Consider the following 117,260-nt stretch of genomic DNA (forward strand, 5'->3'; position numbering starts at 1 on the left):
ATGCTGGCTCTGCCAGGCACTCTGAATCAGGCCCAGGATGGAGGTGGGTTGATGCCCCAGGGTAAGGCTGACTGAAATCCCCTCTCGGATCGCTGAGGCATGCAGTTTTCAGCAGGGTTAATCAGATGAGGCTGCCTTCTGTGGTTTCCTGGAGTCTAGTCTCAGGCTATAAAACCTTGCTGGGAGCAGAGAGAGACCCCAACTGCAGCCTTGCCTCTGAGGGTTCAGCTGAAGCCAGGAGGGCTATGATGAAGCACCTGCAGAAGCTGCTGCTGCTGTCCCTGCTGCTGGTGACCTGCTCCTCGGCTACAGCCTGTAAGTAGAGCAGCCTGGAGGCAAGGGGAGGGCTAGGGAAGGGAAAGGCCCAAACAGCACAGCCTAAGTCCTCCCATCCCCTCATCCCATCCATTGCAGATCGCTCCTGGACTCGGCTGGAGGGAAGGGACGAAGCCAAGAGCCACTTCACAGCCTCCCTGGCTTACCTGCAAGGCAGGAACAACCATTCCTGTGGTGGCTTCCTGGTGGCCCCAGGCTGGGTGATGACTGCAGCTCAGTGCTCGAAGTAAGTGACAGCCACACTGGGGAAGCTCCTGGCACGGTGAGGTTGTGCTCCCAGGGGCTGGATGACAGCTCCTAGGTGGAAGGTCAAACAGTTTGAGTCAGTCCAAGGGCTGTGGCCAAGCTCCTTCCCCAGCAGGGAGTGCAGGCGCTGGGACAGCAGAGCTGTGTCTGCTGCTCTCCTTTGGGCTGTCCCTCCCCATGTCCCCTCCAGCCCACCTTGGGATTCTTCCCTTTGTTTTTCAGACCCCCTTCCATGACTCATTTTAACCTTCCCAAAGGTCAACAATGCTAAGTCAGAGCTGCTTCTTCCCTTGCTGTCCCTGACCTGCTGGCAGGGCAGGGATTGCTGGTGTCAGGCTTTGCCCTTTCTGCCACCGAAGACCTCCAAGACTTATCAGCAAGATTCTTACCCAACCCTCTTCTATTCCTCCAGCTGGAGGGCCTGGGTCATGGTCAGGCAAGAGAACTTGTCTAGATCCAGACAACTCTGGGCGTAGCTTCTGCCCTCCTCAGGGCTGGCAGCTGTGCCCCAGTGCCAGCAACCCAGGCTCAGGACCACTCCTCACAGCTGAGCAGCACGAAGGAGGATCAGCAGAACCCAGGAGCCTGGATGCCCAAGTCCCACCTGCTAGATTAAGAGAGAATCTTACCCACACCCAGGGTCCCTCCCAGTTCTCCTAAGGCTCAGTCCCTTCTGCAGATGATGTAGGAGGCCAGGAAAGGTTCATTGACCCAGGGCAGTGTTCTGGGCTAGACCTGTTCTAGTGGGAGGTGTCCCTGCCTATGGCAGGGGGTTGGAACTGGACGAGCTTTGGAGTCCCTTCCAAGCTGAACCATTCTGTGATTCTATGAAATCCCTCCTTAGAGCCATGGACTTCCATGGGCCTCTGTGGAGTCTGGACCAACAGTGCACATGCTTTAGGACCCAGCAGCAGCACTGGACCAGATCCACTCAGCTCAAGGTCCAGAGGCAAAGCAGCACTTGCAGAGCTCTGGTCTGTCAGATGGGAAATTGCTTTGCCTCCTGCCTGAGTAGATTCACTGGCAGAGGTCCTTGGTGCCACCATCCTTCTTTAAAGCTCAACTGGTCTCTCCTGGCCATGATTCTGGGGGATGTGCCTCAGTGCTACCGTGGAAGGCAGGAGGATGCCAGTGACATTCCCTGGGCTTGGTTTTCCCAGGTACAAACCTCTGACTGTCACCCTGGAAGCTCACACAAGCAAAGAGGGCAGCTGGCAAACATTTGAAGTCCAAGAGTATCACTGCCACCCAAACTTCACAAAGCCCGAGGCAGGAAATGACATCCTCCTGCTGAAGGTAACCTCCTGCTGAAGGTAACCTCCTGCCTGGAGCCTGCCAGGTCCCCTCTGCCCAGAGCTGTGAGCCCGGAGCAGGAGGGCACAGCCTTCATCACAGAGCAGCTGCAGACCAAGCATTTCTTTCTGTCTTTTCTATCCCCTTGCCCAGCTGCAAGGCAATGCCACCAGCAACAGCTACCTCCCCTTGGAAGAAAAGCCCAGAAGGGTCAGCAAGTGCAGCATGCTTGGCTGGGAGCACCGAGCACACAGTGCCACCCTGCGCAAAGCCACCGTCACCGTCATCAGCAACAGAGACTGCATGTCCTACTTCCCTGGGCGAGCCAAGAACCTGCTCTGTGGCAGGAGTGGATCTGCTGGGGTGCCTGGGAAGGTCAGTCTCTGACTCAGGCAGCAGAAGGGACCCCTCAGGTACTGGAAGATCTCCCTGGAGCTTTCTTTCTTTCCTTCAGGGGTTGTACAGCCAGAAGAAGAGAAGGCTCCAGGGAGACCTCAGAGCTGCCTGCCAGGACCTGAAGGGGATTATAGGAGAGCTGGGGAGGGACTTCTGGTGACAGGATGAGGGACAGGGGCTTTGAGCTGGGAGAGGGGAGAGGAGGAAGGAAATCTTGAGAGTGAGGGTGGGGAGAGACTGGCACAGGTTGCCCAGGGAGGTTGTGGATGCTCCCTCCCTGGAGCTGCTCAAGGCCAGGCTGGATGAGGTCTGGAGCAACCCGGGCTGGTGGGAGGTGTCCCTGCCCGTGGCAAGGGGTTGCAACTGGGTGATTTTTAAGGTCCCTTCCAACCCAAATCATTCTGTGAAGCAGATGCTTGACACATCTGATCTGGGCTAAAAGCCCTCGCTGAAACGGTCCCCTCTGAAAACCTGCTCCTTCTTGCCCCCTCGCTCTCCCCACGCCACCACCAGCCTGTGCTTCCTCGCCAGCATCCCCCTTCTCTCTCGCTGTCCTGGCACAAGAGGTGCCCTGGGTCCTGATCGCCATCGCTCAGACCCCTCAGGAGGATCAGCAGCACCACACCGTGCTCAGCTGGGGGCAAAGCAGAAAGCGCAAAGGGAGCTTTGTTTTCCCGCTGCGGAGCACCTGGGAGCCTACAACAGGACAAGAGCTTGGCCAGAGAGGGTTTGCCCCAACCCTCACGGCTGAGCCGAGTCCCTTCTGGGTGCTCTGCTGCCAGCAGAAGGGCAGGAACGAAGCAGTGATTGAAGCTTCAGTGTTTGCCCAGCTGTAGTTGTGCTGGATCCAGTGCTGGGCTCCAGGCAAAAGTGTCAATGCTCCCTTTTGGACACGTTCTGGGGGTGCCAGCTGCTGGGAGTGCCAGCTGCTGGGGGTGCCAGCTGCTGGGGGTGCAATCTGCTGAGGGTGCAAGCTGCTGAGGGTGCAAGCTGCTGAGGGTGCAAGCTGTCAGGAATGCAAGCTGCTGGGGGTGCCAGCTGCTGGGAATGCAAGCTGCTGGGGGTGCAAGCTGCTGGGGGTGCAAGCTTCTGGAAGTGCAAGCTTCTGGGGGTGCCAGCTGCTGGGGGTGCAAGCTGCTGGGGGTGCAAGCTGCTGAGGGTGCAAGCTGCTGAGGGTGCAAGCTGCTGAGGGTGCAAGCTGTCAGGAATGCAAGCTGCTGGGGGTGCAAGCTGCTGGGGGTGCAAGCTTCTGGGGGTGCAAGCTTCTGGAAGTGCAAGCTTCTGGGGGTGCCAGCTGCTGGGGGTGCAAGCTGCTGAGGGTGCAAGCTGCTGAGGGTGCAAGCTGTCAGGAATGCAAGCTGCTGGGGGTGCAAGCTGCTGGGGGTGCAAGCTTCTGGGGGTGCAAGCTTCTGGAAGTGCAAGCTTCTGGGGGTGCCAGCTGCTGGGGGTGCAAGATTTTGGGCGTGGCAGCTGCCGGGGGTGCAATCTGCCGGGGGTGCCAGCTTCTTCTGGGCAGGCTCTGCAGCCTCCTTGTTCTCTGCTGATGCTCCCTTTTGCTGGGCCCCTCACCTAAATCTCCACCGCTGTCACTCGTTCCACAGAGCGATGCTGGGGACCCTCTGATCTGCAACAACAAAGCCTTCGGCATCTTCTCCTACAAGTACGGGACCTGGCCTGGCTTCTACACGCTCATTGCTCCTTACCTTTCGTGGGTCGAGAGTGTGATGAAGTCAGTGTGACCCTGCCCCGCTCCCAGCTGCTGCCTCCAGGGCCCCATTGCTCACCTGCTCTTCCTTCCTCCCTCCCTGGAAAGCATCTGCTGCTGACCCTCACGGACCCAGCAAGGACTTCTCTCTGCAAGGCCAACCCGCGGCACTGAGGGGCTGGGTGGGCACTGCAGCCCGGTTGGGTTTCCTCCCTGTGCCAGCTGGGGAGTGCCTCTGTCCCCGGGGCATGCTCCCGCACCTCGCAGCTCCCAGCTGCCCTTCTGTGGCTCCAGCTCTAGAGAGGAAGCAGCAGGACAGCCCCGAGCCAGCTGGCAGCAGCTGCTGGAATAGCTTTGGGGACTGCAGGACGATGAGACTGGAGGGATCTAAGCCAGCAACCTCCTCCCTGCCCCTTGCATTTGTGACACCAGGTACTTGGCTCTCCTTTGCCCAAGCCCTGGGGTGAGAGGGTTGCCTTCAGCTCCGAGGAGGACACTTTCAGCTCCTGTTTCACTGCTGTTGCTGCTGTCCCCTCCCTCTGAAACCTGCTGCCTCCCTCCTGCCCTCCTGCTGCAGCTCCAGCCCTGTCAGAACCCACAAGCCCAATAAATTGCATCTGCATTGGAGAGGCTTTTCCCTTCTGTGGTTTAGATTTCTCTCAGCTGCTGGGTCCAGCCCTGAGCAGCTCAGAAGGAAGCCACTGCTCAGCCAGCTGAATGCCAGGCTGGAATTCTTCACACTCACACTCACTGTCAGCCAGAGGATGCTTTCCTCTTGGGCCAGGCAGTGCCATTGGCAGGGATGATGGACTCAGAGCCCCCCAGGGCTGTGCTGCCACATCTCAGCAGGTTAGCAGTTATCAAATGAGTCACTAAATGTCCCCAGTGCCCTCTTAGCCTGCTGAGAGCAAGCAGGCAGAAGCCTTAGCAAAGCAAGCTCTTGGGCCCTCTGGGTGTTCTGACCATGGGTAGCAGAGGTGCAGAAGAGATCTGGACCTGTTGCTGTGCCATGTGGACACAGCCTGCCCACTCCAGAAGCTTGACCATAGTTGAGCTGCACCAATTGGCCTAAAATCAGAGCCTCTGGTGCTGGTCAAAGCCATGATCATGGAATGGTTTAGGTTGGAAGGGAGCTCAAAGCTCAGCCAGTTCCAACTCCCCTGCCATAGGCAGAGACATCACCCACTAGAACTGGCCTCATCCAGCCTGGTCCTGAACACCTCAGTGGAGGTGAGGGACACACCCTGCTTGATACACCCCAGGATCCCATTGGGCTTCTTGGCCACAAGGGCACATTGCTGTGCCATGGCTCTCTTGGTATCCACCAGCACTCCCAGGTCCCTCTCATGATCAAGGGAGGTTCTCCTCTGCCTCTACTCTGCCCTGGGGGGGACCTCATCTTGAGCACTGCCTTCAGGTTTGGGCCCCCCAGTTTAAGAGGGACAGGGATCTGCTGGAGACAGCCCAAGGGAGGGCTCTGAGGATGATGAGGGGACTGGAGCACTGCCTGGTGAGGAGAGGCTGAGGGCCCTGGGACTGCTGAGTCTGGAGAAGAGAAGACTGAGAGGGGATTGAATCAATCTCTGAGGGCTGGGGGTCAGGAGGGGGGGACAGGCTCTGCTCACTGCTCCCTGGCACAGGACAAGCAGCAATGGAGGGAAGCTGCAGCACAGGAGGTTCCAGCTCAGCACAAGGGCAACTTCTTGCCTGGAAGGATCCCAGAGCCTGGCACAGGCTGCCCAGAGAGGTTGTGGAGTCTCCTTCTGTGGAGCCTTTCCAGGCCTGTCTGGATGTGTTCCTGTGCTTGGATGGTCCTGCTCTGGCAGGGGGGTTGGACTGGATGAGCTCTTTGGGTCCTCTTCCAACCCCTGACATCTGTGATGCTGTGATCATCCAACCCCATCTGCCATGGGCAGGGACACCTCCCACTAGAGCAGGTCACTCAAGGCCTCATCCAGCCTGGTCCTGAACACCTCCAGGGAGGTAGTGGAGCACAGAAGCACAGAATGGGATCAAGATCCCATTCTTTCCTGTGCTCCACCACCTCCCTGGGCAACCTGTGCCAGTCTCTTCCTAACCTCACTGTCAACAATTTCTTCCTCTCATCTTCAGCCTCAATCTCCTCTCTGCCAATGTAAACCCAAGATTCCAGGTGCTTTCCAAACACAGCCAATCCAAACCCTCTGGGAGCCTCCCAGCTGCCTCCCACAGCCCAGCTCTGGGTTCCCAGCTGGCGGCGATGATGCTGCGCAAGGAGATGCCAACCCCGGGAGGGAGTTGTGCATGCAGACAGTGCCCTCTTTGGGTTAGCAGCAGCAGCAGAGGTTCCTCAGGGTTCTGTCTCCAAAGAGCTTTGAATTCGATTTAGAGTTTGCCAGCAGCACAGGGAGGGGTTTCTGCCCCTCTGCTCTGCTCAGCCCCCACCTGCAGTGCTGCATCCAGTTCTGGGGCTCCCAACACAAGAGGGACATGGAACTACTAGGGAGAGTCCAAAGGAGGCCACAAAGAGGATCAGAGGGCTGAAGAATCTCCTCTGTGTGGACAGGCTGAGAGTTGGGGATGCTCAGCCTGGAGAAGAGAAGGCTTCAGGGAGACCTTGGAGCTGGCTGACAGTGCCTGAAGGGGGTTACAGGAGAGCTGGGGAGGGACAAAGGCTGGGAGTGCCAGGACGAGGGACAATGGCTTTGAGTTGAGAGAGGGAGAGTGGAGATGAGGAAGAAATTGTTGACAGTGAGAGTGGGGTTAGACTGGAACAGGTTGACCCAGGGAGGTTGTGGATGTCCCCTCCCTGGAGGTGTTCAAGGCCAGGTGAGATAAGGGCTTGAGCAACCTGTGCTGGTGGGAGCTGTCCCTGCCCATGGCAGAGGAGTTGGAACTGGGTGGTCTTAGAATGACAGAATCAGGCAGGGTTGGAAGGGACCACAAGGAGCAGCCAGTTCCAATCCCCTGCCATGCCCAGGGACACCTCACACTAGAGCAGGCTGCTCACAGCCTCAGCCAGCCTGGCCTGAAACACCTCCAGGCATGAGGCTTCCAACACCTCCCTGGGCAACCCCTGCCAGGCTCTCACCACCCTCATGCTGAACAACTTCCTTCTCACTTCCAGCCTGAATCTCCTCGTTTCCAGCTTTGTTCCATTCCCCCCAGTCCCCTGACAGCCTAAAAAGTCCCTCCCCAGCTTCTTGTAGCCCCTTTCAGATGCTGGAAGGCCACAAGAAGGTCACCTGGGAGCCTTCTCCTCTCCACACTGCACAGCCCCAACTGCCTCAGTCTGTGCTCACAGCAGAGCAGCTCCAGCCCTCTGAACATCCTCCTGGCCCTGCTCTGGACACTCTCCAGCATCTCCACAGCCCTCTTGTCCCAGGGGCTCCAGAGCTGGATGCAGGACTCCAGGTGGGGTCTCAGCAGAGCACAGCAGAGGGGGAGAATCCCCTCCCTGGCCCTGCTGGCCACACTGCTGCTCCTGCAGCCCAGGCTCTGCTTGGCTTTCTGGGCTGCAAGTGCACACTGCTGGCTCCTGTTGAGCTTCTCCTCCAGCAGCACCCCCAAGTCCTTCTCCTCAGGGCTGCTCTCCAGCCTGGCACTGCCCAGCCTGGATTTGTGCTTGGCATTGCCTCGGCCCAGCTGCAGGATCTTCAAGGTCCCTTCCAACCCAAACTATTCTCTCATTCTATGATCCAACAGAAATTTTACCTCTAAAAACCTCTTTTCCAGCAAAGTTCAGGATTGCAGTTCAGGAGTAACTTCATAGCCAAGCTGAGAGAGGCTTCTCTGTCCCTTAGGCTCCTTTACAGCAGTGAAGCTGCTCTCCATCGAGTGTTGCCAAGCTGACAGCAAGATCAAACTTCTTTTCTCACCAGGCTGCCAATGGCCTCCCCAGAAGGATTCCTGCATCACCTCTGCTCTGCAAAGAGCCTCACTGAAGCCATCAGCTGCTGGCAGACTCAGAGACCAAAGATCTGCTCCACTGGGAAGGGAGGCTCCGAAGCAGCACAGCAGCAAAGACATCTTTTGGATGCTTCACACCAGCGCCCATGGTCAGGAGCTATAGACAGCAGCTGAGAAAAGGGAGGAGCACTTTGGGAGCAGGGCACAGGAGTGGCCACAGACAGCAGGTGATGGCTCCAGAGCAGGAACACAGAACAGCCTCCAGGCTGCATCCCCAGGCCTTGCTGAGCCACATCCTCCCCCACCTCAAGAGTTAGGCCACCCAGAAGCTCTCACACAGCCCCAGACTCTGTGTCCTGTCATACAGCCCAGGGTGAGGGCTACCAAAGCTCCTCAGAAGCTGTGAGCTCTCAAGCCAAGGCGACACAGAACTCACCCGAGGCAGCCTGAGGTCTTCCATAGGCAGCCTGTGGCCAGGCTGAGCATGGGAGAGGGCAGAAGGGAAAGGAGGGAATCCTCACAGCCTTCTTCACACGTTTGATGTGACAACTTAGTCTTCTCCAGCTGGACAGATGCTCCTCTGTCTCTGCCAAGGGAGCACAGAGATGCTCAAAGAGCAGAGCCTGCTCCTCCTCCGAGCACGGTGCCTGCCCAAGGTGAATCCCAAATTCTCTCTTCCTTGCCCTCACCTTCTGCAGGAGGTTGTGGGTTTGGGTTTCTTTCAATATGAAAAAGATGGAAATTGACTTCCCCAACAGCTGAGCCCCCCAAGGGCCTGTTCTGCTGCTGGCAGGGACACCTGCCAGGCAGGTTCCAGTGACCTAGCAGGGCACTCAGCTGACCCACTCCTGACCACCCTCTCCTCCCAGGAGCCCCCTGAGAGCAGGCTGCAGGAATTCTCTCGGCAGCAGCAAACTGTTCCTGGGCTCCCAAGACCTCTCCTTGCAGGACAGGGTCCTTCCTGCATGGGAGAAAGGAGCTGAGGGCCTCTCACCCCAGGCCAGGAGCTGGCAGTGGTTTACTCTGGCGATGCTGGAGGGGCCCTTGGGAAAGGAGGCAACTGTGAGCGAGCAGCCAGGAGCGTTCTGCCGCCTGCTGCTCCCAGCTGCCCCTTTCCCTGGGCCTCTCCAGGACAAGGCAGGGACCCAACCTCCTCCAGTGTCTCACTGAGCAGGCTGCAAGGCTTCAGACAGACCCTGCAGCAGCTGTGGGCCATGTGCACCTCCTGGCTGCAGGCTCCATTAGGAACCTCTGGGCATGAAGGACTTTGCCTTCTTCCTTGGAGAGCCCAAACCTGGCTCTGTGCTCTGCTGAAGAGGAGCACAATTCACTCTCTCTGCAGGCATGGCAGCACTCATGGAGCTAAAGCATCAAGCCAATGGCTTGAGCAACCTGAGCCAGAGGGACCTGTCCCTGCCCATGGCAGGGGAGTTGGAACTGGCTTATGGTCCAGCTCCAACTGCCCTCCCACCAGCCCAGGGTGCTCCAGGACTCATCCAGCCTGGCCTTGAACACCTCCAGGCAGGGGACATCCACAACCTCCCTGAGCAACCTGTGCCAGTCTCTCCCCACCCTCACTCTCAATTTCCTCCTCATCTCTCTCTCCTCTCTCCCAGCTCAAAGCCATTCTCCTCCTCCTGTTACTCCCAACCCTTGCTGAAAGTCCCTCCCCAGCTGTCCTGGAGCTCCTTCAGGTATTGGCAGACAGCTCTAAGCTTTCCCCAGAGCCTTCTCCTCTCCAGTTTGAACACCCCCAGCTCCCTCAGCCTGTCCTCATAGCAGAGATGCTCTAATCCCCTGTGGCCTTCCTCTGCACCTGCTCCAAACCACTTTACCATAGCATGACTTAGGTTGGAAGGGACCTTGGCAGATCATCTGCTCCAACCAACCCTTTTTGACTCCATGCCCCAGGATCTCTGACTCAGGAGAGCAGAGTGTGGAGTTCCACAACACTTCACCACAGAATGGCTGAGGTTGGAAGGGACCTTGGCAGATCATCTGCTCCAATCAAACCTCTTTGGCTCTACACCTCAGGATCCTGTTTGCTCAGCACTGACACCACCACTGACTCAGATGAGCAGTGTGGAGATCCACAACACTTTAGCATGGCTGAGGTTGGAGGGGACTTTGGCAGATCATCTCTTCAAATCAACCCCCTTTGTCTCCACACCTCAGGATCCTGACTGCTGAGCACTGACAACACCACTGACTCAAGAGAGCAGAGTGTGGAGTTCCAAAACACTTTGCCCCAGAATGGCTGAGGTTGGACAGTATCTTGGCAGATCATCTGCTCCAATCAAACCCCTTTGACTCCAAGCCTCAGGATCCTGATTGCTGAGCCCTGACACCACCACTGACTCAGGAGAGCAGAGTGTGGAGGGTAGAGAAATTGTTCAACCAACCAGAATCATAGAATCAAGCAGGTTGGAAGAGACCTCCAAGCTCATCCAGTCCAACCTAGCACCCAGCCCTATCCAATCAACCAGACCAAGGCACCAGGTGCCCCATCCAGTCTTTTCTTGAACACCCCCAGGGATGGCAACTCCACCACCACCCTGGGCAGCCCATTCCAATGCCAATCACTCTCTCTGTGAAGAACAGGAGAGGAAGAGGAGGCGAAGAGGGGAGGACAGCAGCAAAGAAACACAAACCTGACCACCATGGCTTTTAGGAACAAAATTTATTCCAATTTCAAACAGAGAATTTTTTACTGTTTTGTTTTTTTTAGGAGAAAGCTATGAAAATCAATTTCCATCAGATAGCTCTGCAGGTAAGGGCTGTCCTCCTCCAGCAAGCAAGAGAGAGATCATTGCAAGAAAACAATCCCACTCCTCTCAACTGGAGAGACAGTTCGGAGCCTGAATAGATCCTGACGCTGGGGGGTATCGTATTCAGAAACTCCTTTCCCCTCCCTTCAAATCCCTCCCCACCCCCTCCCCTCCCCCCCCAACACACCCCACCCCCACCCCCCACCCCCGTTTACCCCAACACTCACAACAATACATGCATTGCAAAGGACAAGGTTTAAAAACAGCATTTTTATATAGTTATTTTTTGTCTCCTTTTTGTTTAAATAGGATAATGTTTAAATTGTCTTAAATCAGGATGCTATAATATACAAGGATAACCAAAGAAGTTGTTTTCTTTCTTGCTTTTCTTTCCTTTTTTCTTTCTTGTCACCACATTGGCACTTTGTAAAAGAGTCTCTGGCACTGCTTAAAAGAAACAGGGGGAAAGGAGAGGGGGGGGAGGGGGAGGGCATTGGCACAAACCATACTCTTTAACTGGGTGCTGCGTAACACACTTTGACCTCTGCTGGGCTCTACCAGACCTGGGCTCTGTACAGTACAAGACAATGCTCAGCACACACTCGGGAAGTGCTTTTTTGGTGTGTGTGGTGTTGTTGTTATCTATTTTTTGTTGTCTTTTTTTTTTTTTTTAAAGACCTTTTTATCTTTTTTTTTTTTTTTTTTTTTGGACTCTTTAAAACCCACGAAGAGAAAGAAAACAAAACAAAACCCAAACACACAACCCAACATTGCTAGGAAGCAACAAGAAGAGACCAAAGAATCAGCGTCAGGGGAGGGGGAGGAGGAGGAGGAGGAGGAGGAGGAGGAGGAGGAGGAGGAGGAGGAGGAGGAGGAGGAGGAGGAGGAGGAGGAGGAGGAGGAGGAGGAGGAGGAGGAGGAAAAAAGGAAGAAGGGAGAGAGGAATAGGGCAGGAGTTTATCTGACAATGTAAGGGGAGGAGGATAAAAAAGCAGGACAGGGTCTCGTTGCTCACCCAAGTTTCTCAAGCCACACAGAATGATGCAAAGAACTGGGCTGGTCCTCTCCTGACTGGTTCAAAGGAGGTTTGGGGTTTCTTCAGCAGAACAATGATTAAATAAAAAGTGCACAATCAGCAAGAGGGCAGAACAGTTCCTGGGGGTTTTAAGCCGTTGGGATTCTCTTCCAAGCACCTCCAACTCCAGCCTTTCTCTGAAGGTCAAAGCTGCTGTCTGGACCTGCAGAAATTCCTGCCTGGCCTCGCTCCCGAGAGAAGATGATAAGAGGCAAATTTGGTTGAAGGTTTGGCACTTTTTGCTGGGGCAGGATGTTTGCCGAGGGGCTCAGCCAGCAGAGGCACGAACCAGTTCTGCAGGAACGCTTCGTGGGCCAAGCTGGAGGCACACAAGCTGCTGCTGCTGCTGCTGCTGGCCAAGCAAAGCAGGTGCTAACGCTGGGATCTTCTCACGTGGAGCTCAGGTCGCAGAGGGCTCCAGGTGATGTGTGCAAGTCCGACCCATTCCTCTCCTCCTTCAGAAAGAGGCTTGCGGGAACTCGGGAGGCAGCCACTGCCCTCGTGGCCTCCTCTTCCCTTCTGGAGATCATTGCCACACTGAGCTGGTCAGGAGGCCAACAGCTACACCAAGCAGTTTGGTCGGGAAGGTACAGCACATGCCTAAGGTCTCTGTGCCCACAGCCTCCCACAGTGCCCCACACCACAGTGCAGAGTCGCTCTGCAACAGATAGGAGCCAAGATCCCTCCTCCTGTGCCAGGGCAGCAGCTCTTAAGGGAAGGGAGGATACAAAACAGAAGTTTCTGATTCAAGTGGCAGTGCCACCATCATTCACCTTGGAAAAACCAAACCAACCCAAAACTTCTGGGAAGCTATTTCCAAGAACCTGTGTAGCTCAGTGCCAGCTTTGGTGCTGGCAGCAGTTGTAGTGTGAACCATTTACAAGAGGATCACAGAAGCGGAAGAAGCTGCTGCCATCTGTTGCAGATGAGCAGCACTTTGGAATACATGAAGATGATTATAAACCCCTCTTTATAGGACAGCTGCTACAAAATGGATCATTTTGGCATAAAGACATCCCTCTCCCCACCCCACCCCCCGAAAAAAAAAACCAACCCCAAAACAAGCAGTAAAACTGATGCAAAGTTGTCTGACACGTGGGAATCTCTCCCGTCCCCTCCCCAAGTGTTAAATGCGGTCCAGAGCGTGGCTAGCCTCAAGATGCTGTCTTCTCCTCCCCTCAGCCAGACTGGCTCTTCAACTGTTGGTCCCATGGCTACTGTTCCAGCTTGAGCTCTCTAATCACACTTAGCAGAGCTTGCTTTCTTCTGCAGTGCTCCGAGACAAACACACTGAGAGAGGCTTCCCTCAGCTAGCCTGGAAAACAAGAGGGACCTAGAGACAAAACGACTCCAAATGATATCCCTCCAGACTGTAGTGTTCTAGATCAAAGCATCTTAAGCAACGTCAGACAGTTAAGATTTAACTCTCAGGTGATGTGCAAAACACTGATGTAGTGCTCTGTCTACAAAAGAGACAAAATTAACAACAGCCCCCTCCAAGAGTGCAGCTCATTTCTAGTCTACTGGCAGCCTGCTCAGCCTTCGAGGGAGGCTCCAGAGAATTTGGACCCAATGTTACTTGTTGGAATTGAAACAGGAGCATCAGTGATGGCGAAATGACACACGTCCAGAGGTGGGTCAGATCTCCCTGCTTCCCTAACTCATGCCTTGCCTTGTGGCTGCAGTTATCTTCCAGGCTGGCAAGAGGTCTTCTGAGCATTTGTTCACTTGCCTCAGCTCCTGGAAAAAGCTCTCTCGAGTGCAAAGGCTTCACCCATCCTTCTGCTCAGCAGAGCTGCCTTTGGCATCTGGACTCCCAAGGACTACTTCCACTTCTTTTCTGCCTGCACCAGCAAACCCTGCTGCCTCCTGCTAAAAAAGCAAAGTGCACAACCCAACAGCAGGGCCCTTCTGGAACTGCCACAGCAGAACTACTGCAAGTTGCAGGCCGGAGCCAGGACGTGTGTGCAAGTCTTTCAAAGAGGAGCAGAGCTCCTCTCAAGAGAGACACAGCAGCATGTGCCTCAGGGGAATGCAAGGAAAACACAAACCAGGAGAGAGGGAGCTGCCTCTCCCTCTCTCCCCACAAGAGCTATCCTCAAGCTTTTCAAGTAAGAATCCTACCTATGCCCCACAGTGTTTAGTCGCCTACCAGCTCTGGCTTCCTTCTCAGCATCTCCAAGCTGGACGGGACCAAGGAATTCTTACGAAGTCATTTAACACACTGGCACGATAAAAAATAGGCAAGAAACAAAGGCTTGGTTGCTACTAGCAGCAAGAAAAAAGCTTAGAGGGTGGCACAAGACTTCAGGTTTGGGTTTCCTATCAAGCCAAAGCCTTGGATGTTTGAACGCCACGATTTGGACTCGGTGTGCTTCGATGTGCTGCATAGAGAAGTCGCTCGCTTGGATGTCCTAAGACTCAACGAGGCAAAAAACAAAAGGCTGTGGCTGCTTCCTCCCTCCTGGAGGTGTTTAAGGCCAGGCTGGATGAGGCCTTCAGCAACCTGCTCTAGTGGGAGGTGTCCCTGCCTATGATGGGGAAGGGTTGGAGATGGATGATCCTTGAGGTCCCTTCCAACCTATTCTATGATTCAGCGATTCGATCTCTCTCTGCAACACAGCAATTTCCCCCCCCTAAGAAAGCCATTAAAAACAAACCAACAAAGACCTCTTCTCTGCAGACTGAGCCTCGTGGGGGGGAGGGGGAATTATATCTATATTCAAAATTCAGAATTCAAATTTAAAAAGAGAGAAAGAAAAGGAAACTAAAACAAACAATTACAGCCAGGCACTTCCCCAGGCTCAGCAGCTATTTGCTCCAAGAGCTTCCTCCATCGTTTTGTAGTCCATGAACAACAGCAAAAAAAATGACAGCAAACTATGGATAGAACATCAATAATTTAAAAAAAAAAAGGAGAGGAAAAAAAAACAAAACCCAACCCCCCCTAAAAAAAAACAACCCCCAAAAAAATCTAAACTAAAAAAAACCTACACAAAATATAAATTAAAAAAAAATCTAAGCCAAAAAAAATCTAAGCCAAAAAAAATCTAAACTAAAAAAAAATCTAAACTAAAAAAAATCTAAACTAAAAAAATCTAAACTAAAAAAAATCTAAACTAAAAAAAATCTAAACTAAAAAAAATCTAAACTAAAAAAAATCTAAACTAAAAAAAATCTAAACTAAAAAAAAATCTAAACTAAAAAAAAATCTAAACTAAAAAAAATCTAAACTAAAAAAAAATCTAAACTAAAAAAAATCTAAACTAAAAAAAAATCTAAACCCCCAAAAAATATAAACAAAAAACTAAACAAAAAAAAATCTAAACTAAAAAACCTACACAAAATATAAACAAAAAAATCTAAGCAAAAAAAAATCTAAACAAAAAAAAAATCTAAGCCAAAAAAAACCTAAAAAAAATCTAACCCCCCAAAAAATATAAACAAAAAAATCTACACAAAAAAATCTAAACTAAAAAATCTAAACAAAAAAAATCTAAACCAAAACAAAAATCTAAAAAAAATCTAAACCAAAAAAAAAAAATCTAAACAAAAAAAAATCTAAACAAAAAAAAATCTAAACAAAAAAATCTAAACAAAAAAAACTAAACAAAAAAAAACTAAACAAAAAAAAACTAAACAAAAAACTAAACAAAAAACTAAACAAAAAAACTAAACAAAAAAACTAAACAAAAAAACTAAACAAAAAAAACTAAACAAAAAAAACTAAACAAAAAAAAATCTAAACCCAATAAAAAATCTAAACCCAATAAAAAATCTAAACCCAATAAAAAATCTAAACCCCCCAAAAAAATCTTTTAAAAAATCTAAACCAACAAAAATCGAAACCAAACAAAAATCTAAACCCCAAAAAAATCTAAACCCAAACAAAATCTAAACAAAAAAAATCTAAACCCAAAAAAACCTAAACCCCCAAAAAAATCTCTGCAAAAAAAAATCTAGACCAAAAAAATCTAAACCCAAACAAAAAATCGAACCCCCAAGAAAACTAAACCAAAAAAAATCTAACCCAAACAAACCCCAAAACTAAACCAAACCGAAATCAATCACAGCCTCCAGACTCTGTTATCATTGCTACCTTCAAAACAACCCCCAAACGACTCAGAAGATAGAAGGGATGGGAAGTGATGGCTTTGGGGGGGGGGGGGGGGGGAGGTTTGAGGTTTGCCTTTTTTCCTTCCTTTTTCTCGTGGTTGTTTTATTTTTGCAGAGCAGGAGGGAGAGCAATCAGCTCCTCCCCAAGCATTTCATCACAGTGAACCATGGAGCGTGTCCTGGGGAAGAGAAGAAAGAGAAAGGGAGGTGGGGTGGGGTAGGGGAAAAAAGCAAGCAGGGTTTAGCTAATGACACCAGAGGCAGCCTGTAGCATGAGGCAAAGGGACCAGTAGCGTTCTGCACTCCCACAGTCCAGTGGATTCACAATCTCAGTTGGGAAGTTATTATATATATATATATATATAAATGTATAGCACAGGAATGACTAAAGAGGCAAAAGGGAAATCGAGAAGCAGTTAAGCACAAAAAGAAAAGCTCAAGGTGAGGCTGTTTGGCAACCAAAGGGAAAAATACCCAACTTAAGAAGCAAGGTGCTGAAGGAATGAGGCATATCCCCGTTTAACTGTGAAGTAAAAAAGCCATCTCGGTTCAAATCAAACCAAACCAAACCAAAAAAAGAAGAGAAGAGCTCTGAAATCAAAACTGCTTCTGTGGACAGAGACCTGAAGACTCCAGGCAAGAAAACAAACAAACCCAAACAAACAACACAACACTGAGCACTTTGCCACTCCACAGATCAGACAATTTGCAATCATTTACATCATAAAAAGAGAAAAGGAAAAGAAACAAAACGAACAAAACAAAAGAAAAATGTTGCAAATTTTCCTGTCAGCTTTAAATTTTGTTGTTGTTGTTGTGGGGTTTGGGGGTGTTTTTTTTTTGGCTTTTTTTTTTCCCTTCTTTTTTTTCCTTCCTTTTTTTTCTTCTTCTATTTTTTTCCTGCCTTTTTTTTTTCTCTTTCCTTTTTTTTTCCTTCTTTTTTTTCTTTTTTTCCCTCTTCCTTTTTTTTTCTTCCTTTTTTCCCCTCCCTTTTTTTTCTTTTTTCCCTTCCTTTTTTCCTTCTTTTTTTCTTATTTCTTCTTCTTTTTTCTTTTTAGTTTTCCTTCCTTTTTCCCTCTTCCTTTTCTTCTTCCTTTTTTTTTCTTCTTTTCCTTCTTTTTAAATGTTTCTTTTTCCTTCCTTTTTTTTCTTTCCTTCTTTATATTTTTTCTTTTCCTTTCTTTTTTTTGCCTTCCTTTTTTTTCCTTCTTTTTTTTTCCCCCTTCCTTTTTTTTTCCCCCACAATGAAAACCTCTTTTTTTTTCTCTTTTCTTTTTTTTTCTTTTTTTTCTCTTTTTTTTCTCTTTTTTTTTTTTTCTCAAGAGGTACAAGAGCAGAGCCAGGTCAAACCAGGTTGTACTCCTTCAGGTTGAGCTGTAGGATGGTGTCCTTGACGGCTGCAAAGACGAAACGGATGTTTTCTGTGTCTGTGGCACACGTGAAGTGAGAGTAGATGATTTTATCACTGTCAGGATTTAAATCCACAAACATCTTCAGGATGAACTCACGAGCTGCTTGGGCATCCCTCTGTGGGCCTGCAGCAAAGAAAGAAACCACTTAGAGGGTTTGGTTCAGGCCAGCAGAATTGCTGCTGCAGTTTGTTCTTACTGGTTACAAAGCTGAAGGTATCATTAAGATGTTTTCTCCATCTCTAGATCTGAGCTCTAACCAAACCACCTCCTTATGGGGTACAAAGCTGAAGATGTTATTCAGATGTTTCCCCCACCTCTAGGTCTTGGTTCTAACCAAACCACCTCCTTCTGGGGTACAAAGCTGAAGATGTTATTCAGATGTTTCCTCCACCTCTGGGTCTTGGTTCTAACCAAACCATCTCCTTCTGGGGTACAAAGCTGAAGATGTTATTCAGATGTTTCCTCCAGCTCTACATCTGAGCTCCAGTCAAACCACCTCCTTACGGGGTACAAAGATGAAGATATCCTTAAGGTGTTTCCTCCATCTCTAGGTCTCAGTCCTAACCAAACCACCTTCTTATGGGTCACAATAAGATGTTTTGAGATGTTTCCCCTCTAGGTCTTGGTTCTAACCAAACCACTTTGCTATGGGGTACCAAGTTGAAGATGTTATTCAGATGTTTTCTCCATCTCTAGGTCTCAGTCCTAATGAAACCATATTCTTATAGGGTACAAGAAGATGTTATTAAGATGTTTTCTCCACTCTAGGTCTCAGTTCTAATCAATCCACCTTCTTATATGGGCCACAAGAAGATGTTGAGATGTTTCCTCCACCTCTAGGTCTTGGTTCTAATCAAACCACCTTCTTATGGGCTACTAAGCTGAAGATGTTTTTCAGATGTTTCCTCCACTCTAGGTTTCAGTGCTAACCAAATCACTTTTCTTATAGGGTTACAAAGCTGAAGATGTTATTCAGATGCTTCCTCCACCTCTAGATCTGAGCTCTAACCAAACCACCTTATAAGGGTTACAAGGTGTTACTGAGATGTCTTCTCCATCTCTTCATCTGAGCTTTAATGGAGCCACTTTCTTATGGGTCACAAAGATGAAGACCTTATTAAGGTGCTTTCTCCATCTCCAGACCTGACTTCTAATCACACCACCTCCACCCCTTCTTCCAGACTGTCCACTCACCATCAAACTCTGGGAAATAGTCAACAAGGTGGGAGTAGAGGATCTTGTCTTCCAAAAGATCTTTCTTGTTGAGGAAGAGGATAACAGAAGAATTTTGGAACCATGGGTAAGTGATAATGGTTCGAAAGAGAGCTTTGCTCTCTTCCATCCGGTTCTGAAAGCAGAAAAGGAAATGCACATTTCCACAGTGAGCACAAAGATGCATTTCTGCAGCCTGCACACCAAATCCCAGCTGTACTGATCCAACCTCCCAAAATATTTTGGCTCCAGGTAGGTTCTGCCTCAAGCTGTGCCAGTAAATGAAGGTGTCCCTGCCCACAGTGGAGAGGTTGGAAGTAGACGATTTGAAGTTCCCTTCCAACCCAAATCATTCTACGAAATGCAGGCTCTGATGAACCCAAGCTTCATTTAATTGCCAAAACATTCACAGCAAAAGGCTTAGAAGTCATTTCATGCTTTGACAGTTACCTGAGAGGACTGCCCATGACACCTGGAGAACACCATTTGCCTAGCAGACATCAGCTGGCACCTGATGGCATTTTGTAATCTATTAGCAAGTGCAAAAGTTTAGCAGTGCACCTTGCCAGAGAGCAGACAGCATCTCAGCAGGGAGCAGTCACAGCACCAGGTGACTGAGAGCAGAAGAGAGGGAGAGGTGATGCTGGCAGAGCATGCCAGCACACTGCACAGCACCTCCTGAGGCACTCAGCACTTGGCACTGGTTGAGGAGTTGAGGCGATCTGAATGCACTCTGCACTGTCCAACCTCAGGGACACCACAATCCACTGAGCCTCAAACTCCCCTTGGACTAAAGGCCACAACCAAGCATACTGGTACCAAGAAGCTTCCCCCCCACTTTTTCCTTCCCATTCTTTGGCTTACCTCATTATCAGATTCCACCAGAACTTGGTCATATTCACTAAGTGCTACTAAAAACATGATGGAAGTCACATTTTCAAAGCAGTGGATCCACTTCCTTCGTTCTGATCTTTGACCTCCAACGTCCACCATTCTAAAGGAGGGAAACACACAGAGCATCACAGAAGGAGCTGCAGCTCTTTAGCTGAAGGCCAAGGACCATCTTTGTCAGTGCCATGGACAGAGCAATCAGTGCACACTCAGCAACTCTGCCGATGGCACAAAGCTGTGTGGCACATTCGACCTGCTAGAGGGCAGGGATCCATCCAGAGGGACCTGGACAGGCTGCAGAGCTGTGCCCAGGTCAACCTCATGACATTCAACAAGGCCAGGTGTAAGGTCCTGCACCTGGGTCAGTGCAATCCCAAGCACAACTCCAGGCTGGGTGGGGAATGGCTGAGAGCAGCCCTGAGGAACAGGACCTGGGGGTCTGGGGTGATGAAAAGCTCAACAGGAGCCTGCAGTGTGAGTGCAGCCCAGACACAACCCTGTGCTGGGCTGCAGCAAGAGCAGTGTGGACAGCAGGGCAAGGGAGGGGATTCTGCCCCTTGGCTCTGCTCTCCTGAGACCCCAGCTGGAGTCTTTGATCATATTCTGTGCTTCTGTGCTCCACAACCTCCCTGGGCAACCTTTGCCAGTGTCTCACCACTCTCACCCCAAAGAACTTCTTCCTAACATCCATTTTCAATCTCCCCTCTGCCACTTCAAACCCATTCCTCCTCCTCCTCCTCCTGTCATCACAACACCTTGTCATTAGTCCCTCCCCAACCCTCCTGTAGCCCCCTTCAGATCTTGGAAGGCCACTCCAAGGTCTCCTCCAAGCCTTCTCTTCTCCAGGCTGCAGAGTCCCAAATCTCTCAGCCTGCTCCCAGGCAACCAGCAACAGAACAAGGGGACACAGTCTCAAGTTGTGCCAGGGCAGGTTCAGGTTGGATGTCAGGAAGAAGCTGTTGCCAGAGAGAGTGATTGGCACTGGAATGGGCTGCCCAGGGAGAAGATGAAGTCCCCATCCCTAAAAGGAGGCTTGATGAGGCACTTAGTGCCACAGGTTAGTTAATTAGAAGGGTCAGGTGACAGGTTGGACTCTCAGAGGTCTTTTCCAACCTGTTTAACTCTGTGCTTCTGTGAAAACTCATCTCAGTTCAGCTGTAACATGAATACACCTGCAGTACCTGAAGATAATATTCTCTAGGTCAAAGGGGTACTCTATGATCCCGGTGGTAGGAACTCTAACCCGTAGCACATCTTGCTGAGTTGGTAGATATCCTGGGGTAGCAATCCGATCCACGTCACTGAGATAGCTACAGGAAGCACAAATGGAAAACAACAAAAAGAAACAAAAGGGAAAAAAAAAAAAAGAAAACACAAAACAAAAACCAAAACTACCTCAAGTTGCAGCCTATAAAGCCACAGGTTCAAACACTGCTACGTTTAGGCTTCCCCTGGCGTTAAGGAGAAGTCGCTCTGAGTGTTTGAATCACAACGTGGGAAAGTAACAGGAGAGGGCTCTGAGGAGCAGCCTTTTGGTAGCCACTCTCTTTGGAGATAAGCAGATACATTACTAATGGCCTTAATTATAGAGTAAGGGCACCTTATCAAATCTGTAGAGGGGTGGGGAAGGGAATCCCTGCCCCAAGAGAGAAGATTTCAGCACAGTGGGTGGTTATGCCTCAGAATCAGCTCTTCTCCCAGGTTCTCCATCTACAAACAAGACCCTGCCACCTGACTTGGATTTTATTAATAAGAAATCCATTAAGTTACAAATCCATGGACACCTCTAGGCCAAAGGACAAAGCTGAAGAGAAAGAGCAGCATTTCTGCTGCCTCAGAGTCAGGACCAAAGTAGATTGCAGAGGGTAGAGATTCCAGCCTCGGGGCTATCGAGAAGCAGACGCGCGTACAACTCGCTGCCTTTATCACCCACCACAACTCCTCATGCCCTCATGAAAAGTAGCAAATGGGAAGCAATTTCCTGATCTAAATCTCTCTCCAAATAAATACAGCCACCCTCACTCATCTCCAGCAAAACTCTTTGCCTTTCTGGAGCCAGATTCAAACAAGTTTCCAATCCCCTGCTCCCCCTGCATTTTTGGTCTTCGCTTTTCCTCAGGATACTTCTGCCTGAGGGAGGCAAAGTGACTTTCTCACCACTGCCACAAGCAGGCTGCAGACTGTGCAACTTATCTACAACACTGCAAAAGCCACCTGGGATAAAAGAAACTTGAAACAAACTACATAGTGAACCCCCCAGCAGAGGTTTCTGGCCTTTGAAACAAACTCTAGATGGGTGCCATCTGTCAGACCATCACCACCATCCACCCAGTGCATGCCACTGATCATATACTTACTATTTAGCTGAGTCAGAGAGCTGATATTCTCTTCTCCTGTCATAACACTCTTGTATTCCAGGGTCATTCCACAATGTTTTAATTGCACTTACATATGGCTGCTCAAATGTCATGACCTTTTCTACATCCACTTCTCGGATCAGCACTGCATTGGCCTGGAGATTGAAAAGCAAGAGGTGGAGTCAGGGGAGGGGAGAAAGGAACAGAGTGGAGGGGTAGTGGTCAGGAGCAGGGAGCACCACTCACAGGCAGATTAAAAGTCTTAGATTAACTAAATTAATGAGAATACCACGAAATGTAGATGAACTAAACTCTTATGTTAGGCTTTCAAGGACCCAGGTGCTGTTTGGGGATCACACTGTGAAGAGCAGAGGGATAATGAGTCAATGACACACCTAAGGTGTATCAGACACCAACAAAATTCCCCCCAAAGCACTGTTGGCTCCTTCAGGGAATTAAGCTGTAAAACAGCAGAAAGCTTCACTCATCACGAGATGACCCAAGATTTTGGAACACAGCTTTTGGCAAGGCTGTGAATAACCTCCTCAGAAACCAGGCAGTCTGAGGTTCAACTGCAGCCGGATCATAGATGGCTCAGGATGGAAAGGACATGAGAGATCATCTACTGCAACCTCCCAGCTATGGGCAGGGACACCTCTCAACTTGACTGGGCTGCTCAAGGCCTCATCCAGCCCTATACCCTACCCCAGTCCCACCATCCTCTACCCCAATCCTAGTACCCCCCTACCATACCCCAGTCCTAGCACCCCCCTACCCTATTCCAATCCCACCATCCCCTACCCTATCCCAATCCCACATCACCTACCCCACCCCAATCCCAGCATCCCCTACCCTACCCCAATCCCACCACCCCCTACTCTACCCTAATCCCAGAACCTCCTACCCTACCCCAATCCCAGCATCCTCTACCCCAATCCCACCACCCCCTACCCTAACCCAGTCCCTTGCTCCCACCACTCACTCTGCAGACCACTGCACACAAACCACCCTGAGAAAGTTGCTCTGTCCCTTAACAGCACCAAGCCAGTGGAGAAGGCATTAAAAGCAGGCCTTAAACTTAAACACAAACCCTTCCTGGGAGAGCTTTCAGGGAGGTTGAGATTGCAACACCAAAGGACATACAAACAGCTAATTCGGTGTCAAACCCTACACCCCCCTTGCTTACAGACACATGCAAAACCAAAACCCAAACCAGGGAGAAGCTCACCTTGTTCTGTTCATACTTGTAGAGAATCTTCAGGGTTTCCATGGCCCTGATCATAGACTGCATGGCAGTGAAGATGTTTTGGTACACCAGCTTGGTGAAGCCTTTTTTGTCCTCTTCAGAGTAGCCTGAGCCATGAATGATACGCATCTGCTTAATGAACGTGCTCTTGCCACTCTCCCCAGTGCCTACAGACAGCAAAGACACAGTCAGGAGCCAGCACAAGCAAGGTTTGGGGAAGAATCAACCAACACCAACCACCATCACCCCCCACCCCCGACCCCAGAATTCCTGTTGCCATACCCCAAACTGCACCACTCCTTCCAGCCACTTTTGAAGCCTCTTTCCAGACTATTAAAAGGCAACCTGGATAGGTCCTGCTCAGCCCCACGGTGAACAGGAGCAGAGCAAGGGAGACATCTCGTCCTTTGCAGCAGCCCTTCACAAGCAGCTCTGGTACTCACTCCAAATCTCACGTTACAGACACTCCCACACCTCCTGCGTCAAGAGGCCCTCGTCCGTCACACCTGACCTATTCTCAGCTACTCCAGCAAGATGCTACAGTCACAGCACCCACCAGGGAGGGCCCAGATGAGCTCTAAAGTTGGGAAGGACTTCAAGCTGAGGTGACAGGAGGTGGCCAAGGGAAGTCCCCGCTTTGCAGGGTAAAAAAGCCACTCTGCTTTTGCTGGCAAGTGGCACAAAATTCCCTTCAACTCTCCAGGTCTGTTTCTCCACAAAAGAACCAAACACAGCAGAACAATCAACTCAAAACCAGAAGAGAGCTCAAGAAACAACTCTCTCTCAAGCCACAGAGAGGCTCAGGTTGGAAGGCATCTCAGAGATCATCTCCTCCAACCTCCCTGCCATGGGAAGGGACCCCTCTCAACTAGGCTGGGCTGCTCAAGGCCTCATCCAGCCTGGCCCTGAACATCTCTGGGGAGGAGACATTCAGAGCCTCCCTGGGCAGCCTGTTCCAGAGTATCATCATCCTCATACTGAAGAGCTTCTTCCTCAGACTGCCTGATTTCTGAGGAGGTTAAACTGCAGCTGGATCATAGAACGGCTCAAGTTGGAAGGGACTTTAGAGATCATCTCCTCCAACCTCCCTGCCATGGGCAGGGACACCTCTTATCTAGACTCAGCTGCTCAAGGCCTCATCCAGCCTGGCCTTGAACACCTCCAGGAAGGAGAAAGCACCCAGTCTAGAGCTACTCAGCTTCAACCATCCCCTCCTGTCCTACTGCTGGACATCCTTAGGAACAGTCCCTCTCCAGCCTCCCTCTAAGCTCTCTTCAGGTACTGCATGGCAGCTCTAAGGTCCCCCCAGAGGCTTCTCTTAGCATCATAGAATCAACCAGGTTGGAAGAAACCTCCAAGTTCATCCAGTCCAACCTAGCACTCAGCCCTGGCCGAGAAGAGAAACTCAAGGAACTATTTGCTTCTCCATCTGACATCACCAATGCAGTCAGGGCATCTGCCCAGTGTCTCCAGCTATGGTGCAACAAAACGTTTGCTCTTAGGGCTGGGCTGCAATGATAATCACCCCTGTGGCAAGCCACCTCCAATACTGTTTGCAGCCTCTGGGTATTCCAGAGTTAAAAGCATCAACTGACAAGGAGAACAGGGTAGGAAGCTGCTGGAAGCTGCCTGAACGCTGTCCTGATCCTGATCCCCACCAGACAGTGGCTGCTTGGCAGGTCCACCAGCTCCTTAGGCACAGGAGAGGCTGGGAGGGCAGCACCACCGTGGAGTTCCACAGTCCAGCCCTCTCTCAGCGCCTGCTTCCTGCACAGTCAGCTGGGCAGGTCCTCCCACTCCTACATTTATGGCCCCAGAAAAGCGTCATTTAGCATGTGAAGGCCAACAGATGATATAAAAAGACAGTGAGAACTTTCTAAGACAGTAAAGCAAGAGAGAAAAACACCCTTGGATGAAGCAGCCATGCACTGACTGCCTTGTTAAAGCCACAATTCAACTGGTGGCATAGAAAGCAGCCAGGCTGCTGTGGAGGGGATGCGTGGGTCAAGCCTTGCATGCATTATCAATCACACTTCACCCCACAACCAGCAAGCCCATGCCTCTGCCTCTGACACTCTGATTCAAGCCTCTGCAATTTGCTATTGATCTGCAGAATGTAGATTAAGAAAACAAAAGCCAAAACCGAAACTCCCCAGAAAGGAACCACAGGGTTGGAAGGAACCTCCAAAGGTCATCCAGTCCAACCCTCTCTGCAGTCAGCAGAGACATCCTCTACTAGATCAGGTTATCCAGAGCCTTGTCGAGCTTCACCTTGAGTACCTCCAGAAATGGGGCTTCAACCACCTCCCTGAGCAACCTGTTCCAGTGCTCCACTACCCTCATGGTAAAGAACATTTTAACTCAGCCCTTCTCAATTCAGTGCCCCAGCTCCCCTGACTGCTGAGAGCATGAACTGAAAAGGATGGCCCAAGTGACAAACGCTTTGTGCGACCTGCAGGCTGGCTCTCAGCACAGGAACCACCTCAAAAGAGAGGAGAGAGATCCACCAGGACACGAGGAATAGGATCCTTGCTCACGATACACAACTGCTGCTCACATTCTCAATTACTCATGTTTATAGTGCCTGGCTAAAAAAGCAAACAGATAAATATGCTCAAATAAAAGCAGCAAACACTAGAAGCAGCAGCACGTTTGAAATAAAACAACTCTTCCCCACGTCCCAGAAGCGCCAGGAATTATCTCAGCATCCTTAGAAATGAACATCACAAACCCCATTAAAATGCACCAAACCATCTCCACCTCCAACAGAAAGAAACCTCATAAATGAGGCAGGGGAGGGGGAAATGGAAACTGAAATCTTCTGTGGTTTCTCTCACTGCGGTGAGAAATACTTCCCTGTCTTTTAACCACAGCGACCAAAAGTGAGAGAGAGAGAGAGAAAAGAAAAACACAAAAATCACAAGCGGTGTTTCAAAGCACTCCAATAATGGCCAAAAAAAAAAGGCAAGAAGAGAAACCTCAACAGTAACCATTCACTTCCTCCAGGAGTTCAAACGCTGATGGTTCTTCCTGCCACTCCATCATCAGCGTTTGAAAGGGTTTGGGGATGGGTTTTCTTTTATTCTTTGGGGGGGGTGGTTGTTTGCTTTCAGAAAGGTGCTTCTTGTTCTCAACAACACAGAGCAGCAGCATCTCAGCAGGTCCTAAGCTTTGGTGGGGGATTGGGCTCCTCGCAATAAATCTTTGTTAATATGACAGTGCTGAGAGAAGAAAATGATCTGAATTCAGCATTTCCTCTGCCAACACCTGAAAGCAGAGGAGTTTACGAGTTGCTTGCCGACCCCCTTAGCACTTGCCAGGCACATCACAACCCCCCTGGTGATTCAGGGGCAATCCTTATATCCAGTATTCTCTCCCTTCCTCACAGCAACTTCCTCACACAAATGACTCCCCTGTACCAGAGGGCAACGTCCAACACCTTGCTATCAAGTTTCTTATTACCAGGTTCATTAGTGAGTAGAACTGCTATTCTTTCCTTTCCACACAACTTTGGTTTAGGGCTTCAACAAACTGTCTCGAGAAGCAGTGACAAGAAAAAATTTCCCAGAGTTTCTCCAAAGCAGAAACTTCCTCCACAAAGAGAGTCTTTAAAATCACAGAATCACAGAATTAGAATCAGAGAATCAGTCAGGGTTGGAAGGGACCACAAGGAGCAGCCAGTGCCAACCCCCCTGCCATGCCCAGGGACACCCTACCCTAGAGCAGGCTGCACACAGCCTCAGCCAGCCTGGCCTTAAGCACCTCCAGCCATGGGGCCTCAACCACCTCCCTGGGCAACCCATTCCAAAATTGGGAGGGTTGGAAGAGACCCCAAGAATCATTCAGTTCCAACCCCCCTGCCATGGGTAGAGACACCTTCCACTAGGTCAGGCTGCCCAGAGCCACATCCAGCCTGGCCTTCAAAACATCCAGGGATAAGGCTTCTACCACCCTCCCTGGGCAACCTGTTCTTGAAACACACTCAGGAAAGGAAACACTGCACATGGGGGGAGCAAGGCAAGAAACCCCTGCAAGCAGAGAGGAGACATCCCCTGGCACAGTTTAAGGTGGGCAATGTGCTGCACCCAGTGAAAGGCTTGCAGCAAGCAACTGAGAGTTTTGCTGACCCAGTATTAACCACACAGATTAATGTCCACCACTGACCCTGCAGATTTAGGGTGGTTTTGGGGTTCTTTTTCACCCTGGGGGGGAGGGGGGGGTAAATCTGATGCTGAACCTTATTGAACTGTACCTTCTAGAAAAGCAGAAAGGATTCTTGAACACTTTGAATTATTTCTAAAGCGAAATCTTTAGATCCAGTGGGATCTTCTTAACCCAGATCTATCCTATAGTGCCAACCTATTTTGAAACAGCTGTTTCTGTGGGACTGCTTTAGGGAGGCATGAGAGGGACACAGTCCCTCACCTACAAGGAGCCTTAGAGAAACTGTCACAGCATCCTCCAAGAGCACAAACGTCAAAGCCCTTGATTTTACCTTTCACCTGAAGAACAGCAACATGTTACTGGCCGAGGATTCACGGTGAGAAGGAGAGACTTGTCCTTCACTTCATTATCACTATGCAACAACGTCACTATTGGAGACCTCCAAGGGGCTGGCCAGACACAGCCTCAGCTCACCCGCGTGAAGCTTTCCATTTGTATTCACAAGGCTCATCCTAATTCTTCACCTGGACCTTTTCATGGCTTGCCAACTCCTGCCAGACCCCAAGGGAAAGAGTTCAATCCACCAGATCCGCTTCGTGTTTCAGCCCGAGATGCCACCGTACCCCAGACACAAAGCAGGGTATTGCCCACGGGCAACGACAAATCACAGGAGCCGTGAAAACCCTGCTCTAGGGTAGGGTGGCCCTGCCCATGGCAGAGGGGTTGGAACTGCCTGATCCTTGTGCTCCCTTCCAACCCTGACTGATTCCACCATTCTAAGACACACTGAAATTTGAGGGCTACTCGCACATCGACATCCAACTCCCTGCTGAAGGACATAAAACGCCTGAAATCTTCGCCGGCTGCTCTTGTAACTGGTTACCCACCCCTTTAAACCTTATCTAAGCAGGGACGAGTTATCCATCTGCACAACCGCACCACACCACTCTGCTCCCATCCCGACAGCCACATCCTTATCGCCGCAGGGCTGATCTCCACCTCTGAAGGCAATGCTCAACGGCAGAGCCATTTCCTCCTCGGACACACAACTCCTGCCCTCTCACTGCAAATTCGCTGCACCGAGCCCCTAACGCTGTTGGCCCTCCCAGGGCTGCGCCAAAGCAACTCCCTGCGGTTTGGAAGCCGGCGGCCAATTTTCTCACAGATGTTCACTCAGGGCTCAGAAGTTCACTGAGGGTACCGAGAAGAACCGAGTCCGGCAGCAAACGTTCAGAGGCCAGCGAAGGCCGGCAGGCTCCGGGCAGCCTTTGCTCCAGCCCAGCGCCTGCATCGAGAAGCAGCAATTTCAGCCTCCCAGTTCCTGCTTGTGTCAAAATCCATTTTGACAAGAGAATGCATCATAAAAAAACAAACAAAGGGCAGCCAGCGAGGCGGCCGGCCCGGCACCGGCAGGAAGGCCACACCGAGCGCCAGGCTCGGAGGCGGGGACCGCTGGTCGCTCCCGCCGCTGCCCTACCACACCCGCTCCCTGCCACGGCCCGGGCGCGGCGGGGCCGCGCAGCCACCCGGACCTGTCAAGCCCCGGGGCCGGCCGGGCGGGCGGGCCAGGCCCCGCGGAAGGCCCGTTTGGGCCCCGGCGTTCCTCACCCAACAGCAGCAGCTTCAGCTCACGGCGGGCGTCGCGCTTGTCCCTCCGCAGCTGCTTCTCGATCTCGGCGTTGATGCGCTTCGACTCCTTCACCTCGTCGCTCAGGCAACAGGCCATCATGGACTCCAGAGTCATGGTCGCGCCGCGGCCGGGACGCCCCCCGCCCACCCCCCACCCCCCCGGCACCGACCACCGTCCTCCGCACGGCCGGGAGCCCGGCCCGGCCCCACGCCCGGCGCCCCCTTCCCCACCCTCCCTCCTTTCGCGGCGCCGGCCCGGCCCGGCCCCGGCCTCAACCCCGACTCCTGCGGCCGGGCCTAGCGCCGCCGCCGTCACCGCCGCCGTCGCCGCCGCCGCCCCCTTCAGCGCGCTGCCCTCGCCCGGCTGCGCCGCCCGCCGCTCCCTGCTCACACAGCCCCACCGAGCCAGCGACGAGCCGGCGCAACCCAACCCGCTGCCGCCGAAAACAAGCGCTGACTGACAGCCGCCGGAGCCAGTGGGGGAGCGCGGCGGCAGGCGGGGGCGGGGCGCGGCGGCGGGGCGGGGCGCGGCGGCCAAGGGGAGCGCAGGTTTGGTTGGCCGGTGGCGGGGGCGGGGCCGGGCCGCGCGTTCCCGGGGCGGGGCGGGGCCGCCGGGCATTGTGGGACAGTGGCGGAGCGCAGCGCCCGCGGTGGGCCGGGGCGGGCCGGGGCGAGGCGGCGGCCGGGGCGGGGTGGGCCGGGGCGCCCGGGGCCTCGGCGCAGCTAAGCGCGGAGCCGGTGCCGCCCTCCTGCTCGCTGCGGGTCCTCGGCCTGGTCCTACCGGACGCTAGGGTGGGCGGCGCAGGGCGGGCCCGCGGCCCTAGGGGGGGCCTTGTGGCACTTCCCGTATGTCCCGGGACCCGCCCGCCGCTCGGGATGCCCTGCGCCGCCGCGGCGGAGCCAGCCCGGCCTGGCCCTGTTGGGGGCAGTGCCCGTCTCAGCCGTAGGCCCCGCAGCCCCGCTCGGCCCGGCCCGGCCTCCCTGTGCCGCCCACGGCTGCGGCAGTCCTCGATGCGGAGGAAAACGCCGAGGCACAGGCGCCAGCCCTGCGCTCCCAGGCTCTGCCTGCCGCCGTCTCCTGCCTGCATCCTGCCAGAGCTGTGCCCGACAAGGACGAGCTGTCGGCCAGACTCTTGGAATGGTCCCTGCGAGCCATCCCTCACTCCGCATCTCCAGGCAGGGGGCTCACAGCTGGCTTTTAACCCTGGTTTCCCCTTCGCTGCTTAGCAGGTCCCTGCTGCCCTCTAAGTCCCGGCTGCAGCCTGGCGCATCCCATTCGAGCCACAGGCAGTGGAGCTTTTACCTTTCTAAGCGACCCCAGCGTGTCCCACAGGAACCTGCCCCAGATCTGCCTCCTGGACTCGCCCTGCTGTGGAGCCCTCCTGGCTGCACACCTCTTGCCTCGCACAGCCGCCTGCCATCCCACCTCCATTCCTCCACCTGCAGTCAGTTTCCTTCCAGAGGAGAGGTGGGGGGTTTGAAATCAAGCGAGTTCCATCACAGTCAGCCCAGGACCATTTCGGGGCCGTTTTCCTTCGGCCAGGCATTAGGCACTGGCAGGGGCTGGAGGCCCAGTGCAAGGTGTCCCAGCCAGCCACAAGCTTCCCATGCAGAAAGACAGAATTTTGGAGATGCAGAAGATTCTTCCCCCCCCCCACTGTCCACACAGCAGCAGGTCCTGCCAAAATCCACATCTCCCACCTCCCTTCCAGATGGGTACCAGGGGTCCAGCTGATAGGAGCTGTACTGGGATGGTGGAGTGTCTTACTTCCACAGGACCTCCCCTCCATCCCAGCCCTGTGCATCCACAAGTGCATTAACACACAACTCACTTCAAATCACTCCTCCCAGAAGGAGCAGGCAAAGCAAGACCTCTGCATATTCCACATGGCAGGTAAACAGAACCACACTTCATTTTCTAGAGGAGAAGTCTCTTCCCAGCTTCCTCTCCCCGTGCTTGTTTTGCTGCCTCTTGCTCCATTTGCTATTTCTTTGTCTCATTTTCAGCTTCCCTAACCCTGCCCTTTACCCGGTCTCTTGTTCTGCTTTCTGCAAGTGCTTTGGCATCCTTGTGGACACTCAGCTCCAACACTGCCCATCTTGTCTGCTTGCAGTGTGTTCCCACACCTCCTGGGCTAGGCTCACTCACCCTCCCTAGTCTCCTCTGCCTGCAGGTCTGTATGTAACCAGCCCTTTTGATGGTCCAAGGCATGATTGAGCTGTCCTATACCTGTCTTTCTTGTTACCTGCCTAGCTTGTGCCACGGTGTGCCAGGTCCCTACCTCGTGGCAGTCTGGCTGATACAGAAACACAAGCCACTCACAGACAACAGGTTCTGTTTTCCATCTAAATTCCACCTGCTCCTCTTATACCTGTGCTATTCCCATGAGCTCTTGGCCTCGATTAAAAGATAACTTCTTTTTGCCAGTGGCCTCTCCATAGTTTGGCCTTTCACAGCATCAGTACTTACATCACCTTCTTATGGCCTTGTACTTTCTCCTCCAGGTGCCCCACAGCTGAGAGAGGATTTGTTTGTGCCTCGTTACTGATCTCTGGTGGAGGAGGTGTAGTCATTTTTGCTTTGGCAGCCAAAAGTTCTTCTACAGAAGTGCTCAGGACATCCAGAACTGAAGTCACAGAAGTGTTCTGCCATTTGGAACTCTGGGTGGTGCTGAGGGGAGGCAGGAAAGCTTAAGTTCCTGCAACCCATGCAACACTGCTCTGACTTTAGGCAAGCCACTCAGCCTCTTTAACATGTCCTCAGGCTGCAAATGCAAGCTAGGTACTGTCTCAGGAGCATGCTGAAGTTACCTAGTCAGGATTGCTAAGCTGCTTTGATCCACAAGGTGCTAGGTGCTGAAGGCTGTTTTGGTTACCTTCCCCTAGGCAGGAGGGTGGCACCGCTGAGGTGGTGGAGTCACCGTCCCTGGAGGTGTTTAAAAGGAGGCTGGATGAGGCACTCAGTGTCATGGCTTAGTTAATTAGAAGGTCTTGGGTGAGAGGTTGGACTTGACCTCAAAAGGTTTTTTCCAAGCTGGTTGATTCTGTGATTAAAATCTAAAGGCCAGAAGATCCTGAAAGAAACTTTCACATCTTGTGTCCCACTCCCCCCCCCCCTAAAAAGAGTAACAAAATTTGCATTCATCAGAGGATGCAAATGCAGAGAATGTTAGGGGCTGGAAGGGACCTTGAAAGCTCATCCAGTCCAACCCCCCTGCCAGAGCAGGATCACCTAGAGCAGATCACACAGGGACCCATCCAGGTGGGTCTTGACTATCTCCTGAGAGGGTTGCTTGGTTCCTGCTGCCAGACATCAGTTCTGATGAATCCTGGTCAAGTTATCCACCTAAGGAGGACAGAACTGCTGGTCTCCCAGCAGCAATAGTCTGTCCACCCCTTCCTCTTCTGTCTTAGTGGGTGCTCAGAGGCTTCACCTAGAAAACAGCAGATCTGAGATGTCCCTCAGCTCTGTCACCAGAGCAGCTCCCTAAGCCCCAGCTCCCATTTCCCTGCCTCACCAGGCTTGCTCAGACGTTCCTCTCCCTTCACTCTTCCCTCTGTCTCTCCCAACTGCTGCTGGCAGCAGCTGTCACTGACTCCCAGGCATCCTCCCCAGCCCCCTACTACTGCACACTCAGATCAGCAGCTGCTTGCCTCATCTGTCTCTCTCACCCCACCCTCTATTCTCCAGCGGGCTGGCAAAGGGGCAGGAAGGGGGGGATCCATGTGGGGTTTTGTGGCTTCCCAAGCTTTCCAGGAAGGACTTAATGAGGAGCTTTTTCCAGAAAGCTGATCCCGAGCATGTCAGGCAACTTCAGAGCAGCTCCTTTCAAGGCCCTCATTTGCAGCAGTTAAGCACGAAGATGACCCTGTTCACGTTGAGAGGAAGGTCTCAGCCCTTGCAAAGGGTCTTCAGTCACTGAGCCCATCGGGATGCACACACACTTTGCTGCAAAGCATTGCAGAAACTTCAAAGTCCCATCCCCTTTCCTCCTTCTGGCCCCATTTGAGTTCCAGATGTGGGAGAACAGAGGAGAGCAGGAACAGCCCAGCTGCATTTTGCTGCAGCTGCCTGATCAACAAACTTAATTGAGAAACATTTCCATTGCTTGGAGAAAAAACAACCCTAAAGCAAGCAGCTGGCAAAGAGGCAGTGAGAAATGCTCCCACCTTAGTGCAGAAACCAGGTGCTTTGAGCACAGGATCCCTGTGCAGCTGCACACATGCACACAGGGATCATGCCCCTATCAGCAGGTCCTTTGCTGAAACAGGACCCCCATTACAAAGTGATCACAAAGCAGAACAACCATTCCCCTTCAGCTGTTGGAGAGGAGCTTTCAGAGGAGCTTTCAGCAGCAGAGGTGCTGCAGGGTTCTGGATCCCACCTCACAACTTTGGAGTACCACTTTCTGTCAGCTGCAAGGGACCTTGCATCTGGGTCGAGGCAGTGCCAAGCACCAATATAGGCTGGGCAGTGACTGGCTTGAGAGCAGCCCTGAGGAGAGGGACTTGGGGGTGCTGGTGGAGGAGAAGCTCAATATGAGCCCCCAGTGTGCTCTTGCAGCCCAGAGAGCAGCCAGAGCCTGGGATGCAGCAAGAGCAGAGTGGGCAGCAGGGTGGGGGAAGTGATCCTCCTCTACTCTGCTGAGACCTCACCTGGAGTACTGCATCCAGTTGTGGAGCCCCTGGGACAAGAGGGACATGGAGGTGCTGGAAGGTGTCCAGAGAAGGGCTACGAGGATGAGCAGAGGGCTGGAGCTGCTCTGCTGAGAGCACAGACTGAAAGAGTTGGGGCTGTGCAGTGTGGAGAGGAGAAGGCTCCCAGGTGACCTTCTTGTGGCCTTCCAGCATCTGAAAGGGGCTCCAGAAAAGCTGGGGAGGGACTTTTTAGACTGTCAGAGAGTGCAGGACTGGGGGGAATGGAACAAAGCTGGAAATGGGGAGAGTCAGCCTGGAGGTTAGGAAGAAGTTGTTCAGCATGAGGGCGAAAGGAGTTGCCCAGGGAGGTGTTGGAAGCCTCATCCCTGGAGGTGTTTGAGGCCAGGCTGGCTGAGGCTGTGGGCAGCCTGCTCTAGGGTGAGGTGTCCCTGGGCATGGCAGTGGAGGTTGGAACTGGCTGATCCTTGTGGTCCCTTCCAACCCTGACTGATTCTATGCTTTTATACCTTCTGGCAGTGTGTGGTCCCCACTCCAAGGTGTGTCTCTCTCCAGGAAATGACAGTCCCATGGAGCTCAGCTAGAACCTCATTTCCCAGGTCAGGAGGTGTCCAGTGAGAGTTGTCCCACCCCAAGAGCAGCACTGGTAGCAGTCTCCAAGTAGTGGGAAGGAAAAGAGAATGGCTCAGTCAGACAGCAAGGCCAAAACACCAAGGAGAGAGGGGCAGAAAGCAGAGAGGTGGTCTGCAAGTGAGGAGAGCAAGCCAGCAAGGACACAGGCACATTCCTGCCACAGCCTTGGCCAGGAGGAACCCACAGGCTGCTTCCAGCCCTGCACAAACCTGCAGCTGGTTCAAGCGTCAGAGAACCACAGAATCATTTCAGCTACAAGAGACCTCCAAGACCATTGAGTCCAGCTGTCAACTTGACACCACCATGGCCACTAAACCCTGTGCCCAAGTGCCATGTCCATGTTTCTTGAACACCTCCAGGGATGGTGACTTCACTACCACCTCTTGAACAGCCTGTTCCAATCCCTGACCACTCCTGCACCAATGAGGTCCCTGCTCAGCCTCTTCTCCAGACTAAATAACCCCAATTCCCTCAGCTGCTGCTGCTCACCAGCCCTGTTACCCTTCTCTGAACTCACTTCAACCCCTCAATGCTTTTCTTGTAGTGAGGGGCCCAAAACTGAACCCAGCACTCAAGGTGCACTGAGGCTGAGGGCCCTGGGGCTGCTTAGTCTGGAGAAGGGGGATTTAATCAATGCTTATCAATAGCTGAGGGCTGGGGGTCAGGAGAGAGGGGACAGGCTCTGCTCACTGCTCCCTGACACAGGACAAGCAGCAATGGATGGAAGCTGCAGCACAGGAGGTTCCAGCTCAGCACAAGGGCAACTTCTTGGCTGTGAGGGTCCCAGAGCCTGGCACAGGCTGCCCAGAGAGGCTGTGGAGTCTCCTTGTGTGGAGCCTTTGCAGGCCTGTCTGGATGTGTTCTGTGTGCCCTGAGTCCTGCTCTGGCAGGGGGGTTGGACCGGATGAGCTCTTCGGGTCCCTTCCAACCCCTGACATCTGTGATCCCCTGCCCCTGGGTGGCATCGCCGGTGCCGAGTACAGGAGCGCAGTCCCTGCCCTGCTGCTGATGCAGCCCAACACACTGGTGGCCTTCTTGGCCACCCGAGCGCACCCTGGCTCGTGTTCTAGCGGACCCGAAGCGAAGCCTCTTTGTCCCACCGCGGCCGGGCTCAGCGCCGGGGATCCGCGGGGAGACAGCCGGGGCGGGGGCGCAGGCGGAGCCGGCAGAGGGCAGCAGCGGAGCGGAGCCGGTGCCGGTCCCCGCGCTGGCTTCCCCCGGCACAGCCGCTGGGCGAGCGGGGCCCGCGGCCGCGCACACACCGCCCCCGGCGCCGCTCCCCGCACCGCCGAGCCGCTGCCGAAGCGCCGCACAGCCCAACCCTGCCCGAGTGGGCGGCAGGGGCAGACCGGCAGGGCTCAGCGCCGTGCCCTGGTCACCCCCGGGGACCACATCCATGGGAGCTGCTTCGGCTGGAAAAGCTCTCCGAGAGCATCGAGTCCAAGCAGCAGCCCAACCCCACCACGGGCACCACACCATGGCCCCAGGTGCCATGGCCACACCTTTCTTGAGCACCCCCAGGGATGGGCACTCCACCACCACCTCCCTGGGCAGCCTCTGCCAATTCCTGACCACTCTTGAAGCAAAACCGTATTTCCTGATCCAGCCTAACCCTCCCTTGGCACCATTTCAGACCATCTCCTCTCCTAGCACCTGATCCTAGGGAGAAGAGACCAACTCCCACCTCACTGCAGCCTCCTCCCAGGGAGCTGTAGAGAGCGATGAGGTCTCCCTTCAGCCTCATCTTCACACTGAACAGCCCCAATGCCCTCAGCTGCTTCTCCCAAGACCTGTTCTCTAAACCCCTTGCCAGCTTCTGTGCCCTCCTCTGGATGTGTTCCAGTCCCTCGGTGTCCTTGAAGTGAGAGGCTCAAAACTGAGCCCACCAGCTTCATCACCCCTCCCTGGCCACGTTCCTGTACCTCAACATCCCTCTTGAATTAAGGAGCCCAGAACTGGACACAGCACTCAAGGGGTGGCCTAAGCAGTGCTGAGCATAGGGGCAGAAGAACTTCCCTTGTCCAAGAGGCTGAGGGAGCTGGGGGGGTGCAGTCTGCAGCAGAGGAGGCTCAGGGCAGAGCTCATTGCTGCCTGCAGCTGCCTGCAGGGAGACTGTGGCCAGGTGGGGTTGGGCTCTGCTGCCAGGCAACCAGGGACAGAAGAAGGGGACCCAGGCTCAAGCTGTGCCAGGGCAGGTTCAGGCTGCATGTTAGGAGGAAGTTGCTGGCAGAGAGAGTGATTGGCACTGGAATGGGCTGCCCAGGGAGGTGGTGGAGTGGCTGTGGCTGGAGGTGTTGAAGCCAAGCCTGGCTGGGCACTTAGTGCCATGGTCTGGTGAGTGCACAGGGCTGGGTGCTAGGTTGGGCTGGAGGAGCTTGGAGCTCTCTTCCAGCCTGGCTGATTCAATGATTTCTATGATTCCAAAGATCACCTGATACTAGGGAGAAGGTGTCCCTGGGCATGGCAGGGGGGTTGGAACTGCCTGCTCCTTGTGGTCCCTTCCAACCCTGACTGATTCTATACCCCCCACAAAACCTAAACCCCACAACTTTCAAGCCCCTCCCAAGTGTCTCTGTAGCCTCACACCTGCTCCCCTCCTTTTTCAAATCCCTTTCCAGGCTTCCTGCCCCACCTGCCACAGCAGCAGCAATTTCCCTCATGCAGCCTGGGGAAGGGTTGGCATCAATTAGACACTTACCCTTAGCTCTCATCAGCGCTAATGAGAGGCCAGGACCATTGGGATCGCTGAAGTAGTGCCTGGAACAGAGCAAAGAGAAAAGGATTGCAGCAGCCCTGGGAGCATCCCTCAGGCAGGCAGCAGAGCTGTGCCACCAGGTCAGCCCCAGGGACCAGCCAGCACAGCTGCCTGGGGAGGAATGGGCAGGGGCTAGAGAATTCCTGCTGCGTTCAGGTGCTTAAAGAACACAGCCAGGAAGGATGACTCCTGCCCAGGTCCTCTGCCTGGGTGCTGCTGTGATTCTGTGAGGTGTCTGGGGAGCTCTGTGCCTGTCACAGCATCACAGATGTCAGGGGTTGGAAGAGACCCAAAGAGATCATCCAGTCCAACCCCCTGCCAGAGCAGGACAATCCTATCTAACACAGATCACAGAGGAACACATCCAGACAGGCCTGCAAAGGCTCCACACAAGGAGACTCCACAACCTCTCTGGGCAGCCTGTGCCAGGGCTCTGGGACCCTCAAAGGCAAGAAGTTGCCCTTGTGTTGAGGTGGAACCTCCTGTGCTGCAGCTTCCATCCATTGCTGCTTGTCCCATCCCAGGGAGCAGTGAGCAGAGCCTGTCCCCCACTCCTGACCCCCAGCCCTCAGCTATTGATAAAGATTGATTCAATCCCCTCTCAGGCTCCTCTTCTCCAGACTAAGCAGCCCCAGGGCCCTCAGCCTCTCCTCCCCAGGCACTGCTCCAGTCCCCTCATCATCCTCACAACCCTCCCTTGGGCTCTCTCCAGCAGATCCCTGTCCTTTTCCAACTGAGGAGCCCCAAACTGAAGGCAGTGCTCAAGATGAGGTCTCACCAGGGCAGAGCTCTCACCAGAGCAGAGCAGAGGTGCTGGGGTGCCTACCAAGAGCCATGGACAAAGCAGGGCAGTTCAGCCTGTGCCAGGCACTCAAGCATGCCAGCAGTCACAGCTAGGCTTGGCTCACAGCACCCTGCAACTGTCTTACCCCAATCTCCCCAGCACCAGGCACACAACCTCCTCCATCCAGAGCCATGGGCACAGAGCAGCCATTGCCAACCTCACCTCCCACAGGAGGGCACCAGCAAGGCACAGGCCCACAGAGACACTACCAGGCTGCCTCCAGCCAGCTCCTGCCCTTTAACACCTCCTTCTCCTCCTCACGCAGGCGTTTCAAGTCAGGATCGGGATTCTGCCACCTTTTAACCCCTTCCTGGCCAGAGCACAGCTGCCAGCAGTTTCCATCACATGCCAGCACAGCTCTTACAGTGAAGAAAAGCAGAGCAGAGCAGTGATTGATGAATGAAAGCAGCAGAAACACGACAGCAGTGCCAACCCTGCACAAACTCAGACTCCCATCAGCTCCTGCCCTGTGCTGCAGGTCCCAGGCTGGGGAAGCCACAAGAACCACAGGATGTCAGGGGCTGGAAGGGGCCTCAAAAGATCACCCAGTCCAAGCCCCCTGCTAGAGCAGGATCTCCTGGACCAGGTCACACAGGAATGCATCGAGAGAAGGAGACTCCACAACCCCCCCCCACCCCCTGGCAGCACCTGCTAGAGATGCATAAGGTCTGTGCACTTGCAGCCCAGAGAGCCAAGCAGAGCCTGGGCTGCAGCAGCAGAAGTGTGGTCAGCAGGGCCAGGGAGGGGATTCTGCTCTGCTCTGCTCTGCTGAGACCCCACCTGGAGTCCTGCATCCAGCTCTGCAGCCCCTGGGACAAGAGGGCTGTGGAGACGCTGGAGAGTGTCCAGAGCAGGGCCAGGAGGATGCTCAGAGGCTGCAGCAGCTCTGCTGTGAGCACAGACTGAAAGAGTTGGGGCTGTGCAGGCTGGAGCAGAGGAGGCTCCCAGGGGACCTTCTTGTGGCCTGCCAGGGTCTGAAGGGGGCTCCAAAAAAGCTGGGGAGGGACTTTTGAGGCTGTGAGGGAGTGGCAGGAATGGGGGGAACGGAGCAGAGCTGGAGGTGGGGAGAGTCAGGTCGGAGGTGAGGAGGAAGTTGTTGAGCAGGAGAGTGGTGAGAGCCTGGCAGGGGTTGCCCAGGGAGGTGGTTGAGGCCCCATGGCTGGAGGTGTTTGAGGCCAGGCTGGCTGAGGCTGTGTGCAGCCTGCTCTAGGGTAGGGTGTCCCTGGGCATGGCAGGGGGGTTGGAACTGGCTGCTCCTTGTGGTCCCTTCCAACCCTGCCTGATTCTATGATGCTCTGATTCCAAACCCTGAGCCTGCCAAGTGCCACCCTGGCACAGCAGGTGCCAAACCTTTCACCCTCCCCCCACATTACGTGGGGTGGGTTTTGCTTTTAAGCTCTTCAATCGCCTGTCACAGGAAGATGCCAGGAGGAGCCTTGAGCTCCCTGCAAAGAGGGAAAGGAAGAAGAGGGGGGAGGAAGGCACCCAGATCAAACACAGTGACAAACACAGCCTGTGGCAGCAAATTCTGCATCCCAGCTCCTCAGACCTGGCGTTTCACATCTGCTCTTGCCGCGGCTGCTGGAGGTAGGCTGGGCCCACGGTAAATCAGGATAACAAACCTACATCTACCCTGATCCTTTCATCCCCTAGGATCCCAAAGAACATCATTTAATTGCACTCAACCTGCACACAGATTTCATAAATAAAGGAATGATGAATTAGCACAGCTGCTGCCGCTGCAGCATTCGCATGAGTTACTAAGACACAATCTCCTCCTGCAATCAATCCAGCCTCATGCTTGGGTGTTTTGTCATAAATTGAGGTCAGGAAGAAATGTTCTTCCTACCTGGAATGCAGTGCTGCTGAACTAGCTGAGCACAGGAAGACACTTAAGGGTGTAGTCATCTGTCTTCCCTCCCTGAAGCTCAGGAAAGCTTTGATGGAGCTCCCATGCGCTAGGTGAGCACTGATCCTGCACAGAGGAGCAGGGGGATTGTGATGGAGGGGGGTCAGGAGAGATTATTTGCCTCCCTTCAGGCAGGAGGAAAGCCTGGATGATCCCTTGGACCTTTAAATTGCTATCTCATTACTCCCTTCTGTCCAAGCAAGGGGAGTAGGAGAAAGGTCTGAGTCCTTGCCATGCCCATGGCACACAGTAGGGCTGCTCTAGAAGCTCCTCCTTTGCCCACTGCAGCTCCTGCTGATGGCTCCCACGGGCAGGCTCAGGCTTGTTTTTTTTCCTATGCAGAAGGGATTCAAATGCTGCTTCTGGAAGCTAATTGGCCCAGGAGGCTCGGCATGGTCAAAGGCTCACTGGATTCCCCTGGCTCTCCTGACCATGTTATAGCTTCAGGCTTCCTGTTTATCTCCTACCAAGTGCCTCGCAGGCACCACCCGGAGCTGAGCCCTCCTCTGGAGCTGGAGCAGGCAATTGCAGGCATCTTTGCCATGTGCTTCCTCCTCACGCCTCAGCTGCAAAATCCCTTTCCTGCTTCCTGCAAGGAGTGTGAACTGTTCCTTGCACTCTGGCTGGTAAAAAGGATGATAATTACCCCTAATGGGTCTGCAATAAAAACACAGGGCACGGCAGAAGGAGGGGGAGAAGCAGCCACCATGAGGGATGGAACCCAATTATTCCCAGTCACTGCTAAAACAGGATCAGAGAGGGTGGAAATGTTTTGCCAGCAGTAAAAAGCCTGCCCAGACCAAGGCTTTTCCTTGGAGAAAAGCTCTTTCTGCCCACAGGGCATCCTTGGCAGGGCACAGCCATAGGGCAGGTTCTCATTTATCTTCAGTTGATCTTTGAAGATCAAAATGAAGACCACACAAAGCTGCCCCAGTCAGCACTGGTCCTGAGCTGCTGAGATTTGGGTCTGACCCCTCTGCTGGGGTGGGAATTTCCCCCCCCCCCCCCTTTATTCTTGCCCTGCTGAGGCTCAATGTTGAGCACCTCACTAGAAGAAGGACATTGGAATGGGCTGCCCAGGGAGGTGGTGGAGTCACCATCCCTGGAGGTGTTCAAGCAAAGCCTGGCTGGGGCATTTAGTGCCATGGTCTGGTTGATTGGATAGGGCTGGGGGATAGATTGGACTGGATGAGTTTGGAGCTCTCTTCTAACCTGCCTGGTTCTATGATTCTATGAGGTGCTGAAGCAGGTTCAGAGAAGGGAAACCAGGCTGGTGAAGGGCCTTGCACACAAGTCTTGTGAGGGACAGCTGAAGGAGCTGGGGTTGCTTAGTCTTCAGAAGAGAAGGCTGAGAGGAGACCTCACTGCTCTCTACAAACTTCCTGGAAGCAGGTTGGAGCCAGGCTGGGGTTGGTCTGTTCTCACAGGCAACAAGTGACAGGACAAGAGGAAAGAGCCTCAGGTTGTGCCAGGGGAGGTTCAGGTTGGATATTAGGAAAAATGTCTTCCCATCAAAGGTTCTGAAGCACTGCCACAGGCTGCCCAGGGAGGTGGTGGAGTCACCGTCCCTGAAGGGGGTTAAAAGGTGATGAGGGTTTAATGGCAGTGCCTTAGCAGGGGAGTCTGAGCTCTGGGTGAGCCCAAAGGTCTCTTCCAACCTCAACAGTTCCATGATCCTCAGGTTCTAAATGCAGACCATGGGATGCAGCCACCTGACTTCATGGTCACAGCACTGATGTCACCACTGGTGTCATAAGGACCTTCCCTACACAGGTCACCTACCTGGAGGTGGCAGGACTCAAAAGCCCTGTGCCCAGCAGCCTGTGGGATGGCAGGACCCAAAAGCCCTGTGCCCAGCAGCCTGTGGGGTGGCAGGACCCAAAAGCCCTGTGCCCAGCAGCCTGTGGGGTGGCAGGACCCAAAAGCCCTGTGCCCAGCAGCCTGCAGGGTGGGCAAGACAGTTGCTGGCCACAGCAGGGGTGGCACTGCCATCCAGCCTGTGGCAGGGGGACCCCCCACAGCCCCCACTGCTCGTTCCAACTCTTCCCTGCAGCAAGGAGATTTGCATGGCTGCCGGGGGAGAGGGTAGTGGCACAGAGCTGGGAGGTGGTGAGGGAGAGGAGGGAACAGGGAGAGCACAGACAGATTGCCTATAAATCACTGCAGGGCTGCCAAGCCTGTGCCAGGCGTCTGGAGATTGTGTTATGCTATCTGGAGAAAGTTTAATATCAAAAGCCAATAATCCCTGTGATAAAAGGATGATAAGAGGCAGAGTGGCCTCGAGTCCCACAGGAGCTGGCCTGGATGCAGCCAGGGATGCCCCAGCCTCTCCCCCTCCCCACCACACCCCTGTCACCACTGCTGCCCCAACCCCTCTGGCCTGCCCTGCTGAGCTGGTCAGGGCTCGTGGTGGGATGCACTGCAAGTGCCACAGGGGCAGACCTGTCCCCCAGACCCTCAGCTGGAGATCTGCCTCTACCCAAGCTGTGAAGGCTCAGAGCAAAGCTGGCAGCAGTGGTGCCTGTGTGGCAGGGGCAGAGGGACAGGGATGGGGTAGGTGAGGGAGTGCCAGGCAGCCCAGCAAGGTGGGAACCTGGTGCTCAGGTGCCAGCAGTGCATCAAGTTGGAAGGGATCCCTCAAGGTCATTTTGTCCAACCCTCCTGCAGTCAGCAGGGACATAGAATCATAGAATCACAGAATCAAGCAGGTTGGAAGAGACCTCCAAGCTCATCCAGTCCAACCTATCCCCCAGCCCTATCCCAATGGTCCTGGCCTCTCATTAGCGCTGATGAGAGCTAAGGGTAAGTGTCTAATTGATGCCAACCCCTCCCCAGGCTGCATGAGGGAAATTGCTGCTGCTGTGGCAGGTGGGGCAGGAAGCCTGGAAAGGGATTTGAAAAAGGAGGGGAGCAGGTGTGAGGCTACAGAGACACTTGGGAGGGGCTTGAAAGTTGTGGGGTTTAGTTTTTTTGGGGGTATAGAATCAGTCAGGGCTGGAAGGGACCACAAGGAGCAGGCAGTTCCAACCCCCCTGCCATGCCCAGGGACACCTTCTCCCTAGTATCAGGTGATCCTTGGAATCATAGAAATCATTGAATCAGCCAGGCTGGAAGAGAGCTCCAAGCTCCTCCAGCCCAACCTAGCACCCAGCCCTGTGCACTCACCAGACCATGGCACTAAGTGCCCAGCCAGGCTTGGCTTCAACACCTCCAGGCACAGTGCCTCCACCACCTCCCTGGGCAGCCCATTCCAGTGCCAATCACTCTCTCTGACAACAACTTCCTCCTGACCTCCAGCCTAGACTTCCCCTGACACATGGCTGGAGGTGTTTCAGGCCAGGCTGGCTGAGGCTGTGTGCAGCCTGCTCTAGGGTAGGGTGTCCCTGGGCATGGCAGGGGGGTTGGCACTGGCTGCTCCTTGTGGTCCCTCCCAACCCTGACTGAGTCTATGATTCTATTCTGTGATTCTGTGTGATCTGCTCTGGCAGGGGGGGTTGGACTGGATAAGCTTTGGAGGTCCCTTCCAGCCCCTGGCATTCTGTGGTCCTGTGTCATTTCTCAGTCTCCATCCTGCACAGCACTTGTGCATGCGCTCAGCTTTAGCTGTTGGGGCTTGAGCAGTCCTGAGGCAGGAGTGGGAAGGGGAAAACCAAAATCTCCCTGGTCTCAGGGCCTGAATTGCTGCTCTGCCTTTCCCCCCCCCCCCCCCCCCCCCCCCCCACCTCTTTAACTCCAGGTAAAAGAGACAAAACTCTTAGGGTAAAAGCAGAACCTTGGAGCCTACATTTCCATTGCAACGAGGGCATGACTTTCACCTTGTGTCCAGAGCTTCAGAGAAGAGAATGTCTGTGCAGCCTCTCTCCTTGAACCAGTGCTGGAGTGGGATGGAGTATCTGAATAATTTACAAAGGCTCTTCATTACACAGATTTATTTTTGGCAGCTTTGTTAGACTGCTCCTTTTAGGAACGAATAGGAAGTTGCTCTGGTCTCATTAGGACATCCCTGCATGAACCTTTCCTGCAGGGGGCTGGGGACTGGGACAGCCAAAGGTTCCATTAGCAATGCTAAATATAAACCCCTGGTCCCTGGGCAACCAAGCTCCAGCACTGGTGGGCAGCGACCTGGTGAGTGAGGATGTCCCTAGGGACCTGCCATGGAGAGTGGGAGCAATGTCAGCATCTTCCCCCCCACCCTCTGTGAGAGTCCAGAGGAGGAGCAGCTGTGGAGCTGTTGGCTGCACTTGGCCTTGTTAGGGTTAGAGCTCCTCTCTGCCAGCACCCCCAGGGCCCTCTCTGCCTGGCTGCTCTCAGCCACTCTGGCCCCAGCCTGGAGTTGCTTGGGGTTGTTGTGGCCAAAGTGCAGAACCTGCCCTTGGCCTTGTTCAGTCTCATCCCCTTGGCCTCTGCCCACCCATCCAGCCTGGCCAGGTCCCTCTGCAGGGCTCTCCTCCCCTCCAGCAGCTCCACACTGCTCCTAGCTTGGTGTCATCTGCAAACTCACTGCTGCTGGACTCAATCTCCTGCTCCAGATCATCAATAAAGAGATTGACCAGGACTGTGCCCAGCACTGATCCCTGGGGCACACCACCGGTGCCAGCTGCTGTGGCACCATTCACCATCACTCCCTGGGCCCAGCCCTCCAGCCAGTTGTTGACCCACACCAGAGTGACTCTGCCCAAGCCAGGAGCTGCCAGCTGTGCCAGGAGCTGCTTGTGGCAGACGGTGTCAAAGGCTAGGAGCACCTCTTGTTTCAGGTCACTGTGTGGCAACTTTGCTGCTTTACCTTCACTTAAACCAAAGCAAAGCAAAACAAACCAAACCAAAGCAAAACAAAAGTTCCACTCCAGTTCAGGAAGAAATTTTAATATCTAGATGAGCAACAAAGGGGTGAGCAGAGATGCCAACTGGCTTGGCAGGCATGCAGGCACTCCTGAGTGTCTCATAAAAGAGGGTGTGCTGAATGCCAGGCACCACTGGGTAAGGAATGAACCTTTGGCTGCCCTCCTCATCTTACCTGAGGGGACTGGTGAGGCACAACCCCTCTGCATCTCATTGCCCCTTCCTTCTCCCCACCCATGGCAGCACAGTGACAAGCCTGGCAGGGATCAAAAAGATGCTCCAGGCTTGTTGCAGTGCCTCACACAGAAGCTTAGCAGAGAGGGAGGCCTCAGCTTCGCATGGGGCAGCAGTGACCTAGGCTGGTCTCCTGCACACAGCAGTTCACCAACTGCAGCTCACTGCCCTTGTGCCAACTGCAGAACTGTGTCCAGTTCAAGAGGGACATAGAACTGCTTGAGAGAGTCCAGCACAGAGCCACAAAGATGATGAAGGGAAGAGAACATCTCTGTTACAATGTCTTCAGGGTTCCCTTTTCCAAGGGGGAAGGGGTCTGGAGCCCCTTGCCAGCAGGGAGGTTTGCTGTAGGAGTCTGTCAGGGCTGCTGAGCCACCCTCCCAATTCCTCTGGAGAGGCCTTGAGTAGGGCTAATGGGAGCAGCATCCTGCCATGGGAAGGAGAGTGGAGATGAGGCTGGCTGGGCACCCCTCAGGCACACTGCCAGTGTGGCACCACCTGGGGTGTCCCAGCTGAGGGGAGGCTGAGCATGAGCCAGCAATGTGCACTCGTGGCCAGGAGGGGCAATGCCATTCTGGGGTGGATTAGAAGGGCTGTGGTTAGTAGGTCGAGAGAGGTTCTCCTGCCCCTCTGCTCTGCCCTGCTGAGGCTGCATCTGCAGTACTGTGTCCAGTTCTGGGCCTCTCAGTTCGAGAGGGACACAGAACTGCTTGAGAGGGTCCAGCCCAGAGCCACAAAGATGCTGAAGGGAAAGGAACAGCTCCGTTAGGAGGAGAGCCTGAGGGAGCTGGGGCTGTGCTGCTGGGAGCAGAGGAGACTGAGAGGTGACCTCAGCAATGGCTCTAAAGATGTGCAGGTGAGTGGCAGGAGGCTGCAGCCAGGCTCTGCTGGGTGATGCCCAGTGCCAGGCCAAGGGGCAATGGTGGAAGCTGAGGCAGAGGAAGCTTCTTTTAATCATGAGGAGGAATTTCTTCACTGTGAGGGTGACAGAGCACTGGAACAGGCTGCCCAGGGTGGGTTGTGGAGTCTCCCTCTCTGGATGTACTCAAAACCCACCTGGATGTGTTCCTGTGTGATCTGGTGCAGGAGATGCTGCTCTGGCAGGGAGGATTGGACTGAATGAGCTTTGGAGGTCCCTTCCAGCCCCTGGCATTCTGTGCAAACCCAAGTTTTGGTGGTTATATTTCTCTGCATGCAAAAACAAGGCACTGTGAGCAGGAGCAGGACCCTGACCAGCTGGGTGAAGAGTGGCTACCTTCCTTTCCAACCCTTATTCTGCAGGGACCTCGAGGCTTGCCTGCACTATTAATAATCCTTGGTGTGAAGCTTGTCACAGTTTTCACCACTCCAGAGAGGTGGAAGTGAAAAAGCTGCTGCACAACACACAGGAGGTGTCACAATAACTCAGCTGCTGCATTGTTCTCTTTAAAAACAAACAGCACAACAGCCCTGCCTGCATTGCTGGAGCCATGACGTCTGGGGGCTATTTTTAATCAGAAAATGAACTGATTTCTCAAAGACAGAAGCAGAGCAGCATCTGAAACCGAGGCAAGAAGGCAAATCGTATCCTAGGCAGCTTGGCCAGCACGTCCAGGGAGGTGGCTCTGTCTGCCTGCTCTGCTGAGGCTGGAATGCAGTATCCAGCCCTGGAGTTCTCACCAAGAGAAGGGCACTGAACTGTTGGAGTGGGTCCAGAAGAGGCCATGAGATGATCAGAGGGTTGGAGCATCTCTCCCATGCACACAGGCTGAGAGAGTTGGGGGATGTTCAGCCTGGAGAAGAGAAGGCTGTGGGGAAACCTCAGAGTGGCCTCCCAGTACCTGAAGGAGACCTGCAAGAAGGCTGGGGAGGAGCTGTGTCCCCCAGGGATCAGTGCTGGGCGCAGTCCTGTTCAGTGCCTTTGTTGCTGACCTGGACCAGAGTCCAGCAGCAGTAAGCCTGCAGATGATAGGGATGAGGGATAGGTTGGACTGGATGAGCTTGGAGGTCTCTCCCAACCTGCTTGAGCCTGTGTTTGGAGCCAGACACAGCCTCCTCTGGTGCTCAGCAAAGGCAGCGCTGAAATCAACCCAACCCAACCCAACCCCTGCAGACAAACGCTGTGCAGGACACCCAAACCAAGCCACACCTGACCGTGCTCCCTGCACACTGCAGATCCCCCGAGGCCACTTCAGACTTAAGAACCGGTAAGAAACCGGAGCAGTGACTTTACTAACCCCAAACCCTCCAGGACAAGAGGCAGTAGCCCTCAAGCTGCACCTGGGGAAGCTTAGATATTGGGGAGAACTCCTCGGCTGCAGGAGTGGTCAGGCTCTGGAGCAGGCTGCCCAGGGAGCCAGTGGGGGTGCTCCACAAAGCCGAGCCAAAGTGGCACTCTGGGGCAAGGTTTGGCGGCCAGGGAGGTGCTGAGGGTTGGGCCTGACGGTCGGCGAGGTCTGCTCCAACCGTAACGATTCTCTGCCCCTGCACTTCCCTCTAACCCCAGCGGATAACGATGCAATGCTGCAGGGACCTCTACCCCCTCCATGCAGCTGAGCCGAGGCCAGAAGCCTCCGACCACAGCGGCCTCAGCAAGGAGCTGCTGCGGCGGTGGCTCAGGCGGTGTTAGCTCGGCCCCGGAGCCAGCTGTGGCAGGCGTTGAGCCCGGGACCTCTCTTCGGCACCGGCGGACGGGAGGAGCCCTGGGTCGGTAGAGCTCCCAGCAACAGGCCGCAGCACCAGCAGGAGCTGGGTGGCTCCGGTAGGGGCTCGGTGGGGACGGGGGCGCAGGGACCTGGTCGTGAGGAGCGGAATGCTGATGTAAGGTCCCCGCCGAGGGGAGCCGGACGGCCCCCGGGCTGGCGCACCGGACACAGCTCGAACCGCCCCCAGCTCCCGCACCGCCCGCAGACGGTGCCCGCGGCCGGCGGCACTGCGCGGCGGGGGCGGGGACCGGCGGGGGCGGGGGCGGCCGTGGGCCCGCCCGGCCCGGGGAGGCGGCGGCGGCAGGTGGTGCCGAGCAGCCGCAGGACGGAGCCGGAGCCGCAGCCGCCATTAGACAATAGGCGCCGGCGGCGGGGCGGCGGGAGCGGAGCGGGGCGAACGGCGCGGCCGAGGCGGGGCGGCCGCGGGGCCGGGGCGGCCGGGCCCGGTGCGGACAAAGGCGGCGGTGCGGGGAGCCGCGGCGGGCTGGGGAGCTAGGCGGCGGCACCACCAGCACCAGCACCACCGGGCCGCTCCGTGCGGGGACCGAGCCGCAGCCTGACATGATGTTTCCACAAAGCCGGCACTCGGTACGGCGCGGGCGGGGCTGGGCACGGCACCGGGGGCCGGCGGGGGGCCGCGGGTGGCTCGGCGCGGGGGGCCGCTCGGCCTCCGTGTGGCGGCGCTGGAGGGGCCGAGGTGCCCGAGCGCCTCCCGCCGCCGGCAGCGGGAGGGCGGAGATCTCCGCGCCCCGGCCGGGCCCTGCGGCGGCCGAAGCGCCCTGGCCGCTACCGAGGGGCGGTGGGGGCCGGAGGCAGCTCCCGGGGAAGGGCCCCACGGATGACCTTGGGCGCGTCCTGGGCCTGAGCTTGTTGGGCCTCCAGCTGGCCGAGCCCGGGCTCCCTGGCGGGGGCTGAGCCCCGGGGTGAGGCGTCCCGGGGCGGCCGGAGCTGGGGCGAAGCGCCCGTCCAGCGCCCAGCGCTGCCTTCTCCTGTCCTAGGGCTCCTCTCACCTGCCGCAGCAGCTCAAGTTCACGACCTCTGACTCCTGCGACCGCATCAAGGACGAGTTCCAGCTCCTGCAGGCCCAATACCACAGGTAGGTGTCCCCGGGGGCCGGCCGGGTCTGCCCGCAGCCGCTGCTGGGCTGCCCGGTGGCGGCACGGCACGGCACGGCGGAATCGCTCTGCTGCTTCTTCCTTGCTGCTTCGTTGCCCGGCCGGGAGCACCGAGGAACGGAGCCGGTCACTTAACGTTGGTCTCCTTTAGCCAGAGGACGACCTAAGGCACAGGATTAGTGGCGTCCCCTTGGGAGCCCAGCGAGCAGAGCATTCATCTTCTCCCTCCAGCCAAGGTCTTTCCTCTGAGCGCTGCTTGGCCAGCGTCGTGCGGAGCCTTGCCAGGGCCTCCTGCCTCTTGCTGGGAGTTTTCCTTGGTTGTTCCTGCTGGCTGCCATTCTTGGCCGGCCACTGCTGCGGGGAGCACTTGAATCCCAGAGCCTCCCCTCTTGGGTGGGTGCGTGTGGAGATGCATCTGCTGACCCGCAGCCTGGCTCCTGGTGTTCTTCGTCTGCCTGCCTGTGAAATGAAAGCGAAGCTTTGGGGTTAAATCGGCTGGGTGATGCCCTCTGCTGCAGCCTAGCAGGCTGCGAGGTGCCAGGTGTGCCTCGGTGCCGTGCGGGTGCAACTTCCCTGCCTGCCTTTACCCCCCCCCCCCGCCTCCAGCCTGGGCTCGCCGGGGGGCAGCGGTGCGGAGCTGGCAGGAGCAGGCAGAAAGCTGCTGGGAAATGGCCATTGCTCGGTGTCCCTGTGTCTGGGTAGTGCCAGCAAGTGAGGAGGGCAGCCTAGGAAACATGCCTGCTGGAAGGGAGGCTATACCCCCCCACCAACTCCCCCCTCTCCTCTCCACCCCCTGGACTTAATCTGCTCTAAAAGAAGCAGGTTTTATGTAGGTGAAGCTGTTTCTCGTTTGAAACATAAAACCACAGCACATGCTGGCTGGGGTTGCTGGGCTGGTGAGCTGCAGTCTCATAAAACACGGGGAGCAGCAGCACTTTCTCTGAAGGGTGTGAAGAACTGAGGGGAAAGAGAGGAAAAAACAAAAGGGATGTGCTGCACTTGGGCCTCCCCCACACACACCCCATCCAGAAATGGATCTGGCTTTGGTTTTGAAGTTGTGTTGGAGCATCTCTTGAGAGCTGCAGGAAAGGTCCGTGCTAGAGGCTGGCCCTGGCTGCCAGCAATCAATTGAGGGGAAAGGCAAACCCCTCCCTGGGCAGCCAGCTCTGCTTCTGCTTGGCTTTCTGCTTCCCACCAGAAGGCTTTGCCAGGTCAGTGTCCAGCTGGAGGATGGCCTTGTGCTGCTTCTCTGGAATGCACGTTGGTGGGGCTCCAGCTGGGGAGGTGGGATTGGGCTCTGCTGTGGGCACCGCTGTGCCAGCGCCGGCGTGGCCCAGCTCCAGCCACTCCTCTGAGTCTGGACAGTGGTGCTGAGAAACCAGGACAGAGCTGCGCAGGAAGCAGCTGCCCTGTGAATTCTCTCACCTCCTGTTTGTGGTTTTCTTACTGTTTTCTGGCTTTTCAGCTTGAAGTTGGAATGTGACAAACTAGCCAGTGAGAAATCGGAGATGCAGCGTCACTACGTCATGGTAAGGATGGGCCCTGGCAGCCCAGAGCCATGTGGGTGGCATGGTGGGGACTCCAGCGAGCAGGTGCCCACTGGGTTGTGCCTGGCAAAGGAGCCTTTGCCCCGTGGAGCAGCAGGTCTCTGGGCAAAGGCTGCTGTTGGCTTTGCTTTTTTCACTGGTTTGTGTTGTCTGCGTGCAGCAGCTTGAGGAAGCAGCAGAGAATCGCTGGGCACAGAGAGCTGGAGGGCCCAGGGCTGACTGCTGAGTGGGTGGGGATGGGGCCCTTGGATGTGCCACTGCCTGGCTGCTTGACCTAGCTCTGTGCCCTGGTGGAAGGGACAGCTCTTATGCACCCAAGAAAGAGCTGCAAGGTGCTGGTGTGCTGGCATCTGGGGACTTGGGGAAAGCCATGGCCGGTGAAAGACAAAGCTGTGCTCTGGGAGGTGGTGGAGCTGCAAAAGTGCCCCAAGCCTGGTGGGAGTGGAAGCAGAAAGCAGCTGCTAGGCAAGAGCTGAACCCTCTGCACCTTCCTGTGACTCCTGCAGCCTCGCAAAACCCTGCTGCTGAGTGCTGCCACATCTTGCCAGCCTGTGTGTCCCAGCAGAAAGTGGGCAGAGCCTGGTGCAGGAGTGAGGAGCGGTGCCACATGTGAGCAGCAGGCTTAGCTGTAGCTCAGCTGAGAAGCCTGCCAGGAAACAGCCATGTTCTTGGAGGCAGCCTGATGGTTTGCCTTGCCAGGTGATGCCTCTCTCTTCCCGTGCCTGGAGGAGCCCTTGTAGCAGAGGGGAGGAATGCCAGGCAGGGCTGTGTTGTCTTCCTTTTTCCTATCAAGGAGATAACAGTTAGGTTGTGATACCTTCCATAAAGATGAGCTGGAGCCTTCTTGCCAGCTGCTGCACCTGCCCTGGCACGGAGAGATAAGATGTAGAAATGAACACAGCCACTCTTCAGAGCAGAGATAGGACTTGAAAACCAGAAATAAGGGAGCTGCCCCCTCCACCCTCTTCCACTGTCTGGTGTGTTTAGACTCCAAGGCTTTGGAGCCTTGGGGCTGGGGGGACAAGGAGGTGACTGCTTTGCTGATGTGGTGGTGGGGGAAGGCTTCCCTCTTCTCCCTGGGCAGTGATTGCTTCCCGAGCCTTGCAGCCAGCTTGCAGCTTCTCATCCCCAGGTGTGGCTGAGATCTCTTGGCTGTTTTTGTTGGGTTTGGTGGTTTGTTGTGTGGGTTTGATGTTTTTCTTTTTTTCCCCTTGATGCTGACAGTCTCCAGAATTGATTCTGGTTCCATCAGCAGAGGGGAAGAGCTGTTGCTGGTTGTGCAGCACCCCTGGCTCTGCAGGCACAGCAGCTCCTGCCTCATCTGCGTGGCTGAGCTGGAAGTCACACAGAGCTCTGTCATCGCTCCCCACCGCAGCGAGGCACAGGGAGCACAGAGGAGGGTTTCTGTGGATGTGCAGTGCTGCTGCAGCTGCTCTCATTTTTTTTTTCTTTCTTTCTAAAGAAGTCACAATTAAGCAGCCTGGGGGTCGGGCTTCTGCTTCCTGCACAGCCTTCTGAATGCAAAGAAGCCTGGAGAGAGCCAGCAGCCGTGGTAGAGCAGGCTGAGATTCATGGCGATAGCAAGCTGGGTGCTTCTCAGTCGGTACCAGAGATCTTCTCCTTGCATTAACTGAGCACAGATGTGGAATTTTCCTTTTCTTTCCCTTTGGAAGGATGAGGATTGCAGCCTGCAAGCTGCCCAGCAGTGGTGGTAGAAGCAGGCTTGAGATCATGGCAATGGGGAGCTGGGTGCTCCTCAGCCGTGTGGCATCGGTACCCGAACCTCAGAGGTCTTCTCCTTGCATTAACTGAGCACAGATGTGGATTTTTCTTTCCTCTTTGGAAGAATCAGGATTGCAGCCTGCAAGCTGCAGGAGGGGATTTCTGAGCTCTCAAATATCAAGCCTTAAAACAGCTTCTTCCAGAGGTCAGGAATTAGCTTCTCCTGCCAATAGATTGCTCTGTAGCTGCCTGTTGCTGCTGTGCAGGGATTTTCTGGGTGGTTTCTCTGTGAGGGTTTGGTGGTTTGGGTTGGGTTGTGGGGTTGTTTTTTTTCCACATAGCTTCTCCCCAAACAGCTGGAGCTGTGTGCAGCTGGATGTGTTCTTTGCTAGATGAAGCCCAGTTGTGATCTCTTCCATTTGCTGCTGAGGCAGCCACGTGGGCTCCAGGATATTGGGCAGGCAAAGCTGGCAGGGGTCAGGCTGTAGGTAATGGAAGTCTGTGGAGCCCTGAGCCTTTTTCCAGGTTCAAAGCAGCATCACTCACTCTCACCTTGATGCAGACTGCTGAAAGGTGGCTGTGAGGGGGGGTTGCATGGGGCCCAGCTGGCAAATCCCCAGGTCTCCATCTGCAGCAGCGTGAGGCTGAGGCAGGACGGGCAGGCAGTGCCTGGACTCAGTGCTTCTGCTTTAGACCTGGAGTGGGTCTCTGTCTGGTTGCCTCCTGCTGGCTTTGTCTCCTAGGGCTGCTCTCTCCTCTCTGCCCCCAGCCTTTGCAGAAGACCTTGGTAGAAAACCTATGGAGCTGCTTTGCCTGGTGGAGACTTGGCATTAAAGTGTCTTCCTCTTTAGACCCAGAGTGGGTCACTGTTTGCCTCCTGCTGGCTTTGTCTCCTAGGGCTGCTCCCCTCTGTATCCTTCCAACCTTTGCAGAAGACCTTGTTAGGAAAGCTCTGTGGAGCTGCTTTACCTGGTGGAGACTTGGCATTAAAGTGTCTTTTGTGCTTTTCTCTCCCACTCTGCAGTACTATGAGATGTCCTACGGGCTGAATATTGAAATGCACAAACAGGTAGGGTCGAAGGCATTTCCAAGTGCTCTAATTCCTGAGCAGGGTGGGTTGTGTGCTCTGCTTTGCCCTCTTTTGTCACTTCGGTGGTATTTCAGGAACTACAAATGCCATGAGCCTGTGAAATGTCAGAGCTGCCTTTGAAAGGCAGGGACCCCACACGCAGACACACCCCTCAGGAACGTGGTTCTGGACTGAGGGCTCCCACCTCAGGCTGTGGCCACTCTGGTTCTCCCCAGGGCCTGAACAGGTATTTAAGTACTCGATAAAGACAGTGCAGAGTCTGGAGCTTCACCTCGGAGCTAGTCAGCAGATGCAAACCCAGGGTGGAGGGCAACTGATAATCCCAGGTCCCCCCCACCCTCCTTCCAGGCTCTGGGTGGGTTCCTGGCCCTGTCAGCTTCCCTGGTGCCCAGGAAGGCTTTGTTGTGGTCACCCTAATGTGACAAAACACTTCTGGCTTCCCCCAGGCTCTTGCTGCAGTCAGGCCAGAACTGCTGGGCTGTGATTAGGTAACCTGATGGACAGACCTAAGAAAGCCTCCTTGTGATGGAGGCTGTGCTGCAGCCTGGATAAGTTTGTTCATTACCCTCACTGGTGGTTAAGTTGTTAATTATCCCCAGTGGCTAATTACCTGTGCTATTAACACTGTGAGCCTCCTCTGAGCCTGACTATCTGGCTTCAGCTGCCAGTCACAAAGTCACCTCTGTTGTGGCTCAGTTAAAAGCCTTCTTAGCACAGTTCTGCTCCTCACAAAGGCACCTGGTGACTCCCATCCCATCACCCTTGTTGGTGAGCCCAGGAGACTGGCTTTGCTGGGAAAACTGGCATCTTGGTGCAGGATCTGAGCCACCACTGCTGCCCCATGAGCTGTCTCCCAGTGTAGTCTGCTCCCCTCTGGTGCTGGTGGAGCTCCCTTGGTTAGTTTTACTTGGTGCTTAAACCCCTTGGCTCTGTTTGACTCCATTGGAAGGTGATTTGCTGTTGGGAGAGCACTGACCCACCCAAAATGTGCCACCTGCTTGTGTGAGGCTGGGGAATCACAGACTGCTTTGGCTTGGAAGGAGCCCTAAAGATCCTCTAATTCCAGCCCCCTGCCATGAGCAGGGACACCTCCCACTAGCCCTGGTTGCTCAAAGGCTTCACCGACCTGGCCTTGAACACCTCCAGGGCTGGAGCATCCACAGCCTCTCTGCTGTCTCACCACCCTCACAGGGAAGAAGCTTCTCAGTCTCTGAATGGCTCCAATCCTGCATCTGGGCCACAGGGCAGGCTGGCAGAGGGCAAATGCTTGCCTGTGGGTAGGGGGAGTCTCAAGGGGCTGAGGGGGAGTCTGAAGGGGCTGAGCAGGAGGCTGGGCAGAGGCAGCAGGTTTGCCCCTCTGTGGCTGCATGGCAAATGTAATTCAGCACATCTCCATCTGGGTCTGTCCTGAGTTTCCTTTGTGATTGCTCCCAGTTCTGTGCATGAGTATCAGGGACCCAGAGAGGGAAGGGAACACTGAGAACTTATCTTTGCAGTCAGCAGCACTGATTTATTTCATCAGTGTGGTGACCCCAGGACACTGCCAGCATCTTTTAACGTGGGGGGGGGGGGGTTTGCCTAGGTGCATTTGGGAACTTGGGCCATGCCTGGGGAGGGGGCAGCTGGTGCTGAGGGTGGTCAGCCCTGAGCCAGCTGATGCCTTTGCTCTGCATTCTTCACACCTTTCAGGCTGAAATCGTCAAGAGGCTAAATGGGATCTGTGCACAGGTTCTGCCCTACCTTTCACAAGAGGTGAGTCAAAGAGTCACAGAATGGCAGAGGTCGATAGGGACCCCTGGAGAGCAAATCCCTCCTCCAAGGCAGGTTCACCTAGAGGAGGTCACACAGGAACACATCCAAAGAGGGTTTGAGTGCCTCCAGAGATGGAGGCTCCAACACCTCTCTGGGCAGCCTGTTCCAGGGCTCCATCACCCTTAAACGACAGAAGTTCCTCCTCCTGTTTAGATGGAACTTCCTGTGTTCAAGTTGGTGCCTGTTAGCCCCTGTCCTGTCACTGGGCACTGCTGAGAAGGGACTGCTCCCATCCTGCTGGCACCCACCCTTTAGCTCTGGGTCAGCAGTGATGAGATCCCCTCAGGTTTCTCTTTCCCAGACTTGTTTTTTCCAGCTCTCTCAGTCAGTTGTTCCTCACAAGGGAGGTGTTTCAGTCCCCACAGCAGCTTTGCAGCCCTTTGCTGTGCCCTCTCCAGCAAGTTCCTGTCCTACTTGAACCAGGGAGCCCAGAACTGGACACAGTGCTCCAGCTGAGGCCTCACCAGGGCTTGGTCTGAGCTCTGGCTCAGGGGAAGCATTGGGGGTGCAGGGGGCAGTGAGGCACTGCAGCCTTCCCCCACAGGCAGCCTCTCACCTCTGCTTTGAGGAGCCTCAAGCTTGCTCCTGGCCCCTGAGCAGCAGCCCCAGGGGCTGTGTGGGGGTGAATGTGCTCACTCAGCCCCTTCCTTGGCAGCTGTGGACAAAGCTGAGCTCTTCTGCCTGTGGTTCCTGAGTCATTGGCCACTTCTGCACAGGCAACTAACCGAGGGAGGGGGGCAGTTAAAAAAATACCTCCATATGGCTCCTCCTTGAGATCTGCTTCCTCTGCCTCATTAATTAATGTAGCTGATTTGCTCCTCCCACTCCCTTGAGAAGTTAATTGGGAGGGCTTGGGAGTTGCTGCCTGAGGCAGGAGGAGGATGAAGCACCTCGAGTCCATCTCCCAACACAGAAGCTGAACTCTGTGGCTCTTCTCGTGGCCCTGGGCCAGCTGTGGGAGGGAGGTGGTGGGTTTTTGGGCTGGGTTAGCTGTGGGGGTTGGAGGACAAGCTCTGTGTGTTGCTTTTTTTCCCCACCCACCTGTTCTTGGGGAAGACAAAGTGGTTTGCTGAGCAGACCAGAGCTGCCTAATAACTAAGCCACGAGCACCTTAGTGCAACCCCTTCCCCAACCCTGGTGGTAAGGAGTAGGCACTTGCTGGAGTGCAGTGGACAGGCCTGCTCTGCAAAGACCTTCTGCTGCCTCAGAGCAAGTAAAGTTGTCCTTTCTTGCTCTTAAATATGTGGCCCAGCTGCTTTTTCCTGCCTGTGTCTGGAACAGCTGTGTTGGGCTCTTCCGCAGCAGCATCTCCCAGCTGCTGCAGCAGTTGGGGCCTGGGATGTGTCCCAAGGAATGGGAAGCTTCCTAAAGAGCTTCTGCTTTTATTGAGGGTTTGTTTGGGAAAGGGTCTGGCTTTGGGCAGGGGGAAGGCAAGGAATCCACCTTGGGGCTCTGTGCAGAGTTGGGACAAGGAAGGGAGTAAGAGGGGACTTAACCCTTTGGTGAGGAAGGAGGCAGTTGTGCCTCTCTCCCTGCTGCTGTGGGGTAAGGTCATTGTCACAAGTGCCAATGGCAGCACACAGGTGTCTCCTGCTGTGGGCTTTAACCAGCCTGTGTCTGGGCCCTGGCATTGCAGTGCTGGCAGCTGGCACTCTGCTCCCTGTGCTACCCAAAGTGACTCTGAATTCCTCTGTTCAGCATCAGCAGCAAGTCCTGGGAGCCATTGAACGAGCCAAGCAGGTCACGGCGCCAGAACTGAACTCCATCATCCGTGTACGTGAGGCAGCTGTAGTTTGGGTTGGGAGGGGTGGGAAGCTCTGCCTCTGGCCTTGGAAACAGAGCTGGGCAGGACAGCCACGGCCTGGGCTTGTGCCTTTGAGTCCTGGGAGCAGCTCTCCTGGGCTGAAGCTGACCTCTGGGTTGCTCCTGCTGGCACGGGACTGGTTTTGCCCAGACTTGTCTGGGCATGGGGTTGCAGCATTCCTGCTCCGTCCCAGCAGGGTGCAAGGAGAGGAGCTTTGGTCTGGAGCAGGAACTACAGCAGCTCCTTGCCACGAAAACACCATCTGCTCGTGGGCAAGGTCAGGAGGGCTTTAACTGCAACCTTTGGAGCATGCTAGAGCCTGAGACCAGCTGTCCCGTGGGCCTGGGGCTGTGTGTGGTGCTGGGGAACGCTCCATTGAGTCTCCTTTTGAAGACTCCAATCTCTTCCCCTCCACGACCCGAGGCTGTGATGCTTGCAGGGACCTTGAAGTCTCTGGTGTAAAACCTTGGCCGCTGGCACAACCTGCGAGGGCAGCCCCAGGCCTTTGGGTTGGGGGTCCAAAGTACACCCAAAATGACACTGCCCCTCTCGTGTCTCCCTGTCTGTCCATCGTTCTCTACAGCAGCAGCTTCAAGCTCACCAACTGTCGCAGCTCCAAGCCCTCGCCCTGCCTCTGACTCCGCTCCCCGTGGGCCTCCAGCCCCCGTCCCTGCCCGCTGTCAGCGCTGGCACAGGGCTCCTTTCCCTCTCGGCCTTGGGCTCTCAGGCTCACCTCTCCAAGGAGGACAAGAACGGCCACGATGGGGATGCCCACCAAGATGACGACGGGGAGAAATCGGATTAAAGCGGCCAGGGAGGGGCTGGGGGCGGGGGGAGGGGAGGGCGCCCGCTGGGGGTTGGTGGGGGGGATGTGGGTTAATGCAAGATGCAGTATCTCTCTCTAGTCGCTGCGCAGCAGAACCGCGGGGGCTGGTGTTTGGTGGCAGCTTGCCAGGCCTGTTCCCACGGGCAGCAGTGCCTGGGGGATCCCCTCCCCACACTGCCACCCTCCCCCCTCCCCGAGCCCGGGCGGGCTGCTGCGCAGCGATGCCATAGCAGTGACCGTGTGGCCGATTGTGCTCTCCCCGTGCCCAGCCCTGGCTTCCCTGTCCCTGCACCTGCTCCCGAGCCGAGCCACAGCCTAGCCCCGGGTGGCTCTGGGGCCGCTTGCCCCCCGCCTGTCCCAGCTCCTCAGTGCCATGGGGCTGCCCTCTGCCCGCTGCTCCTCCTTGGTATTTAAAGCCTCCCCCTGGGTCCTAACGGTCTCTGCACAACCCCCTGCTGGGATCCCTGCCCTGAATCCATCTCCTCCCTCCTTCCCCAAGCGCTCTTGATCTCGTGGCATCACCCTGGCCCTTCTTTGCCCCTCCTGCACTAATACCAGGCTGGCACCTTGCTCTTCTGCATGTATCTATTCTTGCCCAGTCCCCTAGCACCGTGGCAGGACAACGCACTCCAGCCGCCAGGGCTCCTTCTTGGCTTGGGGCTGGAGTGGGGGAGCCTCTGCCACCCGCTCCCCTTTGGCATAGCAACCTGGCTTTTGGGGGAGGGGGGGTGAAGCCTGGGCAGGGGTGGGGAGCAGGCAGACCCCAGAGCCTTTCCTGGTCCCTTCCATGCATCCCTGTCCCCCCAGTGTAGAGGATACAGCAGCTTTCTCTGTCCTTATCTCCGTGCTCTAGCGTTGTCTTCTAAAAAAACAAAAATGGAACAAAAAAAGAGAGAGAGAGGAATAAAATAATCATCTGGTGTTTGTATATAGTCCTTTAGAAAGATCTTGGTTTGCTTTTTGTGTTAATCACTTGACCTATAATAAGAGGAACTGAAAAATGCTGTATCGAGGACGTACAAGCTGTGCCTTTCAAATAAAGAAATAAGAAGGTTGGTTAAAAGCCTGACTTGCTGCCTGCTTTTGTGGCACCTTTGGGGGGGGGCTTTTAAAGTGCTTCCTTTCCCTCTCCTGCCCTCCTAAACCCCTCACTGGTCACTAGAGAAGAACAGGTAGTTTTGGTGGTTTGCCATGGATTCTGCTCTGGTTTCCTCCTCTGCTTCTCTCTGGTGAGATTCAATCTGGAGTGCTGCAGCCAGTTCTGGAGCCCCTGGGACAAGAGGGATGTGGAGATGCTGGAGAGTGTCCAGAGCAGGGCCAGGAGGATGCTGAGAGGGCTGCAGCAGCTCTGCTGTGAGCACAGACTGAAAGAGTTGGGGCTGTGCAGGCTGGAGCAGAGGAGGCTCCCAGGTGACCTTCTTGTGGCCTTGCAGCGTCTGAAGGGGGCTACAAAAAATCTGGGGAGGGACTTTTGAGGCTGTGAGGGAGTGCCAGGAGTGGGGGTGGGATGGAGCAAAGGTGGAGGTGGGGAGAGTGAGGCTGGAGGTGAGGAGGAAGTTGTTGAGCAGGAGAGTGGTGAGAGCCTGGCAGGGGCTGCTCAGGGAGGTGGTTGAGGCCCCATGGTTGGAGGTGTTTGAGGCCAGGCTGGCTGAGGCTGTGTGCAGCCTGCTCTAGGGTAGGGTGTCCTTGGCCATGGCAGGGAGGTTGGCACTGGCTGCTCCTTGTGGTCCCTTCCAACCCTCACTGATTCTATGATTCCTCATCTTGCTGTGGAGAGAGCTCTGGGAGAGCTGCTGTGAGTGTCCCAGAGCAGTCCCTGCCTCACTCTGGATATGCACATCTTTGGAAGTTCCTCTATGAGTCAGGAGGAAGGGAGGGGGGTTAAAATTGTCATCTCTGCTTCTGGCCTCTCTCCTGCTCTTGTCTGCACAGCTTCTGGCAGAACTGGGACCATCTTTGTTGCCTACATCCCACTGCGGGATGCCATCCCTCCCACAGGCATCCTTTGGGAGCTGTGTGCCCACGGTGGAGCTTTTGCTGGAGCCAGGGCAAGGAGCAATGTCTGGGCAGAGCCAAAACAAACAAGAGAAGGCAAAAGCAGGTAGCTCTGGAAGCTCTCTGAAAACTAAGGAGAGGTTTGCAGCAAAGTGGCACCGAGGGCTGTTGGCTCCCTGCTGAAGCCAGGAGTGATGTGGTTTGGAAACACCCGGGAATGGTCCCTGTGGGCTGCTGCAGAGCTGCTCTGTGTCTGCATCATTCATTCTTCCCCGTGGGTGCAGAGGGGAAGCTGCTCCTGTGGCACTCAGCCCCTCTGGAAAATCCAGCCCGTGCTGCCTCGGGGCTGAGGTTGCTGTGATGGAATTTGCTCTCAACAATAGGAGCTGTCCTCTGCCTTCGGAGCCCTGATACTATCTTCTCTCTAGCTTCCAGGCCACCTGGAGTGAGAAAATTTTCCTTCCCCTGGGAAGGAGGCTGTGTTGGAGGACCTTTGCTGTGTCCCTGGCTGCCCCTGCAAGGGAACAGGGAGCCTGCAGAGGAGCAGAGCTCTGGTGGTCACCTGTGAACTCTGGCTGCTTGGCTGGGAAGCTTGCAGGGCTGCCTGAGGGAGTCTCAGCCCTGTCCCCTGCCAAACTGGGTGCCTCCTGCAGGGCTCAGTGCTCCTGTTGCAGCCACAGCCTGTGCTTTGGAAGCACTCACCACGGCTGGCTGCTTGGCTGCTGTGGGCCAGATCCAGGGCACGGAGGTGAGAGCAGGGGCAGGCCAGGGCAGGGGCTGGCCTGAGCAGAGAATCGTATCATAGGACTGTGGAATGGGCTGGGTTGGAAGGGACCTTAAGGATCATCCAGTTCCAAGCCCCCTGCCAAGGGGAGGGACACCTCCCACCAGCCCAGGTTGCACAAAGGACTCCTCCAGCCTGGCACTGAACACCTCCAGGCAGGAGGCATCCACAGCCTCCATGGGCAACCTGTGCCAGTGTCTCCTCACCCTCACTATCAAGAATTTCTTCCTCATCTCCAATCTCAATCTCTCCTCTTCCAGCTCTAAGCCATTGCCACTGACCTTAGCCCTTGTCAAAAGTTCCTCCCTAGCTTTCTTGTACCCCCTTCAGGTACTCTTAAGGCCACTCTAAAGTCTCTCCTTGAGATCCTGGGGTCTTGGCACCCTTGGGGAACCCAGAACCCTGGGCAGACAAATCTCACACCTGTGACCCCCTGGGGTCTGTAGGGCAGGGGGCAGCAGAAACGCTGCTGATGGGATCAGCAATTCAAGAGAGATGCTGAGGTGCTGGAAGGTGTTGAGAGAAGGGCAGCAAGGCTGGGGAGGGGCCTGGAGCACAGCCCTGGGAGGAGAGGCTGAGGGAGCTGGGGGGGTGCAGCCTGCAGCAGAGGAGGCTCAGGGCAGAGCTGATTGCTGCCTGCAGCTGCCTGCAGGGAGGCTGTAGCCAGGTGGGGTTGGGCTCTGCTGCCAGGCAGCCAGGGACAGGTTCAAGCTGGATGGGTGGAGGAAGCTCTTACCAGAGAGAGTGATTGGCATTGGAATGGGCTGCCCAGGGAGGTGGTGGAGTTGCTGTGCCTGGAGGTGTTGAAGCCAAGCCTGGCTGGGGCACTTAGTGCCATGGCCTGGTGATTGGCCAGGGCTGGGTGCTAGGCTGGGCTGGCTGAGCTTGGAGCTCTCTGCCAACCTGCTTGACTCTGTGATTCTACGATTCTATGATCTGCCTGAGCCCAGGGTGTTGCTGGCTGCTCTGAGCCTCCCCGCAGCTGAGTTTAGGATGTGAGAGAGACCATCCCAGCTCCGGGCTGCGGCTGCTGCCATGCGACAGTTGCTAAAACCATCTCAGCTCTGAAAGTGCTGCTGCAAACCCCGCTGGGAGCAGGGAGCTGGCTGCGAGGGGGGGGGGAAGGGGCTGGGCTGGAGCTTTTCAAGCGCTTTCACCTCGGGGTCACTGGTTCAAGCTCAGCCCTGGGGGTAGGGAGCAGGGTAAGTGGATGTTATTCCTGATGGATGTGCAAAGGGAGGAGGATTTAGGAGAAAATCGGTCTGGGGTGTTTCCAGGCTGGCGGTTTCAGAGGAACAGACGTTCCTGTTGTTAGAGCTAATTAGCAGCCTCAGTTCAGTGGGCAAAGGGTCGAACAAACCCCAGGGCTGCTGGCTGAGCATCATCGGCTGCCAGCAGGCTGGGGCCAGGTAGATGCTCCTGGCTGAGCTGTGGGTACATCCTTGCTCCCTGCAGGAGGGTAAGCCACTGGGAAGCATGGAGACACCTTTTGGGCTCTGCAAATCTCCTGCAGCTCCCAACATATCCTAACCAGAACCTGGTGCTTCGTCCCTGCTTCCCCTGTGACCCATTCCTGAAGCATGTTGGCTTTGCACCCAAAGTGTTTCTCTGGGTCCCATCTGGTTTCCTGTGCTTCCAGCCTGGCTCTGTTTGCAGCCACTGCGTTTGCTTCTGCCTCGTATTGAGAAGCTCAACATGAGTTGCCAGTGGCAGCCCAGAGAGCAGCCAGAGCCTGGGCTGCAGCAGGAGCAGAGTGGGCAGCAGGGCGAGGGAAGTGATCCTGCCCCTCTGCTCCACACTGCTGAGACCCCACCTGGAGTACCGCACCCAGTTCTGGAGCCCCTGGGACAAGAGGGATGTGGAGGTGCTGGAAGGTGTCCAGAGAAGGGCCACAAGGATGAGCAGAGGGCTGGAGCTGCTCTGCTGGGAGCAGAGGCTGAGGCCGCTGGGGCTGTGCAGTGTGGAGAGGAGAAGGCTCCCAGGGGACCTTCTTGTGGCCTTCCAGCATCTGAAGGGGGCTACAAGAAAGCTGGGGAGGGACTTTTGAGGCTGTCAGGCAGTGCCAGGACTGGGGGGAATGGAGCAAAGCTGGAGGTGGGGAGAGTCAGCTTGGAGGTGGGGAGGAAGTTGTTGAGCAGGAGAGTGGTGAGAGGCTGGAATGGGTTGCCCAGGGAGGTGGTTGAGGCCCCATGGCTGGAGGTGTTTGAGGCCAGGCTGGCTGAGGCTGTGTGCAGCCTGCTCTAGGGTAGGGTGTCCCTGGGCATGGCAGGGGTTGGCACTGCCTGCTCCTTGTGGTCCCTTCCAACCCTGCCTGATTCTATGACTCCAAAAGTGGGAGAGTGACACAGGCAGGCTCAGAAACAGCTTTCCTGAGCCTAGGAATCCGTGGAATAAAATTGGCCAAGCCCTGGCTGGTTAAAGGGAAGTGGAGAGCAACCTAGTGCCAGCCACTGTGCTGCTGCCCGAAGGGCTCTGGCTGCAGTGGGTGGAGAGTGTGGAGGGCAGCGGCAGGACCCTGTCAGGGTCTCCTGCCCTGAGCACAGAGCAGCACAGCATCAGCCTGGCTGGGACATCGACTCCTTGCTGCCAGGGCAAACCTGTGCTGCCCACAGCTCTGCTCCCCTCCCACCTGCCTGTCACTGGAGGGGTCCTAAGGCAGCTCGACGAGGTGAGCAGGTGCCAGCTTCGTTCTGGGTGAATCACAGAATGGATGGAGTCAGAAGGGCCCTTCGAAGGTCATCTTGTCCAAACCCCCTCCCCCTCTGCAGTCAGCAGGGACATCTCCAACTAGATCAGGTTGCTCAGAGCCCCATTAAGCTTGACCTTGAATGTCTCCAGGGGTTGGGGGCCTCGACCACATCAGTGGGCAACCTGTGAAAGGAGGTTTCCACACCCGTTTGCCTCTCAGTCCATCCCCTTCAGCTCCTTCCCCTGTCGCCTCTGTGGCAGCAGCAGGAATCGCTTCCACCACATCCATCCCACTCCCTCCCCCCCCCCACCCCCACCTCCGCCCCTCTCCTGCTCCCACCCTCCTCATTTTTCAGCTCAGCTTTGCTTGAAACAATGGCACAGCCTTGCAAGCCAGGAGTGCTTTGCAGCCTGCTGGAGCAGGGCCTCCTTCCCAATTCATCACTAATGCAGCAACGCCGAAGCCTTCCTGGCTGCAGCCAGCCCCAGATAAAAGCTAAAAGAGGCATCAATAATTAAAACCCACTCAGAGCCGGTAAGTGCAAACAGGAGCCAGAGCACAGATCGAAGGCAGCGCCAGGGACCGTTCTGTCAGCTGCTTGGGGGTGCTCTTAAGGGCTCCTGGGCGGCGTCCCCCAGCCCTGTGCTGGGGAGGTTGTCCTTGGCGAGATGTCCCTGGCACGGTGCAGGGCTGCAGGTGGATGCTCTCTGGCGCTGCAGTGTTCAAGAGGTGGGGGAGGCGCTGCTTGATCCTCCCCTCCCCAAACTCCTGAGTGTGGATTGCCTTAGGGACATGTGGATTTCAAAAGCAGGACCCAGCGTTGGGTGGGGACCTGTGGTTTGGTCCCAGGAGAGTGGTGAAGGTGCTGGAGAACCTCGATGTCTACTACAGCTTTGGCTCAGCTCTTGCTGATTTGCTGCCAGTCTTTTTTTTCCCCCCACTCAGTTTCCCTCCTCATCTCGTGTTCATTCCAGGACAGACTCCTGCCAGGATAAGTTCCCTCTTTGTGCCAACTGCTGGTATAAGTGCCCAGGGAAATTCACATTGTCTGAGGGTGCCAGGAACTCAGCTCCACTGAGTGCAAGGCTCTTCATTCAAGCATGCAAGTTGAGAAGCTGGAAAGGGGATGGTTTGGAAACACCACGGTCCAGCTGCTTCCACAGCCCAGGCAAACTGCTTCCTTGGGTCCTGGGAGGGTAAATCTGAAGCTTGTCGATCCGGTGACCCTAATCCATCCCCCACCCTATCCCAACCCTACTGACCCACCCCACCCCCCATGCTGGGGAGGCTGTGCAAAGGTGGGGGGTGAGGGGAGAGAAATTATTTGACTTTGCACCTCAAATACTGAGTTCAGTTTTGGGCCCCTCCCTCTGACAAAGACACTCAGGTGCCAGAGCAGGTCTAGAGAAGGGAAGCCAGGCTGGTGAAGGGCCCTGTGAGGAGCAGCTGAGGGGGCTGGGGTTGTTCAGTCCTCAGATGGGGAGGCTGAGAGGAGACCTCATTGCCCTCTCTGAAAGGAGACTGGAACCAGGCTGGGGTTGGTCTCTTCTCACATGCAGCAAGTGACAGGACAAGAGGAAACAGCCTCAAGTTGTGCCAGGGGAGGCTCAGGTCAGATATTAGGTAAAATTTCTTCCCATCAAGGGTTCTCTGGCACTGGCACAGGCTGCCCAAGGAGGTGGTGGAGTCCCCATCCCTGGAGGGGTTTAGGAGCTGCCTGGATGTGGTGCTGAGGGTTGTGGTTCAGTGGCAGTGGCTCAGCAGCAGTGCTGGGGTTGTGAGCTCCAGGTCAGCGATTTGACTTGATCTAAAAAGTCTCTTCCAGCCTCAACCGTTCCATGCTTCTATGACTCACGGCACAGGGATGGGACAGAGCTTGGGCGGGGCGGGGGTTGCCCTCTCCTGGCCTGTGCGCTCCCACGCCCCAGGCCAGTGTTTGGGGAGGGAGCTGAAAGGTAAAATCCCTCACGGTGATTCCAGCAGCCGCAACCTGTTTTGCTTGGATGCGGGTTCAGGGGGAGCTCCCCGAGCGTCCCGAAGCTGGGGGCTTGTTTGGTTTCTCCGCTGGTTACAAACAGAAGGGCTGTTTACAGCACTCTCCTCTCCATCCTGGCATGCATTTCAAACGCCCTCGTCCTTTGGGGCTTTTCCAAGCGCTGCCACTACCAGGCACAAGTGCGTGGCTGCCGATGAAGGAGGGGGGCAGGGAGCGGCTGGACCCCGCTGAGCATCTCTTAGCAGGAGGCATCCTCTGCCCTGTGCCTTGCATCCCTGCGCATCCAGACACCTCCGAGAGCAAAGGGTTAAGCAGGGCTGTTTTCTCCCCAGCCCAAGCACATGCTGAAGCGAATTAATCTCTGGGTTCCAGGCTGTCCTGCTCCAGGGCCCACGTCAATCATTAACGGAGGGTGATGAAGACGCATGTGACATCCATCACTCCAAAGCTGCCCGTTCCAGCTTTACCTGTGTCACTCTGAGGCAGGGAGAGGAGAGAAGCTGCCTAAGGAAACCTGGGAAACTGGGGGATAAGGAGACTTCGGGGAGGGGGGGGGAAGCTGCAAAACATCGTCCCAGCCTCTCCTCCTCCTCCTCCTCTTGAAACACGATCTGAGATGTTTCCAGCTTTGGAAAGCAGATTTGCCTCAAGTAACAAAGCCAAGTCCCCCGGCAAGGCAAGGAACGGCCAGGAAGGCTCCGCGGCTCGACCATGCGTCTCGCAAAATCGCATGGATTTATGTGTGCAGCTCTCACACGTGCACACATACACACATGCACACTCACATGCACACACATACATGCACACATAGCTGCACACACACACACGCACACACACATACACACATGCACACTCACATGCACACACACACATGCACACATAGCTGCACACACACACACATACATGCATGCACACATATATGCAAACACATGCATACATACATGCATGCACACGCACATGCATACATGCACACACATGCACGTGCATACATGCACACACACATGCATACATGCATGCATGCACACACATGCGTACACGCACACACATACATGCATACACATGCATGCACACACATGCATACATACACACACATACACACATGCACACACATGCACACATACACACATATACACACATGCACACATACACACACATACACACATGCACACACATGCATACATACACACATATACACACATGCACACATACACACACATACACACATGCACACACATGCATGCATACACACACATACACACATGCACACACATGCATACATACACACATATACACACATGCACACATACACACACATACACACATGCACACACATGCATACATACACACACATACACACATGCATACACATGCATACATGCACATGCACACACACATATGCATGCACATGTGCACACACATACACAGACACGCACACATGCATGCACATACATGCACACACACACACACGCTTATGCATGCACATGTGCACACACACATACAGACACAGACACACACAGATGCACACACGCACACATCCATACACAAAAGGAATTATCTTTAAGGGCTTCTGGTCCAAAGTAAAGGGCTGGTGGCAATCCCTGTCAGTAGCTCTGACTCTGCCTGGTGGCCAGGGAAGGACAAGGGAGTTAAGTGAGATGTTGAGGTGCTGGAAGGTGTTTGGAGAAGGGCAGCAAGGCTGGGGAGGGGCCTGGAGCACAGCCCTGTGAGGAGAGGCTGAGGGAGCTGGGGGGGTGCAGCCTGCAGCAGAGGAGGCTCAGGGCAGAGCTGATTGCTGCCTGCAGCTGCCTGCAGGGAGGCTGTAGCCAGGTGGGGTTGGGCTCTGCTGCCAGGCAGCCAGGGCCAGAAGAAAGGGACCCAGGCTCAAGCTGTGCCAGGGGAGGTCTAGGCTGGATGTTGTTAGGAAGTTGTTGTCAGAGAGAGTGATTGGCATTGGAATGGGCTGCCCAGGGAGGTGGTGGAGTGGCTGTGGCTGGAGGTGTTGAAGCCAAGCCTGGCTGGGGCACTGAGTGCCATGGTCTGGTGTTTGGCCAGGGCTGGGTGCTAGGTTGGGCTGGGTGACCTGGGAGGTCTCTTCCAACCTGGATGCTTCTATGATTTGTTGCTGACCTGGTGCCAGCTGCTTGCCTAGGGAGCGTTTGGGGCCGGAGGGCTCTGAGCCCAGCCAGCCTTGTCCCCTGGTACCACGGGCAGGGAGCAGAGAGGCAGCAGACAGCCCCAGGATGGTGCAGGGCTGAGAGAGGAGGGAGAGAGCCTCTGGTGCCCACCACCTTGCCCCCGCCCTGGCCGCTGCCAGCTTGCAGCAAGTAAATAACACAATTAATAAAAGATAAGGATGAAATGTGAGGCATTAAATATTTAACCTTGTGCCTGCCTGCGCGGGGCCAGGTACAGCTGGTTCCTGCAATATTGAAGGGTTGCTCCCCCACCCGCCCTTCACTGTCCCCAAACGCGGTGACTTGATGGCACTTGGAGGGTCGTGTGGGAAAGGCAAGGACGCCTCGGAGGGGCGGAGGGGTCTGTCGGGGCAGGGTGCTTGGCCGGTAGGATCAGGAGAGCTGCTCCACCGAGCTGGGGGACGCTGTCAGAGCCCCCACCTGTATCCCAGCCGGGGCTGTCGGGGACTCGCTGGGCTCCGGTTTGAAGTGTGTGAGGGGTCAGGATTCTGGCCCCACCGGTGCCGAAATCGTCTCGCAGCTCCGCGCTGCCGGGGACAGAGCCTGGGGCAGAGCCTGGGGCAGCTCCTGCGCCCGTCCCGGCTGCGGAGGCAGCACCGTCCCAGGGGCTCTGCTCGCCGCTCTCACGGCGGCATCGAGCCAGCCCGGTTGGCAGAACGGCCCTAGAGCCGCGGGGCAGGCTGGCAACGCCGGTGGGTACGGAGCTGCTGCCCTGCCCACGTCGCAGCCGCTCTCGGGAGTCACCGGGAACCTGCCGCAGCCCCGGGGCCGGCTGCGGATTTCCTTCCTCCCCGTGGCGCTTGGGTTTCCCTCGTTTCCCCCCCCGCCCTGCCAGCCAGCCGGGGCAGCCGCGGGGGAAGGGCCAAGCCCGACGGCTGCGGCTGCTCCGCTCCCCCCCGCCCGCGCCCGCCGCCCCGGGGCTCCGCTGCCCCACGTTACTTTGAGTGGCAGCCGGCGGCTGCCGCCAGGCCTTGTGGGCCGCGGAGTTCGTTTGCCCTCCCGGGCCCACCAAGGTGCGAGCGTAGCGGCCCGGTGGCTCTGGGCTGGTACCGCCCGAGAGGACTGGGCCGTGCCTCCAAAGGCTTCCGGCGGGCGGCAGCCGTACCGGGCCGGTCCCGGGGCCACCGCCATGCAGGAGCAGCCAACAGCGAACTACAACTCCCATCATGCCCCGTGGCGCTGCCGCTACCCCCCCGGTGGCCCTCTCGCCTCTCATTGGCCTTCCCGGCGTGTGACGTCACGAGCCCAGGTGGGAACAGGCTCTGGCGATTGGCTGCTGCTGCCGCGGCGGCGACCAATGGCAGGTGCGGCCAGCGCCGCTGCGGGCTGCGGGGCCGGTTAAGGTGGAGCGGGGTCAGCGCGCTCCCGGTGCGCTGCGCGGCCCCGCGGGCTCCCAGCGCGTCCTCACCCCGTGCCGTGTGGCTGCTCCGCGCTCCCCGCCGCCCAGGGCGGGCGAGAGGCCAGTACCGAGCGAGCCCTTTAGGAGCTGCGCTCTCCGTAAGCCTTCCGTCCCGCCCGGCCCAGCTGTGTCCCGGTGTCCCTGCACCCTCAGCCCCGGGCGCCTCGCTTCAGCCTCCCGTTGTGATTCCTGTGCCCCTCCGCGCTGCCCAGTGGCGGCCGCTGCCGTGTTCGTCTGAAGCGAAGGGGAGGCGCTGCGGCCAGCGGCGCTGCAGGTGGACGGGGATGCTCTTGGTGCGGCTCCGCTCCCGACTCCGTCCAGCTCCGGGACGGGGTCCCGCCGAGCCACCGCGTCTGGGAGCGGAGTCGGGATGGGAGAGGTGCGAGAGAGGCACATCGGGTCCCGGAGCAGCTGCTTCAGGACCAGCTCCTCCCCAAAACCCCCTCGCTCTCCGCTATCGCCGGGGGTGTGTGGGGTAGGGGCAGCAGGGCCACCTTGGGCTGTGTCGCCTGCCCCGGCCGCCGCAAGCACGGAGCCGGAGGGGCGGGAGCTCCGGCGCTGCCCGGGGGGGCGGCGGACCCTCTGTTTCCCGCCGCGTCCTGCGGGAATGAGCCACCTTAAACGAGCTCCGGCGGACGGGGCGCTCGGGGCCGGGCGGCAGCTTCGCCAGCCGGGGACCGCCGGAGCCCCGTCGGCGCCGCCCGCCTGCCCCCGCCTCCTCCCCGCCCCCGGCCCCATGGGGGGCGAGCGGATCCCCCGCGGCTGGCGGGTACCCCCCGCCCGCCCGCCCGACGGCGGCCGCCCCCGCCCCGCCTGAGCCGCTCTGCGCCCCCGCCGCCCTCCCGCTGCCGGCGTCGAGGCGAGAGACCCCCGCGGAGCCCCGGAGCGCGGCGGGGGGAGCTCCCCCGGCAGGGGCGGGGAGACGGGCGGGGAGCAGCGCCCGAGCAGCGGGGGGGGCCGGAGCGGGGGCCCGAGCCATCAGGATGTTCCCGCAGGGACGGCACCCGGTAAGTCCGGGGGGCGGCGGGGCCCGTGGTGGGCGAGGGCAGCGCGGTGCAGCCGCAGTCTCCAGCCGGCTCTCTCTTCCCCCAGGCTCCCCTCCAGCCCGGGCAGCCCTTCAAGTTCTCGGTCCTGGAAATCTGCGACCGCATCAAGGAGGAATTCCAGTTCCTGCAGGCCCAGTACCACAGGTGAGGGTGCCGTGGGCACCCCGGGCTGTGGGGTGGGAGGTGAAGCTTGGGGACGTGGTCGGGAGGTGCTCGGGGGTTGAGCAGGGCTGTGGGCAGCGAGAAAGGAGGTAACGAGGACTGAGGGCACGGGGAGAGGGGGACTAGGGGCAGACCATGGGGGCAAACTGGGACAGAAGATGGAGAAAAGGGTCCTGGTAAAAGGAGCGTTTGGAGAGGAGCAGCAGAAGGGGCTAGGCTGGGGGGGGGTGCGCCAGGCTGTGAGTTGGGGCATCAGATCTTGAGAGGGAGGTGCCTCAAGTGGGAGACCACCCACGGTTTCTTTCCTCCGAGCGCGCTGGGTGTGGGGTGGGTGTGATAGAGTGAGGGGAGCAAGGGCTGCACCACTGAAGGGGTTTGGGTCCCACCCCCCAGGATGGCAACAGCAGCAAGGGGTGGGCATGTGAGTTGCTGGGGTCGCGGAGGGGGTGTGTGTGGGAAATGGGCACTGGGGGTAGGGGGCAGATGTGGGTCCTTGAATGAAAGCCACGGATGCTGTTTGCAGCCTGAAGCTGGAATGTGAGAAGCTGGTGAGTGAGAAGACGGAGATGCAGAGACATTATGTCATGGTGAGCCACCCCTGCCCCGTCCCCTTTGCCTCCCCCCAGCACATCCCTGCCTGCCACCCTCCCCTGGGCAAGTCCCAGGCTCTGGGGCTCTGCTCATCTGCTCGCCCAAAAAGGGGCCAGAGGCCATCCCGAGCCGCCCTTGCCCTGGGGGAGAGGAGGGGAACACCTGGCCAGGGGCTGGCCTGGGTGACTGAGGGTAGGGGGTGTGAGAGGTAGGAAGGGGTTAATGGTTATTCCTAGCAACGGCTGGCTCCGCTGCTGGCTGCTGCCACTCATGCTGCTTGAGCCCAGGAATCCTGCCACAGGTTTTGTCTCTCTTTCTTCTTCTCCTTTTTATCTTTGGCCTTTTAATAAATCCTCTCCCTTCCTGCCTGCCTCCCCAAGGGGTGTCTTGAAAGTGATACCTCGAGGCTGACGCTTTTGGGTGGAAGGGGAAGCTGCTTTTAGAGGAGCCAGGGCAGGAGCCCTCTGCAGTTGCCTATGTGGGGTTAATAGACCCCTGGCATCAATCCACCCGGGCACCAGCCAGAGCCAGGGGCAGTCCTGGCAGGAGTGTGTGTGTGTGGAGGGGTAGCTGCTGAGCTGAAGGGAAGAGGATAGGAAGTGCAGAGCCGGAGCAGCGTTTCCTCTCCTTCAGCATCCAGCATTAGCAGCCCCTCTAGGGACAGGGGGAAGCCAAATGATGCCATCCAGAAGGCAAACAGACCTTGCATGACCCCTATCCCCTGGGTGATGACAGCGCTGCCCAAGAGGCCAGGAGTGATGGGGGCTTTATTGGCATCACAGACCATGTTCCTGTCACCCACTAGCTGGGATCTCTTCCCAGATTCCAGAGACTCAAGAGATTCCCAGAGGTGAGCTGCTGCCTCTGGAATGGGCTTTACTGGAAGGAAAAAAGGTCCTCTGGTCCCCTCTTGCCCCTGTCCTCGGGGGCGAGGGGATGGGGATGGAGTCTGCTGCTGTCACCGCTGCCAGAGCTGCGCAGGTGTACCCTGATGCCACCTCTGCTTTGGCACAGGCACGGCCACCCGTGGGGTTGGTTAGGAGTGGGAAAGGACAAGGCAAGACAGGAGGAGTTGAGGAGGGCAAGGAGCTGACTGAGGCTGCCTTGAGCTGCAGAGTAAGCAGGAAAGCCTGCACCAGGGAGTGGCTGCTCCTTACCTTGTCCCGGGCTCATGGCACAGGGCTCAGCCCGTGCTGTGCTGGGCAGCAGTCTGGGGGAGCAGGGACGCAGGAGCTGGGGGTGCGTGGGCCAGTTGCTGCGGGCAGCTGCTAACCAGGCTGTGTTGTGCTTTTGCTCTCAGTACTATGAGATGTCCTATGGGCTGAACATTGAAATGCACAAGCAGGTAAGTCGAGGCGGGGGTGGGGGGAGGTCCAAGCTGTCAGCAGGGGATGGTGAGGAGGAGGCTGAGGTTGGAGTCTCTGTTAGAAAATGATCTCCAGCGGCACGGGAGGCACGGCACAGCTCTCTTGTCAGGATCTGCCGACGTCTAGTGGGTGCCTGGGGACAGGCTCTGCTCCCTGCTACCCCAGAGCACTGCTGGGAGCCTGGCAGGGAGCCCTGTGCACGAAAACCACCCCCTGCAGCGCCTGCCCTGGCCCCAGGCGCAGGAGGGAGCATGGAGGAAGCAGCAGGAGCTGGAGCCCAGAGGCCAACGATTGTCTTTTCTTTTCTTTCCTTTTTCCTAATCCCCTTTTTCCTTTCCCGATGCCAGAGGAGTGTTTTCACCCTTCCTTGGTTCCCCTTTTGTTCCAGCGTTAATTTGCTTTCCCTCTTCAGATTTATCAATCCAGTCATCGCGGGCTCTCTGCCAGGGAAATTAGTTTGGAGCAGTGCCTGACAAAGTGGCAAGTCAACTGCCATGCTCCTCCAGCTGGCTCAGCCCCTCCGAGCTTGCTCCTTTTGTTAGCAGGGAGAGGCACAGAGCCTGCGAGCAGCCCCCACGGGCCCTCGGCTCTGCTGGGACTGGCACCCAAGGGTGGGACTGGGTGGCCTAAGCCCCGTGTGGCCAGGGGCTCTGCCCCACCAGGTGATAGAAGCAGTGGCCAAGTGGTTGGGGAGAGGGAGCTCTGCGTGGGCAAGAGAGGTCCAGAGCTGGCCCGGGAGCGCCTCTGGCTGCCAGGGTCCTGCGGTGGGGGTCAGGGCTGTGCCTGCTGCAGCAGCCAGGGTGTGTGGGTGTCCAGGGTGCTGGTGGGCACAGGTGTGCTGGGGGCGGGGGTCGGGGGGCACAGGCAGCCTTTGAGCACAGCAGGTGAATGCTCCCTTTGTTCTGTGCCGGCTTTGTGCCTGCTTTGACCTCCCTGCAATTCCAGCAGGGATTGTCAGAAACCCGAGATGAGGAAACGCTTCAGAGCAGCCAACTCCTCAGCCAGTGCCAGGCTGGGGGCGGGGAGGGGGGGAGGATGAAGTTTCTTTTCTCCAGGAGTGCAGGTTTTGTGTCAGGGAGCCTGGGCTAGGAGCCACAACCCCTGAGCCAGTGGGGACACAGCTGGGCTGTGGGTCCGTCAGTGGCGGCAGCCTGAGGAGAGCAGGTGCCAGGCTCTCTGTGCCCCCTTGCTGGGCAGGGGACAGGTACAGGGCTCTGTACACTCACCATGAGAGTGGTGAGAGCCTGGCAGGGGTTGCCCAGGGAGGTGGTTGAGGCCCCCATCCCTGGAGATGTTTGAGGCCAGGCTGGCTGAGGCTGTGTGCAGCCTGCTCTAGGGTAGGGTGTCCCTGCCCATGGCAGGGGTTGGCACTGCCTGCTCCTTGTGCTCCTTTCCAACCCTGACTGATTCTATGATTCTATTCTACTTTTGTTCCTCTGCTACAGGCTGGCCCAGGGCTGTGGAAGAGGTGGCAGTGGGGGGGGCACCTGCTGTGGCCAGGGTGAGGGGTGGCAGAGCAGGTACCACTCCCGGTGCCTTGCCAGGCTTTGCTGGGGTGATGTGAGAGGGCTGAGTTAACTTGTGGGAATTCTGCTTCCCTCCCTCTTGCCCTCCCACTGGCTTTGAGGCCAGTGCTGAGGGAGAGAGCAAGCAGCCTGCCAGTGGCCTTCTGCCAGTGCTTGTGGCTCAGCTCTCTCCCTTCCCTGCCAGCCTGCCCACTGGCTGCCAGAGCAGCAGCCCACAAAGCCAGGCAGGGTTTAGGCTGAGCAGAGCCAGGCAGGGCTGCAAAAGGATTGACAGCCCCGAGCTTGGCTTGGCCTGGATCCATGGAGGGATCCCTCCATGGGAGGGATCCATGGAGGGTTCTCTCCTGTGTGCCTAGGGGGACCTGACAGCCTGGGAGGGTCCCACAGCCCCGGGTAGAGTCCTCCCTTGGCAGCAGCTTGGGAAATACCATCAGGGGTGCAGGAGCAGCAGGAGGATTTACACTGAGCTGGGTGGGTGGGTTGGGAGCATTTAACTGCATCCCGAGGCTGCTGCCGCTGTGGGATGTGAGGAGGCTTCTTGGCTGCTCCTCTCCAAAGGGCTGGATGGGATTTGGAGCCCTCCCATCTCTGCTGATACCTGCTTCCTCTCTCAGGCAGAGATTGTCAAGAGACTGAGTGCCATCTGTGCCCAGATTATACCCTTCCTGACGCAGGAGGTGAGAGGGGAGGCAGAGGATGCGCATCTGAGTTGCTCAGGTTTCACCTGAGGCTCCCAGGAAGGGATGAAGCTGAGTCCAGCCTGAAAAATGGGAGGTTTAGGGGTGGGTGGGGAGTGAAAACCTCTGTACCTGGGCTGGAGGGTAATGGGTTTAAACTGGAAGAGGGGAGATTCACACTAGGTGTTGGGAAAGGGTTCTGCACAGTGAGGGTGGTGAGACACTGGCACAGGTTGTCCAGGGAGGTTGTGATCTTTGATCACATTCTGTGCTTCTGTGCTCCACAACCTCCCTGGAGCTGTTCAAGGCCAGGTTGGATGAGACCTTGAGTGACCTGTTCTAGTGGGAGGTGTCCCTGCCTATGGCACAGGGGGCTTGGAACTGGCTGAGCTTTGAGCTCCCTTCCAACCTAAACCATTCTATGACAGGTGGCTGCACAGCCTGGGGTGGCTGGGGTGGTGCTGGGCTGTGGGGTCCCTGCTGCCAGGAGCACAGAGTTCAGCTCCTTGTGTTCTGCCTTGCCAGCACCAGCAGCAGGTCCTGCAGGCTGTGGAACGAGCCAAGCAGGTGACCATGGGGGAGCTCAACAGCATCGTTGGGGTGAGTCCTGCTGCCTGGCCCTAGGGCAAAGGCTCTTTCTTGCTCCAGGGTTCAGTGGGCAGTGCAGAAGTGGCAAACCTGAAGTCTTTACCTTTGGTAAGCCCAGGGCTGGTCCCCTGCTGTGACAGGGTTTGCCATGGTGTCCCCAAAGCAGTGGATGGCCTTTGAGGTCCTTCCTGGTCTCACCACCCTGAGCTGAACTGGGCAGAGGCTGGGTTCATCTGCCATGTGTTAGGATCTCATCTGTGATGGGGAGGTCCTGGAGGTGCCTGGGGTGAAAGGGGCAGGTGACATGGTGTAAAGAGTTACCCCTCCTGGGGGTGGTCTGAACCTTTACACATGGCCTGGACTGTGCAACCTCGACAGCTTCACTCCCCTCCCTGTCCTGGCATCCTCTTATCTTGTGATGCTTTGCATGGCAGGAGCCAGGGGTGCCAGGCATGGCTGTGCCATCCCCTCCTGCAGCCAGGACCCTTTGTTCTTTCTCTTTCAGCAGCAGCAGCAGCTTCAGCACCTCTCCCACCACACATCCCCCATCTCGCTGACACCTCACCCCTCCAGCATGCATCCTCCTGGCCTGAGCAGCACCTCAGGGCTCCTGGCCCTCTCAGGGGCTCTGATGGCACAGGCTCAGCTGGCCACCAAGGAGGACAGAGTGGCTCAGGATGGGGAGAGCAGAGGTAAGGGGAAGAAACCCATCTGGATTAACCCTTCACAGGCTGGAAGAGTCTGTGCTGGGTAGAGCATCCAAAGGCAGCACTGGGAGAGCTCCTGCTGCCTGCTCCTCTCTCCCCAGGGGCTCCTTGATGCCTGACAGCTGCTCCCTGGAGCCAGGGAGAGCTCTGGGGCTGGCAGACCACAGCTAAATGTCTGCAGCCCTGGGAAGTGGCTCTTGTTTCTGACCAGGGGAATGGCTGCAGTGATGGCAGGCAACAGCATGGGGAGCAGCTGCCTGTGCACCTCAGATGCTGGGCAGTGGGGCTCTGGGCACTTGTGCATGTACACTTTGGTCTAGTTGATTGGCCAGGGCTGGGTGCTAGGTTGGGCTGGGTGAGCTTGGAGGTCTCTTCCAAGCTGGTTGATTCTGTGATTCTGTGCACCCAGAGCTGCTCTTACATCCCTGGCTTATTCTAGTGTGTCAGGGTCCTCCTTCCTCTCCGTGCTGGGAGGGCATGAGATGCCCACCACAGAGCAACCCTCTCTCTTTACACCAAGGCTTACCCCAGATGAAGATCTGATGCCTGAAGCTGAGAATTTTAAGGGGGAGAGGCTGTTGCAAGGCCCTGGTTGGAAACTGTGAGAGCCAAAGGTCTGTGGCAGGGAGCTCAGAAAGTGGAGGCCTCACTTGTGAACAGCAGCAGTTCCTCATCCTTAGGGGTGCCTCTTCTGATCAGGATCACAAAGTGCTTTACAAACAGCATCAATATTTAATCATCATTAAATCAGTGCTCTGAATGCAACTGGCAAGCTTGGGCCAAATGAATAAGAGCACCCAGCTTGTGCTGGTGGCTTTTTAGAAGGGCTGCAGGAAGAAACTGAGCTGAAGTCACCTTCTGCAGGGCACAGGCACCAGGTGGTGTTGCTGATGGGAAGGAGGCATGGGCTGAGGGCTCCAGGCAGCTCTGTGGAGTGAAACCAGGCAGGAAAACCATGGAGTCAGAGAGGGGTAGGGGTTGGAAGGGGCTTAGAGAATCATAGAATCAGGCAGGGTTGGAAGGGAGCACAAGGAGCAGGCAGTGCCAACCCCTGCCATGCCCAGGGACACCCTACCCTAGAGCAGGCTGCACACAGCCTCAGCCAGCCTGGCCTTAAACACCTCCAGGGGTGGGACTTCCACCACCTCCCTGGGCAACCCATTCCAGGCTCTCACCACTCTCATGGGGACTTCTGGAGATCAAGTTCAACCTCCTCCCCTGCCAAAACAGGATTACCTTGGCCAGGTCACCCAGGAAGGCATCCAGGTGGATCTTGCAGGTTTCCAGAGGAGACTCCACAACCTGGGCAGCTGCTGCAGGCCTCCAGCACCCTCACACCAAAGCAGTTTCTCCTCACTTTGAGGTGGAACCTCCTGAGTTCCAGTTTGTGTCCATTGCTCCTTGTCCAAGCCAGGGCTGGTGTCAAGCTCCTGGTCCCTCTCTGTCTCCTTCCCTAGCTTCATGCTGCCTTGGAGCAGCCACCCACATGCAGAGTCACTCATCTCCTGATCCCTGCCTGCCTGCCCTTGCCAGCAGAGATGGATGAGTTTGTTCTCTCCAGGCACTGATATGATCCCTAGGAATGGAAACCAACCAGGGAAGGTTGAAAAGCCTCAGAGGCTTTCCAAGCAGAGCTTTGTAGCCTGACTTCCTAAGGAAACAGGATGGGTGTGATTCAGGAGGTCTCAGCTGGCCAACTGGCTCGGTCCATCCTAGCAGCCTTGGCCTCATTGCCACATCCAGAGAGGAGATTCCAAAGCAGGAGTGGATTTATTGGAAGTGGGTGGGTAGAGATTCCTCCTGCTTCCCTGGGGAAGACCAACAAGCTCATCTCCTGCTAGGTAAGAGAGGCCACACTGCAGGTGGGCAAAGTGGAAATGGAGGTGCTGGGGATGTGCAGCCTGGAGAAGAGGAGGCTCAGGGCAGACCTCATTGCTGTCTGCAGCTGCCTGCAGGGAGGCTGTAGCCAGGTGGGGTTGGGCTCTGCTGCCAGGCAGCCAGCAACAGAAGAAGGGGACCCAGGCTCAAGCTGTGCCAGGGCAGGTTGAAGCTGGATGTGAGGAGGAAGTTGTTGTCAGAGAGAGTGATTGGCATTGGAATGGGCTGCCCAGGGAGGTGGTGGAGTGGCTGTGGCTGGAGGTGTTGCAGCCAAGCCTGGCTGGGGCACTGAGTGCCATGGTCTGGTTTGTTGGGCAGGGCTGGGTGCTAGGTTGGGCTGGCTGAGCTTGGAGCTCTCTTCCAACCTGGCTGATTCCATGATTCCATGATCTCACTCTCCTCCTGTGTTGCCTTGTGGTGCCCTCCTCACCTCCCTGTCTGGGTACCTGGGGCACAGTCTCTGCATTAACAGCCTCTTCCCCTTCTCTCCTCTGCCTCACTGATATGGACCTGTCCTGACGCTCTCCCTGCTGCCGCTTGGGCTCCAGAGCGCTCTCCGAGCCGGGTAAGTGGAGCTGGCACAGCTCACTCTGGCCAAGCTGCTGGCCTCAGCTGGCCTCGATGCCCAGGCAAGTGGGAAGCTTTCTTCCTGGGACAGCCCTGGGAATGCTCCAGCTCCAGACCTGCTCCTGCACCTGAGCTGGCATCTGCTCCACTGGCACATGCCAGGGTGGCACAGAGCTGCGTTTGAACTTCACTGTGCTGGAGAGCAAATCCAGCTGCAGTGTGGAGAGTGAGAGCAGCCAAATGGTGAACGTTTGGATGTAGGGAGAGCAGGAGGACATCTGAGCAGAGGGCAGAAGACAAAGGGGCTCTGCTTTTTGCAGCCCCCCCCCCCACTTTTCCCTGTGCTTTGCCGGCTGGGCTGGGTTTGCAGTCAGGTTTTGTAGCTGAAGCTTCTGGGCCACCTCGATTCAGAGTCTTTGCTGATGCAAGGATCTAAAGGTCGAGGGCTGCTCCCAAAATAACCAGCTCTGTCTTTTTCAAGGAGGCTCCAGTTTAGGAAGCAGGCTGAGCAGGTCTCCTTACCTAAGCCCGTCCCTGCCAGCCCCCCTGCAGCCCTCAGCCTGTCCTGGCGCCAGCTCTGTGACTCCCTTCCCGAGGCTCTGTGGCTGCAGCAAGGCAGAGCTGCAGCTGCTGGTGCAGGCAGGGGAAGGAAGGGTTAAGGAGCCTCTCCTCCGGGAGCAATTGGCATTGATTTTCACAGGCTTGCAGTCAGGTGGGAGAGAAGGAGGAGGAGGGGGAGGAGGGGGAGAGATGGTCGCTGTGTTGTGCAGGCTGGATCGCCTCTGCCATCCCATAAATACCTGCTCCAGAGATCATCTAGGGCACAGGGAGCATCCTTTCAGCTCAGGGCTTGTGTGGGTTGCGGCTCTTAATCCTGCCGTGCTGGAATCGAATTGACCACGCAGAGGACCTGGGGTTGGGGCACAGCTCCTGCACAAAGAGAAGGTTGGGGAGCCCTGCCCCAGGAGCTGCCCTGACCCACCCTGTGCCGGGTTGGTTTGCAGGAGAGCGGGGAGGGGGAGCTGTGAGTGGGCACTGGGTCGTGTTCTCCTCCTCTGAGCAGCGACTGTAGGGACAGGAAGGGATTGAGACACTCCCACTGCTGCTGGCAGCATCTCAGGGAAGGGTTGTTGGTCCTGCTTGGCCCCATCCTCCTTCCCAGCCTGCTGGCTCCTGCGGCAGCAGGGTTAAAGTGAGGTAAATGAGTCTCCCGGTGGGGATTTTCCACTCTGCCGTGCCTGGTTATCTCCTGAGGGGTGATCTGCTCTGCAGCCCTGCCCAGGATGCTGCCTCGCTCAGCTCCTGCCTGCCAGGGTCCTTGCAGCAGGGCTCCTCTGCTGCCCCACTGCCCACCCCTCTGCTCTGGCAGGGGAGATGAGCCTGGGGCCGGGGGCAGGGCTTTGTTCTTCCCTCTTCTTCCTCCTGCCCTCCAGCCAGGGAGATGCTTTGCATGGGTGGAGGGGATGAGGGGCTGGTGGAGGTGGTTTGGGGGTGATTGATGGAGGTGGTTCTGGGACGAGGGTGATGGAGGTGGTTCTGGGACAAGGGGCTGGTGGAGGTGGTTTTGGGGGTGAGGTTCTGGTGGAGGTGATTCAGGGTAAGGGACTGGTGGAGGTGGTTTTGGGGGTGAGGGGCTGGTGGAGGTGGTTTTGGGGGTGAGGGGCTGGTGGAGGTGATTCAGGGTGAGGGGATGATGGAGATGGTTTTGGGGGCGAGGGGCTGGTGGACAAGCTGTGCTTTCCCTGGGGAGGGGCTGGGGGTGTGGAGTCTGGCTTGGATTTGGGAGGTGGGCTGGGGCCAAGCTGGAAGGAAAGGGGCACGATGGTATGTTGGGGTTAAACGTGGCTGAGCCTCTGAGCACCCTAAAAACGAGGCTGCCTTCTTCCCACACCGGCAGACTCTGAGCAGCCAAGCCCCAGGGACAGTCCTCATCCTCCTTCCCTTCTCTCTGCCCCATCAGAGCTGAACGAATGAATCTGGGGTAGAACTTGGGGGGGGGCTCTGGAAACGCCTTCCCCAGCTCTGCTTAAAGCACCAAGGCCAAACTCATCTCTGCCCCCAAGTACAGTTGGATCTTAGAGGATTCCTGGCCAAGCATTCCAGGGATGCCACAGGACTCTGTGTGGAGGGGGCAGGGGGAGTAGTGCCTCCCTCTTTGGCCCTGGCACCTGCTTGGTAGGGGAAGGGGACCTCTGCCCTCAAACTGCTTGTGGCACAGCTGGCAGGGGTAGCTGACTGGTGCTGGACCAGCACTGGGAGGTGCCCAGAGAGGAAGGGCAGCTGGCAGGGCTCTGTGGGCTGCGGCTTTCTGCTGGCTCACAGCTTTCCTCTCCCTCCCTCTGGCTCAGAGTGGTTCTGCTTCCCCTCCTGAGAGCCTGCAGGACGAGGAGCGGCCGGGGGGCACCACTGGGCTGAAGAGGAAGAGGGAGGAGAAGGACCCCGCGGGGCATTATGTGAGTGCACCAAAGAGCGTGGCCACGGGGGGGGTTCTGCTTTGAAACAGAGGAGGCTGAGGGCAACCTGTGCTGGTGGGAGGTGTCCCTGTCCCTGGCAGGGGGTTGGAGCTGGATGAGCTTGAAGGTTGCTGCCATGATTCCATGAAATAGGATCTCTGCTGGCCAGGGTCCTGCAGGGCAAAGGCCAGAGCTTGGTCCAGCTTTTCTCCCACTCCTGACAGCCTTTCCTGCCTTCTCCCTGCTTGCAGGACAGCGATGGGGACAAGAGTGACTACAACCTGGTGGTGGATGAGGTAAGCCCAGACCCTTTAAGGACATATTGAAGCCTTGCAGCCTCCAGCTTAAGCTGTACTCATCATCTTTAGGACTCTGACTGCCAGGTTTTGAGGTTCCTTAGGCTCTGGGTCATTGCTGCTGGGCAGGAGGAGGCAGCCAGGACAGGTGCCAGCCCTCTCCAGTGTGTCCATGCCAGCCAAGGCTGGTTCTGATTCACACTGTTGCAGGCTGTGCCAGCCAGGACTCAGCTTTGCCAGCAATGGACTTGGCTCCACTTCCCAGCCCTCTTCCAGCCTTTCTCCTGTAGTATCCCATCTGGGGATGCTGATAAGCTGGGATGAGAGCCTCCAGAACCTGGGCTTGCTGCTGGCATCTCAGACCGGTGGAGGGAGCAGGAGCAAGCAGCTATCCTGAGCTGCCTTTGATGCCTTAGAGCTGCTGTGCCGGTGGCACACGGGGCAGGAGGGGTGCTGAATTCCTGGCAAACTGCCAGGTGCTTTGGGGACAACCTTCTGAGGCCACCAAGGCAGATGCAACAATACTTGATCCCAGCCCCCTCTGCTCTTGGCAGAGATGATGTTTTTGGGGGGAGATCTCCTGTTTCCTTGCCTGGAGAACTGGAGGGAGGGACAACACAGCTGATTTTTTTTGTTTGGGTTTTCTTTTTCCCTTTTCCTCCTGTCACTGCCCAAGAAAATACAAGCCCTGAAAGGGACATCAGCAGGAAATGATGCTTATAAAAGCTGCTCATCGGTGTAATGATGGTGATAAAAATCACAGCTCTCCTTGAATGGCTCTAGGAGTGCAAGGGCTGCTGTGTGGCCTTGCTGCTGAAACGCTTTTGAGGGGCTGCCAAGAGGCTGGTGCTGGTCACCATCCCTCCCTCTGGAGGTGTCCGTGGCCACCAGCATCCTCTGAGCCTTCTGTCACCTCCAATTTTGTACAAAGAGGAAAATCGAGGAGGTTTCTCCTGCAGGGGTTTTGGAGCAGAGCTGAGACCCTCTCAGGGCTCTCCTCACTGAGGCTGCTCAGCAGAGGTTTTGGGGCAGAGCTGAGACCCTCTCAGGGCTCTCCTCACTGAGGCTGCTCAGCAGGGGTTTTGGAGCAGAGCTGAGACTCTCTCAGGGCTCTCCTCACTGAGGCTGCTCAGCAGAGGTTTTGGGGCAGAGCTGAGACCCTCTCAGGGCTCTCCTCACTGAGGCTGCTCAGCAGAGGTTTTGGAGCAGAGCTGAGACCCTCTCAGGGCTCTCCTCACTGAGGCTGCTCAGCAGAGGTTTTGGAGCAGAGCTGAGACCCTCTCAGGGCTCTCCTCACTGAGGCTGCTCAGCAGAGGTTTTGGAGCAGAGCTGAGACCCTCTCAGGGCTCTCCTCACTGAGGCTGCTCAGCAGAGGTTTTGGAGCAGAGCTGAGACCCTCTCAGGGCTCTCCTCACTGAGGCTGCTCAGCAGATGTGAGATGCAAGTGCCTGGAGGAGCAGACTGGGGCTTGATGACCCCTACTGGGCTCAGCCCTGGGGATGGCTCTGTAGGGACCCTGCACAGTGAGTCTGGAGGTCCTGCTCCTCAGAGACCTCTCTCCTCTTCCCCCAGGACCCCACCTCCGAGCCTGGCAGCCCCAGCCATGTGCCCAGCAGCCGCCTGCCGCCGGCACGCCGGGAGGTGCCCGAGAGCCCAGCCTCTGCCAGCTCCAGCCGCAGCACCACACCGCCCAAAGCCAAGGACCAGGCTCTGGTAGGCAGCTGTGTGGGCAGCTCAGGGCCTGGGTGGGTGGGCAGCAGGGCTGGGGACATGCCCCCGAGTTTCTGCCTGGCTCAAATGGGAGGGCAAAGAGAGGTCGGTGCCGAGTGCTTGGTACCCACTGCCAGCCTCTCCAGTACCCAGAGCGGAGGTCTGTGCCCCTGGGGAGGGCAAATCATCTGCAGGGCAGAGGTTGAGCTCTGCAGGGGTTTTCCACCTGCCTGTCTGCAGGGTTCTGCAGAGCTGCTCCCAAGAATTGTAGAATCATTAAGGTTGGAAATGACTTCTTAAGATCATCAGGTCTGAGGGAGCAGGGGAGGGTTCGTGTGAGGAAGAGGAGGCTGAGGGCAGACCTCATTGCTGTCTCCAGCTACCTGAAGGGTCATTGTGGAGAGGCTGCTGCTGAGCTCTCCTCACAGGGTGAAGTGATTGTCCCCCTGGTACTCGGCTTTGGTGAGGCCACAGCTTGAGTATTGTGTTCAGTTTGGGGCACCACAATGCAAGGGAGATGTGGAGGTGCTGGAGCAAGTCCAGAGGAGAGCAACGAAGCTGGGGAAGGGCCTGGAGAATAAACCTTAGGAGGAGCAACTGAGGGAGCTGGGGATGGGTAGTGTGAGGAAAAAGAGGCTCAGGGGAGACCTCACTGCTGCCTGCAGCTACCTGAAGGAACATTATGGTGAGGCTGCTGCTGGGCTCTGCTCACAGGTCACTGGAGACAGAAGAAGGGGGAATGGGCTCAAGCTGAGGCTGGGGAGGTTTAGATTGGACATTAGAAAGAAGTTTTCCCGTGGAGAGAGTGGTCAGGGACTGGAGTGAGCTGCCCAGGGAGGGGCTGGAGTCCCCCAGCCTAGGTGTGTGTAAGGATGTGGTGCTTAGGGAGGTGGTTGAAGGTGACTCTTGTAGAGCAGGGTTCTAGGTTGAGCTTGGTGATCCTGAGGGGCTTTGCCAGCCTGGGTGCTGCTGTGATTCTCTGAAGTCCAACCTCCAGCACCACCTCTGTGCCCACAGGACCCCAAGTGCCAAATCTCCTCTTTCTTTGTAAGCGCCTCCAAGGACTCCACCACCTCCCTGAGCAGCCTTTTCCAATCCCTGACTCCTCTTGCAGCAAAGAAATTGTTCCTAATCTCCAACCTAACCCTCCCTGGGGGCTCAGCTTGAGGCCAAATCAATTTTTATCGTATTCTTTCCCTCCCCCACCCCCTCCTCCCCTTTCCCCTGCCCTCCTTCCTCTTTCCCAAGCGTCAGCCCAATGCTTAGATTGAAACATCAACGTGTGGGAAGAGGGAAGGACATTTCTCCCCTCCCAGCCATCTCAGAGACCAAAAGGGATGCAATCCTTGTATCCTGGGGTCAGGAGCCAGCTGGGGGCCACGGGGAGCAGCAGCGAGCGGCAGCTCCGCGGCACAATCGGATTAGAGCAGACAAAGCGCCCTGAGCAATCTGCCAGCGCAGCATGGAGCTTCCCTCTCCTAGTGATTTTCTCTCTCTCTCTCTCTCTCTCTTCCCCCTCCACTTATTTTTTCCCTTTGCTGGTGTCGACAAAATCCCCAGGCAGGGGAAAAATAAAAGGAAGGGGAAAAAAAAAAAAGGGAGGAAAAATAAAAGGAGGAAAAATGAAAGGAAAGGAAGGAAATAGCTGCGGGGATTGGAGAGGCTGCGTCGTGCCTGGCATCTTCCTGCTCCTGCTCCGGGTGGGAGGGAGGAAGGGGGCACAGGAGGGAGGGTTTTCATAGCCTGGTAGAGTGGTTTGGGTTGGAAGAGACCTCTGAGAGCAGCCAACCTTGAGCCCAGCACTGCTGTGGCCACTGGAGTTAAGCAGGTTGGGAAAGACCTCTGGGAGCATCGAGTCCAACCTAGCACCTGAGCCTTCTAATGAACTCACCCCTGGCACTCAGTGCCTCATGCAGCCTCCTCCTAAACACCTCCAGGGAGGGGCACTCCACCACCTCCCTGGGCAGCCCATTCCAGTGCCAATCACTCTCTCTGGTAAGAGCTTCCTCCTCCCATCCAGCTTGAACCTGTCCCTGGCTGCCTGGCAGCAGAGCCCAACCCCACCTGGCTACAGCCTCCCTGCAGGCAGCTGCAGGCAGCAATCAGCTCTGCCCTGAGCCTCCTCTGCTGCAGGCTGCACCCCCCCAGCTCCCTCAGCCTCTCCTCACAGGGCTGTGCTCCAGGCCCCTCCTCAGCCTTGCTGCCCTTCTCCAAACACCTTCCAGCACCTCAATATCTTTCTTAATCTGAGGGGCCCAGAACTGGACACTCTGTCCCTAAGTGCCACTGTCACAACTTTCTTTTCATGAGGGAAAAGCAAATCAATTCAAGAGAGATGTTGAGGTGCTGGAAGGATGCAAAGGGAAAAGGAGGAAAGGAGAGGGGATGGGGCCCAGGAGCATGGACTCAGAATGCTCTGGGTTGAAAGGGAGCTCCGAAGGTCACTTAGGATCTCTGAGTCTCCACCCAGCTCTGCCCAGGAGTGATGCCCCAGGGTGCAGCTGTGTGGTGCTGGGATGGCTCTCCCAGCCCAGCACTGAGGCTGCTCTTCCATCCCTTCTGCTGCACAGCCTGACCCTGCAGCCAGCACTGCCAGCTCCAAGCCCTCCTCTGCCTCACCACCCCACGACTCCCTCACGCCTGGCCCCGGGCCGAGCTCAGCCACCCTGCTCCGGCAGCCCCCAGCCAAGGCACCGACCACAGACACCATCAGTGAGTGGCTGGGAAGGGCAGGGGCCGGGAGGGGGATCATGTCCTGCTGCTGCAGGGCTGGGGTGAGGGCAGGCAGGACTCTCCCTCCTGTCTGCACAACTGGAGGGGACCTTTGGCTCCACATAATGAGAGGTATGGACCATGGCCAGCATGTGCACCATGTGCAGTTACCCTGTAGCCAGCTGCTGGCACTTGCCTGGCAGGCTCTGACTCCTGCAGCTGGACATCTCCATGGGGGTGAGATCTCTGCAGCTGGGTGCTGCAGAGACCCTTGGCAAGAGCCAGAAGCCCCTGGCAGTAGCTGCCACCTTCTGAAAGCACAAGGGAAGGGGTGTGAAAGCTCAGCAGTAGCATCTATGGTGGCAGATGGTGAACTGGTCACATCTCCTTGCCCTGCCTCAGTTGCCTTAAAGACCTTTAGGGAAACCTTGGGAAGAGGTTTCTGGAGCATCTTGGCACCTGTCTAGCTAAAGAGACCCCAAGGAGGTAGTCCAAGGGAGAAACAGAGGCAGGACCAGAGACAAGAAACCATTGCCTGGGCTAGGAACTGGCAGCAGTTCAGCAAGCACTGAATTGGTTCCAATTTCAGTAAATCATGGGGAGCCTGAAGGTGGAACCACTTTGCTCTCAGCTGGCCAAGACAGAACAGGCCCTGGCAGCAGGGGTGAGGGTTGCTGTGGCTTAGTGCCTGGTCTCTGGTGCACCCTTTGGAGGGATGGAGCTGTTTGCCTGTGCTGCATCTTCATCCCAACCAGGGTTGAAGCTCAGAGCCTGTCCCTCTCCTTTGCTCCTTGACTCCCAGCCTATAATCTACCTCCTCCTGATCTGCTGGTCCATGCCAGGGGAGCCTGGCTCAGAGATTTCACTGCCTCTTGCTGCCTGGCTTCTGCCAGGTGCCCTGCTCCTCCGGGTGGTCCTCACTCACCCCTGCTGGCCAGGGCCAACGACTGCGTCTCTCCTCACACAGCTCTCCGCAGCCCTCTGAGCATGTCCAGCCCCTACTCCTCCTCCTCTTTCGGGATGATGTCTCCTGCCACGCTCAACGGGGAGCTGCCAGCCCCCAGTATGTACCTGGGCATCCACCTCTCACCACAGGTCAGCAGCGCTGTGCTGTATGGCCGCTCCCCCATGGTAAGTCTCCGAGGGACAAGCCAAGGCTGCTGGCACATGTTGGCCTTGGCACTCGTCCTGGGCATGCCCTGGCCCTGATGTGTGGCACCTGCACTGCTGCAGTGAGCTCAAGCTAGGCACGGTGCAGCCCTAGGAAGGGCTCCCACTTGGGTCGTGGGCAGGCTGCAGAGCTCTTGGAGAAGCCCAGAAGTGTGTGGCTGTGTCTTTGGGAGCCTGTTTTGGCCTTTGGCACTTGCCTGTGGAGGAAGCAGCCAGCACCTTGCACAGAGCTGGGCTGGCCTCTTCCCAGAGCATGAGTGGGGAGGCATGAGCCCAGCCTTGGTGCCCCTTCCTTTGCCTCTCTTGTGCCCTTCTCTTTGTGCAGGTGGCTTTTGAGTCACACCCTCACCTAAGGGCTTCTACCATCTCCTCTTCGCTCTCCAGCATCCCCGGGGGCAAACCGTAAGTGTGGGCTCAAGGGAGGTGCTGCAGGGAGGGTGGGCAGCATGGGCTGGGTGCTGGGGGGGTCTCCTTCCCCACACCCAGCAGGTGTAGGGCAGGGCAGGGCCAGGCTGGACTTTCTCTCTACTTCTGAGTCCAAGACTGTCACTGAGTTCAAGGCAGCAGGCACTAATGAGGAGCTGGCTAATTACATCCCTCATTAGCCAGAGTGCAGCAGACACCTTCACAGGCACACAGGATCACAGCACCATGCAGGCTGGCAAAGCCCCTCAGGAGCACCAAACCCAACCTAGGACTCTGCTCTACAAGAGTCACCTGAAACCATCTCCCCAAGCACCACGTCCAAGCCACCCCGAGACACCTCCAGGCTGGGTGGCTCCAGCCCCTCCCTGGGCAGCTCACTCCAGTCCCTGACCACTCTCTCCACGAAAACCTTCTTCCTGATGGCCAATCTAAACCTGCCCAGCCTCAGCTTGAGCCCATTCCTCCTTCTGTCTCCAACTACCTGTGAGCAGAGACCAGCAACAGCCTCTCCACAATGTCCCTTCAGGCAGTTGTAGACAGCAATGAAGTCTGCCCTGAGCCTCCTCTTCCTCACACTAACCATTCCCCAGCTCCCTCAGCTGCTCCTCATAAGATTTATTCTCCAGGCCCTTCCCCAGCTTCATTGCTCTCCTCTGGACCCTCTCCAGCACCTTCACAGCTCTCTTTTATTGTGGTGCCCAAAACTGAATGCAGTACTCAAGCTGTGGCCCTCCTCGTGCCCACCTTCTTCCTGGCTCCAGCATGGCTCACAGAGGAGGAGGAGGGCACTCAGGTGGCACACGGGGATGGTTCAGTCCTCTCCTCTGCACCTTGCCACAGTGCCTGCTCCACCGATGGGCAGATGCAGCCGGTGCCCTTCCCAGCCGATGCCCTCGGGGTGGGGGGTACCCATTCCTGGGCAGGGCCAGGCTGTCGTGTGCCCAGCCAGCCTTTGCCGGGCACCGCTCCCGGCTCTGACTCTGAATGCCACTGCCTGCATCCGGGGCAGGCTGGGTCCCAGGTGGCGCCAACTGGCACAGGATCCTTTGAGTGTCTCTCGGTGCTCTGCTCCCTCCCGCAGTGCCTACTCCTTCCACGTCAGCGCCGACGGGCAGATGCAGCCGGTGCCCTTCCCGCCCGATGCCCTCATCGGCTCGGGCATCCCCCGGCACGCTCGGCAGCTGCACACCCTGAGCCACGGCGAGGTGGTCTGCGCCGTCACCATCAGCAGCTCCACGCAGCACGTCTACACCGGGGGCAAGGGCTGCGTGAAGGTGTGGGACGTGGGGCAGCCGGGCACCAAGACGGCCGTGGCTCAGCTGGACTGCCTGGTGAGGAGTGGGAGGAGCAGAAGTGCATTTTGCAGGGGGCTAGGAAGGGGAAGGTGTACAGTGGAGGGGGCAGAGGGTCCTGTGCTTGGTGGCAGAAGGAGATGAGTCTCCCACATGCCCTACAGTGCACGGCTGAGAGCTGCTCCTCAGCCTGGTCCCTGCGAAGCCAACTCAGGAGCAGGGGAAGATGCTCTCTGAGAGCGTGGAGCCGCTGGGCTGCTCGGTGCAGCTGCCCCTGGGCTGCTCCGGCACTGCCTGTGTCTGTGCAGCTGCTGTGGGGCAAGGCGGTCCCTGAGGCTGTGCCCAGCGCCGTGCCAAAGGCAGGAGGCTGCGGTGGGGGCTGCCTGGGCTAAGAGGCTGCTCCCTGCCGCCCCCCAGAACCGCGACAACTACATCCGCTCCTGCAAGCTGCTGCCCGACGGCCGCAGCCTGATCGTGGGCGGGGAGGCCAGCACCCTCTCCATCTGGGACCTGGCAGCGCCCACGCCCCGCATCAAGGCCGAGCTCACCTCCTCTGCCCCTGCCTGCTATGCCCTGGCCATCAGCCCCGACGCCAAAGTCTGCTTCTCCTGCTGCAGCGACGGCAACATCGTGGTGTGGGACCTGCAGAACCAGACCCTGGTCAGGTGAGCCTGGGGCAGGGCAGGAAGGTGGCAGGCATCGGGTCCTGGAGCTGACAGCCCTGCCCTTGGCCTCCCTCCTCTTCCCTTCTTTCCCTGGGGCAGGGCTGCTCGAGGCTCCTCGGGCCAGGGACTCTTTGGTCCCCTCCAGGGTCTCCCTACCTGTCCCCACACTTTAACTCTGCCCCTGGGACAGTCTCTACCCTCGCAGCAGAGGTCTCCTGCTCCTCACTGCTGGGTGCTGACAGCTCTCATATTGTGCCCTCCCTGTCCCTGTCTTTCCCAGGCAGTTCCAGGGCCACACAGATGGTGCCAGCTGCATTGACATCTCTAACTATGGCACCAAGCTGTGGACAGGAGGCCTGGACAACACCGTGCGGTGCTGGGACCTGCGGGAAGGGCGCCAGCTGCAGCAGCACGACTTCAGCTCCCAGGTAGTGCCTGGCCCCTGCCAGCAGCTCCCCAGGGCTGGCCAGGAGCTGCTGCCTGACTCTGCCTTCCTCCCTCCACCCTTCCCAGATCTTCTCCCTGGGCTACTGCCCGACAGGAGAGTGGTTGGCAGTGGGCATGGAGAGCAGCAACGTGGAGATCCTGCACGTCAGCAAACCAGACAAGTACCAGCTGCACCTCCACGAGAGCTGTGTCCTCTCCCTCAAGTTCGCCTCCTGCGGTAGGCAGACTCCCTCTGCCCTGCTTGTGCCCGGCCTCAGAGGGCTCCTTTGTCTTCCCTGCCTCTGCTCAGCTCCTCTGAATGGCCTCCCAAACTCTAACCCCCTTTGTCTCCTGCCCCAGGGAAGTGGTTTGTGAGCACGGGCAAGGACAACCTGCTCAACGCCTGGCGGACGCCCTATGGAGCCAGCATCTTCCAGGTGCAGGGAGGGTGGCAATGGGCTGAGGGGCAGGAGGGCAGCTTCAGCCACCAGCACTGCCCTCACCACCCACCTCTCTCTCCCCTGCAGTCTAAAGAATCCTCCTCAGTGCTGAGCTGTGACATCTCCATCAACGACAAATTCATCGTTACAGGCTCTGGGGACAAGAAGGCTACAGTCTATGAGGTGGTTTACTGAGGCCTCCTTGGGCAGCAGGGAAGGAGCCAGCCCTTGCCCAAAGCTGATGGAGACCCATGCTGGGGCAGCTGTCCCACAGCCCTGCTCTCCTCCTGCTCCTCACCTTCTAGCTGCCAAAAACCAAGGTCAGGGCCTCAGCTCTGCTCCCCTGCCCTGGTCACGGAGGTGAAGGGGGGAGCTGGGGCTGAGTGCTCATGGGCACACAGTTGTGCCCTCCAACTGGGCAGAGGCCAGGCTGGGTGTCCTGTGCCCATCAGTCAGGGCAAAATAAGGCCAAGAGTGACTGGGAGAGTGGTGATCCCAAATGCCTGCTCCTGGTTTAATGGCAGAAGCAGCTGTAAATGATCAATAAATAAATGTATTTAACTCTGTTTTCAGTCCTCTGTCAAACAGGAACAAAAAGGGGCCTGGGGGGTGGGAGTGGGAGCAGAGACTGTCCCCCTGCAGGAATTCTGTCCCTAGGGAGCTGATCTTCAGCCCCAGACCCCTGGACATGGTGGGGGGGTCTGCACACACAGGGCCTTGGCCCCCTCCGTGGTGGCAAGTTGGAGTGAGGAACTGTTGCCCTCCACGTGGGTATGGAGGGAGGCTCATTTTGGCTGCAGCTTCCCCAGGCTGTGCTTCTGGGCACTGGCACAAGCTGTGCCATGAAGGGTAGTCAGATGGGGTCCAGGAGCAGCCCCTGAAGAGCTCTTTCTTACCATACCAGAGCTGACTGCTCAGCTCAGCAGCCCAAGCTCCTGCCCTGCCCCAAGCCTGGTACCAGGCAGAATGTGCCAAGCTCAGGGCAGGGACACAGGGCAGCCACCACACTGCCAGCTCCCCAGCAGCCCTTGCCCTGACCACAGCCACCACACTGCTGGCTTAGCCATCAGCCGTGGCCACAGCCGCTGCACCACCACTTCCCTGGCAGCCACCGACAGCAGCCTGCTGCTTCCCCTGCAGCCCTCCCCATAGCCGCTGCCGGTGGGCTGAGCTCCAAGGCTCTCAGCAGCAACCCTGCCCTCCCTGGCGGCAGCTCTGGCCCCCAGCCAGGCTGATAAGCCAGCGCTGACTGCTCACAGCTCATTTCCTTCCAAACCTGCTTCCTCCAGCGCTGGCCTCTTCTCCTGCATCCCTCATTCCAGGGACAACCCCCACGCAGCAGCCACTGCCATGCACCATTCCCACAGCTGTGATGTTCCAATTCAGAACCAGCTGCTGCCAGCCCCACATCACCCTGCCTGCAGCAGAGCAGGGCTACCAAACTGGCCACGATGCCAGAGCTGCAGTGGCCAAAAGGGGATGATGCTTCTCCTCTGATGGACTCCGTTCTCACCTGGATCTATCCCACAGCCACTCTGGTGTCCTCCATTCTCACTTGGATCCATCCCACAGCCACTCTGGTATCCTCCATTCTCACCTGATCCATCCCACAGCCATTCTGGTCTCCTCCATCCTCACCTGATCCATCCCACAGCCACTCTGGTCTCCTCCATCCTCACCTGGATCTATCCCACAGCCACTCTGGTCTCCTCCATCCTCACCTGGCTCCATCCCACAGCCACTCTGGTCTCCTCCATCCTCACCTGGATCTATCCCACAGCCACTCTGGTCTCCTCCATCCTCACCTGATCCATCCCACAGCCACTCTGGTCTCTTCCATCCTCACCTGATCCATCCCACAGCCACTCTGGCCTCCCCCATCCTCACCTGATCCATCCCACAGCCACTCTGGTCTCCTCCATCCTCAGCTGGCTCCATCCCACAGCCACTCTGGTCTCCTCCATCCTCACCTGATGCATTCCACAGCCACTCTGGCCTCCTCCATCCTCACCTGATCCATCCCACAGCCACTCTGGTCTCCTCCATCCTCACCTGGATCCATCCCAACAGCCACTCTGGTCTCCTCCATCCTCACCTGGATCCATCCCAACAGCCACAGAGCACGGAAGCTGCTGCCCAGGACAAGGCAGAGTTGTGCTTTGCTTTGTTTTGTTTTGTTTTTATTATTAAATACACTCTGGGAGGCAGAGAGGGAGCTGAGGGCAGAAGTCACCCTCCCCAGCCTGACCCAGAGCCCTAAACCAAACCAAACCAAACAACAACAACAACCCAAACAAAAATAAAATTAAAAAAAGCCAAACCCAACCCCCAGCAAAAAAAAAAAAAAAAAAAGTTCAAAATCAACAAACCAACCAAAAATCTCCTCACGAGGCCAGATCCACCTAACCCCCCCCTCCCCCCAGCCCAGATTTAGAAACCAACCCACAAATAAAGAACAAAACCAAGGAGAAAGTCCCCAGGAAATCCACCCTGAGCAGCAGCTGCCACCTCCCAGCCCAGCTTGAGGCTTGGCTGTGGGCCCAGGGCCACCTCCACCCCCTCCTTGCTCTCCTCCAGCTTGGATGTCCTGGCCCCAGGCCGTGCGTTCCTTGGGAAGTGGGCAGCAGGGCAAGGTAGAGTCCACTCCTCCAGCCACGTGGACCTCTGCACCTGGCCACCTGGTGTGTGCCCTCCCTGCAGCTGGCACCTCTGTCGTGCTCAGTAAATGACCTCATAGACTGTGGCTTTCTTATCCCCCGAGCCTGTGACAATGAACTGATCATCCGTGGAGACGTCGCAGCTGAGGACAGAGGAGGTCTCCTTTGACTGCAGAGAGGAGGGCAGGGGGAGGGAGTAAGTGCAAGGATCAGCTCCAGAGCAAGGTCAGGGAATCACAGAATGGTTTGGGTTGGAAAAGCTCTCACCCAGTCCAACCAGCAACCCAACCCCACCACGGCCAGCAAACCGCATCCCCGAGTGCCATGGCCACACCTGTCCTGAACACTTCCAGGGAGCAGGACTCCAGCACCTCCCTGGGCAGCCTCTGCCAACCCCTGACTGCAGCAAAGAAATGTTTCCTGATCCCCAACCTCACCCTCCCCTGGCATTGCCTCTCCTCCTATCCATGGGACTTGGGGCCCTGCGTTGTGCCTAGACAAGTCTGGGACTTGGGGCTCATTCCAGATAAGAGACATTCACAGCTGGGATGCACTGGGAAGTCCCAGCTCAGGGCAGTCTCAGCTCAGGGCAACCTCACCCTGATGCCCATCTCACCCCCAGCCCCAGCACACACCTGGAAGATGCTGGCTCCGTAGGGTGTCCGCCAGGCATTGAGCAGGTTGTCCTTGCCCGTGCTCACGAACCACTTCCCTGTGGGAGGGACAAAGAGGAGCTCTGTGTCACCAAGCCATGCCCAGCAGCTGGCAGCCCGCAGCAAACCGTGCCCAGGCTGTGTAACACGAGCTGGGGACAAGGTGGGGATGTCTCTGCCACTGTTTTTTCAGGAAGACAAAGGAGAGTCCTGGACCATCAGCCAAGGGAGCAGCTGTGAGGGTTGTGGCAGCAGGGACAGGCACCCCCACATCTGAGGGGGCACCACTGGCATTCAGACAGGATTGGGCTGGCTACCAGAGCCAGTGCTTGCCCTACAGCATGAGGAGCCAGGGGACACACGTCCAGGAGAGGAGGCTGTGCCCACGGGGCAGCAGGACAGCAGTGCCTACCGCAGGAGGCGAACTTGAGGGAGAGGACACAGCTCTCGTGGAGGTGCAGCTGGTACTTGTCTGGTTTGCTGACGTGCAGGATCTCCACGTTGCTGCTCTCCATGCCCACTGCCAACCACTCTCCTGTCGGGCAGTAGCCCAGGGAGAAGATCTGGGAAGGGTGGAGGGAGGAAGGCAGAGTCAGGCAGCAGCTCCTGGCCAGCCCTGGGGAGCTGCTGGCAGGGGCCAGGCACTACCTGGGAGCTGAAGTCGTGCTGCTGCAGCTGGCGCCCTTCCCGCAGGTCCCAGCACCGCACGGTGTTGTCCAGGCCTCCAGTCCACAGCTTGGTGCCATCGTTGGAGATGTCAATGCAGCTGGCACCATCTGTGTGGCCCTGGAACTGCCTGGGAAAGACAGAGACAGGGAGGGCACAATAAGAGGGCTGCCAGCAGCTGCAGCACCCAGCAGTGAGGAGCAGGAGACCTCTGCTGCGAGGGTAGAGACTGTCCCAGGGGCAGAGTTAAAGTGTGGGGACAGGTAGGGAGACCCTGGAGGGGACCAAAGAGTCCCTGGCCCAAGGAGCCTCGAGCAGCCCTGCCCCAGGGAAAGAAGGGAAGAAGAGGGAGGCCAAGGGCAGGGCTGTCAGCTCCAGGACCCGACGCCTGCCACCTTCCTGCCCGGCCCCAGGCTCACCTGACCAGGGTCTGGTTCTGCAGGTCCCACACCACGATGTTGCCGTCGCTGCAGCAGGAGAAGCAGACTTTGGCGTCGGGGCTGATGGCCAGGGCATAGCAGGCAGGGGCAGAGGAGGTGAGCTCGGCCTTGATGCGGGGCGTGGGCGCTGCCAGGTCCCAGATGGAGAGGGTGCTGGCCTCCCCGCCCACGATCAGGCTGCGGCCGTCGGGCAGCAGCTTGCAGGAGCGGATGTAGTTGTCGCGGTTCTGGGGGGCGGCAGGGAGCAGCCTCTTAGCCCAGGCAGCCCCCACCGCACCCTCCTGCCTTTGGCACCGCGCTGGGCACAGCCTCAGGGACCGCCTTGCCCCACAGCAGCTGCACAGACACAGGCAGTGCCGGAGCAGCCCAGGGGCAGCTGCACCGAGCAGCCCAGCGGCTCCACGCTCTCAGAGAGCATCTTCCCCTGCTCCTGAGTTGGCTTCACAGGGACCAGGCTGAGGAGCAGCTCTCAGCCGTGCACTGTAGGGCATGTGGGAGACTCATCTCCTTCTGCCACCAGCCACAGGACTCTCTGCCCCCTCCACTGTACCCCTTCCCCTTCCTAGCCCCCTGCAAAATGCACTTCTGCTCCTCCTGCTCCTCACCAGGCAGTCCAGCTGAGCCACCAAGGTGAGGGCTCCGTGCTCTACAAGAATACTTTCCCCTGCTCCTGCATTTCTGATGCTGCTCAAAATTCTCCTGACTCAGCTATTTCCTGGTTTCTGCATCTCTATCTTCAAGGTCAACACCATCCAGGAGTGATACCTGTCAGGCTGCCCAAGGCCAGAAAGCTGAGGAGAGAGGACTTGGGCTTGGGGTGTTCAAAGCAAGCAGAGGGACTCTGATTCCAGCTGCCCATTATAAAATCAGCCTCAAAGAACAGAGGATCAAAACAGTCTCAGGTGATGGCAGTGCCTGCAGCTTGGCTCTGGCAGGTTGCTCTGCTCTGACAGTCCATTTCATTTGGGTTTCAATAAAAAGAGTTCTCCCTCCAGCCAGACTCCCAGAAGCCAAAAGCAGGAAGGAGAGAGCTGGATCCAAGTGATGCATTCAGCCCATGTGAACTGACAGAAGCACTGAGGTCGCCAAAGGACCTCTAAGAGCATCAAGTCCAAGCTTCCAGCCAACACCTCCATCACCATTAAAACACCTCTGAGGTGCCAGAGCTATTTGGTTTTTGAACACCTCCAAGATGGTGACTCCTTCAGCTCCCTGGGCAGCCTGTTCCAATCCCTGACCACTCTCACAGCAAGGATTTTTTCCCTGATATCCAACCTAAACCTCCCCCTGGTGCAGCTTGAGGCCATCTCCTGTTGTCTGGTTGGGAGCGGAGGCCAACACCAACCTCACTCCAACCTCTTTGAAGGCAGCTGTAGAGACCTCATTGCTCTCCTCTCAGCCTCCTCTCCTCCAGAAGGAACCCTCCCCAGCTCCCTGTGATGCCCCTCCCCAGCCCTGCCCTCCAAACCCCTCAGCAGCTTCAGTGCCCACCTCTGTATCCGCTCCAGTATCTCAATGTCCTTCTTACACTGCACTGCCCAACACTGGGCACAGTCCTCAAGGTGCAGCCTCATCAGTGCCCAGTGCAGGGGAAGCACCTGGCTGGGGTGGGGCAGCACTGGCAAAGGTTTACCACAACAGCTGCTGCCAGGCAAAGCAGTGCCAAGTGGGTGGGTGTGCAAAAGCTCCTCAGTGGGTTTGGGATGCCAGGAACAGGTGGGGCAGTGCAGGGGAGCACACTAACAGCACAGAGCCATCAGCAGTTTTGGGCTCCCCAGTTTAAGAGGGATCTGCTGGAGAGAGTCTAAGGGAGGGCTCTGAGGATGATGAGGGGACTGGAGCAGTGCCTGAGGAGGAAAGGCTGAGGGCCCTGGGGCTGCTTAGTCTGGAGAAGAGAAGACTGAGAGGGGATTGAATCAATGTTTATCAATAGCTGAGGGCTGGGGGTCAGGAGCGGGGGACAGGCTCTGCTCACTGCTCCCTGGCACAGGACAAGCAGCAATGGATGGAAGCTGCAGCACAGGAGGTTCCAGCTCAGCACAAGGGCAACTTCTTGCCTGGAAGGCTCCCAGAGCATGGCATAGGCTGCCCAGAGAGGCTGTGGAGTCTCCTTGTGTGGAGCCTTTCCAGGCCTGTCTGGATGTGTTCCTGTGTGCCCTGAGCTAGCTTGGATGGTCCTGCTCTGGCAGGGGGTTGGACTCAATGATCTCTTTGGGTTCCTTCCAACCCCTGACATCTGTGAGCCTGTGGCAGGCACAGAGCTCCCCAGACACCTCACAGCATCCCAGCAGCACCCAGGCTGGCAAAGCCCCTCAGGATCACCAAGCTCAGCTGAGAGCCCTACTCTCCAAGATTCACCTGAAACCATCTCCCTAAGCACCGCATCCAAACCACCTTGAACCACCTCCCTTCCACCTCCTGCCATCCTGTGATACTCAGATCCTGTGATCCCTCCCCAGTAGACCTGCGTCACCCAAACACACACAGAGACCCTCCCAGCAGGGACCCCAAACCTCTCTTCACCGCAGCAGGGCAGCACAGAGCAAAGAAAAGAGGACACTGAGCCACGCCAGCGGCAGCGCAGCCCTCCCGCTCCTCACCAGGCAGTCCAGCTGAGCCACGGCCGTCTTGGTGCCCGGCTGCCCCACGTCCCACACCTTCACGCAGCCCTTGCCCCCGGTGTAGACGTGCCGCGTGGAGTTGCTGATGGTGACGGCGCAGACCACCTCGCCGTGGCTCAGGGTGTGCAGCTGCCGAGCGTGCCGGGGGATGCCCGAGCCGATGAGGGCATCGGGCGGGAAGGGCACCGGCTGCATCTGCCCGTCGGCGCTGACGTGGAAGGAGTAGGCACTGCGGGAGGGAGCAGAGCACCGAGAGACACTCAAAGGATCCTGTGCCAGTTGGCGCCACCTGGGACCCAGCCTGCCCCGGATGCAGGCAGCGGCATTCAGAGTCAGAGCCGGGAGCGGTGCCCGGCAAAGCCTGGCTGGGCACACAACAGCCTGGCCCTGCCCAGGAATGGGTACCCCCCAGCAACAGGCTGTGCTCCCCATCACTGCAGACCGTGGCCCAGTCTGCAAACGTCCCAGTTTCAGCCCTGCAGGTACCTCCTCCCCAGCTCCCCACCCCGTGCAGCCCCCGGCCCAGCAGAGCCCCACTCACGGTTTCCCTGTTGTCCCCACTTGCATGCCAGCTGCCAGCCCCGGGACGCGCATGTGGGGGTGAGGGTCGTAGCCCACCTGGAGGGGAGAGTGGGTGAGAGCAGCTGGTGGCCCACGGGCCCACGGGCACCCTAGGGAAGAGGCTCACTCACCAGGGGGGAACGTCCATAGCTGCCAGCTCCCACGGCGGCCGCGGCCCCGTTGAGCTGCGGGGACATGAGGTGGAGGCTGGCGTAGGCGCCGGTGCCAGCCATGTCCCCGTTAACGGCAGGGTGTGCCATGCCGAAGGCGGCCGAGTAAGGGCTCTGCACTCCCAAAGGGTTCCTCAGGCCCAGGGCTGCCGGAGGAGAGGCAGTGTCAAGTGGGCAGAGCCCAGGGTCTGTCCCCTCCGGGGCCAGTGGCATCAACGCTCAGAGCCACCCACACCGGCCCCGGCGGGGCCAAGCTTACCCAGAGGGTCCACAGGAGCCTTGGCAGCAGTGGGGCGAAACTGCTGGGCACTGCTGGAGCCTGCGGCTGCAGCATCGCCCTGGGAGGTTGGAGTGCTGGCCTTGAGGCTGGGTGTCCCTGCCTTCTCCACCTGCCGGAACAGAGGTGTGGTGACCACACTCCCACCCCTGCCAGGGCTCCTCCTGGGCTCTCCCACTCTGAGCCGGTCCCTGCTCCTCCTCCCGCGCTGAGCTGGTCCCTGCTGGTCCCTGCTCCATCTCCCACACTAAGCTGGTCCCTGCTGGTCCCTGCTCCATCTCCCACACTAAGCTGGTCCCTGATGGTCCCTGCTCCATCTCCCACACTAAGCTGGTCCCTGATGGTCCCTGCTCCTCCTCCCCCACTGAACTGGTCCCTGCTGGTCCCTGCTCCTCCTCTCCCACTGAGATGGTCCCTGCTGGTCCTTGCTCCTCCTCCTTCACTGACCTGGTCCTCGATGGTCCCTGCTCCATCTCCCACACTAAGTGGTCCCTGCTGGTCCCTGCTCCATCTCCCACACTAAGCTGGTCCCTGATGGTCCCTGCTCCTCCTCCCCCACTGAACTGGTCCCTGCTGGTCCCTGCTCCTCCTCCCCCACTGAGCTGGTCCCTGCTGGTCCCTGCTCCTCCTCCTTCACTGACCTGGTCCTCGATGGTCCCTGCTCCATCTCCCACACTAAGCTGGTCCCTGCTCCTCCTTCTCACACCCCCGACCACAACCCAGCCCAGAGAGGATCCAGTGGAGCAGGAGCCCCCTCTGCCTCCCCTCCCTCCCCGGGCACTGCCTTTGCCCCATGCTTTGGGGGTTGGTGGACCCAAGCCTGGCAGCTCCACCAGCCAAGCCTGGTCAGGGGGATGAGAGCACAACCCCCGAGCCTGCCCCATGCAGGGCACGTACCGTGGGCACGTCCTTGCCCCGAGATGGGGACGTGCTGCTGGAGGAGGCCATGGAGGTCGGGCTGAGTGGCACAGCCTCCTTCCTCCCGACTGGAACCTTCTCCACCCCGTTCTCCCGGGACGAGTAGGAGTGGACGCTGTGCGGGGAAGAGGGGTCCTGGGGGTAGGGAAATCAGCAGGCAGCATAGCAGGCAGGGCAGCAGGGATGTGCCCAGCCATGCCAAGCTGATGGCTCCAGCGAGGGCCAGACTGGCGGCTTGGATGCCAGGGATGATTACTAGTGTCAGCAAGGGCTCAGTGTCCTACCATCACCTCCCCTGTGCTGCCCACCTCTGTCTCTAACAGCCTGTTAGCCCCACCAGTGGGCAGAGGGACAGGCAGCCAGCGTTGACCCCAGCCCCAGCACACTGACCTCATCCACCACCAAGTTGTCTTCACTCTTGTCTGCATCACTGCCCTGAAACACAGAGGAGGGTTGGAGCCCAAAGGGCCAAGGCTGCCAGAGGTCTTGGCAGTGCCAGAGATGCAGGCAGCTCTGCTTGGTGCCCTGCAAGAGGGCACAGGTGTGCCTCAAGCCCCCCAGCCCTGGGCTCACATAGTCTGTGGTGAAGTCCTTCTCCTCCACCTTCCTCTTCTTGCTGCTGCTCAGGTACTCGGAGATGGCTCGTGCCCGTTCCCCGTTGGGCAGCACCAGGGAGCTCTGGGGCAGGGAGACACAGCATTAGGGGCTGTGCCCACCTCCCAGGATGAGCAGCACCAACATGGGGGCTGTGGGCAGTCCCCAGGGTCCAGAGTGCCCCAGTGCAAGCCCCTGTGCCACCAGCTCGGGCCTCTGTTCCTGCCAAAGGAGCAAGGAAGGGGACACTGCTTGGGAGTGAGACAGTGTGGCTTGGCCAGAGGGAAGGGGTCTCTATGGGGAGAGTGCCCACCCACCCAGCTGTACCTTGGGTGGGGAGCAGCACCCACTCCCCTACAGTCCCCTACCCCCGGGGTCCTGGCCAAGCCTGCACAGCTGGAGGGAAATGGAGAGCAGGAGAAGAAAAAGGCACTTACAGGGCCGGGGTCTCGCTCTGTCGCTGTGGCAATGCAGAGGTGCAGCAGGAGGAGGAGGAAGAGGAGGGAAGAAGGGACATGCTGTGCTACCACCGAGACCCCCAGGTGCTGAAGTGCCCATGGCAGGTCTCAGCCTACAGCAGCAGAGCGGTCCTGGGCCCCCACCAAGGATGAACCACCCCCCACTGCCCTCCTAGAAGGTGCTGCTCAGTGGGAGATGTTCCCCACCCAAATCCCTGGTGGCCAGCAAGCCTCCTGCTCCACCAGCCTGGTCGGGAGCCCTGAGGCACAACAAGTTGCCCCCACCCAGGCCTGACCCCCACACCAACCTTCACACCATGGCTGACCACCCCCAAGGCCCCTGGCATCCATCCCCCCACACTCACCCCTGGACTCGGTGTCGTGGACTCCTCTGTCATCTTTGGCGAGGAGCTGGGCCTGGGCCCCCAGAGCCCCCGAGAGTGCCAGCAGCCCTGAGGCACTGCTGATGCCAGCGAGGCTGGCAGGCTGCATCCCAGAGGGGTGGGGGGTCAGCGGGATGGGGGGAGCGTGGTGTGAGAGGTGCTGGGTCTGGAGCTGGTGCTGGAGAGGAGTGAGAGGAGAGGGCAGAGTGGAAGGGAGGTGTCAGGATGACTGCCAGGTGTGGTGGGGGAGGAGGCTGGTCCTGGAGCCATCAGCAGCCCTGGGTCAGCCTGGGGATGGGCAGTTGGGTGAAGAGGGGCAGGGCACACATCCAGGGTGCTCTCAGCTAAGCTGTGGCCACCGTGTCCCCTTTGCCACCTCCTCCCACCCTGCAACAGGAGCTCCTGGGACAGTTGGGGCACCCTACCCACATCCTTATGGATGGGGAACCCTACCCAAATCCACAGCCCTAACGCTGCAGTCTGAGGGCAACAACCAAGTCATGGGGACAGTGGTGAGCCCTGACCTCCACCTGTGCCACAGGGCATCAGGACACAGTGACAGCAATCCACCATCACCCACACTCCCTGCCCACACCCACCTGAGTGCTGCTGGCACACCCCCAGACCAGCCTGGCTTGCTCTGCTCATGCCCCTGACTCAGGCAGGGGTGGGAGATGGGCACTAAGGGGCAGGGGGCTGCAGCTGACGCCCTTGGAAGGGCACGGGATGGGCTCTCCAGCCCAGGGGACATCGGGAGCACGGGAGGCAGCACTGCCTGCAGGAGCACCAACAGCCCTGCCTGGGGAGGGGCACGGCTGGGAGGGGTGGGCAGAGGGTCGACGTACCCCGATGGCCGCGTTCAGGTCGGTCATAGTCACCTGCTTCGCTCGTTCCACAGCCTGGACCACCTGCTGCTGGTGCTGCGGGGAGAGAAGAGCCCTGGGCAGTGCCCCCCTGCCGGCCCCCCAGCGGCGGGCGAGGCCGCGGCAGGCTCCGAGCACCCCCGGCTGGGGGCCGAGGGCTCACCCACCTCCTGAGACAGGAACGGGATGAGCTGCGCACAGATCACGTTGAGCCGCTTGGCGATCTCCGTCTGGCAAGGAGAGAGGCAGGTCAGGGCAAGGGGCAAAAGGCAGAGCTGCCCCCCCACCACCACCACCCCCGCCCCCGCCGGGCAGAGCAGCTCTCGCCAAGGCAGCTGCCCAGGTGGGTGGACAACTCCTCCCCATCACCACCCAAACAGCCACAGGGTGATGCTGCTTGGTCCCAAGAGCTGCTGCTCAGCACCAAAGAGCAGGAGGACCCCCAGGAAGGAGCAAGAGAGACCTCGGGAAGGAGCAGAAGGACTCTCGGAAGGAGCAAGGAAGGCTCCCAGGAAGGACCAAGAAAGCCCCCCAGGGAGGAGCAAGACTGACCCCTGGAAGGAGCAATAAAGCCCCCCAGGGAGGAGCAAGACTGACCCCTGGAAGGAGCAAGACTGACCCCTGGAAGGAGCAATAAAGCCCCCCCTGGAAGGAGCAAGACTGACCCCTGGAAGGAGCAAGACCGACCCCTGGAAGGAGCAAGACCGACCCCTGGAAGGAGCAAGACCGACCCCTGGAAGGAGCAAGACCGACCCCTGGAAGGAGCAATAAAGCTCCCCCTGGAAGGAGCAAGACTGACCCCTGGAAGGAGCAAGAAAGACGCCCAGGAAGGAGCAAGACTGACCCCTGGGAAGGGCAACAGCCAGGAGAGCTGGTTCCTAACACCAACCCCTCCAAGCCCAGCATCCTTCATCTCCCACCCCGAGAGCCCCGGGAAGGCTCCTGCCACCTCCCTGCCAGGCACACGGAGCCCCACGGCCCAAGCCATTAAGGGCCACCCCTAAGCCAGCCCTCCCCACCCCGCGGCAGCCTCCTGCCAGCTTTGCCACCGCTAATTGCCGCTCTCCCGGCCGCAGGAAGCCCTGGAGAGCTGCAGCTCTCCTTCCAGCTGCTGTTTTTCTGCAACACTTGAGTGCCACAGGCAATCAGGAGCTCGGCAGCAGCGCGGGGAGGGAGAGCAGCAGTGTGCTGTGCCATGCTGTGTGCCATGCTCTTCATCGCCATGCCACGCTCCCATCGCACACACAACCCCACCCCGGCCAGCCCCGCACTGCACACAGCCCTCAGGCTAAAGGACAGCACAGACATCCTCAACCCACAGACAGAACCCCAGGGAGAAGCCTCCCCACCCAGGGCTGTGGGCCCCAAGAACCGGTAGGTGACAGCCAGGAGGGCACACATGGCTCAGGGCAGCAGTGGAGATGCCCAAGCTGCTCCTCGATGCACACAGCCAGGGAGCCCAGCCCAGCACCGAGGAGGGGACAGAGATCAGCAGCTCTGCCTGAACTCGAGACACCCAAATGTTCCTCTGCTCCTGGACAGCTGGGGCATGCCCTGGGCACCCCTGTGGTGCTGCCCCAAGGTCTGCAGGTCCCTTTCTCACACAGGAGCTCCCTGCCCATCCCAGAGCAGGGGGATGACAGCATCACACACCCAGCACGGGGCCAAGAGGAGGGGGGAGGTTGAACTTGGACCCTCATTTGTCAGTCTCAGGAGGAAACCAGAGGCTGAAGGGCCTCACAGATAGAGCTGAGCCCTGGCATTTCCCCACAGCACCTCAGCCACATCTCCTATGCCCAGCTGGCATAGGTGGCAAGAGGCCACAAGACTGCCCAGCCAGCATGGGGACACAACCCTAGGGACACTCCTCTGTCATCCAGAGGCAGCCACTGAATCCCTTTCTTTGCCAGACCTACAGAGCACAGAAGCAATCCAGCACCCACCCTCCAGCTTCCCCTTCCGAGGGAATGAGGAGGAGAGGGGAGAGAAAAAAAAAGGCAGCGAAAGAAAAGAAAGGAGCAGGAGGGGAGGGCTGGGAGGGGGTTGGAGAGCAGGAGATTTGGCAGCCAGCAGTTCTGGGAAGGATTTAGCTGTCTCCCGGGGCCGGCAGTGATGGATTCTCTTCCCTAATGCACTGATGGGCAGCAGCTCCTTGGGGAGAGCTGCCTCCAATTCACTCGCACTCGTTAATGTGCAATTTACTGGCACTTTAACGCTCTCAGCATGAAAAATGATCACGCTGTTTGCAGCCCCCCCCCCCTCCCCCCCCTTCTCTCTCTCTTTCTCCCCCTCCCCCTCCTCCTTTCACCCCTTAGCCATCACCAGTACTGTCACCTCCCCTCCGGCTCATGGTGAGCAAGTCCAAGGCCAGGCAAGAGATTCAGGGGAGGTGTTCGTAGGGGAAATGTTCCCTTCCAGAGGGAGCACAAAAAAAAAGCAACAACCCAGCCCCAAAACAACAATAAAACCTAAATGGCTCCGGCTCGGCTCTGGCTGGAGCCTGTGGTGGCCTGGGGAGCTGCAGACCACAGCCACCCCCCCCCAGCCCCTAGCCTCGTTTGCCTCTCAACAAACCCAAGGCAAAACCATCCCAGCACCTTGGTCCTTGCTGACGCCACTGATGCCAGCCCCGGGGCAGTCTCTGAGGGATGCTGGACTGGGCACCATCGTGGCATGACTCTGCCCTTTGCCAGCAGTGTGGGGGGAGGGGAGGGGGAAAGAGGTGGCCTTAGGGTGGCCAAGAGGGCTCAGGACCCCTGCCCGTGGATGGATCTAGGGACAGGGGAGGACAGATGGTGGCTCAGTGCCCCCCTGGTGGTGCTGCCCAGCGGCTCCCGTGCAGGCAGGTCCCTTTCTCACACAATGGCTGCTGACTGCGGGAGCAGCCTCCCAGGCTCCTGTGCCGACAGCTCGCTGGCAGGGGGCCAGTGGCACCTGGGACTGGCAAAGCAAGGGCTGGGGAGAACCAGCAGCCAGAGGAGAGGAGCGTGAAGCCCACCAGGGAGGGGCAACCCAGGCTGGGCAAGACCCCTGGCATTGCCCCTTGCCAAGATGGCTTCAGGAGGGATGGCAGCACGGGACAGGGTGTGATGAGGCTGGCAGAAGCACCCATTCCAGTGGGCACAGAATCAAAGAACTGCTTTGGTTGGAGAAGACCTCTAAGGTCATTGACTCCATCCATCAACCCAACCCCACCAGGGCCACCAAACCCTGTCCCCAGGTGCCACAGCCACACCTTTCCTGAACACCTCCAGGGATGGGCACTTCACCACCTCCCTGGGCAGCCTGTGCCAATCCCTGACCACCCTTACAGCAAAGAAATGTTTCCTGATCTCCAACCTAGCCCTCCCCTGGCACAATTTCAGGCCATTCCCTCTCCCTCCATCACCTGATCCCAGGCAGAAGAGACTGACCCTCAGGCAGAGCAGCCATCAACCCTCCCCGTGCTGGGGGAGGGGAATGGGGGGGGGGAGGGGAGACAGGGCTCAGCACCCCCACACTACCCACCCCAGACAGATACCATGCAACAGTTGGCAGTGGCAGGGTGGGAAGGCAGGAGGCTGTGGCTGCAGCTCCTCTCACCGAGCTCCTCCGCAGCCTCTTTAAAAATAGATGAGAAGAAACCTTCTGTCTCCGAGCAGCTGCTGACCCGGAGCAGCACGGGAGGAGGGAGGGAAGGGACTGGGAGGCAGCAAGGGAGGGGGATGTGCAGCCCTGAGTCCTCAGAGAGCCCACCCCAGTCCTCTCCTCCTCACCCTCAGGGTGACTCCTTGGCCCCAGCCCCAGGCGAGTTGCCCCCCCCGGGGTCAGCTGGCACTGGACAGTTGCAAAGGCAGCGAGCCAGAGCTGTCACCCTGCCCATCTCCTGGCACTGCTGTGACACTGCAGCACCCTTTGGCCCACGGGACTTCATTTCATCCCAGGATGCTTCCCAAGAGCCACTCAGGAGTGGTGTGAAACAGCCAAAGCAAGCACAAGTCCTCCACCACAAGTCCTCCACCACAGCTCTCCCCATCACAACCAGAGCAGCAGAGTCAGGAGTGTCAGGAGCACACCCCCCCGAGCCCCACGAGTGGACAGCTGCTGACACACGTGTGGAGAGCTGAGACAGGCCAAGATCATGACAGAGAGCAGCAGAGAGCTCCCACAGCACGGAGAAGGAAGCATATCCCCCACGAGCACAGCTCAGCTAGGGCAGGAAGAGACTTCCCACACTTTCCATGGGAAAGGAAGAATCCAGAGGGCCCAGGTGGCATGGCAGGGGCAAGGAGCAGGGACAGGGCAGCTGGGACAATGCTCCTGTCCCACCAGGGCTCACCTGTTTGTGCATCTCAATGTTCAGGCCGTAGGACATCTCGTAGTACTGTGAGGGAGAGGAGGCAGCGTCAGCAGGGATGGGGAGAGCAGAGGGACTCTGGGGCTGGTGTGTGGGCACAGCCTGGCCACAAACAGCTGTGCTGAGGCCAGGCCAGCAGAACGCAGCCATCAGCTCCTCTCCCGGGAGCAGAAGGGATGCACTCCTCCCAGGGCTCCTGCTTGCTGGCCACGGGAGAGCAGATGAGCAGCAGGGGGGCAGCTTTGCTACCTCTCCACCACCTCAAGCTGCAGCAGCAAAGCGCTGCTCAAACACCAGCGCTTGGGTTTGAGGGGGGGAGGTTTAAAACCAGACCATGACAGCCACAGAACCCAAATCAAGGGGGAAGCCAAAGCATCCCGGGATCGGGTGTCCTTTGATGGTTCCGAGGAGACGCCCCCCACTGCCCTCCTCCTTTCATTCAGGTGGAGCTCACTAACCATGACATAATGACGCTGGATTTCTGTTTTTTCTGTTGCCAGCTTTTCACATTCTAACTTCAAGCTGTAAAAATAAAAAGAAGGGAGAGAGAGGGAAGGAGAGAGAGAGGCAAAGACCCCCCCCCCACACCATCTTTTACTTCCCCTCCCCACCTCAGACAAGATCTCCCAAGCCAGCCAGAGCACAACCCTCCCCCCACTTCTCAGAGCACCAAGTACTGCAGCCTCCTGCTCTCAGATTCGATCCTGTCTCCCAGCACCAGGCAAGAAAACTACCTGAAAGAGGGTGGGAAGGGGCTGACAAAGAGGAGGTGGACAGCAAAGGGATCCAGGCAGCAGGGGGAAAAAAATCTTCGTGGAGTTTTATCCCCCTTCCCCAGCATCTGCTTCCCAAATGGAGCCAGTGGCAAAGCTGAGCTGCATTTTAAACCCGGCCCTGGCGAGCGCTGCGCAAGGAAGTGATCCTGGGCCAGGAGCAAAGGAGGGGATCAGAGGGACCCCAAGTCTGCTGAGCTCCAGCTCAGCCCAAAAGCTGGGCCCTGGAAGCCAGCACCTTCATCCCTGGGCTTTTGGCAGGAGGAGGAGTTGTTGCCCTCAAACAGCATCATTTCAAGTCACCCTTCCAGATGGACCTGTGCCTGCAGCAGCATGGGATGGTGCTCCCTGCCAGCCCTCACTGATGCCCGGTGCTGAGGGGAAACCTGCCTCTTGCCAGCACCACTTAAGCTCCCAGTGCCTTGCTGGCTGGCACGAGAGCTCTGGCAGCCTCTCACCTGTGGTATTGGTTCTGCAGGAACTGGAACTCCTCCTTGATGCGGTCCAAGGTCTCTGGGTACGTCAGCTTGAGGGACTGGGGGGTGCTGGGGATGGCACTGGCAGTGACAGCGGCTCCTGAGGCAGCAGAGGGGGCCTGGAGGTGGGCCTAGGCAGGGCAGAGCACCCTCAGGTCACTGTTGCTGGCCCAGTGAGTCCCCCAGGGCTTTCCTGCACTTGGGGAAGAGGCCACAGGCAGGTCAGGGCGGAGGAGGTGGCAGAAGGAGCCATTCCAGAGGAGGCTGCTTACAGCCAGGCACCGAGGGCAGTTGGTTCTTGGCACTGGTTGAGCCACTGAGCCAGGGGAAGAGGGCACATGGGTGGCACAGGGTGTGCAGCCTCCCTGGGGTCTATCCTCACCTGCTGCCTCCCCACTTGTCACCAGCCTCAAGGCCCAAACCCTGATGCAGCGCTGAGGCTCAGCATCACTCAGGGCAGAGCCACAGCACCGCTCCTGAGCGTGGCACATGGCACCAGCACAACTTTCCTGGGCACAGCTAACACCTCCTGTCCGCTGCGGGAGCTGGGGCTGGGGGCATGGGCACTGCCAGGGCTGGCACAGCACCATGTGGCTGCAGGGACCGGGGGGGAGGAGGCCAAGCTCGGGCTCACCGGCGGTCGGTTCTGCGGGAACATCTTTGGCACTGGACAGGCCCAGGGACCCTTTCACCGCTCGGGCCCCGCCGCAGGCTCAGGACGGGGCCTGGGGAAGATCCCAGCTCCAGATCAGGTCCTGGGAGAGAGAAGGGGAGTCCCAGCCTGGTGCCGGTCGGGCAAAGCTCAGCCACTCTCGCAGCCCCCCCACGCTCAGCCGCCTGGGCCCAGGACCCTCGCACCGCAGCCGAGGTGCTCCGCACCCTCACGGGGACCTAGGAAGTCCCTCCCGCAGAGCCGGGACCCGCCCGCCACAGGACTCCACCGGCTCCCCGCCCCCGACACGGCCCAGGCCCGCGCCCCCCCGCGCCGCTCAGACAATGGCCCCGCCGCCGCCCGCAGCAGGTACGGCCGCGGGGAACGGAACGGAACGGACCGGCTCCGCCATCACCCCTGCAAACAGCCCCTAACCGGGGCCGGACCCCGGGGGCTGGCGGTAAATCCCGGAGCGGGACGGCGGACAGCGAACCGAACCAGTGCGGGACGGGACTCACCGTACTGCTGGCCCCGGCCCCGGCCGCTCGCCCCTTACAGCGGGGCGGGCCGGGGCGGGCCGAGCCGAGAGGAGCGGAGCGGAGCGGAGCCGAGTGAAGCCGAGCGGAGCCGAACCGAGCCGAGCGGAGCCGAACCGAGCCCCGCGCCCCGCCCGCCGCGGCCGCTCTGCGGAGCGCGATCAATGAACGCGCGCCAGCGCCGGCTCCACGTGGGGCCTGGCCCGTGCGGGCGAGCGCCCCTGCAGCCAGCCAATGGGAGAGCGGCTCCGCGGCCCGCCCCCACGTGGGGCGCGCCAAGCTGCCTTCCCATTGGCCGGCCGGGGCGAGGGCGGGCGGGAGGTGCCAATCTGGGGCGGCGGCGCGCGGAGGGGGGCGCGCGGGCGGGGAGCGGCCGTTGAAGCCCGCGCGGCGCCGGGGCGGGAGCGGGGCCGGGGCCGGGGCCGGGGCCGGTGCGGGACCCTCGGGCGCACGGTGCGGAGCCTCCTCCCCGGGACCCGCTGTGGGACCCCCCCCCCCCCAAACGCGGGTCACGCCTCCCCCCCGCGTCCTCTCCCACCCCGTCCCAGCCGCTTCGGCCGCAGACCGGAGCCGTGAGGTTCGCACCCGGGACCCTGCACCGGCAGCTCAGCAGCCGTCCCATCCGGGTCCGCTTTTAGGGGCTTTTTGGCCACGAAGCACAAGAAGTCGTTAACCTGCTCACCCTTTCCCCCCCCCCCCCATCGCCCTTATATCTTTAATGAGCACAATTAACGACTTCCCCCCAGGAACGGCCGGTCCCGGTTCACCGAGAATTCCCCGCGGGTGGCGATGGCGAGGGGCAGCAGCGTCCCTCCCCTCGGGCATTCAGCAAGGGAAAGGCTCCTGGGTCCGGCCCCTTCCTATGGCTGTGGGCCCCCCTTTCCCCTTAGGGACCCCCATGCTTTCCCCCTGGCCAAGGGCTCTGGCTTCTCCCCTCCAACAAGCCCCACCACAGAGGCAGCTCCCCCAGCTCTGTCAGACCCTGCGATGCTGCTTCGGGTGCCCGTGGGAAAACTCAGAGCTTTGGGGAAGGAGCCCCCCACGCTGCCAGCCCACTCCCCACCCGTCCCCCGCCGGCTACGCCAGCCTCAGCTCCCCCTCCGGGCGCTGCCTACTTCCCTCCCCAGAACCTTCCATGTTTCCAGCCAGCTGCCTGGGGCCGTACAACCCACTGGGCTTTTCTCCTGGGTTTTCTGGTGGTTTTCTCCTTTCAGGGAGATCGTTTGTTGTTCGACATTTTCTGCTGCCTGCAGGTCAATCCGGGCTTACCGAGAGCAGGAAATAAAACATCTGAAAAGCAGCAGCTGTAAGGGGTCAGCCTCTCCTCCTCTTTAACCTTAATCCACAAGCAGGCCCTGTCCTTTCCTTCCCATCACAGCTCCATCCTCTCCATCCATCACCCCCAGGGAAGGTGGTGGCACCACTGGTGCATGGGACAGACCCCACCACAGACTGGTGAGAAAGACCTCCTATGGGACAGACCTCCTATGGGACAGACCCAGCATAGACTGGTGAGAAAGACCCCCTATGGGACAGACCCCCCCATGGGACAAACCCAGCATAGACCAGTAAGACAGAACCCCCATGGGACAGAACCCCCATAGGGACAGACCCAACCTCAACTCATGGAATAGACCTAGCCTCAATCCATGGGACAGATCCCCCCCATGGGACAGATCCCCCCCATGGGACAGACCCCACCATAGACTGGTGAGAAAGACCTCCTATGGGACAGAACCCACCACAGACTGGTGAGACAGACCCCCCCCCCCATGAGCCAGATGCAGCCTTACACCTGAGCACTCAGACACAGCCTGTCCACGGTGAGCAAAGTGACTCCTCCGAGCAGAAAGCAACATTAAACCTGGCCCCTTCTCCTCTGCCCCGATGGGTTTTGTCCTAAGAGATCAGCTCTGGACACCCTGCAGAGGTTAAAACTTGCTGTGAACTATCCCCTTGAGGTAAACCTGAGTGTGGGGGCTCTGCAAAGCCCTCCTGCTCCAGGGCTCACCACTTTCAAGGCCTCACATCCACCCTGGAGCAGGGACAGCACAAGGCTCTGCATTCACCACAGAGGGGGGGAAAAATCCATCAGGATGTGAATTGTCCCCAAATTCATGCAGAGAGACACAGCTGCATGACAAACACACCTATGCACCAGGCAGGAAGCAAACAGTGTGGTGGGGAGGGAAAGCAACGACTCACATCCCTTCCCTCCAGCCTGTCTGCTGCACCATACACCAAGCTGTGTGCTGCAGCAGCCAGACTGGAGGGCAGGGATCCATCCAGAGGGACCTGGGCAGGCTGCACAGGTGGGCACAAGCCAAGCTCAGGAGGTTCAACAGGACCAAGTGCAACATCTTGCATCTGGGTTGAGGCAATGCCAAGCAGAAATGCAGGCTGGGCAGTGCCAGGCTGGAGAGCAGCCCTGAGGAGAGGCACTTGGGGGTGCTGGTGGAGGAGAAGCTCAGCAGGAGCCAGCAGTGTGCACTTGCAGCCCAGAGAGCCAAGCAGAGCCTGGGCTGCAGCAGCAGAAGTGTGGCCAGCAGGGCCAGGGAGGGGATTCTGCCCCTCTGCTCTGCTCTGCTGAGACCCCACCTGGAGTCCTGCATCCAGCTCTGGAGCCCCTGGGACAAGAGGGCTGTGGAGATGCTGGAGAGTGTCCAGAGCAGGGCCAGGAGGATGCTGAGAGGCTGCAGCAGCTCTGCTGTGAGCACAGCCTGAAAGAGTTGGGGCTGTGCAGGCTGGAGAAGAGGAAGCTCTGAGGTGACCTTCTTGTGGCCTGCCAGGATCTGAGGTGGGCTACAAAAAAGCTGGGGCACTTGGGGACATGGTTTAGTGGCCGTGGTGGTGTGGGTTGGTGGTTGGAGTGGATGACCTCTGAGGGCTTTGCCCACCATAACCATCCTACAGTTCTCTCCTAAAGGCCCTGGCATGGAATGTGACTGCACAAAGCCCACCCTGCACATGCTCAGAGGGCTCTGGGGTCCTAACACATGGCCCTGCTGTCCCCTCCAGCTCTGAGCAGCATCTTGCTGCCTTCACAGAGCTGAAGATGACCTCAGCCCCCTTCCCCACCCCCTCTGGGGGAAGCCAAATCTGTTTCACCCCATCTGTGCCCCACACTCCCAGCATTGTCTCAGAGCAGCCCTGGTCTCCGATGGGAGACCTCCCCCTACCCAGCTCCCCTGAGAAGATCCAGGGAGGGAGATCACCCCCAGCCCTTGCTAGAGCTGGGAAAGGCTGAGGATGCCCTCACTGCACCCACTCTTGGCTCTCAGTGACCCGTGGGGTTTGTGCTCTGTAAAAGGGAGGGGTGGGAAGGTGCTGGGGGGGCTGTGGTGCTGGACCCCACAGAGGAGCAGTCTCCCAGCCCTTATTAGACTTTAAAATGGAAGAACAGCACCATGTCTATTTTGGTAGACAGAACAGATCATTTCTGGAAGAGGGCCACGAATCTCAGAGGGAGGGGAAACAATTTGGCCAAGGTCATGTTAAGGCAGCAAGAGTGGAAAAGGGGAAAAGGAAACCAAAACCAAACCCATCACATACTGAAATAACAAAGGAAAGGCAAATGAGAGCTGGGCTGACACAACATCACTGCCCCCAAGCCCCCTGCCCAGCCTGGGAACCCTGTCCCCTCTGCCCTGCTGCTTCCCACCATCATCCCCTGGGGCTGAAGAGTGAGAGGGGCTGAAGGAGCAGAGAAGAGAGGCCACAAGGAGCAGCTCCCAGCAGGGCCCTCAGTCTCAGGTGGCCTCTTGAGCCCTTCTCCTCTGGCTGCTACAGCCATGCTGGGGTGTGGGACAAGGGCTGTGCTCAGGGTGGTGCTGGGCTGTCACAGGGCAGCTGAGCTCCCCCCTGGCTGCACCAGTTCCCAGTGTGAGGGCACGATGGTGGCAGAGCCAGTGCAGTACTGGCAGGGAAAGCAACGACTCCACTGGCAGGTCCCTCTGCCCTGCCCGGCTCTGGCTCCTTGTCCTTGCCTGCTCCCAGCCAAACAGCAGCCCCCTCTGGCCCAGCCCAGCCCATCCACCACTGCCAGCTGCCACTGCTGTCCATCTCAGGAGGAGGCAGAGCAGGGCTGAGGAGCAGGCTTGGCATGGTGCCGTGGGGTCATGTCTTGCCCAGCAGCCAGCTCCCATGCAGTAGCTTCAAGAGGCAGCCACACACTGGCAGCAGGTGATGCCCACCACACTGAGGGACCTGCAGCCCTGATGGACTTGCAGGGCAGTTCCAGTTTGCTGGGAAGGTCGTGGCAGGAGAGGGAAAGGAAGGGACTCCAGGAATACCCTCCTCACCCACACTGGAGCAGGACAGGCTTTCCCCTGAGCAGATGCCAGGGACAGTGGACACCCCACAGCAGGGCTGGCACTCGGCAGCCCAACGCTTCCGCAGGGCACATCCCTGGCAGTGCCTCATATCCACATGGCTCCTGGCAGGCAGTGGAGAACAAACTGCTGCTCGTCCCCTCTGGCTGCTTCCCTAGCCTCATTTTGCCAGCTCCTCCGTGCCAGAGCAGCTCTGCCGAGGCTGCTCACACAGCAAGGAGGGCTCCCAGCGCCTCTACCTCACCACTCACTCCACCGAGGGGCATCCCCCCCCTGCCATCTCCAGGCTCTGTGCCAGACCCAGGAGTGGGCTGACCCTGTGAGCTTTATGGGACCGGGCACAGCTCAGGACAGGCTCTCACGAGAGTCATCTCAGTACTGGCTTCAGTTTTTGGGCTTCTCAATCCCAGAAGGACCTCGAGGGGCTGGAGTTGGTCCAGAGAAGGGCAACAAAGCTGCTGAGGGGTCTTGAACACAACCAATCCTGTGAGGAGCAGCTGAGGCCACTGGGCTCGGTCAGCCTGGAGAAGAGGAGGCTGAGGGGACACCTCCTGGCCGACTACAGCTCCCTGAGAGGAGGTCGGAGCCAGGTGGGGGTCAGCCTCTTCTCCCAGGGGACAGGGTGAGAGATGGCCTCAAGCTGCACCAGGAGAGGTTCAGGATGGATATCAGGAAAAAAAATTCTTCCCAGGAAGAGTCATCAGGCACTGGAACTGCCCAGGGTGGAGTCACCATCCCTGGAGGGGTTTAAAAGCTGTTTGGACGAGGAGCTCAGGGACATGGGCTAAGGACTGGGTGCAGGAGATGCCAGGCTGGGGTTGGACTCGGTGTCTTAAGGTCTTTTCCAAGCAGGCGATTCTGTGTTCTGTGATCTGCCAACCTCCCACGGGAGGGTTTTCTCCTCCTCGTTTCCTCCTCCTTTTGCTGTTTAATTTCTTCTCTACCCCTCCTCCTCCTCCTCCTCCTCCTCCTCCTCCTCCTCCTGCTCCTCCTCCTCCTCCTCCTCCCCTTAGTGAGATCAAAGGCGTCTGTGGCACCGGGCGCATTTCACGGGAACTGTCGCTTCGGGGGGTGGGGGGAGGCGGCACTGATGGGATCAGAAGAGGAGGAGGCTGGCGGAGAGGGAAGCCCAGATCCGCGCAGGGTGCCGACAGCCCCGGGTCGGGAGAGGCGCAGGCTCCGCGGGCACCGGTGGCCCCGGGTGCGGCTCCGAGAGGGCGGAGGCTGCGGACCGGCGACGCTCCCGGACCTCCGCTGGGCTCTTGCTGCCCTCTGCCGCCGGCCGGTGAAGTCCGGTGCCCAGCACGCCCAGGGCCGGAGCAGCTCGGTGCCTTCCCTGAGAGGCAGGGGGATGTGCCCTGCTCCCCCGGGGGAAACACAAGGGTGATGCCGGCGGCACAGGCCTGAACTTGTGCCAGGGGAGGGTTAGGTTGGAGATCAGGAACAATTTCTTTGCTACCAGAGGGGTCAGGGGTTGGCAGAGGCTGCCCAGGGAGGTGGTGGTGGAGTACCCATCCCTGGAGGTGTTCAGGAAAGGTGTGGCTGTGGCACCTGGGGACAGGGTTTGGTGGCCATGGTGGGGCTGGGTTGATGGATGGACTCAATGATTATAGAATTGCTTTGGTTGGAGACCACCTCTGATTCTGTGCCTACTAGAATGGGTGCTCCTGCCAGCCTCATCACACCCTGTCCCATGCTGCCATCCCTCCTGAAGCCATCCTGGCAAGGGGCAATGCCAAGAGTCATGCCCCTCCCTGGTGGGCTGCATGCTCCTCTCCTCTGGCTGCTGGTTCTCTCCCACCCCAGGTGCCACCACTTGGAGGTGTTCAAGAAACCTGTGGCCATGGCACTTGGAGACAGGGTTGGGGGCCAGGGTAGGGCTGGGTTGATGGTTGGACTCTGGTTAGAAAAGATCTCTATGATCACAAACCAATTCCATGATTCTAAGGTGCCCAGACCAGGCTCCAGCCTCCATAACACCCCAGCAGCCCCCAAGCCAGTGCTGGCCAGCACCACTCACCTCCAGGGGCCACAGTCTTGGGGTCCTGGCTCGGATACCCCAACTTTGCCCTTGTCATGCTGAGGAGAAGCAGCCCATGGCCTGCTGCAGTCACTCTCAGGTTGTGAACACCCTCACCCAAAGGTGCACCCTGCTGTACCTGCAGGCATGGCTCCCTCTCTCACCACATCCCTCTGCAGGGGCTGCTCCACACCCCCCGCCGCAGGCTCAGCTGCTGGCAGCTTCCACCCCTGGCTGCAGGCCAGGGAAGGGGATGCTTGGGGGATGAGTAACATCCTTCCTGGCAAGGCCTCTGCCTGCTCCTGGAAGCACGCTTTGGGCACCAGGAAGCTCAACCCCTCTGCCTGCCACTTGCCCCAACCAGCTGGGGAAAGAGGCCAAGAGCAAGAGGCAACCTGAGGCTGGAGCAAACAAAGCCAGACAAAGCCCTCAGAGCAGCAGGAGGAGCCCCAGGTGCCAAGGAGAGGGGAGGGAAAATACTGCATGGCAAGGCAGGAGCCAGCCAGGAGGCACAGGTTAGGGGAGGCAGCCCAGGGCCCCCTCCAAAGTGAGGCTGGAAGCCAGAGCTCAGCTGAGAGCTGCCAGGAGCAGCTTATTTTGGATAGGAGGCATCTTGGCTGAGCACTTGGTGCGTGGAGCTGCAGAGGCTGGGGAACAGGACAGCTCTCAGAAAGCAGGTCCCAGCCATGACTTCTGGGCCAGTGCTGCTTGGCTTCAGCCCTGCAGCTGAATCTCTCCCAACACAACCAGGACTGGATCTCTAACTCCTGAGTCACTCACTGCAAAGGGCTTTGGACATCCCAGCCACAAGCTGGCTCAATGCCCAGGGCCACAACTCACCCTGAATACAAGAGGAGCTGCCTGGGATGCACTAAGCAGGACACAGAACTCCTGCCAGCCCTGACACAACCTCAAGCCTCAAACGGGGAAAGTGAGGCACAGGAGGTGCAGGGGAGGGGGACACTTTACCCCACCCCTCAACTCTGCTCTCCCACAAGCCCCACGATGCTCACAGCCTGGCCCAGACCTTCCCAGTCCTCAGCCTGGGGGACTCAAGGCAGCAGGAGCTGGCCTGAAGTAGGAGCAGCACTGGCAGCAAGCCACAGCATTCAGCCATGACAAGGGCTGGAGGGATTGCAGATCCTGCAGCAGAAACTGGACCTGCTTTGCCTTCTCCAGTACCCTGCTGGCATCCACAGAACTGGGCAGCAGGAACTCACAGCCCCTTGCTGTGCCCAGACGTGGGCTGGAAGGTCTTAGAGGTTACTCATGGCTTGGCCTGCCACGAGTTTGGTCAGGTCTCAGCCCCTCTTTCCTACAGCAGGGCACAGCTGCAAGCAGCCTCATCCACCGGGGGAAGGAGCAGGCAAGCTCCCTGCCGAGCTCCCTGCCGAGCTCCCTGCCGAGCTCCCTGCCCTGCACCAGCCTGCCCTGCCCTGCCGAGCTGCACGCTGCAGCATTGTGGCCCAGCTGGTTTTTCCAGCAGTGCATCCAAGAGGAGAAATCAGATCTCAAGGGAAAGGAGCAGGCACGTTTCTGGCTGCACAGAGAAGCTGTGGAGGCAATGCCAGGAAGTGGGGCAGCTGCTGGGCACCACAGCCTGGCCAGAGGAAAACACCCAGCAGATAAGCTGCAGCCCACACAGCCTGGGCCTCGCTTGCCCCTGACTGCAGGAGCTGCTGCCTCTTTACAGACCTTTGTTTGCAAACCCTGTGGCACAGGCACCCTGCCCTGGCACTTCCCCCCACCCCGAGCTTTGTTTTATACCAACAGACATTAACCAAACCAGCTCAGAGGGCTGGGACAGGGGAAAGGACCCAGCGGGGGGAGCAGGGAAGGGTGGGAGAGAGGAAAGCTCTCAAAGGAAAACAGAAGAGCAGCGTGGGGAGGGAGTTCCCTCCACACAGGGAAAGTATTTTTTGGTCAGGGCTTGTCTAGACTGGAGTAGCCTACTCTGCTTCAGCACATCACCACCACGCAGCAAGCCCAGGCTGTGCAGGGGTTCTGCTGCTCCCAGCCAGCACAGACCAGGCTGCACTGTCCAAGAGGCAGAACCCACCCCAGCTCTGGCCATTCCACCCCACGAGGGGCTGGGGTTCCCCTGGGCCCTGCCTCTTACAAGGGTTTGGTACCCTGTAGAGCCCAGGATGTGCCCAGGTGGAGGGAGCTTACAGCAGCTTGGCTTCCTTGTTCTATGCCAGCAGCTCTGTCCACCTCCAGCAAGCTGCAGACAGCACCCAAGTGGCCCCAAGCAGCGTGGGTAGAGCTGGCACCATCTTAAGCCAAACCCCAGAACCAGGCAGAGCTGTTGCCAGCACCACGGAGCAGACAGATCCCCGATTGACCCTTGAGCCTGGTCCTGCGAGGACGCTGCCCTGCCAGTGCCCTCCAGGCCAGGGCTCTCTGCCTGTCCCTGTTGCAGTCATTCCCACAGCAGGAGGGACATGTGGTGGCTGTGCCAAGGCTGTCACCACCCTGCCCTCCCTTGGCTCCAGCTGCAGGAGCAGCCGAGAGAGCTGCAGGCACAAAGCGTCACTTTTTCCAGCAGCTTCTCTCCGCCTTCTCCTCCTTCCCCCTTGCAGAGGGCAGAGGCAGTGCTGGGAAGCACAGGAGGCTCCTGGGGTCAGGGCAAAGGCAGTGCCAGGACAGCACCCAGCTGGGACAGGTCTCAGAGCCCTGAGCTGCCCACAGCTCTTTTCACATCTGAAAATGCCTAAGGGCAACCCTCTCAAATTGTAGAGCCACAGAGTGCCAGGGGCTGGAAGGGACCTCCAAAGCTCACCCAGTTCCAACCCCCTGCCAGAGCAGCATCTCCTGCACCAGATCACACAGGAACACATCCAGGTGGGTTTTGAATACATCCAGAGAGGGAGACTCCACAACTCACCCTGGGCAGCCTGTTCCAGTGCTCTGTCACCCTCACAGTGAAGAAATTCCTCCTCATGATTAAAAGAAACTTCCTCTGCCTCAGCTTCCACCATTGCCCTTGGCCTGGCACTGGGCATCACCCAGCAGAGCCTGGCTCCAGCCTCCTGCCACTCACCTGCACATCTTTAGAGCCATTGCTGAGGTCACCTCTCAGCTCCTCTGCTCCCAGCAGCACAGCCCCAGCTCCCTCGGGCTCTCCTCTTCACAGAGCTGTGCCATTGCCTTCAGCATCTTTGTGGCTCTGTGCTGGACCCTCTCAAGCAGTTCTGTGTCCCTCTTGAACTGAGAGGCCCAGAATTGGACACAGTACTGCAGACGCAGCCTCAGCAGGGCAGAGCAGAGGGGCAGGAGAACCTTTCTCGACCTACTAACCACAGCCCTTCTAATGCACCCCAGAATGGCATTGCCCCTCCTGGCCACGTGTGCACATTGCTGGCTCATGCTCAGCCTCCCCTCAGCTGGGACCCCCCAGGTGGCAGTGTGCCTGAGGGGTGCCCAGCCAGCCTCATCTCCACTCTCCTTCCCATGGCAGGATGCTGCTCCCATCAGCTCTACTCAAGGCCTCTCCAAAGGATTTGGGAGGGTGGCTCAGCAGCCCTGACAGACTCCTACAGCAAACCTCCCTGCTGGCAAGGGGCTCCAGACCCCTTCTGCCCCTGGGAAAAGCAAACCCTGAAGACATCGAGTCCATCCCCTGCAAGGCCAGGAGCATCCACGGAGTCAGAGAAGAGGCCTGACACAGACATTCTTTAAGGATGATCTAATTTAAAAAAAAAGAACACTTTTCTTTACAAAAACACATCATAATGAAACTGTAGTTTAAGAAGAGGCCCTCAGTGCTGCAGTGCTGGAGGCAGCTACGTGTCAGCGGTGGGACCGCACCGTGGCCCACTCCTCACCTTCCCAGGGAGTTGGGAGTCCTGTGTCCAGCTCCACACCTCCCTTTATTTGCCTTTACCACAGAAAAAACATCCCCCTTTCCCCTC

The 117,260-nt window shown here is 57.7% G+C and overlaps 6 protein-coding genes and 1 long non-coding RNA gene across 18 annotated transcripts in view; 3 read left to right on the top strand and 4 right to left on the bottom strand.

Annotated features, from left to right (window-relative positions):
• The first annotated feature begins 248 nt into the window (after window positions 1-248).
• Window positions 249-4,290, top strand: LOC135192052 (granzyme B-like). Its single transcript, XM_064174873.1, has 5 exons — window positions 249-315; window positions 415-562; window positions 1,743-1,878; window positions 2,029-2,250; window positions 3,873-4,290. Exons 1-5 carry the CDS (start codon window positions 249-251, stop codon window positions 4,008-4,010), a joined length of 711 nt encoding a protein of 236 aa, XP_064030943.1. The 3' UTR covers window positions 4,011-4,290.
• Window positions 4,291-16,504: 12,214 nt separating this feature from the next.
• On the bottom strand, window positions 16,505-28,885 carry GNA11 (G protein subunit alpha 11). The gene is made up of 7 exons (XM_064174756.1): window positions 28,714-28,885; window positions 22,924-23,108; window positions 21,696-21,850; window positions 20,520-20,648; window positions 19,312-19,441; window positions 18,430-18,583; window positions 16,505-17,358 (listed from the first exon to the last, which is right to left on the bottom strand). Exons 1-7 carry the CDS (start codon window positions 28,847-28,849, stop codon window positions 17,168-17,170), a joined length of 1,080 nt encoding a protein of 359 aa, XP_064030826.1. The 5' UTR covers window positions 28,850-28,885; the 3' UTR covers window positions 16,505-17,167.
• Window positions 28,886-32,033: 3,148 nt separating this feature from the next.
• LOC135192012 (uncharacterized) lies at window positions 32,034-37,870 on the bottom strand. The gene is made up of 3 exons (XR_010308892.1): window positions 37,708-37,870; window positions 36,722-36,780; window positions 32,034-32,168 (listed from the first exon to the last, which is right to left on the bottom strand). It is a non-coding gene; the product is annotated as an uncharacterized LOC135192012 (long non-coding RNA).
• A 9,702-nt stretch (window positions 37,871-47,572) lies between these two features.
• TLE5 (TLE family member 5, transcriptional modulator) lies at window positions 47,573-58,267 on the top strand. Of its 2 annotated transcripts, none has more exons than XM_064175321.1 (7): window positions 47,573-47,876; window positions 48,287-48,384; window positions 49,869-49,932; window positions 52,697-52,741; window positions 54,452-54,514; window positions 56,273-56,347; window positions 56,965-58,267. In XM_064175321.1, exons 1-7 carry the CDS (start codon window positions 47,850-47,852, stop codon window positions 57,181-57,183), a joined length of 591 nt encoding a protein of 196 aa, XP_064031391.1. In that variant the 5' UTR covers window positions 47,573-47,849; the 3' UTR covers window positions 57,184-58,267. The 2 variants fall into 2 exon arrangements, with proteins under 2 accessions (XP_064031391.1, XP_064031390.1); XM_064175320.1 differs by having other exon boundaries at window positions 47,579-47,876; window positions 56,962-58,267.
• A 10,830-nt stretch (window positions 58,268-69,097) lies between these two features.
• Window positions 69,098-89,522, top strand: TLE2 (TLE family member 2, transcriptional corepressor). 3 transcript variants are annotated; one of them, XM_064175317.1, is made up of 20 exons: window positions 69,098-69,269; window positions 69,355-69,452; window positions 69,994-70,057; window positions 71,362-71,406; window positions 73,569-73,631; window positions 74,157-74,231; window positions 74,725-74,911; window positions 77,353-77,369; window positions 79,720-79,824; window positions 80,076-80,120; window positions 81,693-81,833; window positions 84,401-84,542; window positions 85,510-85,673; window positions 86,038-86,114; window positions 87,220-87,469; window positions 87,848-88,095; window positions 88,376-88,523; window positions 88,609-88,759; window positions 88,882-88,958; window positions 89,049-89,522. In XM_064175317.1, exons 1-20 carry the CDS (start codon window positions 69,246-69,248, stop codon window positions 89,154-89,156), a joined length of 2,229 nt encoding a protein of 742 aa, XP_064031387.1. In that variant the 5' UTR covers window positions 69,098-69,245; the 3' UTR covers window positions 89,157-89,522. The 3 variants fall into 3 exon arrangements, with proteins under 3 accessions (XP_064031387.1, XP_064031388.1, XP_064031389.1); XM_064175318.1 differs by having other exon boundaries at window positions 74,728-74,911; XM_064175319.1 differs by lacking the exon at window positions 79,720-79,824.
• Window positions 89,523-91,113: 1,591 nt separating this feature from the next.
• On the bottom strand, window positions 91,114-107,167 carry LOC135192015 (transducin-like enhancer protein 1). 9 transcript variants are annotated; one of them, XM_064174803.1, is made up of 21 exons: window positions 106,978-107,162; window positions 106,442-106,562; window positions 105,790-105,938; window positions 105,017-105,080; window positions 104,541-104,585; window positions 100,390-100,452; window positions 100,205-100,279; window positions 99,342-99,537; window positions 98,956-98,972; window positions 98,498-98,602; window positions 98,315-98,359; window positions 97,904-98,059; window positions 96,989-97,118; window positions 96,691-96,875; window positions 96,540-96,616; window positions 95,978-96,227; window positions 93,357-93,604; window positions 92,920-93,067; window positions 92,684-92,834; window positions 92,254-92,330; window positions 91,114-91,787 (listed from the first exon to the last, which is right to left on the bottom strand). In XM_064174803.1, exons 2-21 carry the CDS (start codon window positions 106,463-106,465, stop codon window positions 91,680-91,682), a joined length of 2,313 nt encoding a protein of 770 aa, XP_064030873.1. In that variant the 5' UTR covers window positions 106,466-106,562; window positions 106,978-107,162; the 3' UTR covers window positions 91,114-91,679. The 9 variants fall into 9 exon arrangements, 2 of the variants coding, with proteins under 2 accessions (XP_064030873.1, XP_064030872.1); XM_064174802.1 differs by having other exon boundaries at window positions 98,956-98,978; XR_010308895.1 differs by having other exon boundaries at window positions 91,765-91,787; window positions 92,254-92,834; window positions 98,956-98,978; window positions 100,238-100,279; window positions 106,978-107,167.
• Window positions 107,168-117,019: 9,852 nt separating this feature from the next.
• Window positions 117,020-117,260, bottom strand: part of PLPP2 (phospholipid phosphatase 2) — a 4,826-nt gene continuing 4,585 nt past the window's right edge. Inside the window, exon 6 of the mRNA XM_064174996.1 lies at window positions 117,020-117,260. This exon is cut by the window's right edge and continues 863 nt beyond it. The gene's annotated coding sequence lies outside the window, so the exon portion shown is untranslated.

The sequence above is a fragment of the Pogoniulus pusillus genome, chromosome 41 (genome assembly GCF_015220805.1).
Source record: "Pogoniulus pusillus isolate bPogPus1 chromosome 41, bPogPus1.pri, whole genome shotgun sequence".
Lineage (NCBI taxonomy): Eukaryota > Metazoa > Chordata > Aves > Piciformes > Lybiidae > Pogoniulus > Pogoniulus pusillus.

What these genes read in the sequence shown, in the direction of transcription:
- TLE2 (XM_064175317.1), top strand. Translation starts at nt 69,246, where the DNA reads ATGTTCCCGCAGGGACGGCACCCG. An exon ending in CTGCAGGCCCAGTACCACAG is followed by an intron (nt 69,453 to 69,993) that starts GTGAGGGTGCCG and finishes TGCTGTTTGCAG; the next exon opens with CCTGAAGCTGGAATGTGAGA. An exon ending in CAGAACCAGACCCTGGTCAG is followed by an intron (nt 88,096 to 88,375) that starts GTGAGCCTGGGG and finishes TGTCTTTCCCAG; the next exon opens with GCAGTTCCAGGGCCACACAG.
- GNA11 (XM_064174756.1), bottom strand. Translation starts at nt 28,849, where the DNA reads ATGACTCTGGAGTCCATGATGGCCTGTTGCCTGAGCGACGAGGTGAAG. An exon ending in ACAAGTATGAACAGAACAAG is followed by an intron (nt 21,851 to 22,923) that starts GTGAGCTTCTCC and finishes TTCAATCTCCAG; the next exon opens with GCCAATGCAGTGCTGATCCG. An exon ending in CTATTTCCCAGAGTTTGATG is followed by an intron (nt 17,359 to 18,429) that starts GTGAGTGGACAG and finishes TCTTTGCTGCAG; the next exon opens with GCCCACAGAGGGATGCCCAA.
- TLE5 (XM_064175320.1), top strand. Translation starts at nt 47,850, where the DNA reads ATGATGTTTCCACAAAGCCGGCACTCG. An exon ending in TGCAGCGTCACTACGTCATG is followed by an intron (nt 49,933 to 52,696) that starts GTAAGGATGGGC and finishes CCCACTCTGCAG; the next exon opens with TACTATGAGATGTCCTACGG. An exon ending in ATATTGAAATGCACAAACAG is followed by an intron (nt 52,742 to 54,451) that starts GTAGGGTCGAAG and finishes CACACCTTTCAG; the next exon opens with GCTGAAATCGTCAAGAGGCT.
- LOC135192015 (XM_064174802.1), bottom strand. Translation starts at nt 106,465, where the DNA reads ATGTTCCCGCAGAACCGACCGCCG. An exon ending in TCCCGCAGAACCGACCGCCG is followed by an intron (nt 105,939 to 106,441) that starts GTGAGCCCGAGC and finishes TGCCCTGCCTAG; the next exon opens with GCCCACCTCCAGGCCCCCTC. An exon ending in AGGACTTCACCACAGACTAT is followed by an intron (nt 98,360 to 98,497) that starts GTGAGCCCAGGG and finishes TCTGTGTTTCAG; the next exon opens with GGCAGTGATGCAGACAAGAG.
- LOC135192052 (XM_064174873.1), top strand. Translation starts at nt 249, where the DNA reads ATGAAGCACCTGCAGAAGCTGCTGCTGCTGTCCCTGCTGCTGGTGACC. An exon ending in CTGCTCCTCGGCTACAGCCT is followed by an intron (nt 316 to 414) that starts GTAAGTAGAGCA and finishes CATCCATTGCAG; the next exon opens with ATCGCTCCTGGACTCGGCTG. An exon ending in CTGCTGGGGTGCCTGGGAAG is followed by an intron (nt 2,251 to 3,872) that starts GTCAGTCTCTGA and finishes CTCGTTCCACAG; the next exon opens with AGCGATGCTGGGGACCCTCT.